Source organism: Carassius auratus, chromosome 39 (assembly GCF_003368295.1).
Source record: "Carassius auratus strain Wakin chromosome 39, ASM336829v1, whole genome shotgun sequence".
NCBI classification, from domain to species: Eukaryota; Metazoa; Chordata; class Actinopteri; order Cypriniformes; family Cyprinidae; genus Carassius; species Carassius auratus.
In genome coordinates this window covers 12310770-12424354 of record NC_039281.1, presented here as the reverse complement: position 1 = coordinate 12424354, position 113585 = coordinate 12310770, and the positions used below count along the sequence as shown (strand labels likewise).

General features: G+C 37.1%; 1 protein-coding gene across 1 annotated transcript; it reads left to right on the top strand.

Annotated features, from left to right (window-relative positions):
* The first annotated feature begins 1971 nt into the window (after positions 1-1971).
* On the top strand, positions 1972-111813 carry gpc3 (glypican 3). Its single transcript, XM_026225591.1, has 8 exons — positions 1972-2517; positions 12195-12356; positions 58258-58946; positions 67026-67168; positions 68741-68866; positions 74752-74863; positions 92821-93025; positions 109975-111813. The coding sequence occupies exons 1-8, from the start codon at positions 2361-2363 to the stop codon at positions 110145-110147; spliced, it is 1767 nt and encodes a 588-aa protein (XP_026081376.1). The 5' UTR covers positions 1972-2360; the 3' UTR covers positions 110148-111813.
* The last annotated feature ends 1772 nt before the right edge of the window (positions 111814-113585 follow it).

The following is a 113585-nucleotide window of genomic DNA, read 5'->3' as shown; positions in this document are numbered from 1 at the left end:
GGGCCACACACGCAGAAGATCGGGCACCGACCTCAAGGCCTAGCTGATGTTTGCGGATTCGACCGAATATTATTCTTCTGCTTTTTTCTGTCAGTCCTGGACGCCTGTGATTCGAAACAATGCGCATTGGGCTTGTCTGCCTATGAAACGCATGCAACTAAGAAATTAAATATTTAGACAACATGGTGAAAATGGAAACTACATTTTAAAAGTGCCTAAGATCTAAGTGGACTCCATTGGCAGTACAAGTTGTATTTAGGGTATTTACGTAGCCTATATAACAGCAGTGAAGAGCTTTCAACAAGTTCTTTCCTATCTTAAGTTGAAGATCCTCCATTTTGAGAGACCCAATGAGACACGAGCAAAGCGCGCCAATGGGAAGAATGTTCGCCTACTAAAAATTCTAAAAAGAACTTCCTAAAAAATGCGAACGTAATTAACTTAGTACAAAGTTATGTGTTGCGATACTTTTTAACACTTTTAAAAATCTGTCTAGAATTTAAATGAGTCAGTTTCATAAACTACTCAAACATAAACTTTGCAAACCTTTGTATTCTGTTGCTGTGTATTATAATGAATTGATTATTTAGATAAGGCAGATGTTTTAATTAAGGAATGAAAGCATAATTATAAGATTGTTGATTATTGTTTCTCTTCCCCCCCCCCCTCCCAGGACTTTTGAAGATTAAGCATTTCCCTGAAACCATGGAAAAGAACGCCACCAGATACCTTCAATGAAAAATGTCACTTATTTAAATACGGTTTTCCTGCTAAGGTGCATCTTGTGTAGTTAGTGAAGTAGTATAGTATCTACTGCGCTAGATGCTCCTTTTGGCAGGAGGAGCTGTATATTCAGCTCAAGGAAGCAAAAAACTTAATTTGTTTTATAATTTTGTTACATGCCCTAGTCTGCCATTATTGTTATATTAATCAAACTGCACAATATTTATTTAAATATTATTATTGTTTTCTATGATCCATGTGAGTTTGTCCTGGCAGTTCCAAAGTGCTCACAGTGCAGGTAGTGCCAGTGAATCTACTGCAGTGTTTGCACTTCAAGAATTGCCGGTCGCCTTCTGCCTGTCTCTTTGGAGCTGTGCTAGGTGCTGCTGCTTATAGAAAAGCCCTGCTATGTGTGGTGAGTTTTGCAGGATTGCATCCAGCTTTATTGCAACATGCTGTGCAAATCCATGCAAAACTCGCTGCACCAGGGACAAACTTGTTCTACAATCAAGATGATTTCCAAATGTTACAAATGCATGCAGTTAGTTAGCAAAACATTTTCTTTATTTTGAATGCTTTCTGAGCTGCAAGCATTGCCATAAATTATAAGACTCAATCTTTCAAAATAGCAAGAACACACCAGATTTCTACCGTATATTAGTAAAGGAAAACACTTTAATAATTTTATACTAGAAAAGAATATATAAAAAGTAATTGCATATTTTTTTATGCTTTTTAATGCAAATATTTGTCTTGCTGTTTTCGGGTGGATGACCCTGCAATTTTAATAGTGGCAAAAATCTCCAATAAAAATTGCACGGTATCCATCTGTAATCCGCTAGATTCCAGTATCTGCATTTTTTTTCTTTCTTCATTTAGAACATGTAACTGTGCTTCTTTAAATTGTTTGTAATTCTCAATAAAAGATTGGATCTTTGTTATTCTACCTCGCCCCTGTTATAGAATGACATTTCAGAGATTTATTAATGACTGTGCGTTGCAATAACCTTTAGCAGCACCAGATGGCAGCAGATAGCTGGAAATATGACAAATTGAGTTTGAATTTGAAAATATATATTTTTTTTAGACACGTAATGTAGACACTGCCAGGAATCCAATCCCCTGCAGATATTACCACATTTCACTTTTTAACAAATTAAATTAGCATAAAATGTAATTGAAGATCTGGTCGGGGGGAAAAAGTCTTTGAATTTTGTGTGGTTGCCCAGACTGGATCTTGTTCTCAGTGTGCGCATGACCGCAGCCCTGCACAGGATTCATAACGCACCTCCTGGCTTCATAATCAAGTTTAATATCATCGAAAGAGTTGATCGGTTCATTGAAATAATTCAAGAGTCATGAGTTAATCGCGCAGTCCCGCCTTGAACAGGGAAATGTGACCTTGATTTGTGAGCATGAAGTTTGGGTCTGTTAATGAGCTGGAGATGAAGAGCTCTTCATAACTCTCCTCACACTCACTTCAGTGATGCTGCCGCTGAGTCCAGCACATCGCTTTCTGCTCACTTCCAGCAAGGCAGGTCGTCCCTGCTCAGTTTATTTGCGCTTGTAATCAGGTCTATCACCAGGAAGCCTCATTACGCCATATATTTCTTTAATTCAGCTTATTTGGACTCATAATGTCTGGACTGAAGTTGAACGGGGCACTGATTCTGTGCGTCCTGATGCTGTCGTTCTCTCTGCCGCACGGTCAGGTGCTGGACTGTCGCGAAGTGCGCTCGTCTTTTCAGTTTTTGTACCCGGGGATGAAATGGACCCCAGAAACGCCAGTCTCAGGTAAACCGTGCATTTCTCAATTGTCTAAAAATTTTCAGAACACTGTCCAAAAGTTTTACCTGTCTTCAATAAGACTTAGGTTACTTACTTGACATAGTGTGTGATACTACTGTATTTGTGTGTGTTGTTATTTATTGTCTTGGATATTGAGTGGATTTATGTAGCCTATCGAAACACAGTGCACTATAGACTCTAAATGATTTTATTTTTATTTTCCACGTTACAGCGTTTCCATAGTTTAAAGTAGGCCTATCCTAGATCTATGAATCATTAATATTTACATTTAATATACGATTGAGCCATATTCCAGGTGTACAGCATTGCAGTTCTATAAAAATTCAGGATTAATCGAATACAATTTATAAACATGCAATAGCCTATTAAAGTTAAACTAATATCTTGACGAAAAAAAACATGACGTACCTTTTCAACTTTTATTTAACTAGTAACTAGGCTTGTTCCGAATGTAACTATTTTTAATTATTAATTAGTAATCCAACTGTGATTAGCATATTCTTCCAATGTCACTAGTATTAATTAATTAGGTTTTATTAGTAGTTTTTATAGGTAGTAGTAGGTAGTATAGGTAGTAACTTTTACTGGCAGCAAGTTGCACATTTTGCTATTGAATTTTATAAGGATCTATATTCCAATACCAACAATTCACCTTGGACAATATTTTCCAGCTTTAATATTAGCTCCTTAATAGAAAGCTATCTGTGAGACCATAATATCTATGCCAGTTACTAGCAACAGTCCGTAATATAGATATTAGTGTCTATTCATTTCTTACAAATTGAGATGGAAACAATTGTAATAGGTGCCAGGAACAATGCATATTAGTTAAAAATGACTAGTTCATATCTAAACCACAAATCCCGATCGAATTCAATGGAAAAACATTTGTTACCAGTAATAACAGCTAGTATACTTGTCAGTATTACAAAAGTGATTTAGAGTAGCAAATTAATAATAAGTGACTTTCTAAACTGTTACTGAAATTTAAAAGGATATTAATCACTATTGGCTTACCTCTTAAAAAATACTAGTAACAAAAATGCATGCTAGTTATGTTATAATGTTAAAATGACTTGCCATACAATTTGTTTTTACATTTCCTGTGGCTCATTTCATGGGGTGTTATTCTCACCCTCTGCATGATGTGAAGCTCTATCAGTAGGTTGAAGATGAAATAAGTGTCCTGACTGGATTGTCATCTTCAGCTCTGAGCGGTGGCTGCAGAAGTAGCCCGAGGAGAGCTGTAAATGTATTTCTCTTAGCCATAACTAGTGTGAATTACCTGTCATGCTGGAGAAGGCGAATTGTGTTAGTCTGTTTATTGAGGTTGCTACATTTCCCAGCGGAGAGCTGAAGAGATAGATGAGTTGAGATGAATGACAGGATGGATGGCTGGCTCTCTATTTGACATCTCCCCTTAGCTGCTTGAAGCTTTAATTCTGTTTCAACTGGAGGCTGGAGAGAATGGGGGTAGAAAGACAGAGAGTGGAGTTTGTTTGGCCCTCGCAACAGAAATTCTGCTGAAAAGGATCTTGCTTTTCCCCAGTGACTGCATTTTGTTGTTAGGCTGCTTTATGTGCAAGTATCTTCATTCTTTCCCCTAGTGGAAGCAATTGCTTCAAAAAGAACTCTAAAAAAAGTTATATCACATTTCCAGTCACTCGCTGTTGCACTTAAGTTAATTAACATTAAATGTTTTGCATTTTAAAATAACAGCAAATGCCAAATGTACTCGTATATCCATTTAAAAAGGAATAAAATAAAATAAATGTTTGAATTTTGATGAGTCTTTCTAATGTCATGTGGTTCAACTTGCAGGTAAAGGAGTGTAAAAACCAAAAGGTCCCTATGATTCTGCTGCTTTGAGGAGATATAAAGTGACCTTCCCAGTTCCATTTAATCAGAAGTGCTGTTCGGTTTTGCAGAGTTCGCATTTGCAATTTAAATGGATTGCAATTGGGTTAAGGACAAGGAACAGAGTGATATTCTCAGTCATTTGCCCTCTCAGAGGAATTTTAACACATTTCAACCTTTATCAGAATTTAAGAAAAGTAACAGAGTGATTGCATTGCATGTCTTATTAAACTGCAACAACCTGCATCCACTATCTGACACACTTTAAATGAAATGTGCCACTGTCAGTTATTACGAAAATTTACCAGATTACCAGATGGCATGCATAAGAAATCAAACTCCTATATGTTGCAGTTTTCAGATTAATTACTTTGAAAGCATTTTGGGATGCTCCTCATTTAGTCCTGATGGGTACAATCCTGCAATAAAAGGCTTTTCGAAGCCCTATTTTGAAACCTAAACATTTCTCTTAAGAGAAGGGTCTAGCTGTGAGTTTTTTTCTTTCGGAAGTGTGCCGCAGGCAGTGTAGAGTCCTAATAATCCCAGCGGCACCGGGCTCTGGACTTTATGCCTGGTGCAGTAATTAGTGGTGCGGCGAAGCCTTTGGCTTTATTCATTTTGATTCATTATATGAACTGATACCATGCCGCTCCAGCATATGTAGCCTGAAACCTTAATTGGGTGTCCTTGTATTGTGTCAGACTATGAAAGAATGTGAGGTTAATTGTTTGCCCCCCTCATTTGGTATTGATTTATGTGTTGGCCAAATGCATCTTAAGAGGCGTACTTGTTTATAAAATGGCCATAACAGATGTGTAAAAGAAAGAACTGAACTTAATAACTTTTCCCTTTTAAAGACGTAATGTCCTCGATAGAGATGTGTTCATATGAGTCCAATCATTACATTTCACAACAGCGTAATTAAAAAATTCTAATGACAGTTTGAGATGATTTTGTTAAGCCTCGTTCGCACACAAAGAGCATTGTGCAAAGTGAGCCATTCAATTTCCTTTAAATAGAGCATCTCTTCCAAACCCAGTGCACGTCTCTGGCCTTGAAGTGGTAAATGAATGTAGACAACCTTAATGTTAATTGGAAATGGGAACGTCTTTGGGCCGTATAGTGTTGCTGTCACCTTCTAGTGATTTTATTTATTCCACCAAAGAGTCTGCTTGCAGATTTAAATGCTTTGCTTGATTTGTATAGCATCTCATGTTCCGAGTTCCTGCAAGTCAGGTTTTTTTGCTTCCAAATGTTCACATATGACTTCACTTGTGTTGCAGAAACACATTTCTTTCAGTCTCTTTCTTGTATTGTAGATGCAGCGCTCACCTTCAGAGACCTCTTTTTCTGAACCACACAACAGGCAGCTGCATCCGCTGGCCTGTGACCCCTAGAAAACCCATTGGTGGGCTTTAAACTCGTGGTGATATTTGGGTTGATTTGTGATGGATGCAACGGCTGTGTTTCTATTCAGCTGCCAAATGTGATCTCTACAGGCATGTGTGTGTGGGATGGAGAGAGGAGGATCTTTAGCATGAGGAGGAGAGAGATGGATGATCTAACATTAGAAAGAAGAGAGGATGTGATGACTGATGTATCTACAAAGGAATACAAGGACGCCAAGTTGAGACATGCAGCCCGTAGGAAGATTGAACCGAATTCTAATCATACCGTATGTAATGCCAGGGGGCCACAAGACCAAAAAAGCCAAAGAGAGTTTCTCCCTTTCTACACTGGCTCGTCTTTTCCATTTATTTATTTATTTGTTGATGTCTCTCTCGTTCTTCCCAGCCTCCTTGCCCCAAGAGGAAGAGCTGAATGTCAAAGCACAATAGACAGCTGACAGTCTTTGTAGTCTCAAAGGCACCTTTACACTGTCACATTGTCACGTTTTGATGTGGCGTCCCCTGCAAATATTTTATTTGATAATGAGCCCTCAAATAAGGATGACCGTTGTTAAACTCATAAGTTGAATTGAATAGTTTGATGCCGTCGCTGTGGTTTCCACTGAAGAGAGCAGCTGAGTAATGAGGGGTTCGGAGGGTTGAGTTCAAAGTGAAGCCAGGGTCCATCTCTCAGCAGTCTCTCTGATCAACGGGAGATGAGAGGAAGCCGTATTTCACCAATGAGATCCAGCTAATGAAGTGCCACTGACCTACCTCAAGAGCTCGTGTTAGAGACCGTTAAAGGGCTTCTGTGCCTCTTGTTTTAATGTCAGTAATGGGAGAATGCATCACAGAGACACTTGTTCACCCCATCAAAGGCTAGATCCTCTCAAAGCAGACAGTATTGTCATTCCAGTTTTCAAGAGCAAGTCCTTACAAGAAAATATAAGCTGACTGCTAACCATGCTGTCTTATAACAGCAAATGGACTGCCATTGGCCAGTCAAGCGGATAGTCTTGTGTTCAAATCAGGTCATCGGTTAAACCTGTCATCTGGATGCACACATTTTTTTTATATCACCACAGTGTTTGCATTTTAGTGGGAAATTAACCTACAAATCGATTACTTATAGTTGTCTTTGAGATATGAGGAAGTATTTTTTATCATAGAAAAAATTGTGCGTATAGTCGTTAATCTGTGTTCAGTTATTTATAGCTGCATTTTTAAACAATTTATTAAACATTACTGAATATATATGTATGAATATTCAATCAAATTGCTTATTATTATCATAATGTATTATTATTCACATATTTCCTTAAAGGTACATATTACTTTAAAAGTGCATATTTTAGTCTATTAAGTGTATTTATTTATTTATTAATGTATTATTGTGTTATAAGTCAATATTTCAAATTTCATTGCAATTATATTTTATATATAATTTGTATACATTGTTTTAGTATTTTGTATAATTGTAATTATTATAATATTATTTTATATTATTTTTATGTAATCACATTTAATTATTACATAAATACATGAATTCAAACATTGTTTATTATTATTATTATAATTAATAATAAAAATAATGTATTTTTTAATGCACATATTTTAAATGAGCAGTGATGACTTGATTTATTCAGATATTCAATGCTTGTATGTATCTAACAGTTTTTCTAGCAGTATCTGAAGTCCTTAAGAGACTTTACTTTAGTGTCAAGGGGCAGTAGACTGTGCCTCGGGTAGTGAAGTACCATCATATTTTGATAAATTCCTACACAGTTTCTGTAATTATAAGATAATGGTTTAGGTCACTGTCTTTGGTAGTCCATTTAAAGTTGAAGATGAGGGATCATGTGCCCACAAGCCATAAAAGTTTCTACTAATGACTGTGGTCAGACTTTCTATTAAACCACATATCTCTTTTTCTGATTGAAACAGAGGAACACAGTATGTTTGTACGAGCTGCAGGCTTTTATTGTCCTGTTATTTACTTTATCTCTCCCGAACTGAATCTCACCCTCGTGTGCTCCATGCTGTGGAGGTCTGAGGTACTTTCTTTTATTAAATACTTCCAATGGCACTGTAAGACGACAGACGGCTTTGCTTTAGTCCATTAACTCTCCTGCCTCCCTGGCAGAGGAACCCGATTTATAATCATATACTTCGTATACTTTCATCAGCCTGTTGACTTTCCACTTCTTTTAATTGTGCACACATATTGATGTCTTTGAAGCCAGTCTAGTAAGAAACGTCATGATTCCTGTGTAGTTGCTCTATAATTCATGCTTCTAATGACATCCTTTTAACATTTTCTGTATTTTAACACAGCATGTTTTCCCCACAGCCCCCATTAAACATGCATGCTGATAGCTTTATAAATGGTTCTTAAGATCAAGCTTATGCATGCATCTGGCTGCGCTCTGTGTCTTCAGGCTTGTTAAGGAGAAGCATGAAGCTGAAATGTGTACACAGCACTCACTGCACCTCCGTCAGAGCCGTCTTTTTCATCTGGGCTCCGACAGGGATTCTTGCACGCCTGAGGCCTTTGGGCAATGCTGAAGGAGGAAGGGTGAATGAAAAAGTTTCTAGAAATTTTAGTAGATAAGGAAGGAAGTGACTGTGTCATGACTCAGTGGACAATGAATATGGAAGAGGTCCACCAGCGGGGTGTGGAAAAGATTACTATTGGAATCACTATTATTTGTTATTGACCCCTTAATAAAAGTTATTATAAAATGGTACATATAAATATAAATTGAAGGTTGAAATCCGCTGCTAGAACAAGACAAACAAATGAGGTCTGTATTGTCACATTCTCAGTGCAAATGTATTCTGTTCCATTTTCACAAGTCAAACGATGTAATCAGCCGTATTTATGAGCAGTCTTTAGTTAGAGACTGTGATGTAATATTTGTTTATCCGTCTCTGCTGGGATCAATTTCCCTCCTGTAAAGTCCTTCACTTTTCCTTGACAGCTCACAACTTCTCTAATAAAGTACATTTATCGTCTGCAAACAGCAGACATGCCGATAAAATTCTGTTTTGCTGAAGATAATTACTATATCTTTCTAGTTCTTTCTCCTTTCATACCTGTTGCCTTCTATCATCTCTCCCTCCGCCCCATACTCGCTAGGCTATTGACAGCTTAATAAATGTGCCTTGGAATCTGAAATTAGCTGGATCGTATCTGTCGCTGGTCTTTTGCAAGTATTGATTTTGGATATTAAGGCTGTCTGTGTGCATGTGAAATGCGCCATCTGAACAATATGGCAGGTCTGCCCATAATTTGTCTTTCTTCATCCGTATTGGTGCAGATGTGTCACGTGTGATCAGAAAGTGTAGGGTTTTCTTGCTGTTTTTGATGGCATGTGATGTTAATGGTTTATTTACCCATTCCTAACAGGCACTGTATGCTTAGTAGATCAGCATTTGTTCCTTTCCCCCAAGGCGATTTCTTTGACATTTTGTCTTCACATTTTCATATGGGATTTAAAATATGGCAGCACTTAAATCTCCTGCATTTTGAACTCTTTCATGGTTTATTAAGTTATTTCAATCAACAAACTTGTAGAGTATGTTTTTAGGACTTCTTGTTGGATGCGTATTCTCATTTTTGAAGATGAACTGGAAACATGTGCCAATTTCAAATGTGATCGTTCATTTAGCAATCTTTCAGTACATACTAGGGATGGGAATCGAAAGGATTCCAGTTCTGAATCCTCTTCCATTATTATTTTATTTATTTATTTTATTTTTTGAGAAATTTGTGAAAGGAATATAAGGGAAGCAGAAATACAATTCTGTTGCCAAGTGTTTCATTGTGACCCTGGACCACAAAACCAGTCTTAAGTCGCTGGGGTATATTTTCACCAATAGCCAAAAAAAAAAAAAAAAAAAAACATTTCATGGGTCAGAATTATAGATTTTTCTTTTATGCCAAAAACCATTAGGATATTGTGTAAAGATCATGTTCCATGAAGATATTTTGTACATTTCCTACTGTAAATATATAAAAACGTAATTTTTGATTAGTAATGTGCATTGCTTAGAATTTCATTTGGACAACTTCAAAGGTGATTTTCTCAGTATTTAGATTTTTATTTTTTTTGTTGCACACTTTTTTTTGTTGCCAAATATTGCCAATAAAACCATACATAAATTGAAAAAATTCATTCAGCTTTCAGATGATGTTTGGCTTTACAATCTTTAAAGGAATACTGACCTATTTTTATTTTTTTATTTAAGTCATCATTTACTCACCGTCATTCCTTTCCAAACCTGAATGAGTTTCTTTTTCTTCTGTGGGAAATTTTTTTTTAACCTTTTTTTTGTGAACTGTTAATTTGTAGGCCTACTTATGTTTTTGATTCAAAAACCAGCTCATAAGTGTCATTATCTCAAGAATTGGCCTTCACTGGTTGAATGTTTCGATCTGAACGGCTATGGAGGGAACAATTTCAGAGCATTTTACTGGTATGTTCAATCCTATTGAAAGAATTTTGTACGTTTTAGAACCACTAATAAAACTGAACGTCACACAAAAATTATTTGGTTCTGGAATTTTTTGTAAAAATAGAACTGTTTGTCTGTCCTGAAGTCTAATAAAAACCAAACCTGATTGAATCTGAACACAAGTAAGTTGTTCCTTACCACCATTTTCAGTTCTGTCTGTTGCTGCTCACTGGGGATCATGTTCTTAAGGTCTCCTCAATGAGAAAATTTTCCATCTGAGAGCATCTGTCTTTGAATGTTTATCTTGATTTATTTTTATCCCACCCCTTTTAGTGGAACGCTCCACAATAGTTATGAAGGTATTCTAAAGTACAGCAAAAAGCCTCTTTTAAACAGAGCATTGACACTCTCGTCTCTGCCCAGATTATGTTATGCCCTCCTTTTCTCCTTCCCCATCATCATCTTCTAATGTCTGTGTGAGCTGGAGCATTGGGACTCCTCTGAAGTTTGTTTACAGCTCTATCAATCAACCTAGTGCCACCTCCACTCCCTCCCCCAGGTAGCTGACATTCACACACACTCACACACTTCATTTGGCTCTGCTCTAACAGCGATGCATGAGATAACAGAGAGGCAAAGTGTCTGAGAACAAAGTTGCATGTAGGATGCTCTTTCAAAATAATAATGGAAATGAACATTTGAAAGGGCTGAGGCTTCGCAGAGCGCAAGTTCTCTCCTTGCATGTGTAATCGCAAGATAATTGGCCACATTTCCAAATGTGGATCCACGGCCCCTGGGAAAACATTTGCAAAAATCCAATTGATTTTCACAGCCGCTGTTTCCTAGTCGCGGTTCACATGCAGAGAGGTCTGTTTGACCTGAATGCAATGGAATCCCACAATGCACTCTGCCCAAAACAATCCTTTACATGTGTTATTCACTAGTTATTCAGTGTTAGAAGTTCTGCAAGATGAGACGTGAGTATTGTGTATTAGGTTTTTTTCTACTTCAGTGGGGAAAGCATTTTCAATTCACAAAGTAACATTTAAAATGTGAGGACATTTGATGTTTTATGCTTATTTATGAAAAGAGCTTATACATAAATTAATGAAAGTGAACCTCTGTAAGATTTAGGTCAAGTCATTTTTTCAGAATCATTTTTTTTTTTTAAATCCGCCTCCTAGCCATCAGATTTAACACACGGGGGACTTAATCATGCACTGGTCATTTTTATTCTCTGTATCCTTGATGTTTGATTCAGCAGAGATCTGATAGCATCGCTCTGTTTCTCCCCCCACAGGGCATGAACATTTTTAGATTGTTATTCATATGTGCGCTACGAACTGAAGCATCTTCTTCCAGAGAACGTATTTCTCAATAGGCTTTTTCTCTTTGGTAGATAACCTTCAAACCTGGGTTCCAGTATAACGGTTGTCAACAAATCACCCGTCACCTCTTCATTCACTAAAAAAGACGTTCCTGTCAATATGTTGAATGTTCAATAATATGACTGTAGTTTTTCCTGTTTATCGTGTCTCTTTCATCCATTCCACCTGGGGAGTTGCACTACTTCAGACTTTAAATGGGCAAATTTAGCATAGTCTCTTGAGGTCCGTCTTTACCGAAATGTTCTCCCTGATTATCTTGTTTTCCTTTAATGAGTGTTTGTTTTCGGCTAATCAGTTTTGGAGAAATGCAATGCATAGAAATGAAATATAATGTTTCAATTAAGTAGCAGGTATTCATTCTGTTGTGTTTGAAATATGAATAGGTGAAATAAACAATGTGCTCTACAAAGCAAACAGTTTTCTCCAGCTCTCTCTGAAGCTTGACTCATCACACTTTCAGATGGAATTTAATAAGTGCCGTGGTCTGTTTACTGTTTTTTTTTTTTTTTTTTTTTTTTTTTTGCGTGTGTGATGGCTTTAGCAAATCTTGTGTCTCTTTCCTCTTCTTCAGGCTCAGATCTGCAGGTGTGCCAGCCGAAAGGCCTGACTTGCTGTTCTCGCAAAATGGAGGAGCGCTACTTGCTCATTGCCAAACAGAATATGGAGACCAGTCTCCAGGCCACCAGCACCCAGCTGAAAGTTCTCATCATTCAGAATGCCGCCCTATTTCAAGGTGAGCCTCTGCAATAAAACAATTAATAATAAACAATAGGACTGATTCATGAAAGTTTATGGAATTTCAGTTTAAGACATTTTTGAGTGAACTGTTGCAAGGAGTTATGAACAAATTCATTCGGATCATGTTTCATGAATGAAAACAAATGTTTTTAGAACAACTAGCAAAGGCGAATTTTCACATTATGAAATTTTATGGGCAAAAAAGGTTAATTGTGAATAGTGTATCAATGTTTGAAGCTCCAATAGAAGTCACTTTCAAACCGAGCAACTTTTTATTGGTTAACTCGGTGACTAATAAGTTGAGAAATCTGTGATTCTTGCTAGTCATATTCTACTATATGAGATATTAGTTAAAAAGCAAGGTTGGTAATCTATCATGTCTTAAGGTTATACAAGTTAAAGCAATGCTAAAAAAGTTAGGAAATAAAAGAATGTGGAGTAAGTTGTGATTTTTAGTTAACAGTGAATTGTTTGTTGATCAATTCGCTCCTTTTGGTTCCTCATTAAACAGGCATAATAGGCTTATTTATTGCAAAGGCAATAAATAAAATGTCTGAGCATGATGCTAAGCAGCTCAGTCAGGGCTTTTACGATTGGACAGAAATCAGACCTGCAGTTTTTGTCTGTCATACAGCAAAGCTTGGTGAAACTCTTTCAAAGTGCTTCGTATTCAATGTTAGGCTGTAACTCACTGCACTTTCAACAATGTGACGGTAGATTAGCTGTTTTCTAAACACTGTGGCTTTTCCAGTAATGTAACAAACAACTTTGCTCAGTAAGTAGCAGTATTGCGAGAAAAAATGCTATATTGCCATTTTTTTGTCATATGGACAGTACACAGCCATACAAACTCTGATATAAACTAGTTCACTTAGTTCAAATGGAATACAATTCACTGATTAATATGTAGCCTGAGGAAGTATAAACTTAATAGTGAATTGGTTCATCCAAACATTTCTGTTGCAAAAACAATTAATAAATCCTTAATTTTGTAGCAGCATATTTAATGGTTAAATTCTGTTATTTTTTGTTTTTGACTCATTACCATTCAAAGGTTTGTAGTCAGTAGAACTTTTTTGATTTTCTTTTAAAGAAATAAAAAATTGTATTCAGTGAGGAGGCATTAAATTGGTCAAAAGTTACATAAATTTCTAAAGATACACAATATTTATTTTTCAAATAAATGCTGTTCTTTTGAACTTTCTGTTCATCGGAGTGCTGAGAATTCAGCTTTGCCATCCCAAAACCAATTTCAGTTTCAAACTTTCACATAGCATCTTTGGGTTATAATAACATAAAAAATTCTAATCCAGGTTTTAATTTTCAAAGATTTATTATAAAAATGTATAATTTTTTCCCCCAAAATGTAGTGCAGATTAGTTCCTTTTATGTTTTTTATTTGTTGTTTAAAGTAAAATGAACTTTCCAACTTTTCTTTTATTTCAAAGTTGCTTCCTCAACACTGATTAAAAATGGACAGCCAATTACAATAAACGCTGATTGGTTAATGGATCTTCCTGATTGGTCAGCTTAATGAATGATGTCATTTGGCGTGAGTGGGTTGCCCCCAATAATTTTGATGCACTAACAATGTTAGCAATGTTGTTGGATTTAGCTAGCCTGTGTCTGTTCAGAGAAGTGGTTAAATGCTAATTGCTTCAGCATTAGGCCTGAGAAAAATTCCCAAACAGCCTGCAGAATTTCTGAAATGTGCTCTTGTTTCGTCGTGTTTTTCTCCGGCACACTCCCGTGGGGAATCGCGAGCTGGCCTTGTTTGCAATCTTCTGTGCTGCTCTCCCCATTGTTTTTGATTCTTTTGTACTTTTTGCGGCTGACACAGATCAAAGGGCTCTGCTCTCCACTCCAGCATCCTCCATCCCTTCCCTTCACTCGACTCCCATCAGCCCCTGTTGCCCCTCCTCGCACTAGCCTGGCTTTCTCACACACCGTGAGCAGCGCCAAGGAATCAGCTCTTTGAAGTTAACTTTGCCAAACAATCATAAAAGTTAATAGGCTGTCACAGGGACTTGATAGGCACCACCCGCCAGTTTTTTGGGTCCCCTCTTCAGTCTCATATCGCATTTAGTCACAGTGTGTCTGTTTAGATTTATGTCAATGGCTTGTTTAAAAGCCTCTAAAATCTTAAACTTAATCAGCCTATGGGTGATAAAAGAGAGAAAATGTGGTATTTGAGGAAGTTTTTTGAGACTTCCCTTTGTGATTCAGTTTGTCTTACAAATCAGGAGTGCAAAAACAATCTGGAAAACGTGGTGGACACAATATAAGGATGGTAGCATATGGCGTACATAGCGTAAGCAAAACCTGTCACTGGGCAGTACCTTTTTTGAAACGTTAATAATATTTAACATTTAGGTAACTATTGTGCACTTTTAATGTACTAATATGTACCTTTAAGGTACTAATATTCACCCTTCAGGGGTAAATAAGGTATAAAAGTGGACCTTGTGAAAAGGTACTGCCACATTTTCTAAGAACGTAGCACAATAGCATAGTGAAATTTTATTATGTTGATATATGTGAGAAGTTGTTAACTTAAGAACTTAAAGTGATATTTGTTATACAAAAAATGTTTAAAAACATACACAATATTAAGAAAATGAATGAAGGTCTTACTGGTTTGGAATGACATGAGGGTGGGTAGTTAATGACAGAATTTTCATTTTTGGGTGAACTAACCCTAGGTTTTTAAAATATTTTATTCCTTTAAAGTTCATTTAATTTCAAAATTTCAAGTAAATGTTTTTGTTGTTGTTTGTTTTAGCTTTAGTTAGCTTTAATCACACTGTTTGTGTTCAAACTGCTGGAAAAAGTGGATTGGAACAGAGTACAGTCATCTCTGTTCTAGTCTGAAATTTTAATCTAGTCTATGTTTATAAAGAAAATAAATGAAAAATCAGCACAGATAGATGATAGATTTTTTTATCTGATCACCTGAAACTACATAGACAGACACCTTCCAGCATCAGATGATAAAGCAGACATTGATCTGTATATGAAGGGACATTGATCTGAACTGGTGATTAAAGAAATACTGTAAGGAATCATTTAGAGCTAAATATGGATGCCAAACCCTGCTGGAAAACCAAGTTAGTGAGGTGTTTTGGTCTCCCGTCATTCAGATTGACTGACAACTTTAATTCCTGTTAGCTGGACGGCGCGAGATCCGCAGCGGTGCACAGAGCTGCTTTTAGCCGCTTTCGGAAAGCACACAGCATGTAAATCACACCGTCTCATTCTCAGATCCAGCCTTGAAAAACATGCTTTAGGTATTGATGTGTGTGAACACAGAGAGCCAGAATGAGTTCCTGGTGAGTGTGTCTGCTGCATAACAAATTGTTCCACAAATAAGATAAAAGTCAACTTTATTTGTAGTTCCTTTTCAAATCAATAGCAGCTTATCATAAAACTGCAACTGCAAACAACATAGAAGCGCAAATGAGCTTGATGCTTTAAAACACACACACACACACACACAATGATTGTTGTTGTGTTCTGTGTTTATTGCTCTAGGACAGGGCTAGTAAAAGAAGATATGGAATACACAATCTTTGTTTACTGTTTGAAATATTGTCGTATAATGACTGAGCCTCAAAGACAGTTAGATCTTGGGACCTCAACAGGGGGTCTGTGGCAAAACAGCAAGGGGTCTGCAAGGTATTGTTTTCATCTCAAACAAATATTTGTGAAAAAAAGAAAAAATGTGAATGAAATAAAAATACCATATTAATAGTTCAGCTGAATATTTCAGTGCCCTTCCCACATTATACAGTACAGTAGACTGCACAGTGTATTGTATTATTCTAATCCATTCAAGAGTTTGGTGTCAGTATGCATAAAAAACAAAAACAAAAACTTTTATTCAGCAAGGATTGATTAAATTAACCAAAGGTGAGAGTAAAAACATTATAATGTAATATATATAATATATACAAATTATAATGTTACCTTATATTTCTATTTCAAATGTATGCCATTTTATTTTTTTACTGTCTATTCATTTCAAGATTCCTGAAAAATAAAAAAAATCACATTTTCAGAAAAATAAATAAATAAGCAGCACAGCTGTTTTCAACATGAATTGTAATAATGATAAATGTTTCTTAAGCAGCAAATCAGCATTTTAGAATGTTTTCTGAAGGATAATGTGACACTGAGGACTGGAGTAATAATGCTGAAAATTCAGCTTCGTATCGAAGGAATAAATTACATAAAAATATTCAAATAGAAAACAGTTCTTTTAAATTGAAATAATATTATGAAATATTGCTGTTTTACATTATTTTTGGTCAAACAATTGCATAATTCTTGAAAAAAAAAAATCTAAAACGTTTGCAAATGTTGATGTTCATTATTTGTTTTGCAGTGACAGCATCATGTGTAAATGTTATTTATTCTACTCAGATTTTATCAGCAATATAACAGGAGACTATGTATACACCATCTCTTCAAGTTTTTATGTGCCTTTGATTGTCAAGATAGCCTCTCACACACTTTCTGACAGCTCTAGACGAAGCAGATGTTACTGGCTCTCTAGTTTTAACCCAATCAGTTCTTCAGAGGAGAAAAAATAGTTTACAGTAGACTTCCCTGTAGACAATCTATTAAGACTTCCTTTAGCTCAGACTCCACAGACCATTTGATCATTTCATGCCTAAAGTTCAGACTTATGGTTAAGCAAGTCATATGCAGTCAAACATTTCATCATCCCTCAATTATATGTCTGGTTGCTATAGACCTTATGCCAGCCTGTGGTTTGTTTGGTCCCAAGCAATATTTAGCAACAGTTTCGCACAATTCAGTACTTCTATACTTCCATGAGCCACTTTATCCAGTAAGACAGCAAAGGTTATTTCAGTCGACGCTGCATGTCCAATTCTCATCCCAACCTTGTTAGTGATGCTCGATCTTAAGGGCTTTAGGCATCTGGTCTTAGTTTCAAAGTTTTTTTTTTTTTTCCCATCCCAGCATACTCATTTCTAATGCTACCCACTTTGCTCTCTCTTCAGAATCATTTAGTTCTTTGTCGAAGTTTCGCCATAACCCAATAACGGCCTGGCTGACAGAGGTCTGGACCGGCCCCGAAAGCCATCTAAAGTGTTTATTCACCGCCTAGGGCGAATTTAATAACTTAATGATGGTTAGAAGCATGTGCCATCTCGCAAATAAGCCCTTTGTGCCTCATTTGCCTGATGAGTGAAAATATACTTGCCATCACTGCATCTTTCTCTCGCAATTCTAATTTGTTTTCTCTCACAGGCTCTGTTGATATTTATGGGCTGATGTCGTAGGGGCGCACGGACTCGTCGAGGTCTTTGGAGTCTAGTGGAGACTGATCCAGTCTGGTGTAATCCTCAAAGTGATCTCTCTCTCCAGAAGAGACCAAAAGCTCAGAGGGTAACGAACAGCTTAGAGAGTGACACTGTCTCTGAAGAGTGACTCAGTGGAGACTCAGACTGCAGTCTGTGCTGAGAGACACACACTTCAATAGAGTTTGCTCAGGATGAGCCTTAACTACAGTGCAGTTAGTGAAGCTCTTTGGTGCCTTATGCCATCACTTTTCTATTGCTTTCTAAGTTAAGCACTGCCCTGTAACTGCCCAAGACCTCTGAGGTGTTAAAACAAAGTATTTCCCTTTAAGGGACAGTTCATTCAAAAATAAAAATTACCCCATGATTTACTCACCCTCAAGCCATCCTAGGTGTATATGACTTTCTTCTTTCAGACAAAAATAATCACCTCTTCCAACCTTTATAATGGCAGTGAATAGTGGTCAAGCCCAAAAAAATGCATCCATCCATCATAAAAAGTACTCCACATGTCTCCGGGTTGTTAATTCTGAAGTGAATCAATGCATTCGAAAAGAAAAATATCCATATTTAAAACTTTATTAACCGTAATCTCTAGCTTCTGCTAACTATTGTGCAAACTTTGATGAGAAAGTGGCGTTCCAGCAAAAGGGTTTTATTTTCTTAGCTTTGTATTCTCAGACTCTTTGTGTAATAATTTAGTTCTTTAAAGCATTATGCATTAAGAATCTGACTGGTATTCAACAACATTGATTATTCCGTCAATTATTCAGTTTTTAAAGGGGCCATATATTACATACATTGTATTTATATTATATTTGTATAGTGTTAGTATCTTGATACTGTTTGTTTTATAAAATGTATTAATTGGTCAATTCTGAGCCATTATATTATTGTTTTTATATTATTATAGCTACATGGACCGTTTGATAGACATGTGAATGACTTCTGTTAGGACTGATCTGTGTAATGGTGTTGGTCATTAGGGGTTAGGGTTGCTGAACAGTTAGCAGGGGTTTAGTTATAAATATGGACGACCATAAGTTAATTTGCTCATTGCTGTGATGTCAATTCCATGATTCTTTCTGAACAACCCCGGTTAGTTTGCTTTCAAAAGAACAAGGACAATCCAGTTTTCCTTGATATTCCTATTAGATCAAATATGCATAATGGATCCAAACAAGTATAAAATAATTTCATGACAAGATGCTATACTTGAAATGTGCATCTGAACATTAACCATGATGACTGCGCCATTGAAGTCTAATTGTCGCTAATGCATTAGCATGCATATACAAGAGTAAAGCTATGAGGAAGCAGTGCTCTCTTGATTATGACAGTAATTACGTTGCGAGGTGGCAGACGGTTTGCCTGGTGTTTATGAATGAGAGTGGTGCATTCAAGCAGGTGATTAGAGTCTGGCCCTGAATTAGCAGATGGTGAGGAGGAGAAAGACCTCCTGAGTGTCCATGGGAGCTCCAGAGAGACAGCGAGCTGAGGGGAAAATCAGCGCAGACGAAGAAGGGCATCGCAGGGCAACAGCTCATTATATATTCCTTCACACAGATTGTTGCTAATACCTGGCCACACATTTCTGGCCCAGAAATCTCAAACATTATCACCTTACACCCAAGTTCCTTTGTGCCCCAGTTCTGTCACAAGCACATGTAGCAAGTCTACTATTACAAATCCTTCTGCAACATGTTTAATGCCCCTATTTACACCTTCAGCACCTCCCTGACCAGCTTATTCCTGTCTGTCACCTGCTCCGGTGGCTTAACGTTGCGGTTGCATCCCCCGAGGTATGAGTATTTTCCCTTGCTTTGCTTTCAAGCATGGACTTTGTCCAGACAGAGTCGGGTTAGCGTGTTTCCAATCACCCTCCTGATGTTTGATTTGGACCGTGCTTGTGCCCAAATTCTGCGGCTGTCTCTTTGTTGATAGTGTGGCATCCAGTCTGCTCTGCATGGGGTGTATTTGCATTTTCATTGTGACCGTGACTTGGAAAATCTTCAATAGCAGCCGCATTATCACCCCGGAAAGAAAAGCGAACCACTCTCCAAGAGTTCAATTTAGTGAGAAGTGTGGCATTTCTTTCCAGTGTCTTGCAGTGTTGGAGACAAAAGCGTATTTCTTTACTTTGATGAAGACGTGTTTATTGTGACTTATTATCGCTAGGAAGGCCCGTCGAGTTGCTGTGGAGTGGTAAAAAAAAGGAAATAGGACAAGTAGCAAATGACAAACAATGGGCCAAATGGACATGAATTATACATGTTGCTTTTTCTTTATCTCTTTCTTTGTTTTCCATTTGCGTTCTCACATAAACTTCACCTCCCACTCATAGATATGTGCTATGGAGGACATTAGCGCCGGTTTCCTCCTCCGGCCTCGTGACACTACATCAATGTGGCAGTAGATTATATGGGATTTGTTTCTCTCACCTTGCATTCCACCGGAGCCCCTGTTAAATGCTGAATCTCAGGGCAGTGTTTGTGTACACATGCTAATACAGGCTGGTCTAATGCATTTTCCCCGCACACCTCGGCAAATGATGAATGCATGTGTGTGTAAGGCATTTATATCTCGCTCACAATTCCTCAGCTCTATTCTGTGCTAATCATGCAAAACCGCAAAGTCATTTTCAGCACCGTAAGGTGTAAGATTGTGCTCTGTTTGTCTCAGTGATATGGAGAGCGAGGAACATTTAGTAATTATGCTTAATGATCTCTCACAAATGTACAATCTGCTGCCATAAATGTCACACTTCAGTAGACTTCATGATGGGTCGGTTATAGAGCCATTTATTTGAGAATGCGGTTTAGTTGACGTGAAGAAACAGCGGATTATATTAAGGAGTAATCCGTCACTATTTTCAGCCATGTGCTGTCCTGTGCAGTGGCTGTTTACACTATGCTAATGATCCAAATTCTTGCATGACTCCCATGCTGAGATATTTCATCATGGAAAACAAACAAACAAGAGCTGTATTTGGATCAAAGGAGCTTTCTGAAATAGTAGCATCAAAACCCTGTCAGTTGAGCACTACTTTAAACTCCCTGCCATCCTCCCGAAAACAACACTGCTTTACAGACCTCACTCTTTCACCACAGGATCCTCTCGAGCGGGCTTAGACACATTAAAGCCACTTGGGTTTAGCGTTCACAATACACTGAAGGTGTTGAACAAAAGGGAGGTCTCCGAGTAGCTGTTATTTGATTTTTTACTGGATTAAAGTGCAAAATATTAGGAAATTTAAGTTAAGTGAAGGATGGGGGAAAGTTCAAATTCACATACTTGAGTCAAAGTGAAAAAGTTTCTATATTATACCTAAAAACATTGTTTACCCCAAAATTTTAATTGTCATAATTTACTCACCCACATGCCATTCCAACCCCATATAATTTTGGTTGATCTTCAAAGCACAAATTAAGATATTTGAAACCTGAGAGCTTTTAATGAAATTCCAGGTAATCAAATGTTAGAAAATCTCAAAAGGTCACATGAAAGACATGCAGGTGATTCTTTATATGATTCTGTTTATGATCTTTTAAGTTTTGGTTTCCAGGACTTTCAGTGGAGGAAGAAAAAAACCTCTCAGGTTTTATAAAAAAAATCTTAATTTGTGTAAAGATTAACCAAACTCGTAAATAATCACATTTTGTTGCATTGCAGTCTGAAATGAAGATGAATGAATTTAACATCCAACTTAGAACATCCAAGTGAAAACTATAACACCAGCATGTCAGAAAAAAGCAGAAAAGAACAAGAGGCCTACAACAACTCTGAAGCAGATGCAGGAATTTATGACAAAGAGTGGTAATTGTGTGCATGGGACGACAATATCACAAATTCTCCGCAAATGTGGCTTGTATGAGAGGGTTGTAAGAAAAAAGCCACTCGTCAAGAACCCCCACATGCAGTCACGACTGAGCTTTGCCAAAACACACCTTTAAGGTTCTGAGGCAGATGAGATTAAAATGAAATTATTTGGCTCCAAAACCAAACAATATGTCTCGCAGAAATGCAATAGAGCTCAAAAGTATTAAAAAGTAAAAATTAAACGCTTTTTTATCTCTGGAAATTGCTCACTGAAATCAGACATGGCTTTTATGCACAAATTGTGTACAGCAACAATGTTTTGACAGTGTAAGGCTCTAGAACACACAAGATGGTTGTGTAAGATGTGATGTTACAATGTACAGTACATGTATCCTAAAATTATGTAAGGTTCAAATTAACCAAAGCTCATTTTTATATTTGTTCAATATTTTAATTTATCATATCATACATCATACATCGTATCGTATCGTATATCATATATAATATGAAGGTTGTTAAAGTTTGCAGACTGTTCACTAATCATATAGCATAATAACATATGTTATTTGACTGACTAAATTAATCTGTTAAAAATATATTTCTTTTATTTATTATTTATTTATTTATTTATTTTTTCCGATTACTCAACTATTTTTTATCCTTAAAGAGCTGTTTCTTTTCAATTACTTTTTTTTTTTTACATGTTTATTTTTTATAACTTTCTGCTCTTACAGTGCTGCAATATTTGTGTGATGTCCTTGTAAAATTAGTAAAAATTCTAGAAGGTGGTTGACTTGAATGTCAATGAAACTTTCAGTTTAAAGCTTCAAGTCTGAACCTTGATAAGAGACTTGACCAGTCAAAAGCAGATCTGAAATTATGGCGTACACAAAACCAGCCATTAAATACATAAATCATTGTTTTATTCCACAACTGTCTCTCTTTAACCTTTCGTCCTCTTGCATGTAAGAGGTTGTGTTTGTCATCTTAAACCTGCCCTCACGAGGCTCTCTGCGCCTCACTAACTCCTGTGCATTCAAAGTCAAGGCCAATGTATTTTTCATTCAGTTCCCTGCATTATTGAGCAGCTTATGCAATACGTAACGTGTGCAACTCCACCACGGCCATGTCAAAGACCTGAGAGCAGAGTTGAAGAGCTTGACTTACCTAACTCTAATTCACTTATTTTCCATGTCTTCTTTTGCTTGGCCCATGTGGGAGTAAGATCGGCAGGTCAGACATACTAAATATCATCTGCAGACAAAGTCAATGCTTCTAAATGCGTTTACATTAAAATTTAGTGTACTATTGCTTCAAACCATCCATCAAGGTCAAAAGCCACAGAAACAAGACTTTGGCAGGCAACCAGTTTTTTTCTGATGGTAAAATATTTTCTCCTGTCCAAATGTATTATGCAGAGACAACTATAAGAAAGACATTTGTTGGTTGAGTTCCTGAAAATCATGTGTAAACACTGTGGTGCTGTCAGGTCATTTCTGTTTTGTTTTTTTTTGTTTTTTTTTGCATCCCTGACCAACATTGCCTCAACCAAAGAAGTCTGTTAGCATTTCCGATCATCTCAGTGCCACTTGCTGGGCTGGTGTGAGACGCCAGAGTTATATTATTTATAATCTGCCATCTTTGGCTCAAAAGAACCTGGCAGGAGCATTAAGAGGTTATGAACAATTACCTGAGCCGTAAATGCCATTTAACTACATCTCATGAGTTTAACCTAATTTGTATTATTTTATGTTTGTTAATTTTATTCGTATTCGTGTACTTTTATTTGGGCAATTAAAAATATTTTTTTTTACATTTTATTTTTTGCTAAATTTGTTAAAATATGCTTATTCTTTTTTTCCATTAAATTCCATTTATAACTTTATTCAAAGTTTCTACAGTACCTCCAAAAACAGTAATCTGTTTACACATTTATTTATTTTTTAAAGTTAATAAAAAAAGATTATTGGAGTATTAAACAACGACAACAACAACAACAACAACAACAACTATTTCAGTCTTTTTATTTCACAATTTCACATTTAAATCAGTATGTTTCTTGCCATTTATTTGTAATTATTTGTGAAATTTACTAGCAATTTCAAAAAAAAAAAAAAAAAACTTTCTCTCCTGAGTCATTATGTAAACAGGCTTATTTTGCCACCTTCAGTTTTCACAGTTTTCCAAATATGGCACTAAAAAAATCACGTCTACTGTTCTGCTTCTAATTAATAAAATATTAGTAATATTTCTTGCTTGAGCAAATACACAGGTAATTTTGAGTGGCTGTCAATGGAGAAAATGTTGTTGTGTCTATCAGCAGAAGCACACGGGGGCATGCCTACCAGCCAAAACATAACCCATTGAAAAAGTCATAATTTTTTCACTACCATTTCATAGTACTAGAGGCACCGAAATAAAACCCTTCAGCTTTTAAAACAATGGTCGTTCCTGTTCGTTCATGGCAGGGTTTGTGAACCCTTGTAGAATAGGTGAATAATTCAAGATGGGAACGTGTTGTGAGGATATGTCAGCCCAGCAGGGGCTTGTGAAGTGGGGACGGGATGCCCTGGAGATTGGGGCAGCTGGAACAGGAGGGTAAGTGAGGGGTCTCTCTGCTTGGATGGGCTGATGTGAGGAGAAGTGTTTGGGTGGGGAAAGAGAACAGAGAGACTTAGAGAGCTTCTCATCAATCCCCCGTCTCGGCAGCGCAGATCCCTGGGTGGAATTGTGAGGCTAAGTGGCATGACGAAGGAGGTTCTGCCACGCTCAATCACTCTCCCCTCCCACCCCTCTGTCTGACTGACAGCGCTGGCCACCCATGCCAATAGATGGATCGCTGGAGGAGTGGAGGAGGAGGCATTTAATGCTTTTTACATTCATTTATGAGCGTGGATGTTATTGCAGGGAAAAGCTGCATCGGTTGAAAAGCAATCCTCGTTATCTGCTGAAAGGGCTCGGTTGCTACCCATAGTTTGCTGTTGATAGTTTACATGCAAAGAGTGTGAGATGTCTCTGTAGAGTGGATCAGTGTGTGTGTGTGCAGTATGGCGGGATGGCAGACTGAGGGAAAGCACCAGGCCGGCACAGTTAACTTGGACCTTGTTAGTATTGATTTTGCCCAGATTGAGCACCCATTCATTTATAATTCATTCTTCTCTCAAAACAATCAAGACAGGGAGGGTTATGACTGATAGATAGACAGGCAGGAGTGAGACAGGGCATTTTTTCTATTAGAAAAGGTGCATCAGGAAATACATTCAGTGGGGTCTAAAAGTCTGAAGCCTTATTGGAAATCTGGGATATAGATTCTAATTTAAACATGAAAGTAAATATAATGTTTTAGGGTTAAAAATAGCGTTAAGCATTATGACAAAGTGAACAAGAAAAATGTAAAGGAATTGTTACTCACCCTCAAGCCATCCCATGAGTTTGTTTATTCATCAGAACAGATTTGGAGTAATTAAAAAATTTAGCATTACACCACTGTCTCACCAGTGGATCCTCTGGAGTGAATGGGTGCCGTCAGAATGAGAGTCCAAACAGATGATAACACTATAATACACAACACAAATCGCTAGCCAAATTTGCAGAGGATCCCTTGGTTGAGCAAGTGATGCAATGCAATGTAAATTTCTCCAAATCTGTTCTGATGAAAAAACCTTGGATGGCCTGAGAATGACTACATTTACAGCATATTTTAATTTTTGAGTAAACTACTCTTTAAGGTTATCTGCTGTTTTTAGGTCAAGTTTGTGACAGACAAGCTAGTGAAGTTTTTGTACAGACAGTCAGATGTTCTTCATTAAGTTCTGGAGAATACGATTATCTTGTTTATGGTCATGAGTTCATGCAGCTTGAGTGCTGTTGTCATTAAAGAAAGACACAGAAAAACAAAACACTACAACCTTCTGCAATCTATTCAATTTATTTAGACCCCACTTTATGTAGCACACAGTTTTTGCATCAATAAATCTGCATCAGTTCAGAAACCGATTCACAGCACATAAAGGTGAAGCAGACTTCTCCTTACAGTTATTATGGTCTATCACGGATAATCTTGATGACAAGCAATAATGAGGAAGTAAGCTTCTGAACTTTGAAAGCATTTATCAGTCTCTGAAATACGAGGCTGTCGGTATACATGCTATGGCAATTAAAGATGAATGAATGCTCTTGGTTGAAGCGTGTGGGCAGATGTCAGAGAGGGATAGTTGCTGTCAGGGTCAAGGGTGAGCTGCTGTGGATTGGATACTCTGCTCTGGCCTGCCGAGGAAATTGTCTTGTATTAATAATTGAGTAAGTCGAGCCATATCAACTGTTTACTCATGCTGAACATACGTTAGAGTCCTCTAAAGATGGACACACACACTCACACACACACACACACACACACACACACACACACACACACACACACACACACACACACACACACACACACACACACACACACACACACACACCGTTTTCACTGTTCAGTTGATGTGTTTGCTCTGTAGGTCAGCTTAAATCATGTTCTGTATACCACTGTCCCATTTTGACCAATTCATTTATTTTTCATCCATTCCCTTTTTTAACAGTGAGAAGGAAAAAAGCGAAAGTTAAATTAGTATTTTTTAGTGCTTGCTGTTTTAGCATATGTTGTTTGTAGTTAGACTGATAACAAATAAGCAACACTTTTTAGGCAAGTACCAGTCATGTCATAAAATATTTTTATTATTTGTATTTTTGTGTTTAACATGATACCAATTGAATAAAAACATTGTAATGTACTAATTACAATGCTTTCATTTCCAAGGGTACTCAGACAGTAAAACAGCAAGTGTTATGAATCAGCTCAAGGGGAAAATATGAATAATAAATCATAACTAGTTATGAGTAATTATAAATATTTAGATCCGCTGTGAGTTTTTACTTGACTTCATCAACATATAATATACACTCTCATTTAGATCATGAAAATACGAATTCATAGATACCAAACATCATATAGATGAGGTTACATTAACTAGTGATCCATCATAAGCATGTATAAAACATACTCAAGAACAGTAACAGTATACACTATGCCCTAAAGTATATGTGAATTTATTCAAATAAATGTTTTTCTATGAATTAATAAGAGTCCCTTTTTATGTGCATTATGTGTCAGTTTCTGAGAGACTTGAGTTAAGAGTTGCTGAGCCACATTCCTGGGGCGTCATAAACCTAGTGTTATCAGATAGTGGGCCTTTGGTTGCTAGGGAACCAGAGGCCTGTTCTGTCCATTTCGCGGTGATAGCTTCCTTTTGGGGGAAGGGTCCATAGACCCTTTGGTAAGATGAGGAGGCGTTAGATATTATTTGTTAAATGTAACAAATAGTTGTGTGTCTGATTGGTCCAAATGCTACACAAGGAAAGAACATTTTCAGTACACTGTCAAAGAACAGTATCTATATTATTAGTTCAGTCCAGCATGAGTTTAAGCACTCTAAAAATTAAATAAAAATAAAAACGTCCATGGCATTCAATGAAGCTGTATACACTGGAATTAATCTCTTACTGGCAGCGTACGTGTTGTTTATGATGAGAGAATTGCAGAATTCAGTGAGCGTGCATTGAACAAAACTCCTTTCGGCATTTCATCGATGACTTATCTGATTGATAGTTGCATTCATAAACTCAAAGAATCATGAGTATGATTAACTGTAAAAACGCATAAAAAGAAGCAACATGAGCACATCTACATTTAATGCTGCAGTCAACACTTTTCATTTTCACTTTATTTGTGACATGTTTAAAAAATTAGTTTAAATGTGCGGAGCCATTTTTTGTACAAAATTGGTGGCACACCCCCATTTTAACATTTTTTAAAAACTGTATCATGAAGGCATTTTATATGACTAATGTACAATATTCTTTGTATTCTTAAGCCATATAGCTTTGTTTAAGAAACAGATTCACTCAAAATCATATACAAGACTAACTGCTAGAGGTTTGTCCAATCACAAGACGCTGAAGCACAAATTAGATTGGATAGGTTCCACAGAGGGTGAGATTTTCAGTGCATAACAGCTTTGGTCAATTCTTCAAACAACAGTATTAGAAGTCTTCAGAAGACTTGAAATACAGTGCACAAGTCACATAGGCTGCTTTTGGTGTCTTTTCTTTTAATTGTATGGAATGACATGAGGGTTCACTATTCCTTTAACATCTCTGGATGTGTTTGAATGTGTTGGGTTGGTTCCCCTGCGGCCCTTGGGTCTTTCACATCCATGTTATGCTACATGGTGAGAAGTCAGAGGAAGGTCAGGGGTTCATGCAGTTTTAATTTTTGAACCTACTTCATGCTGGATTATTTCCCTCCTGCTCCCTCTCTTTCTCTGTGTATGTCTCTTCCTATTCCTTTTATACTTTTGCTGTTCTATTTTTTACACAGTTTCTCTCTCTCTGGTATTTTCCAGCTGTCTTTGAATTTGAAGATGGAGTCCACAGATAATGGACGCTTACTCTTTTAACCTGCAGGGTGAATAATTCAGAGCCACATGGGACTCAGAGAGACCCTCAAGCATTCAGCACTGCCATGACCTAGTCCTCTTCCTCAGATGCACCTCTCTCCCTCACAACCACTTTCTTTGGCTTTCTCTTTCCTTCTTTTTTCTTTCTCTCTCTCATTTCTATTTTCTTGCCTGGCTCTCATTCTCACTCTCTCTGTCTCATGTTGAGAGGGGATCTGTTATGATGCTGTTGCCATGTAGCCCCTAATTTATTTCCACCCTGTCTCCTGTCCCTCCCCCCTCTCACCTGCTCTCTGATTGGCTGAGAGCACTTCAGCCTCCTGTAGGTGTGAGGGAAAAGCTGCGTGCCCCACAGTGTTTTTGCTGTTTGAGTCAGCCGAGCTGCTCAGTCCATCCTGCTCATGTGGTCTGTCCCCACCAGCCCCTCTCCATCTGTCACTGTACATACCTCTCACACCTCAAACACACACACACACACACACACACAGGGCACTTATAGTCTATGTTTGTGTCTAGTTTTAAACATACAGAGCAGGGGTTCCTAGAATTTGTTTTCAGCTGAAAAAGTTTACTAGTTAATTAAAAAAGTTAATTGTATTCTTGAGCTGAGATTAATGATGTTCTAACCTTAAAATTAATAATTGATCAGTTACTGTAATGACTCATTTTGTATAGAAGAATAAAGTGTAATGTTTGTACACATTTTATAATTGAATTTAATATTTTAATATTTAAATGACTAATTCATTTAATTAATTGTAATGAATACACTTTTTATATAATGTATAATATAACTTTATACTACCATTTATCTTACGTTTTAAATTAAAGACTTTTAGTCAGTAATGAATTGCATTAAATTGATCAAAAGTGACATTGTTACAAAAGAGTTTCAATTAAATGTTGTTCTGCTAAAATTTCTATTTATTGAAGAATCACGAAAAAATTTCTCTAACATTGATATTAAAAAGTTTCTTGATCATCAAATCAGTATATTAGAATCATTTTTAAGGATCATGTGACACTGAAGACCAGAGTAATGATGCTGGAAATTCAGCTTTGCAACAGAGGAATAAATTACATTTTAAAAATTATTAATATAGAAAACATTTGTTTTCAACTGAAGTAATATTTCACAAATATTACAGTTTTTGCTGTAAAAAAAAAATGCAGCCATGTTGAGCATAAGAGACATTTTTATAACCTAACATAACATAACATAACATACAATGTAACTGATATAATGCTATACACCCTGATTTCTGAAAATTGCATTAAGTTGGTTGTAAACAATTAATTTCCTGCCAGCGTTTGATATTTTTTTTGTACATTATACATAAACCATGTAAACAGTCTCAGTGTGTCATCTGAGGCTCAGACTAATAGTTAGTTGTAACTTGACCACTACTGAAATATTCCCAGTCATTTCTCAGCCATGTCTGTTTCTTCTCTCTCCGTCATCATTTCATCTATTCTTTCTCTGTCCACTCTATTCATCTGTGTCTTTGCCTAATTGGCTGTTGTTTGTACAGCAAAACAGCAGGTGGGAGACCGTGTATGTCTGTCAGTGTCCTTTGCTGGCATCTTCTGAGTGTTTTAATGACCTGATTACTGGGCTCTGTGCATGTGAGTCGAGATGAATGCTGGGAGATGTTCAACCCATGGTCAAGTAAATAGTTGGCTGGTGTTTGTCATCCTCATTAAGGACAGAGGCCTTACCACAGGCATATATATATATATATATATATATATATATATATATATATATATATATATATATATAATTTTTTGTTTTAAGTGTACAACTCGTCCACTATGTTCTAGATAGGTTTGTCATATTGTATAAAATAAAAAATACAAATTAACTTAATATAAATATTAATAATAATAATTTGGTTACTTTTTCTTTCGAGTTCACTTCAGATATTCTACTAATTGTAAGTAACTTTGCAACTACATATTAACTAACTCATTGGAGCATTTGCAGACTGTTAGGTTTGGGTTAGTAGAATAAGTTGCCATACTTGCAAAGTTACTTATAGTAGTAAAAGTAAAAAGTAAAAGTAAAGTCTTATAGTCAGACCATCAAAATAAAGTCTCATCATATATTAAGCAGTCAGTTTACTAATACTATAATAACTGATCATTGACATGTAGTTGCAAAGTTGTTTGTAAGTATGGTAAAATGCCTGTAATTTATTATCAAAATAAAGTTTTACCAATAAATCTGCTTAAAAACAGTAGATGTGGTTGCAAGAATTTTACTGTAAAAATATGGTAGCAACATTTTAGGTTTTACTGACTGAACTTAAATGTAAAGTAAACTCATCTTTCATTACCTGATATAATATTATAATACATACATGTATATATAAATTATTAATTCTTCTTAGTTTTTTTTGTGTAAATAATTTTTTTTTGTGTGGAAATTTATTTCAAAAACTGCAGATTTATTAGTTTGTCACCATATCTATTAAGGCCATACCATAGCTTTTTATGATTTTATTTGATAGTTTATGGACTACTTTCAAAATACCTTCATGGTGCTTTTTGGCATTTGTGGAGATGGACAATCCTGATCACCATTTATTTTGATTGTGTCAAGCAAAAGTAGCATCAACATTCTCAAGAATGTTTCTTTTTGTGTTACATTGAGTAAAGAAAGTCATATGAGTTTGGAAAGACATAAGGGAATGAGGAGTAAATGGTCACACGATGACAATATTTGTGATGGATCACCAGCACTCATCTCATGGAGAATGACTACTCTCAAATCTCTTGACTTCTCTAGTCTCTCTGTATGGGGCTTTTCAGAACTTAAATATGTGTTAGACAGGGTTTGATGGAGTGTTAAGAGTGTGTGTGTGTGTGTATGTTTGTTGTTATAGCACACTGAGCGGCGCTCCTCACTCAGTATATACTGTTCATGAGAAATGCCTCAGAGCCAACACTGAAGAACATTTTCTCCTGTTGAAAGTGTGAGGAATATTCTATTAAGAACTGGCCTGATGTTGTTTTTCTAGTTAAATTTGAGCTGAATCTCTTGGGTTTTAATCACAATTTCAGTTGAGCGTAATATTTCCTCATCATTGAGATGTTTTCTTTGGACATAGAGATCAATGTTCAGTCTGTTCAAGGGTTTCTGTTTTCCTCTGCTCTGTTCCTATAACTTCAGGCTTGGTTCTGACTGAACTCAGTGCCGGCACACACTATTATCTCCTTGTGCTTTGGATCCCTACTGTCTTTGAGAGACGGTTTTCTTTTTGTCTTCCTTCCTTCCTCTGTCTCTTGTTTCCCAGCAGCTGCACCTGTTTCATTTCTGTGTATTCTCCCTCTCTCTTTCAATCAATCTCCAAGAGCTTCGTATCTCTGTGTTACATGACTACATTCCTGCTCTCAACTGAGTGCTTCGTTTCACATCCTCAACCTTAAATTGAATCAATATTGCCTCTTTTTCAATTACATTCTAAATGCAGTAATATTTCTATATCCAGCTGAGTTTCATTTACATAATCTTAATTGCTTGAAGGGATTATATCATGAGAAATCATTTTATTGTACACTGTAGTTTTAAGAAATAATTTACTGAAAATTAGCTGGAAAAGAAATGTTTTTATTGTCTTTGGAATCACTTAATTAAGCAGTAACTGACACTAAAGCGGTGTCTGAAATCAGATGTTTTCAGAGTACATAGTGCATTCAGTGAAGAAATGAAATTGGAGTGCATTCTTAATGCTTAGTGTGTTTTTTTCTTATGCTCACTGGTTGCATTTATTAGATAAAAAATACAGTAAAAATTGTAATATTCTGAAATAATATTACATTTTAAACTAACCTTTTTCTATTTAAAGTGGAGGTCTAATGCTATTTTATGTATTCTGACTCACATACACTGTTAAAGAGTTTCATAAAGTTTCATAAAACAAATTGGACATTTGACAGAGTATTTCTGTGCGAATACACTCCTTCAGGGTTCCTATACATTTTGGAACGTTTTTGTTAGAGTATGGCCCTGCATAATGTCTTAAAGGACAGAATTCCTTGTATGGGCACTTTTCCCGGAGAGTGCGTGCACACATCAACCAGAGCGAGAGCGAGAGAGCAAGAGCAGCCCATCAACATGCTTCATTCATTTTATGGAAGTCGTCAGCAGCGCTGCACAGGACTTGCTTGAGAAGGATTTGTCATTTTGTTTTTAGACCATGAAATCAATAATGTCAGCAAAGATTTGTGTGTTTTTTGTTTTGTGAGGCAAAGATAACCTTGAAAAGATAAGGTGGATGCAATTCATGTGCTTGTGTGTTTGTTTGTTCCCAGCATTTTCAGTGTTTTATAATCAAATTGAATACTATATGTGTCAATGAAATTTTTGTTCCTGTTTTGTCGGTCACAGCTTGCAGATGACCACTACACGAAAGCTGCATGTGCTTCTGACTCTTTAGCTCCGTCCAGGGCACGTCTACAGAAGCTCGACTGTTCACGGAGAGATCTGTGTTTTATAAATCTGATAAAACTAAAGACTCTTCAGGAATATGAGGGATGCAATAGGTACTGAAGATTAACATGAGATTGGCAGAAAACACTTGATAGCTAAATATTTCTGTGGAAACGATGTAGCATTGTACTTTGAAAGACTTACAAAATCTTACACATGTGTGTTGTGACCTTGTGAATGTTATTTTGAAATGAAGCAGAATCAAGAAAGTATTTGTGCATTTGGATGTCTTTGAATTTGTGTGTCCCAGTGGAGTGCCAAGATGCCAAGGTCCTGCTGTGACCAAGGACATCGGGCTCAGTGGCAGTCGCACACAGCTAATGCAGAAGGGCAGAAGTATCCAGGAGGGTGTATCCTTGGATTTCGAGGAGGTCTCAACTCTCAGTGCCACTGTACGCTGTGATATAGAGCCAGGCGGCTGCTGCTGGTTAGACAGATGCAAGTACAGTGAGCATCTCAAATTAGTCTCGCTTTGGCAGGGCAAACAAACAGGTGCTGCTGGGCCCATTTCCTGTGTGTGGGTATGGTTGTGTGTTTGTTTTTATGGGTGGATGAACCTGACAGTAACTTTTGCCTTCATGTGTGCGATGGTGTGTGAATGTATGTGTGTTGTCTGTCTGTCTGCTTGAGCAGAGGCCGTTCCAGCCTGTCTAATTAACCTCCCTCAGACGGATCTGCACTCCAACAGGTGGCAAGATCAGGGAGGCCTGACTGACTGGATCAAAGCCAGCCAACGTAATTACAAAAGCCTCTCTGCCATCCTCTCGGAGTCTTACATAACACTATATTCCTCACATCTGTTCCTCACATGCCACAAACTACATTACAGAGCTTTGCCTTAGCAAAGGGCCGGCTGTAATAATACCCACCAAGTGCCTCTGAAACATAATTGGTATTAAAATGGATGTGTGTTGAAGGCAGTATTGATCTGTTGATCTGCTGTTTTTCTCCAGTGTGTGAAACTGAAACAGCGAACATGGGAATGTGTTTGGTTCCATGCTGAGTTTGATATTTCATTGGCCTCATTAGAGCTCAGTTGGACAGATGCGGAAATGCAGCGGACCTCTTGGATCTCTTTAGGGAGATACGGCTGAGACTGGCTGTGTATGTCATTAGAAAGCGATTAAATCTTTGATGCATATCATTTACAGTTTGGACTGTTATGCTTTTATTTAAAATCTTACTTTTGCTAATACTTTTAATTTTGATTTAACGTGTGGTGGTGAGTTTTGTATAGGCACGTAACAGTTACATTTCCTTCGAAAACTGCCCTGATCTTTTTTTGATATAAGAGTTTTTTTTTTTTTTTGCCATTTTGGCAATAAGAATGGCTTTGTCCACTCCTTTTGAATTTGTCTTTTATTAGTATGTGACAGCATGCATAGGATGCATTGTTGAAAGTGTTCATATTTGACTGTTTTGCAGACATGTAGAACACGGTGTTGGCTGAAATTGGGCATCTGTAACAATAGTGCAGTTTAATGTGTTCTGTTAGCTGTTCTATCTTACAGAGATGGTCTTGATTTCTCTTTTCAACCAGAGACAAATGTCCTGCTCTGGAGGGTGACATCAGAATTTCAGATATCACAGACCTGAAGTTCACAGTAGATTGCAGTGGACTATTTGGCTCTGTGAAAAAACAATGTGACACGGAGACTGAAAATTATAAAAAATTAGAGTGGTAGAGTTTATATTTCAAGTTCCTAACTTTATTTGCTATCATTGCTGCAAAATCGTAGAGTAATTTCAAATATGGAGCATTTAATAAAAATAAATTGGGGGTTGGTAAAATTATTTAAAGTTTTTGAAAGTCTTTTATTCAATGAAGGCTACATTTATTTTTGTGAAGTTGTTTTTTTAATTAAATAATTAGTTTAATACAAATAAATTACAATATGCAATATGATGTAAGGCTGCATGTATTTGATTGCCTGTTTCCTATTTTAATATTTTTTAATACAAGCTGTTTTCTATTATTATACATTATAATACACACAAAGCTGAATTGTCAGCAGTCATTACTACAGTCTTCTGTGTCACATGATACTTCAGATATTGCTCTAATATGCTCATTTACTGATCAGTGTTGAACAGTTGTACTTTTTTGTTGTCGTAATAATTTTTGTGTGTGTAATGTTGAAGTTGCAACTCGTTGTCATCAGAAAACAATCATTTATTTTGTATTCTTATTTTAAGATAGATACACTAGTGTTTTACCAGGTCTAGTTTTTAACCCAACCAGTTATTTTTAATACATTTGTCATATTTGTGAACAACAATGCATCTAGCTTGCCGCAGACACTTTGTCACTTGCAAACTGTATTGGGTCAGCACTACAGCTCTTCAAGAACGAGCCTCCAGGCATTTTCACAGTATTGGCCCCCTGTGTCCAGCCGCGCTATCTCCCCTTGCCAAATGCAGTGCCACAGAGATCCCCCCTGAGGCTGCATTCGGTCAGGGAAGCCTGTTAGCTTAGCTTAGTGATGACCTGCATCTTGGTCAGCCTCGCTCTGTCTTTGGGATTCCCCTATAGGAGGTTAACGGCCCTTTGTGACAGGCTGCAATTCTTGAGTGTGTTAGAGCCTGTTAGTGTCAGTGGCAGACGTGCAGTCAGGGTTGTAGGCATAGATAGCACTGCGCTCTGAAGCCATGCATGAGAGCGCATCTGTACACAGAGCTGGAAAGGTCTCCCGCTGGGTGCTGAACTTTTGGTTGCTTGACTCACTCACAGCAGCAATCGTGTGTCGCTCAGGGCTCGGATGTAGGGCTTTTAGGTGGCATGCATTCATAGCGAGCTCCTGTCACTCACAAGGTTTTTAGCTGTGTCACCCTCCCCTGTGTCCTTGGGGTCATCAGTTTCACTTCAGTGATGTCTGCCATGTCGGTGGTGTTATGAAGACAGGAAGAGACAGCACTGATTGTCAACATGCAATGATGTTTACTCTGTGTTTTCCCCTCTCTCCTTTACACACACACAAATGCATGCACATATCTGTGTGGGAGAGAGGAGGGTGTTTGTGTGCTGGTGGTGTACTTGTCAAATGATTCAGCACCATGGACAGCTCCAGTGATCCTACCACCCATAAACATAGATTAAGGGGGTGTATGTGACCCCCCAGTCATGCATATTTATTATCAATATTGAAAAACATTACAATCATATTTTTATGTTAATTTCAGGCAGGTTGTAAAGGTTTGATGTTGTGTAATATACAATGTACATACAATGATGGCACTAATCTTGAAAAGATGTAGAAGATTTGGTGTTTCATAAAGCAAACATTCATGCAAGGCCATGGCTTACTTATTTTAGAAAATAATGTAAATATGGGAAAAATACTAAAATTGGTGTCTGAACACAAAGGGTTTTATGACAAACGCGACAGCGACTACAAAAATCTCGATAAGAGGTAGTTGTTATGGAGAAGAACTGCAGATCAAATAGGATTCGATGTGTACCCTGGTATTTCTGTTTTACATTAAGCACCATCCAATGTCAGGGAGTGAATTTGTACGTCAGCTCATAGCCAGCAAAAATCGTTTGGGTATGAACACAAAAGACGCATCGAAAAACATTGGTGATAAGCATGCGTGATAATCGTCCCGGTGTGTACGAGGCTTTAGGTTTAATAATAAGCTGACATGTACTTGCAAAGTTGCTTATAGTAAAATGTCTGTAGTAGAATAGACAGGAGAACGTCTTTTGGGGGGACGTCACAAGAAAGTGTTAGCAGATGTTTAGCATCTTCTAATTATCTACTAATAATCTAATAACTGGTAGTTGACATGTGGTTGCAAATCAGGGCTGTCTAGTTCTGCTCCTGGAGGGCCACTGTCCTGCAGAGTTCAGCTCTAAGCACAACTGAACACTCTTGAACAACATAGTCAAGGTCTTCAGATCAACATAGGTATGATGGGCCAAGTTGGAGCCAAACTCTGCACAGGACCAGGGCTGGACACCCCTGTCCTAAATGTATGCAATTTGGCGTGACTAAATATTGTAGCAACTTGTCACATTAATATAAAGCATGAGATCACAGCCACTCTGAGCTTGTGTCAGATTTCAAACCTTTTATAAGGTCTGTTTTACAAGGTTTGCTCAAACTTATCTTTTTATATTGCACTGTGTTTTACTTGGTATGGTTTGAAGTCTAGGTTGTTTATTTAGTGTTGAGTTGAATTCAACTACACCTCTGGCTGCTCCCAACACATTCTCCTTTTTCTCCTGACTCTTCATTTAATGTATTTAATGTATTAATCTTTGAACACACTTTCTTACCCTTCTCTTAACTTCTTTAAATTATTAAAGTTCATGCGTTCCTCTCGCTCTCCTTCGTTTCCTTTTCTCAATGTCTTTACACTGATTTCTTACATTACTCCCCACACTTCCCTGACCCCCACTGCTTCTGCATCACCAATGAAATCATATATACCTCCCTCCCTTTTCTCATTTCATCTCTCCATTCCACCTCCTGAGCTTTTCATGTCAGAGATGTATTCATCCTGACACAAACTGTTGCCTGGAATTATAAATATTTTATTAGCCATCTTTTTTTTTAATAGGGGAAAGACAAAGAGGAAGGGATGGGGAAGATTTATCCTTGTGTTTTCTTGGCTCTTAAGCTTTTTTCCCTTCCAGACTCTTCCTGTAGGGGGTGCTAAAGCCCACATGCTCATCCTAATCACTTGTTGCCCCATGTAAAAGATGTACGCTCCAATAATGACTTTATAAGTCACTTGTTTTATTGGTTAGACTGACAGGTTACAAGCGAAATTACTGTAATTAGAAAGCACAGACAGGCTACAGTCATTACATTCATAGCAGTGCACTTTCTCTAATGTTATAAAAACTGGTATATTATCATTGAAGCCTCTTGTAATGATACACCAGACAGGATGATGTCCTAACAATGGTGAATGATAATGATAATGTGGCTCTCTGTGAGAACAGAATCAATAGATGGAGCATAATGTCAATGTAAGAGCTCTACAATAACCCACTGGACCTGTGGGTGGACAGACACTCACTGTATATTTAGCCATAACTGATGAGTGTATTTCCTGTTTGGTAATACTCAGTTGGCCTCATGGGTCATATGTGCGTGCAGTTTTCGACACTCTTTGGCAGAGCCGTTGGGTCATGACTGTGGTTCATGCACAAATTGGTCAGACTGACATACTGGGTGTGAGTTCTAGGGCTATGTTCTTTTCAGATGAAAACCAGAGGATGACACTTTATTAACCTGACCATAAAGCTGTTATTAGTTTAGTTTAGTTTGGGTTTGTTTTGGTTGAAAGTTGAACCATTTTTGGGGTGTTCTATTATGTGCATAATAATAATGATAATAATAAAAACATTTTGGCTGCTTGTTAAAATGTTGTGTTTTATTTGTTTTGTAACAATATAGAGTGCTTTCACACGAGCATTCACATGCAGTCACGACTGAGCTTTGCCAAAACACACCTTGAAGGTTCTGAGGCAGATGAGACTAAAATTGAATTATTTGGTCTCAACACCAAACGATATATCTGGCTGAAATCTAATAGAGCTCAACACCCAAATAACAGCATTCCTCCAGTAAAGCATGGAGGTGGTAATATCCAGTTTCTCTGCAGCAGTGACTGGAGCTCTTGTCAGGATACAAGGAAAAATGAATGGGGCAAAATACCATTAAATTCTTGAGGAAAAACTGCTGCCCTCTGCCAGAAAGTTGCCAATGGGAAGAAAGTTTACCTAACAACATGACAATGTTACTTGTAACTTTTAAATAATAACAGACGTTTGAACTAAGAAAATCATTGCATTTTTAATTTGATAATGTTAAATACAGTACACATTTGAAAAGTTTTGCTTAAGTAAGCGGTTCCTCTACAGAAATGAATAATTTAATTCAGCAAAGATACATTAATCTGTAAAGGCTTGATAAAATTCTTTTTTAAATAGATGCTTTTCTTTTAACTTTTAACTTTTAACTTTTTTAAAAAAAAGTATCATGGTTTTTACAACTGTTTTCAACATTGAAAAGGATAAGATTAGCTTTTCCTTTTTGTGATTAGAGCTTTTCATCCTCCGAACCCATCCCTGTGTCTTGATCTTACGGCAGAGAGCGCACTCTGATCTTGTGCGTTTCATGTGTTTTCTTGAGACATCAAAGTATAATGGTGCATACTGGTTATTTGGATCTGTCTTCTCACTTCCTTATACTGGCAACATCACCACAATATTGTTTTGTCTCTTAGAAGGACACAGCAGCTTTCTTTTTCTCTCCCCTGTTCTTATTATGCATTGCTTTTTATTTGCTTTTACATAATGAAAAGTTCAACTCAGACTCACAAAAGAATAAATCTGATAAGAGTGAGAAAGAGAGGTGAGGAAAAATTTGACAATATTAAAAGAGTAAGACTTTGCCTTTGAATCGCAAATCCAATTATCCAGCAGCCGAGGCCTGAGGTGGCCTATCCGGTGCGGTGTACTTGTCCTTGCTTAAGGTTTCATTTCATTTTTTTTCATCAAGGCCACAGTGTCTGCAGATTTTATCTGAATATTTGAAGCGAGATGCCTTCAATGCTTTTGTTCAAAAGACAAAAGTCCTTGCTGTTGATTCACTCTTGAGTCTATCGGTATAAATGACACCCTAATAAATCATTTATACTCCAATATAAGAGCGTTAGCTGTAATAATTGGAAGGGATGATTAAAAGCGGCCTTTATCTGGATAAGTGCCTGCAATCGTAATGTCATTTAATATATATAGTGTATATCCTTCTATCAGTATTTTATTTATTTATTTAAAACCTTTTGGAAAAGTATGCACGGACCTAACCAGTGTAAAATATGTATATTTCCCCTCACAAGTCTATTTCATGCCTACCTGCCTTCAGTACTTCAGCTCTCTCTGTGGATCTTGTTTGATGATATGCCCAAGAGAAGACATGCAAAGAAGGAAGAACATCTCTCATCTTATCTGCCCTTTTCTTTCTGATGCACTCCTCCTCCTCTCTTTTCTTCCTCTACCCTGTTGCTATTCCCGTCCCCTCTATTTGGGTCACTGCACTCATCCATGAGGGTGGGAGACAGATGGGAATTTCCCTTCACTCCTGCCTTCCGTTTTCCCCCGTTCCTCCTCTTCTTTGTGTCTCTTCCTGTGTCTTCAGAGGAGACGCTATAGATTCATCTCTGTTGAACATCATAGCCTGGATTACAAGGCATGTTCATTTTAGGGCCGCAGACATACTAGCGATGTGCTGGTACCCTAATAGGTAATGATCTTAGCTGCTACTTGGTTGCTGGTTCAATCTCATGTAAGATGACCCAGAAACTCAATAGTTCCTGTTAGATCACAATCCTGCTCTATCAACATTGTGCCCATGAGCAAGGCATTTAACCACAGGTGCTCCAGTGAGACCGTCTGTGAAATTAGTCTAGAGTAAATCTCATTGGATGAAAGCCATCTGCTAAATGACAAGTAAAAACTCCAAATAGTATTTTCAGTGTTTTGGTTGTGATATTTAAATTTAATTTCATATCTGGATATGAAAAATTGCACATGCAAAGTAAAGTAATAAAAAAGCCATTATTTGTATAATCACTACGGTCAGCTTCTCTAGAGAGCAACAACTAGCAACAACAAAAAGCAATGATGCAAAATATTTCTAGATTGTGATACTGAATTAGTACCTAAGTTACAAATATATCAGACTATTTATTTATTTATTTACCTACAGTTTTTATTGAAAAAGTACCAATCGTATATTTATATATTATGATATTGCATCAGTCTTTTAAATCTTTAAATCAATATTTATTTAAAAAGAACCATGGATTGTGATATTACATGAACACAATGCCAATATCAATAAATATATATTGAATAATATTTATTTCAAATTTACTATGGCATTACCATAATATATTTATAATGTGATTGCATCAAATAGAATATCAATATAAATAAATATCTATTAAATAGCTATATCAATCAATATCAATACTGATAGATCCTTATCAATATTTATTTAAAAAGTGCCATATTACCATCATATGATTTATGATTTATCTTTTTTTATTATTTAGTAAGTACCATGATATTATCATTGTATATCTCTTTATATTGTGATATTGCATCAATACTTTTGATCCTTCCTGTCTTTTATAAATTCAAACGTTAATTCTTAAAGAGACAGTTCACCTAAAAATTTAACTTCTGCCATCATTTGCCTTCATGTCAATCCAGAATCTGTATGACTTACTTTCTTCTGTGAAATATTTTGTAAAACAAGCAACAAAAACATAGAAAAAAAAAACAAGACAAAAAAAACTGTTGAAAATGTCTTTTGGACACTGAATAACTTGCCAGACCACAGAGCTTTATCAAAAAATGTATTACTTCTTGATTAGCATAGTGAATGCAGTGAATTAAAAGCAAAACAGCGAGAAGAGTTCGATGTTACCCATGCAACTTTTGGTTACCTGACTATCATATATCATAGCATACCATGATATTACAGTCCCATGACGTTCTTTTTTACCCTTTTGAGTGTTATGTAAATATATTAGATTCATCTGACACCGTCACTGTAGTGCATGTTTAGGCTGGTTAATGGCATTTTGTTGTTGTTGTAAAAGAATGACATCTTCTAGCATTACCACCCAGTCAGCGGCAGGTAAACAGGTTCATTCAGCTGGTCTGAAGGACATGGCAGCGGTCAGAATGATGACATCATTTACCTCCTCTGTACAGTATCATATGGCGTGGTATTGTAGGTGAGCAGAGTGAACGGTGTGCGTTTAAAAGCAGCCCCAGGAATATTAGCCTCCCCCCAAAGTCTGGGCTGGAAATCAGCAGTGGACTGAGGGTTTGTGAGGCAGGAGTCTCTGAGGGAACAGTTTGGGAGTGTGTGTGTGTGTGTGTGTGTGTGTGTGTTGGGAGGTCAAGGACAGTCTCATATGCCCTGCCTCTGGCTGCTCTGGTGTGTACCCTGGTGGTGTTTATTTAAAGAGCTCATCAGCCTCCGTGCACACACACAAACTCTATACCAAAGTGTCCTGCCTCCCAGTCTGCCGGATTAATTAATCTCTTTTCCCCTCCTGATCCAGGAGAGCTGTTGAAAAGGGCCTTACCTCTTGCTGGTGGGCATCAGATGCCAGTGCTGAACTATTCATCACTACGACTTCTGGGAGAGAGGGAGAGAGGGAGAGAGGGAGATGAATGGATAGAACAAGAAAAAAAAGAAAGATGAGAAGGGAGGAAGAGGGTGGAGGGGTGAAGGAGGCCCTCTCTCCCAGCTGGCTGGGGCTATGATTAAAACTAGGGATGTTTCTATTGTGTAGCTGACAGAAGTCCTCATAATAATGCATGTATTGCTGAGGTCAGCACTCGGGGACGAAGGGAAGGATGTAATGAGGGACGTTGGGGAAATCTGTCAAGAAGAATTCCAGGGGATTTAAGTCCTACAGGGGACAAACCAACCTAGGCTTACTGCTAACGTGTACCTACAGTTTTCCAAAACTCAAAAATCATACTTACACATAGAGTTTCTACCGGAAATAAACACTAGTATAAAAAAAAAAACATCAACAACTTTTTATTTCTTTTGACACCAACTATGATTACGGGAGAGATTGATTCCTTACACTATACTGTGTTATGACCTCAAAACTCTTTTACCATAGTGCATGATTTGTGAAAGAAATACATTTTTATGTTTGCATCATCTAATAATCAGCTCCATATATATGGCTTTTTTGTCATAGGAAACTTAATTGGAAGCTCATCTAGTACATTTCTGCACTGAGGTATGAGTCCTGTGAGCATGGGTCAGATACAACTCAAAGACATGTAGAAGCAAGCTAAAATGGCATGGTTCCTCCAACAAATGCGACCACTCTCTAGCACCACTAAGTGGATATTTCATTTATGAATTACTGTGATACGTACAGCCAGAGTAATAAAATGTTTACAGATTCATGTTCATCTGTTTTGGATACTAAATGTGCTTTTAGCAACACTATTTGTCTTTTAAAGTGTTTTAAGACTTGCAGGAAGCAAAGCAAATATAATTTTGCAGAAATTATGCCACACACAGGTTTTTCCAATGAGCATTAGTTGGGAAAAATAATCTTATGCCCAATTCACACCACGGATGATAACTATACATTTTAACCTGTGGCACGTTAAAGTCCACCCCACAACTAGAATGGTGACAGCATAGAGAAACAATATCACTGCAATCACTTTCAGAACTATTTTTTGTAGCTTTTGGGGAAGTCGTGTTCTAGTGGTTTGAGAGTTTCTTACACACAACCCTAGGGTTGTGTGTTAGAGTTTTGGGCTGGCAATACCACGACTGAGGTGCCCTTGAGAAAGGCACCGAACCCCTAACTGATCCCTGGGCACCGCAGCATAAATGGCTGCCCACTGCTCTGGGTGTGTGTTGGTTCACTGCTGTGTGTGTGTGTGCTTTGAATGGGTTAAATGCAGAGCAAAAATTCTGAGTATGGGTCACCATACTTGGTTGAATGTCACGTCACTTTGTCACTTTTATATTTTGTCACTAATAAACGATAAAAACATCACAGACAGTCAGAATCCACCTGACTTTAAAAGCTTGTTCATTTAAAGCGAAAGACAACAACTTTTTTATTTGTTTATAACAAACATTAATTTATCGTCCACTGGTGTGGTTGTAATATATATAATATGTTGTATAATATAATAAGTTGTATTTATTGCTTTTGGTGTGAACGGGCTTTAAAAGCTGATGGAGTCTGACTGGCCGTCAATGTTTTTTTCGTTCATCAGCTGGAAAAAAATAGTTTTGGGAAAGATTTCAACAATATACTGTAGTTCCTATGTGTTGAGGACTTACTTGTTCTCATAGAATTGGAGCAATTATTAAAACTTTATAATTATCTTTATAGGCATCATCTTGGTTATGAACAGGCCTTTAGTAGTTAGATTTGTAACCTCCGTCAGTATGTGCTTTGCACAACCACATTTTTTTTTTGCTTCAAAGGCAATGTTTTTTTTTTAAGAAGGATTGGTCTGTGAACAAAGGTGTTGGAAATAAGGTAGAAATGGGAGTTAAGGAGCCTGAAACGTAGCGTGTCTAAGAGAAAAAGATGATTCAAATGAACAGATATAAGAAGAAAGGAATAAAAAGCAGGGAGAAGGAGAGGGAGGAGCACTGCATTCACGTCAGCCTTTGATCAGAGCGGTACATGGGGCGACAGAGGCTCCGGGTGCTTCTGCGCAAAGCACATCAAGGACAGAACTAACAAACTAGAGACAAAAACAAACGAACTAACAGAGAGGTCCGTCATCGAGCAAACACCGCAGCGGTGGGTGGCACGTCTCTTATCTCTCTCCTCTGCACAAACACACTTGCAATGACAGCGAAAGCAGAAGATGGTCTCTGAAAAGCTTTGAGTGCAGTTTAAAGAGGAAATGTTTACATTTAGAGTTTTTCCTTGAATTATCCCCAGTCCCAGCTGCTGCTATCACTGATGAAAGACCTGCATAAATAGACTAAACTAAATTCACTGGTCCATCAGCTAGGAGAGAACAAATCATTATGAGAGTCAAAACTTTTCAATGAATCAGATGAACTGGTTCATAAAACTGAAATGTTTGTTTATGAATCAGAGTGAGTGATTGTAAATGTTTTCATTGTACGCTAGTGTGATGTTTTAATAAAACTTACAAATATAAAATAATTACTTTTGATCAATTTAATGCATCCCCACTGAATAGAAATGTCAGGGACCACATAATGAAGGAATTAGCCACTTATTGTCATTGTCAGTTATGCCAGCACCAACCCAACTCTAACCTGTCTATTCCTTTCTTAACTGGCATTGCAATTCACAGCCATTTTTCCTGAACAGGGATATCCATTCCCACAGAGCAGGTATCCTTTGACTTTATTTGGGAGTTACAGAAATGAGATTCTCCCCCTCAGCGTCAGACAGGATGAAAGGGAAAGAAGTGTAACTCTTCTGCGTGTGATCTGTAAATAGCCGAGACTCACAGGGAGAACATGTCATTTATTTGCCACATTTCTGCTGTGAGGTGAAAATTGTGTTTTGCATCCACAGGCCCATCAGCATAAACCTTGAAAATGTAGCATGTTGTTTGCTAAAGGGATTGTGGAGGAATGGCATATTGCGAACAGCTGACTGAATCTTTAGGATTAGACATGCTGATTACGAGGAGGCAAATACAGAAGTGTATGCTGATGATGTGATGATTGAGGCCAAGAAGGTCTAATATTGCTCCCCAATCTACCCTAAAATACCTCACTGCTCGCTCTTTAACAGTGAGTTATAACTCCTTATATCAGATCTTGATAGTCACAACCCGCAGCCTTTTCCAGCACAGCTATCTAGCCAAAAAAGATGTGGTTTGATCCCAGCTCTGCCACTGAGCTCCTGTAAAGTTAATTGAAGTAGAAAAAAGTGAGCCTCTTGATCTACTGCCACACCTGCAGACGAGTCTGTGTGCTTCACATTTAGGTCTGTCAAAGACGCGTTTACTGATACGGATCTCACCTGTCTGGACATCATTACCCAGTGCTGCTCTACCGAGTGGAATAACGTCTGGCCCGGCTGACGGTCAGACTCCCGCTGCGCTGGATGAGCGAGCGGTGAATCAGAGCAGATATAGCAACACTGATCCATAGATCTCAGCACAGCTGCCTTCTCCTGTGTCCTGAAACAAAATGAGGCAAAAGCTACTCCGTATATCTAACCTTTACCGTAAGGCAGTTTTAGAGTTTGCTGAAGCGACCATATTTCAGTTGAACTATCTGCAGTTTAAAGATTAATGGATGCCTCAGAAAGAAATCTGATTAGATCGTGGAAAGCGGTGGGAATTGATTGCCACATGTGTTTGCGGTGTCTTTTGAAACCGTGCCAAAGTAGAGCAGCGGGGGGTGTGAGCTACACACACAGCAGACGGCTTTTCCAGTTGCTTATACTGGCTCATGGCTGTGTGAGTGTGTGTGTGTGTGTGTGTGTGTGTGTGTGGTGTGGTGGGGGGGGGTGACAGCATATTAGCTGATAGAATTTTGATTATTGGTTCATGTGCTCAGTGAACCAAAAACAAGACACATGCTGACTGACATTACAGAGTGGAGGTGTAAAGACGCCTCGGGAGCCTTTGTTAGTCCAACTGCTTTACTTTGATGTGAAGGACAGTTATTAGCTCGGAGACATAGAGTCAGTTCCCTCTCATTTATGTCACTCATTGATTGGTTAAAATCTTCTGAGGTACTGTACACCTGCTGTACCCAACCGGATTGATGCTTTCAAAATTACAGGAATTGCACAATTGCAGTATTCATTTTTAATAAGACTGAGATTAGCATCTGGCAATTTAGTAATTTAAAGAAAAAGTAATGCAGCACTTGTAGAATGTAGAGAAATGTAGCAACATGTAAAAAGAAAAAATTAAAACAATACAATAATGAAATACATATCTTAAAAAGAAAAAAAAAGATTTAGAATAAATTTAGAATCATTACAGTGAACAATATAATAGTATAATTTCATATTATTTTATAATAATATAATAATTTCTTATATATATATATATATATATATATATATATATATATATATATATATATATATATATATGTTTGTGTGTGTGTGTGTGTGTGTGTGTGTAAAAATCTTTAATAAATATGTCTTTTTATATTTTTCATGCCTCACACCATGCCAAACATCTTTAATATGGAGATCATGGGGATAAAAATTCAAATTACTGTCCATCAGAATAAGTCTGATAAGCTATTGGTCAGTTTAAGGTATTATAATTCATCCCTTTGTTAAGAGTTCATGCTGGGAGATTCATCTGAGGGTGTCTCAGACTCTTTTTAACACTTTAAAATTACAGATGACCCCAAAGTGTCTCTTCATGTCTCTGTGCAGCGCTCACTCTCTTCTCTTTCCACCTATTCCTCTCACCGTCTATCATCACTCCCTTGCTTTCCTTCACGTCTCTATCCCCTCGCTACTACTTTAAAATTCAACCCTCACATGTCTATCCGCTCTAAAACCTCAATTCAAAAAGGAAAGAATTTTTCCCCTTCATTATCAGTGAAGTACCTCTTATTAGAATTAGTTTGATTTGCATTCAGCGGCCAATATTTTTGTGCATTTCTGCATCAGATTGAGTAGGAATCGGGCAGGGAGGATAACTGGACTGAAGGAGTGATGTTTTGGAGGAAAGAGTTTGGGAGAGGTGTGGAGTGACAGTGGAGTGTTTATTTGGAGCCACAAGTCATGCGTGGTTAGACAAGCCAATGCGTCAAGAGAAGAATCTTGATTAGGAGTGGATGCCTGTACCAGCATGTCTGTTATTGCTTCCTCTTTCAGTCATTCATGCATTCATTTATCCTCCTTTGTGTTTTTACTCTATTAAAACACGTGGAGTGCTCCGTGCTCCGTGCTCGTGATAACAGAGGGACGAGCGTCTGAAAGACAGGTGCTGTGTACGGTGTGTGTTGTGCTTCATTCAGAGCTCTCAAATAGTTTTGTGTGGGAGTATAGACCATTAACTGTGACCCTCATGTTTTGTTAAATTGAGAGATCTGTGTGTTTGTAGCTCCAAGGTCTTGAGGAGCTTTAGCTGCAAGGTCTCATCACAGTGGTGTCTCCGGTGGATTTTTACAAGGACGTGTTTCATGTGTCTGGTTTGCTGCCATCACTTGACTCCAGCAGCCTTTGATAGGAGCTTCAAAGCTCAGGCTGTGAGTGTCTCTCTCCACATGAACTGGCACGTTCTCTGAGCGCTACATTCACCTGCTCTCCTCTCCTCCTCCAGAGCACATACTGTACCACCCATTTCTCCACCCGCCTACGTATGTCCCATCACCTCTCGCTTTCACATTAACTTGTCATATTGGGTCATATTTCACCTCAATATTAGCAAAAAGTAAAAACAATTCAGACCGAAATTGCAGTATTTTGTATCTATCTGTCTATCTATCTATCTATCTATCTATCTATCTATCTATCTATCTATCTATCTATCTATAAAAAGTAATTATATTGATAAGTAATTAAATAATAATAAATATTGTGAATAATTGTAATTATGCCTCCTCATTTTGAATGGACATGATGCTTTTGATGGCTTTTTATGACCCTGAGATTTCTTGCATGGTGATGTAACTGTGAAATAATATTTTATTGCTATTAATTGTGACCTGGAATGAAACATGCACTTGTATGTATAAAGGCAATGCTGTCTTTTTCTTCACTGGCTCACAGTGAGATCCAGAAGTCAATGCAGTCAACGCAGAGACTTAAATTAAGTGGCGCCAGGTTGTTGTATAAAGTAGAAATTTGTACCTTTGGGATTAGCCATCTACAGTTAAGGAGTTTAGTAGCTGCAGTCCAGCACAGAGCTTGTGGTTTTTCTCTGGAGTCTGGACTCAACTTTGCCCCCTGTAAAGACACAGAACAGGAAATCAATGTGATCCAAACAAAAACAAAAAGTCACTGTGGTCACTATGTCAGTGTTCCTGGCGCCAAATGCTACATCCATTGACCCCTCAGATTGAGAATGTAATAGAATTAAAAATGAAGTTGAAATCACATGCATGTGCACATGCTACATTATATGGCCCACTTTGATTCTCTCATAATAAGATCTTGGAGCAAATGAGGAGAGCAGTTCCTGTTCTTTGGTTAGTCATCTGTGTCTTCCCAGAAGTCCATTTGTGAATGAGTAAGAGAGGTCTCTCAGGCAATAGAGATGGCTGAGGAGTGGAGAGAGAGGCAGAGGAGAGTGAGTATGTTGGTAACCCAATGCCGTCCAGTCCGTGGCCGGAGCGATACTATCAGGACCTTACCAGAAATCCTTCTCCTCCCTTTCGAGAAATATTATCCTCCTCTTACCACTCCACCATTGCACTTTTACAGCTTCCTGCACGCTACTTCATCACCCCCTGGCATCTAGACCCTGACCGCCCATTTGAAACCTCTTCACAGGTGTGGCGCTCGAGTTACGTGGGCACTCTGAGTTATCGCACACTCCCTCATCCTTCGTACGGCAAACAAACTCAGCTATAATCAATGGGGCCGTTCTGAATGCACATAACTTACGGGTGATGTATGAAGCGCGCCTCGCGTCTGGCAGATAGAGACTTTATTAGCGTTGATGGTTCCAGGCTCTGTGGCGGTCCAGCAGGGGAGGGGCCAGGTGGCACTGCTTTCCCCGGCGGCTAGAGGTGACACTCCATCAGGGAAATTCATTGGGCTCGTTGCATGGCTAATTTATTGAGGATCTGTGCCTGGAGGGGATAATGAGTGTATGGGCCTCTGATGGATGTCCGAGCGGCGCTTCTGAGCAGCTTGAATTACCGCAGCGGCCCTGCATATGTCAGAACACGCAACTGGTTTAGAGCGAGCACTCGCTCGATTGATGTATTGATTAAAGTCTAATCTAAATTAATTCTCTTCTATAAATGTTCACCTTTCAAACTGACTGCTTTGAAAGATGTAGGGCCTGCAGAAAGTGGAGTGTTAGCAGTGCATTTCTGCTTCTTGTCTGAAAATAAAAAACACAAAGTAAAGAGGGAGTGCAGGGATGAATCAGGTTGCATACAAGTTTAAATCCATCTGTCTATCTGTTGATGTGTTGTATTATTATCAGCAGTGTTGGTTAAGTTACTTTCAAAAAGTAATTAATTGCTATTACTGATTACATCGTCAATATTGTATTTAAATTACTAATTACTCTGTCTGAGTAATTGAGTTATAAATAGAAATTTAAACTCTTCATTCAGTTTGAGTCAAACATAGAATAGTTTAGCCTTTTAGCTTTAAAACAACTGTATTACTTAAACAGTTTTATAAAAAAAATGTAACCTTCTTTGGTTAACAAATAGAAGTACTCTGAATAACAACATATCTGAATAACAAAAAAGCTTAAGAAAATTCAAACAATACATTTCAGTTTGGCAAGATGTTCAGGAAAAGCCCAACTAGTAAAATCCATACAGGTTTATGTAAAAAAAAAAAAAAAAAAAAAAAGAACTTAGCTAATGTGGGTAAGATTAATTTACATAAATGAACTTCTCTGCTGAATAAAGTCATGTCAGATCATGCTGTTCTTCTGAAGTAAATTCTTCATTGCAGGACTTCTTTCAAAAAAGATGAAAAATAGATGAATCTTGTTTTTTTTTGTTTTTTTTTGTATCTAGATGAAAATGTTTGCACACAGGTGACTGTATATAATGAGCTCAGATACGGGAAACATTGTACCTCGCTTTACTTAGTAACATGTTACACCCAACACTGATTATTAGTAGTATCAATATTGATATATATATAAAAACTAAAAATGTTTTTGGATTTTGAATGATAAAATTAATAAGAAAATCATTTAAAATTCATCAACACCAATGATCTTCTAGGTTGCTAATCAAATAACATTTGTGACAAGGACCTTTGTGAACTGTATATAATGTATATTCTGGTTATTCTTATGAAATGAAAAAGAGAAATTGCATTCCTCTAAAATGCACGAAAGAAAGTGAGAAAAATTGTGTCCTTGCTGAAAGAAGGCAAGGCCATTATTGTGAAGGGTCATGAGGTGTGGGTCACGTGGTAAGTGTCTTAATGGCAGTGTCTCTTGGGCCTTGAAAACACCTTGTGCTTGATCTTGGTTTGATCTTGGAGAAGAACAATACTGCCTATTTGGCAGTGACAGTGAGGTGCTATTACCTTCACATACCCTTCAACCCACACAGACCGAACTACCATAACAAACATAATCGAAAACATTTATTGAAGGTAAACAAGCTTAACATACAAAGCCATGACAGTTATAGAGTTTGTAGCACTTTTGTTTGATTTGTGTATTATCAATTGACTTATAGTAAATAGTGTTTAAGATACTCAACAGCTTACAAATCATATACAGTGACTTAAATGTAATATCATACATATTTATGAGTTTCTTAATTACTTTGCACTCATAAGTTTGGCCTCCTACAATGTCATTACTCACCCTGCCCTCGCTGGTGCATGCTCCTTACACTGTGACTGAATGGTTTTGGCTTGCGTTCATCTATCTGTTGGATGAGAAATATAGCACCATCAGAGTTCCTTGGTTCCACATCCACTGGCATTGATGATAAATCACCTGAGTGGCTGGGAATCAGATACCTGTGAAACATCCTAGAGCAGAGTAACTCTTATCTAAACTCTTAACCATGATTGAAGATGTACTTAGTTTGTGAGCTGAAAGGATATATCATTTTCCTCTTTAGAACAGAGAACAGACTTGATGTATATGTAAAATGTAAGCACAGCTTCATGCTTTGTCAATGTCATGTGTGTTTGGTGAAATCTCTCTACCTTAGAAAGCAAGACACGTGCCACTGGATTTTCAGGGTGGTTGTGGTGACGACCAAAAGTTGGTTCTGGAGATATTGATAACAATTGTGGGAAAATGGTGGAAAAAAAAATTAATTGGTAGTTTTTAAATTCAATAATATGGATGAAAATGAGATAAATAATCAGTCGTATTGATGGGGCGCCCAAATAAGATTCTGCTTAGGGCCCCATAAAGGTTTTTGCCGGCCCTATCTCCTTGAGTTATAACCTTGATAAGAAACTCCTTGTCAGTGGTGGTTTTCTGTCAGACTCCTACTGGACCAATCTACAAAACACAACCACCATATTCACCATTGCTCTGTGTTTTGTAAGACATTTACTCTCACCCCATTAGTGGACACCTGATACCAGACTTGCCCGTGTACCCGAAGCCCAGATCAGACGCAGGAAACAAGAGCAGACTGAATTGAACAGTGATCTGTATGACCCCTCTGCTCAAATACAGCATTGCATTAAGAGAGCGAGCTGCTCTCTCCCACTGTTAAAGCCCACTATGGCTTTGTAAGCGATACAGCTGCTTTTGTCTGCCTTACACTAGGCTTTCAGAAAGATTGATGAAGAAGAGAGGAAAGGGGCAGAGATATCTTTTGTTCTTGGTGACTTGGGAGGAGAGACCTCAATATAAATAACACAAAGCTGCACAAAGACACAGGTCTTTGTGTGTGTATGATTAAAAGTGAAAATTTGTGACTGTATGCATTTGATGGCTTGCGTTATGATGTTTGTGGGCGGCAGTCATAAAGATCAGTAAGAAATGGAGTCTTAATCTTGTGGTCTTGGATTTGAGATCTGTTAAGACCAATAAATTGAGGCCTTGATTTTGGTCTGGCTCTCTGAACAAGACTGGGTAACACTTTAGAATAAGGTTCCATTAGTTAATGTTAGTTAATGTATTAATTAGCATGAACAAACAATGAATAATACATTTATTACTGTATTTATTCATCTTCGTTAATGTTAGTTAATGAAAATACAGTTATTCATTGTTAGTTCATGGTAATTCACAGTGCATTAACTAATGTTAACAAGCAAAACTTTTGATTTAAATAATGCATTAGTAAATGTTGAAATTAACATGAACTAAGACTTATAAATGCTGTAGAAGGATTGTTCTTGCTTAGTTCATGTTAACGAAAGCAGTTCTAAAGTAGTAACTAACATTAACTAATGGAACCTTATTCTAAAGTGTTACCCAAGACTGTAGTAGATTTACAACATACTAAAGATGATAAAGACATTGTGGAACAATTTCACTTGATTTACTTGAATAAATAATTGCATTAGAAGAATATGATTTCTACGATTAACTAATTATGAAAAGTGTTGATTTCAACATTCCATTTCGAACTACTCCTTTTCTCAAAATTGTGTTTTTTTTGTATGTGTGTGTGTGTTTTTTTGGAAGCAGTATAAACAGCAATTAATTAATTTAGTTTTAGATGTGTAACCTACATAAATCATATTGAATGTAGTTGCCTTACATTAAAAAGCTATTTGACTGTAAATTATATTTATTGAAAATTAACAATAACAGTTTTTTATTATCATTATGATTTTTGCCTCAATCATGCGAGTCTATAGTACTAAGTAAAAGGAACATCCTAATTCTTCTAAAAAAAAGACAAGTCTTGAAACTAGGTTTTGGTTTGGATCTTGGTTTTGAGAGATCTGGTTTTAGACTGGGTCTGGATCTGGATCTCCCATATTAAAAAAACTGGTTTTAAGCTCATGTCATTGTGATTTCTCTTTACATTTCATCTTGTTTGTGTCAATGTTTGTTCATAAATATAAATGCTGTTGTCTGCCATGTGATGAGTGTATAGGCATGAGTTATTTATGCTGGTGCTTTTGCAAACAGCATGAGTTGGTGTGCTGTGATGAATGTGTTTGCATATGAATTGACGCGCGTGTGATATTATGTATGTGTGTCTGTTGTTATTCTTTAACGTGTGCGAGTGTCTCCCTGAGCATCCTGCTTGGCATTCAGTGCATCTGAGAGCTCGTTGATCACAGAGAGAAGTCTGTGTGTGTCTGTTCGGCAGGTAAACTCACAGACATACCGGCTTCTGTCCCCAGCACAAGTAATGCACAGCCGAGACGCTGCATTACTGCTAACATCAGCACAGAGCACTAGACACTGTCTCCCTAAACACCACATTACTCACACTGGTATGGTAAATCTCAGCAAAACACACCCCAGCATCATTCACTGACTGTGTATGTGAATGCTGGAAGATTTCTAAGCTGCTTTGCTGTTGTTTGTCTCAGAATGGCAAACTGTTCCTGCAGTATGTATACTGTGCACAGTATGTAAATATGTACCTATAGGCTGTTCAATACAGAGCGCAGAGCGCACAGCGTGAGATGCTGTATCCCACAATTCAATGCGCTCCACTTGACCTTCTATTTCCTGTGTGACGAATGAACCTGAGGCAATATTAACTGAGATATTTAACCTCCGTCTTGACTCATCATTTTGTCATATTGCCAAAAGGTTTCATTCTTTACACAAAATGAGATTAAATGTAAAATAAACATTTGTTACTGAGACTAATATTACTGGATTCCACTCACTGTTGAGGTCATATGACAGCTACGTATCATATTAATATTTGAAATGTTTATTTTTAGGTATTATATACTGTTTCACCAACTATTTTATATTATTTGGAACATTTAGGTCAGTAAAACTTTTAACAAAAAAAGTATGCTTTTATTCAGCAAGGATGCACTACATTTATTAAAGGTAACAGTAAAGGCATTTCTAATGTTATTTCTATTTTAAATTAAATCTGTTCTTTTGAACTTTCTGTTAATCAGTGTGTCCTGAAAAAAAACATTATGACCGTTTCCACATAAATATTATGCCATTTTCAACAATTATAATAATAAGAATAAGACATGTGACACCAGAGACTGGACTAATGCTAAAAAATAAGTTTTTCCTTTACAGGTATAAATTATTAAAATATATTCAAATAGAAAATTGTTATTTTAAATTGTAATAATACGATTTAAAACAACTAAACTCAAAGGTTACCTTCTTTCATGTAAACTTGGAAAATGTCTCTGGAAAAATGGTCCAATTAAATACTGACTAAAAAAAGGTCATCTTTATTCCACGCAAACAGAACGTTTCCATGCTGTGCACAGCATGCGTGCATGCATACTGTACTCTGATATCATGCGATAAATGAGTATGTACGTTATTCCATGCATAGCCATTGAAAGTGAGCATAGAGGGTCTTCATAAGTAGGGTTGGGTATACTGTAGTTACCGGTTCCACTTAAATGAACTATTTTACCTTCATTGAATGTAGTTGCTGGAATGTACAGTAGTAAGTAATGTTGAGTAATGCTAGTCCATCAGTCAGCAGGTCAGAGAGCCGGACTCCCTGGGAGAGATGGATGAAGCTCTTCATGTATGTGGCTGTGAACGGTCTTATATCAGGGCTCTGCAGACTCACCACCTCTCTAAGTCACCTTCACCTGTCTGGATGACGAACCCAAGGCCCTTTATCAACTCATATTTCTTTTCTCTGTCATTCTTCATCTTTCATTTTTCCTCTGCACATGCTCTCGAATCCCCTCGGCCTCTCGTCTCTGGTCTCCGCGGTACTCTGGGTGGGTTCGGTAGCAATCCCTCTTCACCTGTGTGCTGATAAGGCTTCACTGAGAGCTTTCAGATGCCACTGATTATGTCTCGTCTCTTTGTGCCCTGTGTTCTGGAGATCTCAGCATCTCTCACAGCATCCAGCACGGATAAATGAATGCCTTTTAAAGCTATAAAGCTCTTGAAAAGCACCCTTGTTGTTTTAAAAGGACATTGTGGTTTTCATCTAGAGAGGAAGCTTAAATTCTATCTTCCTTTTTTTACCCTCACTGTTCATTGTCTTTCAGGGATTAGGATTGTGTGTGTGTTTGTGAGGAAGAGATTCTGTCAATGGTTGCGTATCCAAGTTTTTTTTTTCTTCTTTAGTGACCTCTCTGGATCAGTAACATTTCTAAGAGTGTCAGTGAATAGGTTTAATGCCTTAGATCAGGGGTGTCTAAACCTGCTCCTGGAGGGTCTCCTTCTTACTAAGTTCAACACACCTGCTGGGATGTTTCTAGTAATCATGAAAACCTTGATTAGCTGCCTCTGATTTGAGTTGCAATATTCGTTTATAATATTCACACTAAGAGCTTAGTAACTAACTTAGTCTGAACTTACAGTTTTTCTCAGTCGCTTTGGTACATTTCTCTAATCATTCTTGAGATTTGCAAAACAGTAAGTGCATTTCTCAAAACAACTCGTACAAATATCAAAACACAATGGATGACCTGCAAAAGCCAGTCTCTTGCTCAAAATCCTTAGTTCATCTCTCAAAAATAAATATCTGTGTCAATGAACATGTCAGTGCCATCAGAATGACAAGTCCTTGTGTCATAGTTTACGGATAAGACAGTCAAATTGCTTAGTCATGTTGTCAACATAACTGATGTATGTTCTGATGTAAACTACTGTATTGAACAGTATGCCATATGCTTATGTATGCCATATATCCATTTCAAAACTACACATTTACACATTACTGTTTGTGGGATGTTGATTGAAAGAGACTGGATAGAATTCCCAGTTACACTTTTACAGTTTTTCTCAGTCACTTTGGTGCATTTTTCAAAACAGAAATGAAACTCTCAAAACTACTTGTACAACCTCCACATCATCTAGCCATTAATACACATCATAAAACCAGTTTCTCATTCTTTTGAACAAGTTGCGATTGCTTTTGTACATTCATGCAATTGATTATGCATGTTTATCGGCAGTTTCCTACATTATCAGTTGCTCATGTCATGTTGCTCAAAATGTATTGCATAGTTTTCTGTGCAACAGTCTTACCCTTCAAAACATCTAGTCTTTAGTTCATCATATAAGTCATTAAATGCAAAATGGTTAATCTAGTTGTCAAAAACTGCCTAGCACACTTTTTATATTTATTTTTACACATTATTATTAGACTTTTTGTACATTTGGCATGAATTGTCCAAGTGAATCTTGACTTATGAAGAGAATGTATATGATAAACCAATGATAAACCCTTTCTCTGAAATAGCTCAAAGGTTCATCTCATGAATCTTCAGTTGAAAAGCTTATACTGTATAGACAGAGGACAACACAAGAGTTACACATTCTGAAAATGGACTTATTTTCATATTTGTGTCCATATTTGTTTTTCCTTTTCTATATCACAATGACATTGTAAAGGTTTTTTTTTTGGTCAGACTTTGTAAAAGTGTAACTGGGAATTCTATCCAGTCTCTTTCAGTCAATATCCCACATGCAGTAATGTGTAAATATGTACGTTTGAAATGGATATGGCATACATAAGCATATGGCATATTGTTCAATACAGAGGTTTACATCAGATCATCCCTCCAGAGTAAACTGTTATATTGACAACATGACTAAGCAATTTGACTGTCTTATCCGTACACTATGACACAAGGACTTGTCATTCTGATGGCACTGATATGTTCATTGACACAGATATTTACTTTTGAGAGATGAACTAAGGATTTTGAGCAGGAGACTGGCTTTTGCAGGTAATCCATGGTGTTTTGCTATTTGTACGGGTTGTTTTGAGAAATGCACTTTATGTTTTGCAAATTGTGAGTTTGATTCAAGAAATGTACCAAAGCGACTGAGAAAAACTGTACTAGTGGTCTGACCAAAAAAATAAAAAAATAAAAAATACTTTTACAATGCCATTGTGATATAGAAAAGGAAATATGGGAACAAAGATGAAAATAATTCCATTTTCAGAATTTGTAACTCTTGTGTTGTCCTTTGTCTATACAGTATAAGCTTTCCTACTGAAGATTCATGAGATGAACCTTTGAGCTTTTTCAGAGAAATGGTTTATCATTGGTTTATCATCTACATTCTCTTCATTAGTAAAGATTCACTTGCACTATTCATGCCAAATTGACAAAACATCTAATAATAGTGTGTAAAAATACAAATAAAAAGTGTGCTTGGCAGTTTATGACAACTAGATTAACCATTTTGCATTTAATGACTTATACTATGAACTAAAGACTAGATGTTTTGGGGGGTAAGACTATTGCACAGAAAACTGTATAATACATTTTGAGCAACATGACATTAGCAACTGATAATGTAGGAAACCGCAGATAAATGTGCGTAATCAATTGCATGAATGTACAATAGCAATCGCAACTTGTTCAAAAGAATGAGAAACTGGTTTTATGATGTGTATTAATGACTAGATGATGTGGAGGTTGTACAAGTAGTTTTGAAAATTTCATTTCTGTTTTGAAAAATGCACCAAAGTGACTGAGAAAAACTGTAATTAAGTTGCACCTATAGATTTGTTGGCAGAACCTCTTGCTTACTAAGGCTGCATTTATTTGATTGGAAATACATTAATATTGTAAAATAATACTGCAATTTCAAATAACTGTTTTCTATTTTAATTGTAATTTATTTCTGTGATGCCAAAGCTGAATTTTCAGCATCATTACTTCAGACTTCAGTGTCACATGATCCTTCAGAAATCCTTCTAATATGCTGATTTGAATGGGAGTGTATTTTAATTCAATTTAACTTTCAACTTCTCATTGAAATATGATAAATAAATAATAATAAAATTATTATATTTTAATAAAAGTTATATTATAGTCTGAATAGTATATGTAGATGTTTAAATTCTATATATTCTGGAGCTGGAGCTATAAATCAGTGTCAATAGATAAACACTTAAAACAAACTGGAAAATTAGACATTTATTTGTTTTAATTGACATTTTTGTGACACTGGAAAATGTGTAGTTTAGACCAGTTGCATGCTTGAGAGCCACTTAAAACTAATTTATTCATATAATGTTCTCTCTCTTAAAATGGCAAAATCATTGTAAATGTCTGTCATACCAAACACAATCTCATTGATTTAATTAAATTGTCTGCTATTTCGGTCCAATCCTTATTTCTGGTTTGTGGCTTTTGTAGTACTTTGTTTATACTTAGGACTATGTATCAACTGAATGCATATGCAAAAGTTTAATGGTGCAAAAAAAGTTACTAAAGTTGTCACTAGGGCAGTACCCTTTCAAAAGGTACCTCTCTGTAGCTTATTTACCCATAAAGGGTTCATATTAGTACCTTATATATATTATTACTGAAAGTGTACATATTAGAACCTAAATGATTCAGTATTAGTATCTTTTGAAAGGCTATGTCCCCAGTGACAACTTCTGTACCATTTTAATGAGAATTAGACTCTCCTTCATACTCTGGCTTCACTCTTCCATTCATCTCTTTCTTTCTCTTATATTCCAGAGGCTTTTGACATGGTGCTGCGTCTGGGTCGTAATTCCACTCTGATGCTCTTACGGGAGGAGTTTCCCAGTTTGGGGGCCGGTGCCAGTGGAGCCGTCACACAGTTATTCCTGGAAATGTCTCTCTACATCCTGGGCTCTGATGCTAACGTAAACGACATGGTCTCAACCTTCTTTTCCCGAATTTTTCCTTTCACCTACCGCCGTCTCCTTGGCAATGGGGCAGTGACAGGCATCTCGGAAGAATGCCTCCGTGGGGCCTGGAGGGGAAGCTCTGCATTTGGATCGTTTCCGAAGATGATGATGACCCGGCTGTCTCGTTCGCTCCTGGCCACTCGGGTCTTCCTGCAAGCGCTGAACCTGGGCATCGAGGTGGTCAACACCACCCAGCACCTGCGTGCGGGCAGGGACTGCGGGCGCTCGCTGCTGAAGCTCTGGTACTGTCCGCACTGTCAAGGCCTGCTGGAGGCCCGGCCGTGTCGCCCGCTGTGTGTCAGCACCATGGGGGCGTGTATGGGTGGAGCTGCGGAGGTGCAGCCTCACTGGAGGTCATACGTGGAGGAACTGGGGTCACTCGCCGCTGCCATGAAGGGGGAGCAGGACATCGAGGCCGTGGTGCTCAGACTGCACGTCATTATCAGACAGGCTCTAAAACAAGCCGTGGCCGCCAAGAGCAAAGTCAGCGCACAGGTCAGTGACACTCGGTCTCAGAAACAGGGTGAGAATTTGAGCGCTGTAGGCAACTCCAGCCATTTGCTAACACCTTCTTTCTAAAACCTCAACCTCCGAAGACATGTCAGCAAACCCAGTGTCAGCAGACCAGAACAAGATAAATGATCCACAGGGAGAGAGTGTTTCTGATTTGCTAGTTTTGTGATTGGCTGTTAACAGACCCTAGGGCTAAAAAAATCAAAATAGCTATCAAGATTTTTCAGGACACTTCTTTCAGTACATATATATATATATATATATATATATATATATACATATATATATATATATATATATATATATATATATATATGTGTGTGTGTGTGTGCGTGTGTGTGCGTGCGCGTGTGTGTGTGTGTGTGCGTGTCTATATCTATATATAGTTATCTGTCTGTCCAACATGACACAATTCTACTTAACAATTCAGATTCCTTAATGATATTTTGTACTTAAGGAATAATTGTATTTGAAATAAAATAATTTTTGAAAATATGAAAAAGAAGAAGAAAAGAAATGGAAATGGACATTTTTATTAAATATATGAATGTAAAACAATTATCGTAAAAGATGTTTACAGACTTTTTAATTACTTTTTGTAGTCTTTTGAATGTTATAATTCACAATGTATTCAAATAAAAATTTTGTAACATATTTTACTTATTAATATTTATAAAATACCACCGACAAATGATGATATATATCTTTATCTATAATTAACTGATTAATTGATATATAAATTATAAAGTAATAATTAATCAAATTGTCAATAATTATACACTGGCAAAAGTTTAGCGTTTTTTCAAGCAAATCCAAAACTTGTGATGGAAAAACTGTATTTTCACTGTATTTGTGTGAGAGAATGCAAAGTTTATTGGTGGAACAAAATACTTAAAGCAACATTTCTGTGAGGAAGGCAATATTTTTTTGCAAAAAAATGCATAAATGTTTAGAGGTAATAGAAAAGCTTGAAAATATAATTCATTTCTGCCATTTCATATTTTTTTTTCCATCACCATGTTTTCTTAGCGGCTTTGTAAAAACATTTCAGTAGTTGCAGTATTCGCCACTCGTTTTCCTTCGATAACCATTTCAGATGTGTTCATTTTGCGTAAGATCACTCTAAAACATTTTTACCCAAACGTTTATTCAGGAACCGACAAACCTTTGTCACTGAAGGCCTTTTTGTGGGGGCAGGAGGAGTTTAAACCGCAGTAAGGCACTCCAGTTGCTAGAGTATGTTAGTGAGATCAGGAGGGCAAGTGCTCATGAAATATTGAACATGAGCAATGGTGGAGCTTGTTCAGCTTTTGCATAACGGGTCGACAAACTGAACTTTCCACTGTAACACTGAGTTTCCCATCGGTGCAAGACACTTCACAGACGCTAACCGCACCACATCACACTCGCATTATTCATCAAAAGCTCCATCTCCACTTCTCCCCTCCTCCGCAGCGTGTGAATTACTCCACCTTAGGTTTATGCTGGTAAGGCGTAGGTGTGTGTGTGTGTGTGTGTGTGTGTATGACTGCGGTTGTGTTTGATTCACGCAGTATTTGCGGAGATCAGAGAGGCCTTTGATAAGTGGAATATGAACATGTTATTTATTCCTAAAGGGGTAATCGAGCTGCTTGATGGGGCTCCTGTGAAGTTTTCACAACAGGGTCCTTTCGGGCATGTAACCTCACAACTACAGTGTGATGAACATGTAAAAATAACCTACACACTGCCATAAGCTGTTAATATGTGCTGTAACGTTAAATGTTAGTATTTTCACATCTAAGTGTCCACATCTCTCCTGCACATTTGTCTGTTACTAAATATATGTGCTCTAGAAACATTCAGTAAACCCATGCTTTGGATACCTGGGAGAGATTCGGGATTAAAGTCTGTGTTTACTCAGTACAAGTGTTTGTATATTTACCCAGACCGCCATATATATGGATATTATTTAGAAAGAAAACATGCACAAATATGTAGTCTTAAACATTACATCCAGGAATAAATACAAGATTTTATAGCCAAAATATAATTAAATTAAAACAAAGGAACAAATTAGTACACAGTGGTCTCAAATTAGCTAAAATAAAGGAGTGAATTAATCATATCTGGACCAAACTAAACTAAAACAATGAACCGAATTAATAAAATGTGGCCACAAATTACAGCAAGTCAAAGGAACATCATCTTAATTCATGGCCACGATATCTTTTTTTCTTTTTTTGTCATTCATAAACTATCACACATTTTTCAAATAAATTCCTAGATATGAATCAACAAGTCATGTGACTTTGCCTTAAGTGTTGTTGTTGTTTTTTTACATAAACTTGCAATCAAGATGGAAACATGGGCTACTATTGAGGAAGATTACTGAAATACTTTGAAATATAGATATTATTTACTGTAGTTTAAAATACTTAAGTCAAAATATCATTATTATTTATTATTTAAAAACTAAATTGAAGCTTTTAAAGTAGGCAGTCTTTTTAATTGCTATCAGATGATGTTTATTTTTACAGTCAGAACAGTATTTATTTAGCATAAAAAGAATGTGTATTTGTGTGACTGTATTGAACATGAATTGGTAAACTGGTAAATATTGTAGTAAACAGATTAATTTATTTAGCTCAAAAATACAGTGACAAACAGCATAATTTAACTACTTTTTACTTTTTTTAACTACTCTTAGTATTTTTCTACAAAAACATGTAAATGTTAGAGAATCATTTAGTGAATTATTTTAAACAGATTTATTTATGTAATACACCAGACTTCCCAACACTACTGAGAATAATAATGTATATATATTTTAATTAATCTGATTCATGAGTTTGTATGAAACAGGACAGGGAGTATGTTAATTACTGTATCATATGTATCCAGGACCTGTCTAAATGATTATCAAATGAAACATTTTAATTTTTTTGAACTGTGTAAATATAATTTTTTTTTTTAACTGTAATGTAATGTACAGCTTTTATAATTTAAAGTACCTATTAGTGGGTTACACTTTACAATAAGGTTACATTTGTTAGCACTAGTTAATGTATTAATTAACAATAGGCAATGTATTTTACAAAATAATTTAACCTTTAACATTTTTAATGTTCATGTTAGTTAACAGTACATTACCTTATTTTATGAAACTGTATTAGTTAATTTAAGATTAACATTAATAAAGATAAAAAATACTGTAGTTATTATAGCTCATGTTAACTAATTCAGTTAAGTTAACAAATGAAACTGTATTGTAATATGTTAGTAGTTATTTTATCAATCAATCAATCAGTCAGTCAGTCAGTCAGTCAATAAATAAGGAGCTAACCGATAAGTTATTTCACAGTGTAGGATCAATTATATTTCATCTGTGTAGTTTGATTGACTTCAAAATGTCCTACCAATGTTAAAACCAAACTTAATTTTTTTTTTTTCAACGGTGTCTGTTCTGGTGGCTGTTAACCATTTTTCATCCTGTTGGCTTCAGCAGCTTCAGAAGTTTCCAGAATGATTCTTGTTCTTACCTGAATCTAATTCTGCTGTAAAACAAGGATATTACATCTCATTGTGAAGAGCCCTGTGGCCAGGTTCTATCTAGCAGTGTGACATCTCACTCATCAAACCTCTCATTGAATGTGCTCTTTCTCTCTCTCATTTCTCCTTTTAAAGTGTGCCCCCTCTTTCTTAGCTCTGGAAAAGAATGCATGATTTATGAAGCTCTATTTTTACCCGTTTCTGAGGGAGCAATGGCAACAACAGAGAGAGAGAGAGAGAGAGAGGAAGACAGAACAAGATTGAAAAGTGTACTTTAAGGCAGCATGAAAGTGATGGAGTGAGTAGAAATATGTTTTTTTTCCTTCTTTCTGGAAGCTGATGTTTGCTCCTCCTCCTCTGACCTCACAGCTGTAAAGACAGACTCCTGCTGTAGTTACATCTCACCTGAGGACGTGCGCTGTTTCACACCGACTCTTCTCTCACAACAGCATTTATTTGAAATACATAAATGTATTTAATGTCACTTCTGGCCAATTTAATATTTGCTTGCTGAAAAAAACTATTGTTTTCAAAAAAAAAAATATATATAATAATAATAAATATATAAATAAATAAATACAAACTCTTATTAACCCCATACCTTTAAACAGTGTATAAAATAAATGTAAAATTGTCTACATTGGTAAAAATGATGGCAGTAGCTTATCCAGGTATAAAAGCACATTCTGAGAATGAATTGTTATGAAAAGTCAATCTAGAAGGATCTTTATTTTGCTTGATTTTTATTAACAGTAAATTTATATTATAAGACAAATAGTTTGTGGCATTAAAGGGATAGTTCACCCAAAAATGTTATTCCAATCCAGTAAGAAATTCTTTCTTCTGATACACACACACACAGACAAAAAAAAAAAAAAAACACATCTGAAGAATTGTTAGTAACCATTGTGGTTTCCATTGACATCCATAGTATTTTTTCCATTGACTGGAAGTCAGTGGGAACAAACAACTTTCTTCCATATATCTTCTTTTATGTTCAGCAGCAGAAAGAAACCCATATAGATTTGAAACAACTTGAGGGTGAGTCAAACTCATGACCTCTGGCACTTAATGCATATTCTCTTAGAAACTTTCAGTTGTAAAAGCCAGGTCCGGGAAATTGCATATTATTTCTTGATTTCAATCTAGCATGGCTCTTCCTACGCTCTCTAAATGCAGCTTACACACTACTGTGCATCAAATGCTCTGTCAAAACGATTTCTGTTTTAAAGACACTCAAAGTGAATCTTTTATCTCCAGCTAAATCTCTGCTTGCTTATGGATCTTACTTCTGACATCTGATGAGATGAGCTGTATTCAAAACCATTGTAAAATACTGTAGCCCACACACACACACACATACACACACCTGTTGTTGCTACACATTAGTTGAATATGGCAGCCTTTTAATCAGCAAATAAGTGCTAGCAACTTTTACACCATTCCCATATTCTTCATAAAATGTAAAAATCTGGCTATGATTATTATTGGTATTAAACATTGGTGATAAATTACAGTTATTTTAACATATGTTTTTTTTTGGCACCCCTCTTAACCTTTTTGACTGAAAGGCCTCCATTGTCAAACACAATATTACAACTACCGTATTTACCGGACTATAAGTCACACTTTTTTTCATAGTTTGGCTGGTCCTGCGACTTATAGTCAGGTGCGACTTATTTATCAAAATTAATTTGACATAAACCAAGAGAAATGAACTAACAGAAAACATTACCGTCTACAGCCGGTATACTGCCAGAGATGCTGCTCAGTGCTCCTGTAGTCTACAGTAAGCAGCATAGAGCGCCCTCGCGGCTGTAGACGGTAATGTTTTCTCTTGGTTCTTGGGTCTAAATAAATGCGATTTATAGTCCAGTGCGACTTATATATGTTTTTTCCTCGTCATGACGTATTTTTGGACTGATGCGACTTATACTCATGTGCGACTTATAGTCCGAAAAATAGGGTATATGTTCTAAAGTAAAAACTATTTAGTGTGCCTGGCCTCCTGGCTGAAAACAACACCAATGTAGTTACTGCATCATTTGATCTTGAATGACTTATTGCTTTAGTATTCCAGAAGAAATCCCAGCATTGTCTTCTACTTGGGCCTCGTTTATCATTTAACCTTCACATTTGTTTTGTATTTTCAGCTGTGCTGATAAGCCATTGTTTCAGCTGAGGATATATGTCTGTATTAAACATTGCACACTGATGTCATGAAGTGCATGTGAGAGTGTTTTTGTTTTTTATTAATTTTTTTATTATTGTGTGTGTCTGGTCCTAATGTTCCTCTCAGGGGTGTGTGAGGTACCGATAAAGGGCACTGGATATTTAAAGAGCCTCTCTGTGAGACGCCGCTTATCTCAATGTTACTGTTAGCCAGCACATCCTCTGTCGCCTGCCTGATATTAATACTCCTCTAATGAGAAAAACAATCACACAGTCCACATACACAAACCCACTCTATACTCCTGTGCCACAGCTCTCTAAAGGCCCTGGATACACACACACACACACACACACACACACACACACACACACACTAATGCAGACACACACCCACACATTAATCAAGGCCATAGGCACACAGACACACAACACAGAGTAAATTACAGCAAGTAAGAGCCATGTTTCAGACCGGCCACTAACGATTTCCCATGAGCACACAGCACAGAGAGCATTAGGGAAGAATGTGTGGGTGTCTAGGTTTAGACTGGTAGTGTACATGCAGGTTTGCAATTGATAGTTTGTGTAGAATCCATTGGGATGAGTGTTTTAGCATGAGAGGAGAACAGCGTTTGATGTGTCCAGGTTTAAGCAGTACCATTACTAAAAAGGAGCGATGCTGTTAAACTAAATTAGCTTTGCTAAATAAATGGTACTGTTGCTGTTTTTTAAACTGTTACGTTTTTCAGCAGCAAAGATCAAGTATTGGTGAAACTTTTACGAGATACAGACAAAATAAAAACAAATTTCCCATAAAATTTTGGCAAACAAGACTTGCACAGTATTCAGTTTTTGATTTTAAATTACTTTATTGGCATAATTGTTTAAATATATAATTCACATAATTACTCCAGCAGGTGGCAGCAAGTGACTTATCAATAAGGGAGTCAATTAATCATTAATTTAATCGATTTGTTAAAAACACTGATTCATTCTGCAATGAAGGAAGTGACTGTATTTAAAAGTCAGTCATTAATCATCCATTTAATCATTTGGTAAATACGCTGATTCATACAGGATCTGCTACGGCTTCATAGTGTAACTATTTTGGTTTGCAGAAAAAAAAGTAACTCATCAAATTATGTTCATGTTTATTAAATTAATTTCATTAATTTTATAAAGATGTTTTAAAATAAAATAAACAAATTACATAAAAAAGTAGAGTAGCTTTCAAAGTATTTTAGACATTTTGTATAAAGAAGTTTCTATCTTATACCTTTTTGCTTGAGTTTGAGTGAGATATCATATGACCTGAGGAGCCACAGAAAAACTACAGAAAAGCAATGGTAGAAAGTGTTGCATTGCTGGAATATGTTGCGTCAGGATTGCATTTGTGTCAAGGCGCCCTGCTCCGATCATCCACCATACTGCTTTTGTCTTTGTCTTGTTCTGTGTTTTGCTCTTTCTATTAATCTCTTACACACACACACACACATACATACACTCAATGCACATCAACAGTATCTATTTACTCTCCCCTGGGCTGTTTGCTAGAAAGAGCTTCTATTGATCTACTCTGATAATCATATGGTTTAGCTCAACAGCAGTTTGTTAGTTTATTTGTTGGTGTGTGTGCAAAATTTATGAATGACTGTAGGGTGAATCTGATCACCCCACCCACTGATGTTTCAGAACATGTTAAAAAGTTTATCTTCTTGTTATGTTAAGCCACAGCAACCGATCTTGCAGCCCAAATGTAGATGTCCTTGTACTATTGATCTCCTGTCCTGAATCCCATCAGAATTCCAGAGCCTGTTTACCCAGACACACTCATATTCATTCATGAACAAGCAGGCACAATATGCCACAAGCATTACATGGCAAAATAAGGGCCTGGACCAGCCCCCATGGGAAATTAAACCAGCGGCAAACCATTAAACCACAAGCTACACATTAAGAGTCATTTGCATTTTTATTGAACCTGAAAGAATGGCAAGACTCCATTATCTCACACAGCCAGTGTGGGAGCAGGGTATTACTATTATTATGTTGTCCCATATAAAAACAATAAAGTTTAGCGCTCATGAGAAAGGGAATAATAGGGCTTATTTACTTTCACTATGTCTGTAAAGGGTTATGATTATTGAAAAGGCACAATGCCTCGTTTAATGTAAATCGTATTGTCGTCAAACCAAAACAAGCAGGAGGCAAACGCAGCACCATCAGCCAGACAATTAGCTGAATGGGGAGGAAGTTTTGCAGGGACAGTTTGTCTCAATAATTGCTTTCTCAGCTTGACGTCTTCCAGGACTGTATCCAAAAGTGATCACATTTAGCCCTCCAATCTTCTCCTGTTCACAGGTGAGCGGGATATGTGCACACGCGCCCCCGCGGGTGTCTCGTGCTGCACCGATGTCGGCAGAACACGCAGCTGCCTCGCCGGTGGCCCACAGTCGTCCAACTGTGAACTTTGACCCCGATGAGACCCTCTTTGGACGGCGCAGGTAATGTCATGCTTCAGTTTTGAAAAAAGTTTGTATATGAAGACAGTTACATGAAAACTATGTTTTTCATACAGTAACAGTTCAAGTTCAAGAGTTACTTTAAGTCAACATGAAAAGGAAATTCATCAAATCTATTTTATAATTGCAGTTATGCTTTGTTTGGAACTATTTTTGTTGCCTAAACAGTTTTACAAAAACAGTAAAAAAATCTTGTGATCTTGTGTAATCAGAACTTTAGTCAAAGACCAAAAGAGCCGGAGTTTGACCACCACTTTGGGGTCAGTCGGTGCATGTTCCTGTTTGCATGTCCAAATGATCAGATTCCAGACCATGTGTCACACCATATTTGACATGCTAAACACAAACAATGACTTAAAGTCTAGTCTGTTACACACAAGGTTGACTTGAAATAAATAGATACGTTTATGATATTTGTGGTGCTTTTGGAGCTCAACTGTCTCACTGATACTAATGGCTCACCTTGTTATTAAGTCGTAATGAAACATGATGATTTACCCTCTTTAGCTCTTAAAAAATGGCAATTAGCAGCTGAAAATACACACGTTCCTGTTTTATTTCAATCTCTAGAGAGTCTTCAAGTGCTCTAAACACTCAAAGTGGACTGAAAAGCATTGCTGCTATAGAATTGACAGTAAGTCAATTCAGTGTAAATCTAGTAAGTGTATAATAAATTGGAGAAATTGGAATTGCACTCAACCATAATGCCGTTCTCATGCATCTTTTCATACAGCTTACATCTTCTGATGCTGTTTGTGTGGAGTGCATTCAGATGCTGTAATAGACTCTCCACTTCAGCACTCACTCTCTCTCTTCCTTCATGTTTTTCTCTATATAGATCCCCACTGACCTTTTTAGGTGTCTTACAACCAAATCAAACAGTCCATTTTGTGCTTCTGAGTATTTGAGAGATACCGTGTACAGGGGCAACATGCACATTTTTCTATTTCTGTACTTTTCTTATACTAATTTCAAAATCAAAAATAAGAAATTATTTATATACATATATTTAAAAACATTACTTGATGAGTTAGTTGTGGTGTGTGTGTGTGTGTGTTCGGGCTGATGGTGGTGACAGAGAGATGCTCATTAACACAGGCTTTGTCTCCTGCCGTGTGAGTGTCATTGAGCTTCCTTCTGTCGCCTCTGTTCTGTGCAGTTCCACTGTCCCTTGCTCTGATGAACAGATGAGAGCGGACGAGCCAAACACAGGGCTGTTTCTTCTCCAGTATAATGTCAATTAACAGTCAAAGCGTCTCAAATTAACTTAGCCTGACAGGAAACGACACGTAATGGAGTAGATCACATTTCACACTGCGTTTGACCCCAAGCCCATTTTAATTTTTCTGATTCTTCACTCTACTTTCTCCATGCCCCTCAATTTTCCCATAAATCTCTGCATCGTTGTGCCAAGAACTCTTTTTAATCTTACCTCTTTGTGCATACCATCTAATTGAATTTATTCTTTCTTTGAGTCCACTTGGCTTTTTCTTTCTCTCTCTTTCTTCTTTCTGCACTCTCTTACTTTCTCAATTTGCTTTCTGACTGCTGCAGGGAGTTTATCTCGGGTCTGAGGGGCTTCAGTCAGTTCTACAGTGGCCTCGGAGAAGCTCTGTGCAGCAAAGAGCCAACGGCACTCAACAGCTCCTTCTGCTGGAACGGACAGGAGATGACAGACAAGTGAGTATTTCAATCTGATGACCATGTAACTACAGACTAATACTGTGTTCTTCCATTTGAGGTTCTCTATATTCACAATATAGTGTCTTTTAGTGTATAACAAGGACATAAATGTTCATTAAAACGTTAAGTAAATTCATTAAGTGGCATCATTCTTCTTGCAGATATAGTCTCTGACATGTAAATTAAGATTAATATTCGTTCTCTATTGGTGCTGTGCAGTAGAACAAGTGTTACGCATCATTGCGGTTACTTTAACAGATTTCCCCTGCTCAGGGAGCAATGAACACTGTGTAGGGACCATGTCAATCGGAACACAGTTCATGCACGGAGCTGATTGTCTGAATCAGGTGAATCAGTATTTCAGAATGGAAGAGACTCTACGACTCACAAGCTTTCTCTATTAGTGTTTTTATTCTGACAGCTTTTGCTAAGTGGGTAAAAGTCACATATATTACAATAGAATAAGCCTCGTAAATGCTTTCCAATATTGCTGCAATCTCAAAGAGACATATTGCCCCAGAGTTTGTCACAAAACTTGAAGTCTAAAAAGCTTTCTGAATAAAATGGAGACAGAGTAAGTGGCTGGTAGCTGAGCGGATGATTTTGTGTGTGTGTATCTAATGAGTTGGGCTGCCTCCAGTTCCATCAGACAGGCAACAGGGTGTGAATTGTGATGTGGTCTTTGTGGGGCAACTGATGTCGAGTGGTGTGGTGGCTTCCCAGTGCCTGGCTAATTGCTCTTTTTCGTGCCCGGGTCTCCATGTGCCCTATGGAACCCAATTTCAAAATTGTCATATTTCAGTGCTCCCTGTCCCACATGCTTCTGTCCCATAACTCTCTCACGGCACAAATCAAGTTAAGGTTGGCAAATGGCAATAAATCAGTGCATCCCTGACCCAAACAGAAAAGCTTTAAGAGCTGCAATATCTCATCCTAATGACTTGTAAATATCAGCTCAGAACTGAAGTGATCATTAAAGTCAGCATGAAATCAAAATGGATTCTATGTACTGTCTTAATGCTTGTTCCTGGTCTTATTGGGAACGATTTATCAATGGACATTATTTCAAAGAAATCCTAATCTGTAATCAAAATGTAAGCGGTTTCTCTGAAACTACGTTCCTTTTTAGTTATTTGTCTATTGTATGATGTTAACCAATAGCCAAACAACTATTTAGGTTTTATTGTTTTTTTTTGTTTTTTTTTTCATTTAGTCTGGCTCCATTCTAGTTTAAAACAGTTACTATTCACAATCAAATTGATTCCTGCTTCTCTTTAAACTGTGAAATGCATCATATTAAAGAACCAAAATGAGTTGACTATTCCGTTGACTTTGCAGAATTCTGTCTGCTTTTAGGGAGTTTATCAAGAAATTTTAGATGTTCACACATCTTTCATAGTTTAAAAATATAATAATTTATTGGAACTGGACATATAACTTAGCCCTATTAAAGGAATAGTTCACCCGAAAAATGAAATTTGCTGAAAATGTACTCAAGTGTGTCAAGTGTCAATAAGTGAATCATAGATTGATTCATTCAAACCAGATGATTCATTCATTCATTCAAGTGATAAAAAGCAGTCAGTGAATCATTAAATATTCATTCAAAAACACTGAATGAATCAAATACAAAACACCTATGAGACGCAGTCATTCTGCTTTGTTTGCAACTGCTAAATAATTATTGCAAAAACCATTTAAAATCTTGCATTAGAACTTGAATGCACTTGCTTAATTGAGAATTGATGCCATGGGCCGAACTTTATTAAAAACTAAAATTAAAAATAATAATAAACAAAAAGTCTTCAGGCCATCAGGCCATCCAAGTTACAGTAAATGAGCTTGTTTCTTTGTCAGAACAGATTTGGAGAAATGTATTATTTGTATTATGTTACTTGCTCTCAAATGAGTCCTCTGCAGTGAATGGGTGCCGTCAGAATGAGAGTCCAAACAGCTGATAAAACACAATAGTTCACTTTATCCACACGACTCCATGTCTTGTTAAATAAAATAAAAACAGGCAGTGCTTTATGCATGAAGGTACATAATAAGGAAAAGGGAATCAGACACACTTCCAAGACACCATAGCATCACATCTAATGAGCTAAAACTAAGTGAGGTGAGATTTAGCAATAAAAATGTAACTATTTATGGATCTCATAAACGTGTTTTGCAAGTGTTTTTCATTTGTCAGGCACAGCTGAGTACGGTGAACATCTGATTGATGGTACTGTAATAAGAGTTTTAAAGTCCTATCCCCTAATATCCATTCTTGTCTTGTCTGTTAAGTGTATCCATTTTGTAATTGTTGAAAAGGTGTGTGTCTGTGAGTGTTTGTATGCATTATGCACCATTAGCTGCAGCTGTTTGCTCTTCAGTAGGAGCAGTTGAGGAGTAAATGATGGTGAAATGGCCTGGACACAACAGGGGTGGACAGTTGGCCCTAGGGGACAGACAGCTGTGTCAGAGGGCTCTCAGGCCCCGAGGAGTTAATTAGGACCCAAGAGAGAAATAGATAATGGAGGAGAGAAATAGAATAACGATACCATGCAATAAATGTCAGTCGAATATCAATGTCATTCCTTGGCTTCTAGTGGAATATCTAAATTAATTCTGGAATGCGTTCAGACTCATTTTATGCAACGTATTGAAGACGAAGCGATCCTTCACATTCTGTGTTGGGAAGGAAGCATCTTGAATGTCATTGGTAATGTGGCCCTGATAGATGAAATAGTCAAATGTCAAAAAATAAAGAAAATGCATTAAATGCCACAGTCAAATAAACTCACTGAGCAGCCACAACTACATTCCTGCTCATTCTTTCTTGCAAAAGTAATATAAACAGCCGGAACTGTGGCGAAATGTTACTTCAGGTCAGATTTAAAATTATTCAATTATGCAAAAGATAATTTGACTGTAAAGTTCATTCGTAGCATCTCTGGTGTTTGCTAGAAATGAGGTTTTCTCCTGTGCTGGAAGCAGTGCAGCGGAGCCCTCAATGTCAAGGATCAAGTCACCAAACCTCTGGCACAGATTTCTGCCTTCTACACTAGAGAATCAATGGTAGCATCCTGAATATCTGCCTTTCTGTTTTCATCTTATATACTCCCACAGGCCCTTCAGTTTGACTCAAGTAGCCCCTCATCGACTCCAAACCAGAATCATGCTCATATTATACTAAATGTCATTTGGCATTATAAGTACTAATACTAAAATGTCATGAATACAATAATCCACTGTTAAACAAAAAAACCTATCAATTCTGTGGGTGGAAATCCAACTCACCATATGAGTACTTTGAGAAATGTTACATTTGAGGGGAAGTTGTGGCACACAGGCTTGTTTAATATTTAAAAGCTTTGAGAAGTCTTTAACTTTAGGTCAGGATTGGCGGATATTCAGTATGTTTTGTAAACCTTCCTCCGAGTCCCAGAATACTTCTCCTCTCGCTTAAAAAGCTCCCTCTCTTTCAGCTGCTCTTCAGTCAGCGCGTGATGCTGAAGATACTCGTGATTGATTCTCGAGGTCTCCAGCGGGTTTGGGCAGTGGGGCATGTTGGATCCCTGAGGGGTGCGCAGTAGGACCGTGAGCCTGAGCAGGTTCAGCATTAGTAGCTGGTCCAGACTGTACATCCACGGGGTGTGTAGTCACTTCCTGTAGTAACAGTTGGGTTGCCTGTGCTCCCGCTGTACCATAATGCCTGTAGTGGGTTGTTTTGGTTTTTTTTTAGGAATCATGATGTTGAAGTCATTCAGTGGCGGATAAAATGAAGTCAATTTTTACATTACAACATACAGAAAAAGCCAATAGCAATCTGTGTAATATAATTTTATAATTTTTACATATCTAATAAGACAGTTAGCTCATTTGTAATGCAATTCTATCACTCAAATGGCACCGGACAGAGCTGACCTGATGCTGCTTGACCCTGGTCAGCACACAGGTGGGCGCTTCATGCGTGAAGCTCCAGCTAATCTCATCCTCCATTAAACGCTGCCCATGTCTTCTGATCCCCTCCTTCTAATGAAACTCATGTCTGTATTATTAATGTGATAATTAAAAGTGGGAGGTGAGCTGCCATCGAGAGTAATAAGGAGAATAAAGAAGTATGGAAATGTAATTTGGCTTAATGAGTAAGCACTGCATGTGAAGGCGCCATGAAAGATGATTGGATAGAATTGTTCAGGATTATGTCATTGCTAAGAATGGAGAATGAGGTCATATCTTTGGCTCATTCATCTGAAACTCACAGTACTGCAAAAATCAATGTTTTTCTAAAATTTTTCAAAAAGTTTTAAAAGTCCTTTAATCCTCATAAATAATAGAAATAGAAAACTAATAGAGACCTTTTTTGTTATGTAGTTTGTAAAAGAGTTAATTAAGTTTAATTTAAGTAATTAAGAATGAGTTTAGTTTTTTCTTTTTTACACACTAAATGTACAAATATACAAAATATATATACATACATAATGAACACTTATATTTTATATAAATATATGTAATACTTTTTTACTGAAAAACAAGACAAAAATACAAATGAACTAAGTGATTTTTTGCAGTGCTGTTTTTTTGATGAGCACAGGCTTAGTTAGTATTGTGACCGTATTGGATCTGTCACTCACTGTCTCTTTATCGCCTCAGTGCTTGCACAAATGTGCCTGTGTGCATCAACACTAATTAGCTTTTAATAGGGAGTAATTAACTGGAACATGAGTCCAAGGGGCCCGGGGGGATCAGAGAGCACTTGGGCGCAGACACACACACACACATTTTAGCAGTTGATGATGCCCAACATATGCTCCAGTTGCTCAGAAACATTCAGATTCCAGCACATGTCTGACCCAGTTGTGCTGTTTTACTGTTGGGTTCTGTCAGTGTATCCGTGTATCTGATAAGAGCTACAACAGAATTTTGATTTTTTTTTTTTTTTTTTTGAATTTATGCTTCCTTTTTTTTCTTTTTTTTTTTTTTTTTAAAGCCTTGAGTAATTTAGAACAATGGAAATCAAAAGCGACAGTCTTTTCATAAAGCCCTTGGTATCTACAAATAAAAATACAAATAAAAATTATTGTGCATTTTCATCTCTTTGAATGTCCTTGTACAGCATGGTTGAATGTGCTGAATGGTAAAGATTTAATTTGCCCAAATGAAATTCCTATTGTCGCGTGTTTGCCTCTAGGTGGCAGTAAAAGACCGTTTTAGTGCTCCTGTGTTTGTGGCCGTTCACAGCAGCTTTGTCAGATACCTTTAAAAAAACAGCAACTGCTGAATAGTGAACAATATGTAATGATCGGTTGTTAAGGTGAACTCATGGATTTTTAATAAAATATCTTTCTCAAATACAGGAGAACGAGGTAAGATGTCACATGGGGAAGGGCTCAGTCACTATCAGGTTTTAAGTAAAAAGTCCAGTTACACAGCTGTATGTTTTCTTTAGCAGTGGATTTGTATGTTTCTCCCCTATAAATCAAAACTGTCCGGTACTTTTTTATTTTCAAATATAATCTATTATTATTATTATTATTATTATTATTATTATTATTATTATTATTATTATTATTATTATTATTTCAATTTCTTACAGATTTTTTTTTGCTGTAAAAATATAATATAATATAAATTAATACAATTATTAATAAAAAAATTAAAACTTAAATAGTATTTTATATTGTAGTGTGACAGTTCAACATCCATGCAACTATTTTTTTCTAGACAGTAAAACTGTAAATGTTAATAGTTTTTTGAAGCCAAAACCCATGTGCTTATATAGAAATTCCCTTTAAAAAATAAAATCATCCAAAAAATATCCACTCCATATGTGCATTAAAACCTGTGATTTTGTTTAAATATGAGTAATGCAAATGTATGTTTATATTCTGCAGGTTTACTGGTCCAGGGATAAAGAAAGTCAATCCACATGGCTCAGAACCCAGACAAAAGCCTCCTGAACCCGTCATCAGCCAGATCATCGACAAACTGAAGCACATCAATCAGGTGATTTACTGTTTATCAGAAAACACTCACACACTGAAGTTCACAGTGCACACCTGTGAATAATAATCCACTGCCATGCCGTCAGTCAGCGCACAAACATACAGCCGTGTATAACATCAGTCACAACAGTCTGCCTGTCATCACAAACACACACACACACAGATGTACATATCTGCACTCTGTTTTATTGCAGTGCAGTCTTGTAGATTATCAGGATGTGTGATAGGGGCTGCCGGTATCTGTACTCTAATTCAGACAAAGCAGAGGCTTTCATTCACTTTCTTCCTGCCTGCCTTTAAAAAACAACAGCTGCGTGTCGTATCACCTTGACTGTGTGTGTGTGTGTGTGTGCGCGTGTGTGTGTAAGTCAGGATGTGTCTGCTTATATTTCATATACAGTTCGTTCCCTATTGTGACCGAGATCTCACAGTGATATTTGACCCTATGGGGTTTTCTGTGTATACTCTGGTAATCCTGAGAGAACAGCATCTGGCTCATCCACAGGAAGTTCACTGGTCAATCTAAAGGACGCCTCTTTCTGTGCTTCCTCTGTATCTGGAGGATGTGTGTTTTTGGCTGGGTTTAAATGTATATTGCAATGCAACCTTATTGGGAAAATCTATATGCTCAATCCAAGTGTGTGTGTTATCGGCACCTTTTGTCTTGAATTTTCACCTTTACTTTGTCTATTGTTTTTCATTTACATTTATTTATTCAGCAGACTCTTTTATCAGAAACAACTTAAAATGAGGACTACAACATACAGAGAGAAGTGCTAACTCTGAAGTAGTCAAGGCAAAAACAGGGACAGATTTAGTAAAAATGCGTGCGAGAAAGAGAGAGGTAACTCAAAACCCAACTTAAGATAAAAATCTCTTTAATGACTTATTTAATTCATGAGAGACCATTGTAATTGATTCCTTTTATTCTTTTTACTCTAATCTCAAATTTCTTAATTTCAAATTTACTTTAGACATTTTATGTTGTTATTTTTATATTGTATTTGTCATATGGAGGGTAAGGGAGGAACTCATACGCAGACAGGAATCACTACACAGAGGGTTTATTAAAGACAAAAGGGGAAAACAACGACTAGGGCAGAGACTAAATAACTTAACAGGACTGGGTTGACACGATAAACAACGACTCTAAACACTAGAACACTAACTACAAACAAAACACTCACGGGTAACACAACGACTTCTTCTAGGGGTAACAATGATACAATATCTCACAAGCTAACAATCACAGGAACCATGTAGAAACATATATAGAAACAATGAACCGACAAAAGACAGAGCACACTAGGGGATATAAATAGGAAAACTAATCAAGACACAACAGGTGGCACAGGTAAGGCAATCACGACAAGACTAGGATAACAAGGGGGCGGGGCAAGGGAACGAGACAACACAAGCACATGGCCCAAAGACAAGGCCATGTGCTTGTACACAAAACACGGGTCTGTCATGATCCTGCCTCAAGACTAGAGAAAAGTCAGGACATGAAGGCAGAATCATGACAGTATTGTATTGTTTTGTTTCTGCTTTATTTAATTTTTTTTATTCAAATTTATTGTTTAACTTTTTTATTGTTGTACTGTTGTTTTGTTTTGTTTGCTTTATTTTGTTTTTGTTTATTACTACTTTTTAAAACTATTTTACTATTTTTTGTCCTATTTTGTTTTGTTTTGTGTGTTTGTTTTTACTATAGATTGTTTGTTGTTGTTGTTGTTGTTCTGCTTTGTTTTGTCTATTAATACTGCTTGTTAACTCTATATTCACTATTGTTATTTAATCGTTGATTTTAATTATTTTATTTAAACCTGTTCTTTTAATCTTTAATTTTACTTTAAGTGAGCAATTAGAGAGTGTATGGAGTCCTGTGTATATCTTGCCGTAAAGCAGAATTATATTTATGTGTGTTGCTTTGCATGTATTTGTGTGTGTGTGTGTGTTATAGAAACCCACTGCGGCCTCATGTTCAATGGTCCCATCTGAGCAGATTAGCGCAGAGCTTTTGTTTAAACAGACCACAAAGACATCAGAGCAGCTCAAATGAGTTATGGGTCTCGTCTGCCCTCAGGCTGTGGAGAAGAGCTCTTCTCTTCTCTTCTCTTCTCTTCTCTTCTCTTCTCTTCTCTTCTCTTCTCTTCTCTTCTCTTCTCTTCTCTTCTCTTCTCTTCTCTTCTCTTCTCTTCTCACCTTCTTCCCATCTGTTTCTTCACGAATGTGATGTCTTTACTATGGCATTCTCTGTCAAACAGAATTGTACTGCAGTCAAAACATTTGAAAGTGTTCAATGTCCTTAATGAAGTAGAACGGGACCAGACATAACAATTTCCAGCGTCATAAGCAACTCCAGTAGCACTAGCCGATTTCACAGAAATCATAATCTTACCTAATTAAGCCCCTTTCACCATGACAGAGACTGTTTAAATCATTCATAATTGGATCATTATTTAATAATTCATGTTCATTTAGAGTTCCGGCTGATGGAGACGGAGCTCCAGTGAGTCTACAAAGTTAACTCTGTTCAAAAAAGCAGCTTCTGCCAATGGTTTTTGGTTCATGTTGATGCTGCTGCTATTTATATTCAAATCTTTCCCCTACAAACATTAATTTAACATGAAGAAATCGATTTTTTTTTGTCAAAACTGAGTGACATACTATTTACTAACCATCGATGACACGTCTGTCTCTTGACCTCCTTTGATTATGTCAATGTGAACGAGGCTTTAGTGCGAATGGTAGTGCTTCCTTTACTTCACCAGCAGAAACTCAACCAGTTTTTTAATCAAATGTTCAGTTTAACATGAGCCTGTGATAATAGTTTACATCTGGTGTTATCTGGCACCATACTAATGTGTGTTCTCATTTGTTTCCAATAGCCAGGGGTTTGAGTTATTTCTCAGAACGGACAGACAGAACAATCATATCAGACTTTTCCTAGCATTTTAGCCAGCATCTCATTTTCTAGCCTGGGAGGATTGTTACTTTTAGTATGTCCTGCACTTTCGAAGTGTTCTCCAGCAGTTGTAGTTCTTTAAAACATGTTGGGTGTGGACCCATTTGATTTTATATAGCAATACGATTTTTGGACGCTCTCAACAGTGTTTGAAATATGTCTGTTCCCGGGGCATATAGCGTGACAAGCCTGTGTCCCAAAGTGTGTTAGTGTAGCGTCGCTAGAGATGGTTTGTTGGCTCAGATTTGGGCCTCTTCTGAAAGAGAGACACCAGGGAATGCACTAAACACCAAAAGACAAAACTTGACCCTTCCTCAGCTCTGCAGACCCCGATTTCTCACGCCTAATGCAGCTGATGTAATGGCTGCGCAGTGCCAAGTTTAGAGTAAGTTCGTCTCTATAAATGAAAAAAATGACTTGGTGCTCAAGCTATTCCAACTGGGCAAGTGCTCAAAGAGTCTGTGTGTTCTTATCTGCATGCCTAAACATGACTCAGTCAGATACGGATCTCTCAGGCCTAATCTATGTGAGTTAGTGCAGTGCTTCAGCTTAATATGATGATTTGAAATGAACACCTTTGATATACCCATTTACACAGACTGAAAAAATATTACATGTGAAAAAAGAAGTATATATGAAATGTATTTAATAGTAAATACATATTTAACATTAAAGTTGACAGTATATATTTTTTTGTGCTACACCAAATACCATTTTTACCAACTTTATTATTTCATCTTATTATCAATGTTAAACATCTGTTGTGCTGTTTAAATATTAAAACATTTAAAACATGACACATTCATGATTCTTTAATTACTAGAAAAGTTTAAAACAAACATAATTTATTTGAAATAATGTATTAACTTTTGCCTCAGCTTCGCGAATAGTAATAAAAACAAAATTCTCTGTGGCTTCTCTTATAAAACAGCATTTATTTATTTAGTTAATTCATTTTCATGCTTAATGGTAAACAACACAGTGAAGATTAATAGATAGGCTGTTCGTTTTAAATTGAATTTAAAGTTAACAATGAAGTTAATAGCTGTTTCCTCATCATTGTTAATGTCAGTTAATGAAAAAAATTTGAGTGGCACAAAGGTTGGAAGACATCATTTATAAATCATAACCCACCAGACTGGCAAGTAAGTTGATAAGTGCATTTTCATCCTTATTTTGCAGGTTGGCAATTATTAATTTCAAACCCTACATATATAGTGCCAGTGCACAGATAATATGCTAGTGTTTATCAGCCGTCTATTTCTGCCTGGCGAATATGGCAGAGATGTTCAGAGATGAAGCTCATAGCACACACCCAGTCTGTCTTCATGTGCTTTTGTGTTTGTTCCCATGACTGTCAAACATTCACTCATGCTTATCTGTAGAGTCTTTGTGTTTATACAAGAATAGTGCAGCATTTCTGGACAGTTTACTTCTTTGAGGGGAATTGTTAAACAAATTAACCTTAATAAATGTGTAAAATTTCCCTGAGATCAGTCTGTGGCAAAAAAATCCCCTGCACTGAACTTTTAAGGACTTATGCAGTGAAATAAAGTTTCCTGAGACAGACATAAGCAATTTGTCTGTCCAGAATGAAAGCGAAAAATCTGAATATATTAGAGGTTTAAGGTTTATACGGTTATTTTAAACCAGTGAGACTCGCTAGCATGAAATAGGAACCAAGCAGCTGACAAAAAACACATTGTTTTAAGGCCCAACTTATCGATGTAAAAACGTATCATATTTCTCAATGAGTGAAGCTATAAATGATCTGATATCTAGACCTAATCCCACTTAAATAATTTACTTTTTGGTGACAAAATGCAGACGTTTTAATGCATTGCCTACAATGTTGGGACAGAGGTCGAGAAAATCGACAAATTCCTTATCAACCGCCGCCCTCACATATAGAGTTTAATTTACGCCTATTGCTAAATTAGATTTTCATATTTAGCTAAATATGTCTTTCGGCTAGTGCCGTCATCAGGACCATCTGGACTTTCCAGGGTATTGAGTTACTGATCAAAAAAGCCTGTTCCCAGCAGAGCTCAGGGGATACTGGTGAAACACTGCAATTATCTGATTGGTGTTTGATTATCGAAGTTCCCTCCAGCGTTGAGATGTGTCTACCATGTGTAGGGCAGAGAGGTGAGCATATATTACGTCACTTCTCATGTTGTCCTAGATCTGTGGAATGTTCTGTGAAAAATGAGATGCTCTTTTTTTCTTTTTTCACGTACTATGGGAAAGAACTCTAGGCTAGATCTTTCACGCACACTCGCTTTTTCTCTCGTTTCCTGACTGGAACTTTTCTCTGCATTTCTTTTCCCCGGTTTATGCCCTCACTTTCTTCTTCTCGCTCTCTCTTTGAACTCCACCCTACATTTTTTATGATTTTCCTCCAATGTTATATCCCACTTTCTTTCCCGCTCTCCTTCCTGACTGTGTCGAGTTGTATGTGACACACTCCAGTCCCGCAGCCCTCCTTCGCTTTAATTAGATCCAGCGGAGAGATGGAGAGCGAGGGAGGGCCGCAGGTAAGACAGGAGAGCAGACAGCAAAACAAACCAGAGTTCCACATTCCAGCACGCAGCCTGACGTCCTGCTACCGCTGAATAATATTTCATAGTATTACTTGTTTAACTGTGTTTTAATCAAATAAATGCAACCTTGGTGGTCATCATAACAGACTCAAACATCAAAAATATTACAGACCCCAAACTGAGCTGACCTCCATCCAATACGCAGATTCATCTGAATTTATCTGTATTGTGCTATGTGTATAATATGAAATGTACTGGTTTAATCTGAATCCTTTTACATCTGTGATGGTACTGTGGGATGTGAAGTACATTAGGTTTAACTGTGGGTGGTAGTTTGAAGGATCTTAAACAAACCCTACCATAGTCGATTGAGTCTAGCACACACAAACACATATTTAGGCAAATTGTCTACACACACACACAGACTTCAAATGGCAGCTTAATGTGTGTTTCAGTGGATGCTGGTCCGTTTGATGGTGCGCAACTATGAGGGTTTCTCAAATAAACTGTGACACCTGACATTAAAGCAGTCTAGAAAGACCTCCATAAATCCAGAGTAGAGTGGGGGTTGTGCTTGGCCCCCGATCCAAGCGCGGCCCCTGATAACACTTCACCACTTTCACATTTCATTGATTCGTTCCCCTTTTTAACTTTATTCACTTTCGGATTTTCATTCACTAGTAAGAAAAGCCATACATGAGAACTCTTTTGATTGTTACTCTAAACAATGAGAATAACAGGAAAGCAAATGGAGATTCACTTTTAAGACTTCAGTATCTCACATGTTTCTAGAAGAATGTTTAGAAAAGATCTCAACAATGACATATTCTGTGTTCAGATTCAGATTCAGTATCTATAAATCAACAACCAATCTCAAAAAATATTGAATACAAAATGTTCTTCACACTAAGAAGAATGGTTCTTTTTAAGAACTGTTGACTTTGGCATCTCTGCAAAAACCCTGTTTTTAAGAGTGTTGTAGGACTTTCTTATCCCTGTTAGTAGGTCTTGTAGTAGAATATTAAATCTGTTGCAATATGTTGATCACAGGGAGACATCAGTATAACTCAAACCATCAGATTCATTCACACACAAAATCAGTGCATAAACACAAAAACCAAGTATCGTGGAATTTCATGTCTTAACCAAAGATGGCAACAGAGAGGCCAACGTTCTTTAGTTTACCTTGAGAGTCATTTTAACTTGACAGTCAGATCCGTTGGATTCATTTTAGAGATGTGTTTTTAAAGATTTTGCTTTTAAAGCTGTTAACTGTAATTACTCACTTTTTATTAGTATCATGTAGTGTAGTTAAAGTTAAGCTACAGTACAGACCAAAAGTTTGGACACACACCTTCTCATTCAAAGAGTTTTCTTTATTTTCATAACTATGAAAATTGTAGAGTCACACTGAAGGCATCAAGGGCTATTTGACCAAGAAGGAGAGTGATGGGGTGCTGCGCCAGATGACCTGGCCTCCACCGTCACCGGACCTGAACCCAATCGAGATGGTTTAGGGGTGAGCTGGACCGCAGACAGAAGGCAAAAGGTACAACAAGTGCTAAGTCTCTCGGGGAACTCCTTCAAGACTATTGGAAGACCATTTCAGGTGACTACCTCTTGAAGCTCATCAAGAGAATGCCAAGAGTGTGCAAAGCAGTAATCAAAGCAAAAGGTGGCTACTTTGAAGAACCTAGAATATGACATTTTCAGTTGTTTCACGCTTTTTTTGTTATTTATATAATTCCATATATAATTCCACATGTGCTAATTCATATTTTTGATGCCTTCAGTGTGAATCTACAATTTTCATAGTCATGAAAATAAAGAAAACTCTTTGAATGAGAAGGTGTGTCCAGACTTTTGGTCTGTACTGTACATTTTCAAAAGAGTAGCTGGAAAAGCCAGTTTCAGATTAGTTTTTGATGTCTCATTGATGTCTATTTTTATTTCCAATAAGGAATTTTAAAAGAAACATCTGAGACGAAATTGAGAGTTAAGTGAAACCCCATGAAGTCTCCTGAGCTATGAAACGGGCAACCTCTGGGCACTTTCTTACATCTTTCTTCTGCCATTCCCTCTATTGTAGGTTCTCACAATCCCTCCTTCCCCCTTCCTTTTTCTTCTATCTGTTCCCCTCTCCCCTGCTGTCTAAGAGGTCAGACGGAGCACATGAGAGGTCTTTTCCTTCCAATTAGTTAGCTGCTAATGAGGCTGAAGACCCCAGACCCACCTCCCAGCAGTCCTCTCAGCAAAGCCCCCTCATCCCGCAGGCCAGAAGTTTGGTGACCCCCTACTGCCACCAATCGACCTTCAGCCACCACACTGGCTACAATTACCACACAGCTACCCAACAACAACCCTATAACCAGAGCTTATCTCTGCTGAAGGAAACGGGTTACACCTTACATGGTCACAGACGAACCTGTTTACTAACAGGACATATTTGTTATCCTAAACTGCTGGAAAGACTTCCTGTGACATGGAAATGTTACAGAGGGCACTTCCTGAGCCACTGACCGACCAGAAATAAAGGACTTACACAGGGATGCAAAATAAACAAAAGTGCATGTATTGACTGAAGTGTTCACAAACACCTATATCTCCTCATCTACAGCTGTGCAGAAAGACAGATAGTGTCCTGCCATTGGTTGAGCTAGAAGTTGACATGTTGGACTGCTCAAACAAAACTATTCAGGAAATGAAACTAATGGTAACATATTTATTATCATTCTCGGTGTTTCCCCCAAGATTCTTAATACTTTTAAAAAAATTGTTCACATTTCAGTTTAATTTTAGATTCATTAGTGGTTTTGTTTATATATTTGAATTTCATTTTAAGCAGTTTTAGTTCAACAGCTTCGAACGCAGCTCAGCCAATCAGAATCAAGGACTGAAACTATCCGCTTTATAAAAAAGGCGAGTAAATAATTACAGAATTGAAATTTTTTCTGTGAAATGTTCTTCTAACAGAGGCAGCCAAGTTATTTTGGCAGAAACTACAAACTTGTTACATAACTCAACCTTTTGTGTGGGAATGTGCACGTGTGTGTGTGTGTGTGTGATCATTGTAGTTGCTCCTGTTGAAGTGGAATATGGGGAAGGTTTTAACAAAAAACAATTTTCTTTTTTTGTTCAGAAGAAGCAAGAAATGCAAAAAAAGCTTGGAACAACATAAGTATTTTAATCTTTTGGGTGAACTATTCCTTAAGTTTTGTCCCATTGACTGTATTTCATTTCAGTATGTGTAATGTGTATATATATGTAATGTTATATATCATTGCTCTTTTGTTGTTTTTGATTGCTTCCATTGTCCTCATTTGGAAGTCGCTTTGGATAAAAGCATCTGCTAAATGACTAAAATAATTTTGATCACTTATCAGATGTTTCTACAAAATGTTATGCCACAAAAAATATATTAAACATGGTTAATAATAGACAATGAGCAGGAAATCAGTAAATTAGAATGATTCCTGAAGGATCATGTGACACTGAAGACTAAAGTATTGATGATGAAAATTCAGCTTTACCTCACAGATAATAAATACAATTTTAAAATATATTAAATGTTATTTGAAATTGTAATAATATTTCACAATATTACAGTTTTACTGTATTTTTGATCAAATAAATTAAGCTTTGGTGAGCATAAGTGACTTCTTTCAAAAACATAAATATAAAGCTACTAAGACCCCAAACATTTAAACGGTTGTGTATATTGAATGTTTTGAGTAAGCAGTTGAAATTAAGCAAAGCATGCTTAATTTGGTTGGACAGAAACCCTGTCTATGCTCTGTCGTCCCACCAGGAGCCATGCCTCGCATCTGGGGGTTAGTGTTCCTGACAAACATGATTATGGTTGCCTTATGAGCATTGTAGTCTGAATACAATGAAATGCAACTGTGTCTGAGGTAGAGAGGTTTACAGGTGGAAGGGTTACAGTGTGTTGATTCTCAGGCGGTAGTGAAACTCAAGCCTCCCCTGGGCTCTCTGTGAGATTTACCTCTATGTGTCATTTCTCATGACTCGTCCATATCTCCCAGTGTGAACCGAAAGAGGAACCTTGCTCCATCAGCGGCCTCGCTGGAAAACACAACGGGAGCCTCTCGGCGGGTCAGATGTCTCACTTCCTGTTTCCTATCCGTGGAGGGTCATCATAGGGTCTCCTCTGTCTCTCTTTCCTTTTGTTACGGGGGCCTCACTGCTCAAATCAATGTCTCTACAATGTAGCAGTTAGATTATGTGAGAAAGACAGAAGAGGAAGGAGGCAGCACTTACACATGTGGCGTACTGCTCAGTGTCAGTGCTTAAGATAAGCCTTCGGTGAGACCTGGGACGTTACTGTAAAAACACACACACATTGGACTGCATGTATGGATCTTTTCAAACTGCTTGTATAGATCATATTATACTCTTACATCTGTCTGCATAAATGTGAAAAATAGGTGAGGTTATAGATCAGGCTTGTCAGACTCATTTTTTAAACAAAAGGGAGCTTGTGGAATTACACGATACACAAGAGGATTTTAGATAACATGGGGCCTATACATATAAAAAAATTTTGTCAATAAGGAGGTGTTATAATAATTGACTTTTAATGAGAAATTACTGTCTATTATGTTATTAATTTAATTCAAGCAACATCAAAAAAATCATACATGGACAGATAGTTTGCAGTTTTGTGCATTGTATTGGAAAAGAGCAAGCATCACATTCTTCAAAATATCTTCTATTGTGTATCACAGAATAAAGAAAGTCATACAGATTTGGAGTGACGTGAGGATGACCGAAGTTGTATTTGTGGGTGAACTATGCCTTTTTAATCTATAAATTTTAGATTGTAGGGCCCCCCTTAGCAACAATATTTGGAGGCCCCATGTTTTTTCCAGTTGTTTCTGATTTACTGGATAAGGATATATATATGGTCTAAAGCGCACGTTGCAAGTGCACTTTGGGTGAGTCTGAATCCACTTTTGCGACTGGAAAATGGTCGGTGCATCGGGTGCATGGTCCAAAAGGGTTGTGCGTATTTTCTTAATGAGTCATGGTTATGTTTTGGGCGTAACGTTTAATAAACCATTCAGAGTCTCATCTCCCATTCCCTTTAAAGGTCATATTGCTCATTTGACATTAGACCAAGTATTATTTGGTCAAAGGCAAAATATATTTCAATTGCCACATAATAGCCACACACCAACAATGTGCCTGAACACATCTTGTTTTCAGACCAGCATGCCCATGGGCGCATAAGTGGGTGCAAATGGATTTGCTATTTAAACATATCGCAGGATGTTATTCATTTTTTTACATACTGTAAAATGTACTATTCAGCTAACTTACACAAAAGATTACGATAGAATAGAGATTTTAATGTCAGTTTAATTCTCACACAAACCTATTTTGCAAATATGTGTAGCACATGAAACATGTTGACTACTTTTTGCATTTTTGTGCATTGTATTGGAAAAGAGCAGGCATCACATTCTTCAAAATATCTTCTTTTGTGTATCTCAGAATAAAGAAAGTCATACAGATTTGGAGTGATGTGAGGATGTTAGAAGTTTTATTTGTGGGTGAACTATACCTTTCAAATTGTGGCTCTTAAACTTTAAGATTGTAGGGCCCCCATTATCAACAATATTTGAAGGCCCCACGGTTTTCCAGTTGTTTCTGTTTACTGGATAAGGAGATATATATATATGGTCTAAAGCGCACGCTGCAAGTGCACTTTGGGTGTGTCTGAATCCACCTTTGCGACTGAAAAACATTTGGTGCATTGGGTACATGGTCCAAAACTGTTGTCTTAATGAGTCATGGTTATGTTTTGGGCATAACATAAACCATTCAGAGTCTCATCTCCCATTCCCTTTAAAGGTCATATTGCTCATTTGACATTAGACCAAGTATTATTTGGTCAAAGGCACAATGTATTTCAATTGCCACATAATAGCAACACACCAACAATGTGCCTGAACACATCTTGTTTTCAGACCAGCATGCCCATGGGCGCAAATGGATTTGCTATTTAAACATATCGCAGGATGTGATAAATGATAACTGCGCCAGGCTGTCACTCCTGGCGTCAAATTGCGTGGGGTGTATTATAGGGCCCAATGTGTTCATGAGAGAATGCTGAGCTGGGAATCAGATGCACTGCATTCAGACCACATGACTTTGGGAATGATGGCGATAACATGCCAAGCCCTGGAGCAAGGCCTGTCCTCAGATGCTTATTAGATTTAGCCAGCAGCCCTCGTATCAGAAACTCTTTTAGCTCTCACTGCTCTGTCAAACAATCACCTGCATTTACTGCACACATGCCAACTTTAACACTGCTAGATAAAAGACCTGTGAATTATTTTCTCTTTTTAAACTATAGGTTTTTTTTGGGTGTTTTTTTGGAAAAATGCAGTTCTGTAAAGGATAAATCATATGTATATTTCATCACAGCTCTTTCGTACATATTTTTAAACAAACAAAAACATCACTGAAGCCCACCTTTCTGAATAATTTTGCTTCATTTTTTCTTCTAATGGAACAGATATCTTCAATTTGTTTAGTTTTCTTTGAAAAATGGGTTTGTTACAGCACTGGGGAAGCTACTACAGAGACTTGTTTAGATTGCAAAGGAACTGATTCAGACGAATGTGGTAAAACAGTCATAAATCATCTTTGGAGAAGCCCACACCCAGACCGCTAGAGGAGGCCTGCTCTTTGTGCTCCTGTCCCAACAGGTATTAGTTCTAGGAAATGAATATGTCTCTTTCATCTGTCTCACACAGTTGTCTTGCGTGACTGACTCTTCTTCAGACAGGTGAGAGGGGACGCTGGGAGTGAAAGAAAAGGAATAAAAGTCCTTAAACCCCCCTCTTTATCCCCTCAAAATCAATACATGTTGAGTAATGCATGAAATGTGTGCGCATGCAGGTTTTTATTGAAGTTTCCATGACTCACACAGTGAAAATGCACCATTTTTATCCCTTCTTTCCTCAAGTATGAACCACAACAACTAAAGTGGTTGTAAGGTCCTCACAAATCCACAAAAAACACTCATTGTGGCTGTTTATTTGTGTGACATATCAATGAGGAAATTAAAAAGTGCTGTATATGGGGCAGAGGTTATAATGCAATCATTTTAAGAATGCAGGAAATTACAAGGCCGCAGGTATATTTGAGTAAAAAATACAGTAAAACCGCAATATTGCGAAATAACGTTACAATTTAAAGCAACTGTTTTCCTTTTCAATATATTTAAAAACATTATTTATTCTTTTGATGCAAAGCTGAATTTTCATTAATCTTTACTCCAGTCTTCAGTGTCGCACGATCCTTCAAGAATCATTCTGATATGTGGATTTGCTGCTCAAGAAACATTTTTTATTGTCAATGTTAAAAACAGCTGTGCTGATTAATGTTTTTTTGTGCAAACCATGATACATTTTCTTCCAAGATTCTTTGATAAATAGAAAGTTCAAAAGACCAGCACTCTTCAGTAATATACATTTCTTGTAACATTGTCACTTTTGATCAGTTTAATGCATCCTTGCTGAATAAAAGTCAGTTCTCTCTCTCAAATTGTTTTTTGATTTTACCGCAAACTTCTGAACTGTAGTGTATGTGAGTATAGCTGTTTCATAAATAGTACAGCAGCATGCAGAACACCACATGAACAGACCCAAGTCCAGACATGTTCGTTTTTCGTATTGAACAGGCACAATAAATGGTATGACGCTAATCAGAGGTAGGATGGAAAAAAACTTCACTAGATTTCATCCGGTTTCCTTGAATTCTCTCCGTGTCCCTGTACTGACCCTGTGTGGGTAAGACTTCAGAGCGGTGACACGCTGGATATGTTGCTGCAGCGTGAGGGCCAAACCACAGGCTTTATCTCCGTCCCCTCTGGGGTCTTTATACCCAGGCCATACACAACCCTCAGCTGCTCACTGCCGCCCCACAGCGTGTGTTGTGGTTACCAGAAAGAGAGATGGAGGCAAAAAAGTCTTGTCCTCTCATGTTTTCTCCCCAGTAGGTGGATTAGTTTTTTTATGTATTGTAAGACTGACTAAGAGAAGGGATAAAAAGAGAAATTTTGCTGCAAAACTTGTTTTCGAGAGGAAATGGGAAGGGATGGTGAAGCACGTCTCCACCATAGAATACAAAATAAATAAAAATGTTTTGCAACTTTTAATTTCATAATTCAGACTTTTTTTCATGAAATTTTTTGGGGGGGATGTTTTAATTGCGAATGTATACAAATGTGCAATTCTGAGGAAAAAGTTATTTTTATATTTAAACTCAGAATTCTTTTTTTTTTTCTTCTTGCGTTTCCCAGCTTATATTTCACAATTCTGAGTTACGTCTCACAATTCATTTTTTTTGTTTCTGCCAAAAACGTAATTGCTACCTTTTATCTTATAATTCTGACTTTTTTGTCTTGCGATTGTGTGTTTTAGTTTTTTTGCAATTCCCGAGTTTATATCTCGCAATGAGATATAAATTCAGAATTGAAAGAAAAATAACTTTATTGTGAGATTCTTTTTAATTTCGTGGTGGAAACAGGCTTTTATGTAATAAAGGATATCTATAGGGACATTTGAGGTGCTTTTTATTGCAATAATAACTATTAGAGTTGTACAAACTTCAGTTTAAAGATTGAAGTAAACTCTTAACTTTAAGTTTCAACTTAATTGTGTAACATACCCTTCATGTTTATGCTACAAATACATATGGGACCCTGGACCACATAACCAGTCGCTGGGGTATATTTTTAGCAATAGCCAAAAATACACGGTATGGTTCAAAATGATGGATTTTTCTTTTATGCCAAAAATCATTAGGATATTTAGTAAAGATCATGTTCCATGAAGATATTTCTTTTAAATGTCCTACCATAAATATATTGAAAGCTTAATTTTTAATTAGTAACATACAATGCTAAAATCTTTCAATTTTCTCAATATTTAGATTTTTAGAATCACCCTCAGATTCCAGATTTTCAAATAGTTGTATCTCGGACACATACTGTCCGATCCTAATAAACCATACATCAATGGAAAGCTTATTTATTCAGATGATGTACAGATCTTTGAAAAATTGACACTTATGACTGGTTTTGTGGTCCAGGGTTACATATATGAATATGTCAAATCATGGATTTTCAAGGGGTTGCATGAGAAGGTAGAAAACCAGTGGGGAAAAAAATTATATACATTAACCCAAAGCAACACTCACCCACAAGACCATATCATTGCAGCAGCAGGGTTTCTAGATGAGATCTGCACTGGGCTAATCATTGTTTAGTCATGGTCTTATCATTTCCAGACCTGTCTGTGAGTTTTCTCCTCTTATACACTCCATTGCCTGTCTGCTTGATTAAACTGTAAACTGCCATGTGGAATTATTATATTGATCTGAGCACTGACGCTGAGCAGAGTTCAGGCCTGGCGTGGGGCTCAGCGACAGGTCTGTGGTCACCCTGAACACTTTGCCATAATTTGACCTTTTGTGAGTTTGTGAGCTGAGTTTTCCTTTGCATTCTGTGCAGTAAGTGAAAGAAGGGATCGTATGGCTGAACAGACACTAATTGCATTTTTTGCATTGAGCTCCATTGCATTCCATGAGCTCTGTGTTCCCAAAGCCTCTGGACCACAGAGAGAAAGAAGAGGATGGGAGTCCTCAAGTATGAGGCTTGTTCTTGATTTATCAAGCATTTTTTGTTTTATTTGGGACCTCTGTGCTTCATTGTGGCTCTCCAGTATGCACCAGGCCAACTGCCACATTGCATTGTGTCGACACACTGACAGTACTGATCTAAGAAAATAAAAGTGATATGTGGTTTAATATATTAAGTATTTATTTTAATAATTGAAAAATATATCACTGTTTATCATGAGTTGGCCATTGGAAATTGTTACTACAGTTATTACATTCATGTCACAGGGGATAGGTGAAAACTGCTTTTGGTATTGCACTATTTTCATTTTTTCCCCTTTAACCTTTATAACCATGTTGGTTTGACTGGGCCTGGTGTTTGGAGTAATGATGCTGAAAACTCAGCCCCCCATCTTCCAGACCACAGCTCCACCTGTGATTATTACAAATTCTAATTTACATTTTCATTTACCAAGGAAGCAAACCCAATGTTTAGAGAATACTGCTTAAGTTGTCTAACTTGCTGAATAGACAGTGTTCATGCACCTGTCACTGTACCACAGATGTCTTTATTCAAACAATGGTTAATTCACTCTATTATTTCATATTGCTTCATAAAAGCCTATATTGCAAAACACTGAGTTGTTAAAAAGGTTTATAGCGAAATACTGGTGGCACATGCTCTTGTGATACACAGCATTGTGTACAGTATGAAAGCTGTAAACCTGCTAACATGTCAAACAAAATAAATTTGAGTTTTACAGCATGAACACGTTTGTGACACAGTGGCTCCAGCTAGAAATGTACTTTTAATCAGTCAAACCAAAGCATCCTATGCTACCCCAGCTGGCCACTGCATGTGTGTGTGTGTGTGTGTGTGTGTGTGTGTTGTGTGGGGTAGCACGTGGCTGTGCTACATCCATTTGGCCTACTCTCCATACACCCAGTGCCAAACGGACAGCCAAACAGTTGTCCATAAGCTTTTCTCTTTTCTTTTCTCCCTCTACCTTTTTTAGAGTTTGTTTTAAAATGCCCTCGACCGCATTTCTCTCTCTCTTTTTTTCTCTTTACGACTGTTTGGTTTAAGAGTTGAAATGGATTGTGAGGACGGTCCGTCTCACATCGTTACTGGGCAATGTTCTTCAGGAAGGAATTCAGAGACCTCAATAAATGTGCTTAGGGCTTAGACTCATGCAGCTCTCCAAAAACATGCTGTTGAAACTAGAGAGCCGAGTGCATTAAAGGCCCATTCCTCGCACTGGGAAAACAGGCGCGCTTGTTGTTATTTCAGTTTCATGAACAGCAGAAGCTCATTTTCACACTGTTATCAGGCGTCTTTTGTCTGTTGCATGCTTTTTGGTGTCATTGCCGGTGGGCAAACTGTTTAAATGAATCCGTTTGTCACTGCTATAACCGTCTCTGAGGACTTGTTCAAACAGAAGTGGTCTGTGCCTCCCGTGTTTCAGGCCTGAATAGAGCCTGTGTGGAGATCTGGTGGAACATGTTGTATGACTTTCCTTGCTGAGAATGCTCTGACATTTAAGTCACAGATGGAGGGGTTTGTATGTTTAGTAATGCCTGTTTATCTTCTGAGGGTAAAATATAATAATTATACTTTTTATTTTGAGAGAGAGAGAGAGAGAGAGAGAGAGCTGTGTGCTTGTCAGAAGCTGTTGCCCAATGATTTGTTTCAGAGTGAAGCCATCCATTGCCAGACCAATCTGATCACAATTTTCTCCTGTAGACAAAAACAACAACAGCAATAAAAAAATACAAAAAAACATCAACAAGCACATCCTTGTGTCCGCACATCGGAAGGAAATCAATAAAAGAGGGAGACTGAGTAGAAAGATTAAAGGAAAGCAGAAAGCGTAAGGGGACGAAGGAATTTTCAGCAATTATAGTTTGGCAAAACACAACAGCGGTCGATGTAAGAATCAACTCAATAAACCTTTATCCATTTATGCCTGACTCTATTTCAGTGCAGTACTGTTTAAAGAGAGAGACATGAAAAGGTATTTTGGAAATTGCTTGCTTGATAAGATAAATTAACTTTATATATTGAACCTTATCATGCTCAAAATCAATCCTCAATGTGACGTTTTATACATACCAGACATACTGTATATGAAGCAATTAATGAAATGTAATTTTTGTCAGGAAGAAGCTGATCTGTTTAACAGAAAATTAAATCAAAATAACTGGTGGATGCATACTTATCAACATAAGGATTTTAGGTTAAAAATAAGACTGAAAGTGTCTTTATCTGGCCAGAATTTTATTTATTTATTTATTTATTTTTTCGATTTTTAAAATAGGCTTGCGGAGTGACAAATTAATTTTTAAAAGTATACATTTAACGTGTAGCTTTTTAAAATTAATATGCAATCATGTCAACTCACATGTTGCATAATAATTCAAAAATAGTTCACAAAATGCCATTTTAAAAAGTTTGGAGTTACACCACAGCACATGCTGTACTGTAATAGAATAGAATGGCCACCAATAAAATTTGAAACCAAATTCTGTTGCTATTTGCTCTGCTATTAAAATTATCTTCAGTCATCTCTCAGAGACTACTCAAGAGTCTCTCCAGTATATCTAACCAGTTTCCAGCAACTGTGTGTTGACCATTTTTCTCTGTATGCTGAAATCACTCTAAAAAAACTCATGTGACTAATGTGAATTTTTAGAGTAGTAGCAGCCAATAGCAATTATAGTATTCTGTTCACCGTAAGTGTAATGTTTTATGCTATTTTCCCACCACACTCCATGCTAATGGTCTTTTCTCTGTAGCTTTTGGGGATGGTGACGTTGCCTGAAAAGCGATGGAGGGCTCGACCAGGAGGGGGCGCTGCGAGGAGAGACCCAGCCGTAAAGGGTCAGGCAGACGAGGATGAGGAGGGTCTTGAAAGCGGGGACTGTGATGATGAAGATGAGTGTACAGGTGTTTCTGGACTCGGGCCGCCCCCGAGACACAAACGTCTGCGCATCTTTGCAGGTCAGTGATAACACCCACTTGAACTCATTCTTAGTGTAAGTAAGTTTTTAATTGGTGCTACTGTAAATTATATTGTCCAATCTATGTTAAAGTTGCCCTGACTTCACAGGTTACAGGTAACTATGTATTATCAGTGACCTCGCGACCCTATCATTGTCCGAAGGAGCAATTAAGATACATGAGAGATGTTTCCTTTGATGCAAAACAAAGCACAAAAGAACCAGCAAACCATGTTAGTGCAAAGAAACGAAACAGAGGCAAAGAATAACAGTAGAAGGGACAAGGAGTAGAACAAGGAGTTTGAAACTGACTGACAAAGCCGGAGCAGCTGAGCAAACACAACAGAAGGAGTTGTCGACCTGATCGTGTTGTTGTGGCAGAGATTTGGGCTCTCAGGATAGCGCTGGAAGGGGCAAAGGGTTACACTGAGAATCCCACTTATAAAGCACATGTGGAAGGACAGGATAAGGCACATATCAGCACTCAAATTCACACCAAAGAAGTGAAGCGGTGATAAAACGTCCAGCATCAAGCGCTGAGCTCTGAATGCTCTCTGACCTGTAAGCCGGCAGTATTTCTATGCGCATCCTCCCTTCCTCTTGCAGAAGATTTACTGCTTTAATTATTAAGAATGTAAAAGAATGCATATTGGGCATGGGATGAAAATTTGGCAATATATCTTTCCTGTCTTGGAATTTTATATCACGCTCCTCTCTCTAGTCGTCTCTCATTCTCTGTTTGTTTGCGTGTGTGTTAGGGACTCGGGGGATAGGAGAATGATTGCTCTGATAGTGTCGTGGACAGCAGGGAAAAAACAATGCTAAATGTTAATAATAAAGAGCAACCATATAATCGATCTTTCAGGTTAGGACACTTAGAAGGCAGGAGAAAACACTTCTTAAATCTTTTATTGTTTAAGTCAAATGCTGTGCAAACTTGATAGGGTTTTGGTACAAGTTAATATGCCACTTGGTAATATGACTAATACAGTATTGTTAGCCCTGTGTTCATTGGCTACATTTTGCCAACTTTTCACAGGCAAAAAGATCAGTTATCAATTGTCAGTAGTTTAGCAATGATGCACAGCTGACACAAAAGTCACTTTCAATCAAAGCAGCTTTCTGTTGGTCATCTCAGCAACGCTGAGACCAACTTGAACCTGTTGTGAAATCTTTCATCCTCATGCAAAAGGTGATATACATGTTTTCTAAATGACTGGATTGAGCCCACAAGATATAACGATAGAATGGTAAATTTAACCACACATTTAGAGTTGGTTCATGTTTTTGCTGCTCTGCTTTTTTTTTTTTTTTTGCTTTGCTGCTTTTTCAGCATAAAGGCCTGAGCACTGCATTTTTAAAGACAATTCAAGTAAAATTAATTCCATTTCAAAACATTTTGTGCATTATGTTAAATAAAGATTATTAGTTGATTTGTTTATGTTTATTAATGTAGTTACCTAATGTTAACAAATGCAACCTTATTGTAAAGTGCTACCAGACAATTTGTCACTCAGTTTCATGTTTGATTTCTGTTCAATATTAGACCAATATTCTTGCTCAAGTTTTGTTTTAGCTTAGACCTTTAGGCCTCTGAAGAAACAGGTACACCAATAACAGCAGATAGGCAGAAAGCCTCTGATAACCCAGTAAAACACGCTTCGTCCCTGCTGTCTTTTCATCCCATTTTGGTCGTTCGGTGAGGGGTCAGGAAGCCAGAATGCTGAAGGTCATCCAAAGGCAGATTTCCTAATGGAAGTCCTGTCTGTGCCTGCTGTGCTGAGATGGACGATGTAGATCTGGTTTCTTAAAGCTCTGTGAAGGAGAGACAACTTTTGCGCTGCACAGGGGCCTGGGAAGAGTGTTGGACAGAACAACAACTAGGTGCAGACAGGCTGAACCTTGAGCCCAGACCCCTCCTTAAATCAAAGCTGTCAGCTGGACAGTAATTTCGTGGATGTTCTGAATGATCTGGATTGATTGATAAATCCTCATTCACTCTTGGCACCGATTCCAGGCCTCCTTACCCCCCAGGACTGTCCCCAACCCCCATACAGACCCACGCATTCCAGCCCAGCAGAGCTATTCCAGGACACGGCCGTGTGTGTGTGTGTCCTGTGATACACACAGCAGGCGCTGAGGTCGTGTCATCCGCCTCACCACACTTACTTTAATGTCAGCCGCCCGCTTTGGACAAGATTATGTGAGCGGAGGTGCAGTCCAGCGCTAATCAAATATGCTGTTATCACATATTCAATAATGCGTCATGAGAAAGGGTTAGTATGAGAAACTTCAGTTGTTTAAACTGAAATAGTGATGTCAGTATTAAACTGTTTGTAAATAAGTGTATACATCACAATAAGTGTATAACAATAAGTGTCCTCCGTGGTCAGTGCCTGGTGGTTTGACAAATCATGTGATCACAACGTGGTTTCATGGTAGTGTACATTTTGAACATATTTTCTATACATTTTATTTTCACCAGTTCCAAGTGTGATATATATTTTATACAACAGTTCTATAAACAAGACATTAATAATGAATAACTGGCCAGTTATTAAGTTTATTTCTTCACTGCCAACATAAATACTTGCAGAAGCGGGATCGAGTGTTTTCAGAGATCAACTCAGAGACTGAAACGCCACGAATACAAACAAATCAGAGTGATACAAAGTGAAGCAGCTCAATACTTCACAATATGGTTCAGTTTGTTAACATTAGTTCATGCAGCTGGTATTATAAACCTACAATAAACAGTGATTTTTTTATAGCATTTTATTTATCTTGGTTGATGTTCATTTCTACACACATGCTAGAACATTTAAACCCTTTAAAGTTGTGTATAATTATATTAATGTACTACATTTTTACATAAATGTATTATAAAAAAAATAAAAAAATAAAAAAATAACAACAACGTTGATCATAATTAATGAAAAAAGAAAAGAAAAGTAAATCAGCACTCTCCAGTTGGTTATTGGCCAATCAGATAAGAAGAATGGATTTAATATTTTATTTATATAGTTGATTTAAATGTTGAAAAAATAAATTAAAATTCATAAATTTAAAGTAATAATTAAACATTATTCAATTGGAATTATATTTTATAATAAAATACTAAATATTATTACCATTAAAAAAAATATTATGCAAATTGTTCATAATTAGTTCATAATAACAAATATACTAATGTTTACCAGTTGAACTTTATTGTAAAGTGTTAAAAAAAAAAAAACACCCTCGAAATAAAATCAGAGAAATGGTTTTCATATTTAATGCATAAAACTGTATTCGATGAGTGGAATTGAAAACTGCCGTGTGTAATGGTGAGTGTTTGAGAGAGATACCAGACACAGATCTCCTCTCTAAGTCTCATCACTCTAGTTAGGACAGCACGCCTATCATCACTGCCCTTCATTCTTTATGAGCTTCCACCCCTTTCAATCACACTTCGAGACTCTGAATGATCACCCCATTTTGTGTCTCCAAACAAAGTATGTTATTCAGCCTATCTGTTGCAAGTGCTTAGCTGCTTTCCTGACATTTCCCACCCTCTCTGCGCTCCTTGGTTCGCTTTTTACTTTATCGAGGAGGAGCCCGGGCGGAGCTGATGAATGTAGCTATCACAGAAACACCAAACCCCTGGAACCTGGGATTTTTGAGAGGGCCGGTCGCAGTGTGCTGGGCCCCACAGCCTTGACCACTCCGCCGCACAGCATGGGCCCTGTCATGAGCTCTTGTTATTTTCCAGGGCTCAGCAGACGTTTGGTCACTGTGAGTGCTGAGGAGCGTTTTTTCTTTGAAGCTCTATGGCCCTTTATCAGCAGGCGAGGGTTAACAAAATACAATGTGGAAATATGCCTGTAATGTGAAACATGTAGCTCGCTGTGAGAGCCTGGGCAGGACTCGAGTCTCAGGCCTGCTACAGATTTGCTTAAGAAATAGAGAGAGTTAGAGAAATGGAGAGGAGAGCTAATTTTGTGATAGATGGTGTGAATTTGTGAGACTACAATACAGGTGAATTCGAACACAAGTCCACTTTTCTTGCCGCATAAAAAAAAAGTTTTATCCTTCCTCTGATGTTGAGGTTGGAATGCTAACAGGCTCCATATGTCACCTCTGACCTCTAGCACCTGATAGGTGAGGAGCAAAGCACACGTTTTCCATTACAGCACAGGGATTCTGCAGCCGCTGTGTGCCACAGCCGTAAAGCACATGAGGCCGGCGCGCCTAGAGTAGGTAGCATGCAGTCAATCTGTGTGTTTATGTGAGGAGGTACAGTATTGTTCAAAATAATAGCAGTACAATGTGACTAACCAGAATAATCAAGGTTTTTCGTATATTTTTTTATTGCTACGTGGCAAACAAGTTACCAGTAGGTTCAGTAGATTCTCAGAAAACAAATGAGACCCAGCATTCATGATATGCACGCTCTTAAGGCTGTGCAATTGGGCAATTAGTTGAATTAGTTGAAAGGGGTGTGTTCAAAAAAATAGCAGTGTGGCATTAAATCACTGAGGTCATCAATTTTGTGAAGAAACAGGTGTGAATCAGGTGGCCCCTATTTAAGGATGAAGCCAACACTTGTTGAACATGCATTTGAAAGCTGAGGAAAATGGGTCGTTCAAGACATTGTTCAGAAGAACAGCGTACTTTTATTAAAAAGTTGATTAGAGAGGAGAAAACCTATAAAGAGGTGCAAAAAATGATAGGCTGTTCAGCTAAAATGATCTCCAATGCCTTAAAATGGAGAGCAAAACCAGAGAGACGTGGAAGAAAATGGAAGACAACCATCAAAATGGATAGAAGAATAACCAGAATGGCAAAGGCTCAGCCAATGATCACCTCCAGGATGATCAAAGACAGTCTGGAGTTACCTGTAAGTACTGTGACAGTTAGAAGACGTCTGTGTGAAGCTAATCTATTTTCAAGAATCCCCCGCAAAGTCCCTCTGTTAAAAAAAAGGCATGTGCAGAAGAGGTTACAATTTGCCAAAGAACACATCAACTGGCCTAAAGAGAAATGGAGGAACATTTTGTGGACTGATGAGAGTAAAATTGTTCTTTTTGGGTCCAAGGGCCACAGGCAGTTTGTGAGACGACCCCCAAACTCTGAATTCAAGCCACAGTACACAGTGAAGACAGTGAAGCATGGAGGTGCAGGCATCATGATATGGGCATGTTTCTCCTACTATGGTGTTGGGCCTATTTATCGCATACCAGGGATCATGGATCAGTTTGCATATGTTAAAATACTTGAAGAGGTCATGTTGCCCTATGCTGAAGAGGACATGCCCTTGAAATGGTTGTTTCAACAAGACAATGACCCAAAACACACTAGTAAACGGGCAAAGTCTTGGTTCCAAACCAACAAAATTAATGTTATGGAGTGGCCAGCCCAATCTCCAGACCTTAATCCAATTGAGAACTTGTGGGGTGATATCAAAAATGCTGTTTCTGAAGCAAAATCAAGAAATGTGAATGAATTGTGGAATGTTGTTAAAGAATCATGGAGTGGAATAACAGCTGAGAGGTGCCACAAGTTGGTTGACTCCATGCCACACAGATGTCAAGCAGTTTTAAAAAACTGTGGTCATACAACTAAATATTAGTTTAGTGATTCACAGGATTGCTAAATCCCAGAAAAAAAAAATGTTTGTACAAAATAGTTTTGAGTTTGTACAGTCAAAGGTAGACACTGCTATTTTTTTGAACACACCCCTTTCAACTAATTGCCCAATTGCACAGCCTTAAGAGCGTGCATCTCATGAATGCTGGGTCTTGTTTGTTTTCTGACAATCTACTGAACCTACTGGTAACTTGTTTGCCACGTAGCAATAAAAAATATACTAAAAACCTTGATTATTCTGGTTAGTCACATTGTACTGCTATTATTTTGAACAATACTGTATACGCATGAGAGTGGGTTAAATTAGCTCTGCTTTGAGGACAAAATATATCCCTAGAAACTAGTTAAATATGACAAAATCTCCCTTATGTGGAAACACTTTAAAAATTATTAAGAAAAAAACGAAATCAATGTTTTTGGTAACACTTTACAGTGAGGTTCAATTAGTTAATGCGAGTTAGGTAGTCTATACTAATAATGAACAACTTTTTTTTTTACAGCATTTAGGTTGTGTGTCCACCAAAGCATTTTAGCCAGCTCTCAGCTGAAAACGCCTAACTGTGATCTTAGTTAATGTTAATTTCAACATTTGATTGAACAATTGAACAATTGATTATTGAAATAAATGTTTTGCTTGTTGTTATTTAATGAAATTTAATCCCTTAATGTTAACTCATGGGACTTTACTGTAAAATGTTACTGTTGTTTTTCATTATTTCATGTTAGCTGTTGTTTTAACTAATGTCAAGTGAGCCATCTTTAACATGTAACCAAATTAACATTAATCTGATGGAATTTGCATGCTTAAATTACTTTTTTAAAGTATTAAAGTATCATTATTTATTTATTTGTTTGTTTGATTTTTAGGGTAGAGTTAGAGTTTGAGTAAGTCTGCAATTTTATGTTGAGATTTAACCAAAGTCTCATTTAGATAAACTGTGAGCGTGTGAATGTGCGTGTGTTCCTGTTGTGTGGGAGTTTGTATGCAGGTATGAGAATGCATGTCATGTTTGTGTATGTAAGGGCAAATTTAGTGGTTTTTGGACTGCAGATGTTTGGCCGCAGTGGCGCAGGTGCTCGGAGCTATAGACAACACAGATGTCTGCTCAGTGTTATGTGGAAATCAGCTTGAAGCACACCTGGAAATGAACAGGGCAAAATGTTCAGGAAATGAGCAAGAGTAAAGTCATTTCTCAGTTATCTTTAGCTTCCACTTATATATGACCCAGTGTGAAAAAACAAAGCAATAACACAGAGAATGGTTCTTAAATGTACTTGTTGGTACATCGTAATGAAATATGATAACATTTTATTTGTCTTTAATTTCCTAAGATAATTAGTCTTTGTTGTAGAGAATAATGCTTATGCATAGAATGGACTGAAAAAACATGTAATGTACCAATTAAAATGTGCTCACTAAGGCTGCATTTATCAAATACAGTAAAAACCACAATACTGTGAAATATTATTACAATTTAACATATAATGTAATTGTATTTAATATTTTAAAATGTAATTTATTCCTGTGAAGGCAAAGCTGATTTTTTTGTATCATTTCTCTTTAGTCTTCAGGGTCACACGATCCTTCAGAAATCATTCTAATATTATGATTTACTGCTCAAACATTATATAATTAATATTGAATAGAAAGTTCAAAAGCACAACATTTAACATATGAAATATCTTTTATTTGTTACAAATGTTTATAAATAAATGTCAGCGTTCTTGCCATTTTTTGCCATCCCAAACTCTTCAGTGTTAGACAAACATGGTGGTTTTTTATGGATAATATGTTTTCTTGCATTTAGTTGTTTTGCATTAAGTATAGATTTCGAAACGATTATTCATTCATAAATCTAATGATTATTATTTTTGTTTACTCCAAAATGTTAAATCTGTCATCATTTCTCGCCCTGATGACATTGCCCACAAAAATTTGGGTTATAAAGAATGTACCAGGAGAACGAATGGGCGCTGAAGCGATTAAACTTCAAAACAAATTCAAGGATTGTGAAGTTTTCTCTCCTTAACAACAGAAAATTGTCAAATCTCAGCACTTATGACCTGCAGAGCTAGATCCAAGTCCGTTTGCAAAACTAGATGAGATGAGAAAAGTGAGATCATTAAATGGAAAAAGAGTGCAGATGGTGTGTTTTTTTTCCTCCTTGAGAAAGGAGCAATGGCAGCATCGCATCTGCAAATAATCCTGATCACAGAGAGAGGAAGTTTGTCATGAGAAACAGCCCAGTGGATCTGGCTCCTTCTACAAGGGGTCCTTATTTCTTCCTCTGTATATAAACAACAATCCCTCCCCACACACACACATACTCAACCATATGCACTTAACAGATAACCACATACACAGAGAAATAATGCTACCTAACCAACGTTTGTGTAAACAGTGCCTGGCTTGATATGCACAAAAGCTGGATGGATTACATCTACAGTCATTCCCATTGAGGAAGGCTTAACATGGTGGTTGGGAGTTTATGGCGTCTCACACCAAACACTGTTGTTAGCGGTAGGCTGGCTTCAAAGACTGACAAAGGTAGTGTTGTCAAATTAAAGCAGGAAGCACAGCAGTTGTGTTTATAACAAAAAAATGATAAACCAATTAGATTCCAATTTCACAAAGAGTACACATTTTTCCTCTGTCCAATAAATTTTTGTGCTTGAGAGTTTCCAATAGTAAGTGTTTGTTTGTGTTAGCGTTTTATTTACATTAGCAAGAGTTTTTGACGTCCAGAATTGATTCCAGACATCTTCCTGCGTCATGTCTGTCAGCCACACATCGTCTGGAAACACAAACTGTCTCACCTGCTCTGGGTCATCCGTAAACCAGGAGGCACAGAAAGATCCATGAGGATACATTTGAGTGACAGTTGTTTATGGAAAATAGTTACAAAATATCACCATAGTAATCATAGTTTCTACCAAAATATCATAGTCACTGACAACCACTGCTTGCAATGGTCCAGAAATGAAAGTAAAAATGCTAATATGCAGGCGAGCATGGAGATGCGGAGAACCCAAGTGTAGTTTTATTCAGAATGATAATGGTCTATCAACAAACTATGAACTTAATCTAAGAGATAAAACCAAACATGGACTATGAGCTCTGAGCTTGGCAATAAACAATGAGCTGACACGTGGATACAGAACAACATAACATACTTCAGTACATGACATGGCAAACATGAGGGCTTAAGACTCCAGGGAACGCATGACAAAAACCACCAATGACAGAAGAAGATATCAAGACAATGATGGTGAACCAGTGAGAAGACAGAACAGATGACAAGATAAAAAGACAATGAACCAGTGAGAACATGACCCAGGAAACAAACAGGATACAGATCATATGAAACAAACCATGAACAAGACAGATGATGAGGAATTTCAAAATAAAAGACATGACTAAACTTATCATTCACAATGCTTCATGGGCTGTTTATCAGATTTCCACATTTTCCAAATTGTTTGTGAGTTTGTAACGTTATGATATTCATCTCAGAGATGGTTGGTTTGGTTACTGATTTTTTTGTTCAATCTCTATGAAAGAAATGAATGGGAAAAATACTTCCGGAACTAAGACTAACAAAAGTGGACAGTGACTATTGCACTTGTACATAAATTTCTAAACTTTGCGGCATGAGCATGAATGATAACTTAATTCATGTGATTTGTTGAGGAGATGTGTGCTAGCAACCATCAAGCAATGCCCTAGCAACCACATCCTGGCAACCATGCACAACACAGTAGCATTGTGACTCTACACACAAACACGACTTGCATTTTCTTGGTATTAGCCATCACTGTGAACAAAATTAAATGACAGAGCGACTCACAGTTGGAGTAATCTCCCATATCCCATTTTTGTAAAGACCTGCCATCCACATTCCCCATTTGTGAGGATGTAGTTTCTACTGGTTCATCTTTACTCTCAGTCAGCATGTTTGCATCCTCTCTGGCACTTATGGTATAAAGCATTTACAAGACTTTCTGAGTGAGATCATGTATGCCAACAGCTCATCAGCTCATTGAAATGGCCTTTACACCATAAGGCCTTCACCATCCCACAGGAAATCTTATTCCCACTGTGGTAAGATCTGTTTCGGAACCCATCTTTGTTTTGTGTGTGTCCATTTCTTTCTGTGTCTAATTTGAACTTTAGAGCTAAAACTAGTTAAATACATTGGATTAGATGTAATTATGTGCATATTTAGTGAGAGGAGCACTGTAGCTGACACTAGTGGTCTTTAAACGCACATTCTTATAGTCTGTTCTTACTAAATGCTTTTTCCTACTTTCCTACTTTCCTACTTTACATCCGAAATATCCCCCTTTTGACTTATATTTTGACTTATAACATTGCCTTATATTGATAAAACACTTTTCAGTGCAAACTAAGATTTTATGCTTACCAAGGCATTTATTTGATAAAAAATTCAGTAAAAACCGTAATATTGTAAAACATTTTTAAATAACTGTTTTCTATTTTAATTAATTTTAAAATTTAATTTATTAATGTTTTTTTCAGGATTCTGTTGAAAGGAACAGCATTTATCTGAAATAGAAAACATTTGTAAAATTACAAATTAAAATGAAATTATATACTGTCTCTTTTGATCAATTTAATGCATCTGAAAAAAAAATTGTGCTGAATAAAAGTTTTTTTTTTTTTTTTAATGGTAGTGTAAAAGAATTTATCGAGAAAATCTACATATACCAACTGTGATTGTGTATTGTCTTACATGTCAGTCAGGAATCCCTTTTTAATGATATCCCAAGCATATATCAAACAAAAGAATTACTGTAAACAACATAACAGCCTTGCTGTTGCTCAGTGTGCAGTAATGGTCTCTCTGCTGTATTTGTATGTGTTTTAGCAGTGTCTCAGGGTTCTGTAACTGTGTCTTGGCCTCCTCGTGGCTGGCTAGTTTGTCTTGCCTAGCTGTTGGCTGCCTGCTGGAGTGGGCCTGTGGTCAGGTGATGGGTGTGGAGACATGCATCCACATTCCTTCCTCTGTCCTCACCAGATCCAGCAGCAGCATCAGCATGAGACACTGTGCTGTCTATGGGAGCATAGAGTGTGTTTACAGAGGGTCTTACGTGTGTTGCGATCTTGTGTTCTATATATAGAGGTGTGGAAGCTGAAATATCATATTTTATATATGATATGGTATATAAAATGTAACTTATTCCTGTGATGCAAAGCTGAATTTTTAGCATCCTTAGCTTCTGTCTTCAGTGTCACATGATCCCATTTGATTTTGATTTCACATGATTCCTGCTCAAGAAACATTTCTTAATATTATCAATGCTGAAGAGAGCTGCTAAATATATATATATATATATATATATATATATATATATATATATATATATATATATATATATATATATATATATATATATATATATATATATAGGATTATTTGATGAATAGGAAGTTCAAAAGAACAACATTTATTTGAAATATATATAAAAAAATATAAATCTTTTGTAACATTGATTAAATCTGTTACTTTTAATAAATGTAATGAGCAAAAGTGTTTTTTGTAGAGTGGTAGCAAACTTAGTTAATAAAATTAACAATTAGCAACATTAGCAGTCTCTTTATTCTAGAAAAATGGATCCAAAACATTAATGATTCTTTTTGCACATATTAAACGTGCCCAATGAAATGCTCTTTAGAATGAGATGCCCCTCTTCCTAATACTACCTGCAACTGATTAGCAAATATCAAATCACTCTCATAATGAAGAGGAAATAAAGGAAGTCAAATACCCCAAATCATGTGACTTATTACTCACCAAATACCCTAGCAACAAAACAAAACACATTGGCAACTGCTTAACAAGTCCATAGCAACTTTCAGCAGCTAGCAAACAATTACTAAAAAACATCCTGGCAACCAGCCACAACATATTAGCATCATTACACTGGTGGACACAGTCACATTTTCTTCATTAAATGTAATAAATCTAGATTTCAAGACTTAGAGCTCATTTGGTACTAAAGTGTACACATATAAGCTCAGTCCTTATAAAATCATGGATCTGATGAATTAAAAAAGGGGAAATACTCACAAAAAGAAAACATGTCTGGCCTATAGTTAACAGTGTATACAGCCTCCATGCAGGACATTCATCAAAATCCAAAAGCTCTTTAGAGAGATTCAAAAAGATTTGAAATGCAGTTCATCAGACGGCACAGGATCTGCCAACTTCCAGACAGACCTCCACCTGGACATACAGTTGCCCTGTTTATTCTGGAACTCCCGTCCGCCTTACAGGTGTTCTTCAGGACTAGATAAGTAGACGGAATGTCAGTCTTCAAACACAGGTGCTCCTTATGAAAGTGGCCAGTGCTGCTTTACATTGCTGCTACATTTGTGGAGCCAGGCTTATGAAAACAGACAGAATGACAAAAATGTGATCGAGCATTCCTTTGGCATAAATCTCCTTTAGATATCAGATATGGTGCAGCCATCTGATTATTAATCTTTCGAGTTTGAGTATCATATATAAAGCTTTTTTATTATAAATTACAAAATATCATTAGACTGTGCTACTGACTTGGCTTTTATGGGCGATTGTGGTGATTTAGATTGGCTGCCTGGAACCAATAAAGCATGTTTTGTGCTGTGCAGGTGTCAAATGGGACATTTTCATTTCCAAATGTTTCATATCAATTTCCTTTCCCGACAGACATTAAGATACAAAACAAACAGAGTCTTATTGCTCAACCCAAAGTATTGCTCTAGGGTTACATTTGATGGGCATAAAAGTGATTTTATTGCAAAATATACAATAAGTCAATAAGTTGTTTCTTTAACCCTTTAACTGTCAACCCGTTCCGTATAAGGGACGCCTACATTTACTTCACTATATTACAATTAAATCTAATGTAATCTTGACAAACTATATATCGTTGGAAAGGTCTAAGACTCACAAATATATATTTTACCAATGTTTTTGGTTAAAAATTATGTAGGAAAAGAAATAAATTAATTTATGACAAGAGTGCACCCTCAAAAATCTACATTATAACAGGAGTTTTGACTTTGTTAAAAAAAAAAGACTTCTTTGTTGCCCTATTTCTATATCACATTTTAGAATTCATCAGAAATTATATATCAACTGAAAACTGAAAAATCTCAAAATTCATCCTTTGAAACCCATTTTAAATTCAAACATTGCATTACCATGTAAATGGCACATCAAAATCATGTAACAAAATGTTTTCAGTCATGAATTTTAAAAATATAGGTTTGTATCATGCACATTCAAGTCTATCTTCCAAAATGTGAGTGACAGTTTTAATAATGCTTTAATAAGACAAGGACAAAAGTGACTGTATAAACTAAGACATATATATGTTACAAAAAGATTTCTGTTTAAAAAAAATGCTATTCTTTGGAACTTTCTTTTCATCAAAGAATCCAAAAAAAAGTGCCACTCACAAATGTATTAATGTTTTATTATTATTATTATTGTTGTTGTTGTTGTTATTATTAATATAAGCCAAAAATGTTAAAATCTCTAACCTGAATCTGAGCTATACTACTAATTGGAAGCACCCTAATAATAATTCTCCATACACTACATGTAGCATAGATTTGTTTCTCATTTAGAAGTTTGGAAGAACAAAGATAGCCCTCTTGAGTTTAGATAAGCAAATATATATAGTTTGAGGCACTTAAACACCCTCATCACCTTTTTTAAACCCTAAGAGCTTATAAATCTTCTTTAACCAGGTCTTGAAACAAACTAGTCTTCTAAAGAAGTTGGGCTGCAGTAAACATTTAAAACATGTCTGTGTCCCCGTTTGCCATGTCTGTGATGTACTGCACTGTGGGCATTGAGACAGCCCAAGCCCACCATTACCAATCAATGGCTGACTATTGACCTCTGACCCTTGTTGTAACTGGAGCTCGTAAATCTGTGATAAACCCAGTCAGAGCTCCACTTGCATGGTGGAGACCCCTGAAGACTGATACTTCTGAAAACGTATAGCCTTTGCAAGCCTTTGTGCTATTGGTCTGATTATCTCATGCTCATTCTTTGTTGGTTGGATTGTCTGTTTTCTATATTTAGCATGCCCGTCTCCACACATCATCACACTTACCAATTACCAATATATGGATATCAGATCCAAAACAAGAGTCAACCAAACTCTCAACCATTCTGTGGATGTCGTCATTCACATTATTATTCACAAGTGTCCACGGCTCATTATAACAGGATATTATTAGTCACATTGTGGAGTTGGATTATCCATGGTTTGCACTCATTGTATCATTTCCACACCCTCCAGTCTTTTTATTTTTATGAACATTTCAGGTTTTACTCAGTGACTCTCAGCTCTTCTGTACTTGCATGGCAAACAATAACGTAACACACACACACACACACACACACACGTTCCTCACTTTCCTGCCTGTACCCATGAACACATCTCATCTGATTTAGGGTGCAGTGTATATAAAAGCTGTATTGAATTACACCTCAGCTTTAATTGGACTAGTGGTACATTGTGCCGCTGTCACAATGAAAAATCGGCCTTTCAGGGCCCGTGGAATGTCTAACTGCTGGCTTGTCAGTGGACGGAGGGAAAGAAGTTGTTAATTGTTCTCTGGCATGCGCTCAAGCTCTGTCGTAATTGCACAGAAATCTCAAGGAGGTTTCAGCGCCGAGGCTTTATTTATTTACCTCCTTCCTCTGTTTTAAAGTCGACTGTGCTGAACTGGGCCCCTGGGCATCCAGAGGACCCCCTGAGAGAAGGTCTCAATCTCTTTTCCTGCTCTCGTCCTGGTTCTCACTGGCTGGCATGCTGAGTTCAGGGCATAGAATTAAGTCGCATACCTTCCTGTTGATCCCAGGACTACGCAACCGCTGGCCCAAATGGTGCACTTCCTCCCTGTTAGGTTAAAATTCCCCCCTAAACAAAGAATGAAATGTGAAGACACTGGCGTATAGAGGGTGTTAAATATAGCATCTGATCTTGGAGATTAAATACATTTTTTCCTGTAAATTTAATTCAAGATGCAGAGAATAGTAACATATGGACAGAACATGGTGTCTGTAATTCAAAAATCTCCCACTGTTGAGTAAACTGATTTCTACTGCCCCTCGAAGTGCCTTCCACCACTGTTGAGGTAATCACTATGTGATAAACACAGATTGAATTTGTTATGTTCGGTTATTGTGTGTACATCGGGATAAAAATGGGATAAAAATGCTTGTCTCAACCTGGAGTTCAGACAATTAAGTTAGCTCAAAAGAATTCAGATTGCAATTTAGATTCTATTACAGAAAAAATGATTAAAATTGATATATCAAAAATACAACATATTTAAAAATATTTGAAGAAAATATAGGGGCAATTTAGAATAAGATTTAAAGAATAACATAACATGTTTTATGCATTTTTTGTTTTAGGTATGAAATTAGTTTTTTGTAAATCACTTTTTAAAAGCTTTACTTCTAGTTTCCAGTTGTCTAACTGAATAGTTTTTCAGCATGATTTGAGTGAAAAGCTGAACTGAATAATGAATGTGAGAGTTAGGATGTCTCTATTTGCTTCGACCACCTTTTTCTTTAATGACAGTTGGCATGAACTCCATGAGTTTGTGTAAAACCTGATCATGTCTCCCTCATGATTTGAAAATTATCCAAAGAGCATATTTAATGCCTTGACAAAATCCAAACATTTGTACAGTCACATGATCCATTTCACAAATCTACTTATTTGATTAATGACCTCGATGTCTTTTTCTTTTCTTTTCTTACATTTAAAAGTTTGGTAACACAAAAAGTTTTTTCTTAATTTGCTGATAATTAATAGTTAGGAAGGTAGTTGTTAAGTTTAGGTATGGGGTGGATTAAAGGATCTAAAATATGGTCTTGCAGAATAAAGCATTAATTTGTGCTTTATGAGTACTAATTAACAGCCAATATGCGAGTGATATGTATGCTAAGCAACTAATTAAAAGCGAGAATTTGTCCTTAAAATAAAGTGTTACCAAAGGTTTTCAGAATTGTTATTTTGTGGTTTCGTGTGTTTCATGTTTTCTCTGTTTATTAACTGTATGGTTTTGTTATGTCAGACTGAGAACAGGAATTTAAGGTATGTGCTACATAAGGCAGAGGATATACATGTGATAGCTTATCTGTGTCTTGAACGAATACGATTCTCCTCTGCTTAGATGGACACTTCACAGGGGACACATAGCTGGCGTTCCTCTCCATACTTGACTTTATCACTGATATCCGCTTTCCTTTCTTATAATTTTCACCTATAGTTCTGTCTCCTTCATGGCTGACATCCCAGACAATACACCTCATCTGTAGATGCTGAGATAAATGAAAAGATGTTTTAGTTTCTTTAAGGATTGTTAAATGGTGTTAAGGTGGAATGCTGCCATATTCCTCACTTACTCCAGTAAGACAATGCCATAACAAAAATAATGACTAAAGTAATTAGACAATGAAAGTAGCTTTTTTTCCAGACTGAGGAAGCACACATAAATCACCAAGATGACTGAAAATGTTCAAGCTATAATCCTGGGTTAGAAACACCTTAAAAGGGCAGATCCACATACATTCCATATCATACATTTCACAAAGATACCTACTGAACAATTTAATGACATAAAGCAGTTGAGTAAACTGTAAATTTTTTTCAGAAAACAAATTTTAAATAGCAGAAAAGTGAATTGTAAAGAATTTAATGATTGTTGCAGTAGTTGTAAGCTGAATGTGTTTGATTCACTAAATCAGAATAACACTGATTGGGTGGAATGTGTTTGATTCACTAAAAAAAAAAACATGTCAGAGTCATCTGTTCAGGAATCAGGCTACATTTGGTTAAATATATTCTGTTTGATTTATTCAAAAGAACCGACTCTTTAAAGTCATTTGTTCAGGATTTAGACTACACTAGTTGCACTGTATGTTTGCTTGTATCATTTGACTCATTAGAATCATTCATTCAGAACTAGGACTACACATATTTGAATGTGGAATATTGGAAAATGTTTGATTCACTAAAACGACTCTGAGTGAGACTACACTAGTTAAACTATGCTTGTTTGCTTTACTAGAAAGAATCATTAGACTCATTAGAATGATTCATTCAGGACTTGGACTACATTGATTGTTCGCAATGTGTTTGATTCACTTAAAAGAACTGACTCATTAGAGTCATTCTTTCAATATGGGATTTTTCTTCTGAAGCCATATGATACACTTATTCAACAAACAGGTCTGCAGGTCCATCAATAAAATGTTTCTATCCCTCTCTTTTTCTTTTCAGATTTGGCAGATAACTTGGCAATTGACGACTTAACACTTCATGAATTGCTCCTGACTCCCAGACTGGCCACAGACTCCCAAGGCGGAGAATCCGTACCTGGAGCGGCACAGGCGGCATATTTTCCTAGTGCAACCTTTATTTTTACCATCATCATAATTTTGGGTCTTCAGTGATCACGTCTGAAGCTCTAATGATGCCCAAGTGTACATATAGCTCCATGATTTTGGCCAAGGACAAGAACCTTTCCTCTTCTCAGTCTCAAGTCTTACTATATAAACCTGTTCTTTTCTATATTTTGTGCGGACCTGAGGATCGATTTCATCTAAATGCTCAGACTATGAACTCATTCTTCTACAGCATGAAGAGCATTACTTATACATAGAAGAATCATGTTCTTTCCCTCCGAACTCGTATGCCACACAACAGCCATGTGTTTTATATTGAGCATCGCCTCCCCTCTGCTATACACATGCAGTTTTACACAAAGGCCAAAGCCTTCTGGAGGAAAAGGAGCTAAATCGCTTTTGAAAAGACAAAGAGGCTCAGCTTTTGTGAGTGAATGGGCACACTTAAGGAGAAGGAAGCGTGACTGACAGAGTCTGGGAACACATACGACCGCGGTCTCATACATACACCGCAGTGAGCTTCTCCTCTGCTGCTCATTTCCTGTGCAGTAAATGACCCTTGGATTGGAGGACATCAAGGCATCGGCATGTCGTTGTGAAACCCTCTCCTTACAGGGCGACACAGCTGTGCTTCATTTACAAAAAAAATGCTTTAAAACAGTTTTATTAGAATGCTGACTTTCTCTCTTCAGAAAATGTGGTATTTTATAATCTCTCTTTGATTTCGTCGCTCATTATCTCTCTTCCTTTTTCTTTCATTTCCTCTATTCTTGGATTATAATCGTGTGATTAAAGCATTCTCTTAAATGGACACACACAAAACTTCCTGTTTTTCCTCTCTCCTTTTCGCAAGTCGCTGTAGCATTTGCCTTCAGTGAAAGATGGCTTGATGGATTTGTGCAGCTTTAAAGTTTTCTGTTTCTAGGCATCTTCATATACAAAGGGCTAAAGCTGTCATTTCAGATCAGAATGGGAAAACTAGTGTTTACACTGTTTTCCTTTTATAACCTGATATTTAATCTGTTACTGTTCTTCTTCATCTGTCACGTGTGTTTTAAACAAATTGAAAGAATCAGCTTCATTGTGCTAGACATCCCCAAACTGGAATGATACACAGTGTCCTGCAAGTTTTAAGAAGATTACCAATTTTAAATCATACTTTTTTTTCTGTTGTTGTATTATTTCAAAGCACTTAAACTCAAAGTAATTTTGAAGATGAAGAGTGTAATGCATTTATTTATTTATTGTGTCTTTGTGCCTCCTTCCCAGAAAACCATCCAAATCCATTTGAAGATTGACTTCCTCAAAGGTTGTAAACACTGCTGGGCCTTTTCAGAACTCTTTGTTTGAGTGGTTATGTCAACTTCTGCTTCCACCAGAGACTTGAGTTCAGATCAAAACGGTCTGTTAGCTCAAAGTGTTTTGGGAATCTGTTTGGGTTTTTGGCAATTCCATTCCACTTGCTCACCAATGGATCCTCTAAAGTGAATGGGTGCCGTCAGAATGAGAATAAGAGTTCAAACAACTGATAGAAGCATCACAATAATAAACAAGTAATCCACACAACTCTAGTCCATCAGTTAACATCTTGTGAGTTTGTGAGAAATAAATCCATAATTAAAGCATTTTATTCTGGCTGAAACTCAAGTTCATAATCAGTTACATCTCTTGCCCCAAAAATAAAGTCTATCCCCTGTTGTTGTCGATCATCAAAATCCACTGACATATTTATTAAGAACTTTTAGACTGTTTTCCCTTATAAACAGTGCTTGATTTGTGTATATTTTTCTCCTGATTCAGACAGGATGACTGTTTTTTGTGGAAAGAGTAATATTATGGATAGAGGAGTTGTAGTCAGAAACATGGGTTTGTAAATAAAAATGTTTTAATGATGAATTTGTTTCTTACAAACACGCAGCTTTTCTCTTCACAAGACATTAATTGATGGACTAGAGTTGTGTGGATTACCTGTGGATTATTTATCAGCTGTTTGGACTCTCATTCTGATGGCACCCATTCAGTCGTCCGGTGAACAAGTGATACAATGCTAAGAAGAAGAAGCAAAGTCATCAGCATCTTAGATACCCTGAGGATGAGTCAGTTTTTATTTTGGGATGTGAACTATTACTTTATAGTGTTAAACTTCTGTAATATTTTTATATTCCCGCCTGTGGACGCTTGGATCAACAGAGGGGAAGCACCGAAATCAAAAGTGAATTATGTGTGTTGATTTTTTACCAAAAAGGAAACTCCCAGCAATTTTTCTCTAGCACTGATTTCAGAAAATGTTTTGCCTTTCTACTGCATAGACAGAAACATTTTATTAAAAGCCCATTTTGCCAGCTGTGAATCATCCCTTTAAATACTGAATATCGGCTGATACAATTAAAAAAATACATAAAACATTACACTTAAAATACATTTAAAAAATCAGGTTGCTGAAATTCGATGCTGACACAGGTTTTCACCATGATACATCATTCAACCACGTGCTCCTGTTCTGCTGAAAAAGTTTTGTTTTGTAGCAGACTAAATAATGATTTCTTGGCTTACTCAGACTTTACAGAACTGCTAGTCTTTAATAATGGTATTTTCTTAGTGTTTTACACCACACATATCATGCCACATATGTTAGTCCCATTTGACTAAGAAATCGTTTTAACACATTGCACACCTCAGTCAATATTATGCTTTTTGCCAGGCTACAGTTATGCTTTTATGTGATTTTTCAGGAGTAACGGGAGCTTTTGTGCCCCTCTCCCCAATAGACCAGTGATACGCAGAGCTCTTGATATGGTCGACTGGTGCACCTTCACTAATCACTGGTCTCTCTGTAGCTTACTTCAGCTCTCATTCATACATTGAGTATTGAGGGATAGTTGTTTTGGGGCAATGTCTGGATGGTTCAGTTTAGCCCCCACTTCCTGATAGCTGTGCCAACAGTTCCATCTGGGACATCCAGACGCTTTTGGGGTGGTTTTCATACATTCATACATTGCATAAATTCATACATTTGCTTTACTTTAGCACAATTTCTTTGTAATGCTCCTTTGTCTTCATTTTCACAGCTGTCCTTCACATTCACAGCCTAGATATTGATCACTTAAGTCTGGGGTTTTATCCAAAAAAATGTGATGGTTATTTTAATGAGTCGCAGGTAAAGGCCAGTTGGGAGGCAATTGTGTCCTGGTTGCAGCAATAGTTTTACAACTTAGAGCTTAAGTTTATTTGAGCTTTCCTTTTATGTCACAGTATTTAAAAGAAATACATTTGAATTTAAGTGTTTACAAATGAAAATATCACAACTTTATTTATTTGAAAAAGATTTGGTTAAAGGTCTTTTGCAATGCAATGCATATTTACAGAAATATGCTTTATGTAAATTTGTAAGTAATATAAACCCTAGGCTGCAAGGAGGCATAATACATTCAGTCTGAAAGAAAAAAAAAACATGCAAACTTGAAAAATAAAAACTATGGCTGACTG

Excerpts from the sequence above, each read along its gene's own strand:
- gpc3 (XM_026225591.1), top strand. The coding sequence starts at position 2,361 with ATGTCTGGACTGAAGTTGAACGGGGCACTGATTCTGTGCGTCCTGATG. Across the intron at positions 58,947-67,025 it reads AGAGCAAAGTCAGCGCACAG|GTGAGCGGGATATGTGCACA; the intron begins GTCAGTGACACT and ends TCCTGTTCACAG. Across the intron at positions 74,864-92,820 it reads AACTGAAGCACATCAATCAG|CTTTTGGGGATGGTGACGTT; the intron begins GTGATTTACTGT and ends TTTTCTCTGTAG.